Source organism: Lissotriton vulgaris, chromosome 5, assembly GCF_964263255.1.
Source record: "Lissotriton vulgaris chromosome 5, aLisVul1.2, whole genome shotgun sequence".
Lineage (NCBI taxonomy): Eukaryota > Metazoa > Chordata > Amphibia > Caudata > Salamandridae > Lissotriton > Lissotriton vulgaris.
The window spans coordinates 1,770,685,609-1,770,829,787 of NC_141693.1; the positions used below are offsets into that span (position 1 = coordinate 1,770,685,609).

At 46.9% G+C, this 144,179-nt stretch overlaps 1 protein-coding gene across 2 annotated transcripts; it reads right to left on the reverse strand.

Moving 5' to 3' along the window:
• Positions 1-13,549: 13,549 nt before the first annotated feature.
• Positions 13,550-108,611, reverse strand: RUNDC1 (RUN domain containing 1). Of its 2 annotated transcripts, none has more exons than XM_086924061.1 (5): positions 108,126-108,611; positions 53,889-54,047; positions 42,241-42,439; positions 30,625-30,741; positions 13,550-17,980 (listed from the first exon to the last, which is right to left on the reverse strand). In XM_086924061.1, the coding sequence occupies exons 1-5, from the start codon at positions 108,585-108,587 to the stop codon at positions 17,112-17,114; spliced, it is 1,806 nt and encodes a 601-aa protein (XP_086780187.1). In that variant the 5' UTR covers positions 108,588-108,611; the 3' UTR covers positions 13,550-17,111. The 2 variants fall into 2 exon arrangements, with proteins under 2 accessions (XP_086780187.1, XP_086780188.1); XM_086924062.1 differs by having other exon boundaries at positions 13,550-17,977; positions 108,126-108,605.
• Positions 108,612-144,179: the final 35,568 nt, after the last annotated feature.

Sequence of the window (144,179 nt, forward strand, 5' to 3'; positions counted from 1 at the left end):
GTCTGGCTATCAGCCTTCATCAGCCTGGATAGCTTGACTCCAGTGGTGTGGAGAGCCTGGGACTCACGCCTGAGTATACCCAGCACACTCAGGGTGAAAATTGCAAAAAACACAGTTGATGGACAGAATGTAGAACAATGCCATACATTCACCCCAGTACAAGGATCTGGGCCTAAATCCATCGTTTTTTTTGCACTCCACACCACCCTGGGTTAGACACTGGCTATATGCAAATCAGCTCTGACCCTGTGCCTCATGGGAACAGTCCAGTCCGAACTACCAAGCCATGTCTTTCCCAGACCGGAATCAAGCATCCAAGGACCGGTTTCTGGCTATCAGCCTTCATCAGCCTGGATAGCTTGACTCCAGTGGTGTGGAGAGCCTGGGACTCAGTTACATATTTTTTAAGCCACACTTTGATCCCACCCAATGCTTTCTTGCCCCATACTTTTTTAATGTGCTGCTAGCTGCTCTTCTGATCCCAGTGGTAATTCCCCATTCTTAGTCCTCTAGATAATGCTGCAGTTGTGTCTCTGTTAATAGTGCTAATTCCCAGTTCTTAGTCCTCTAGGCAGTGATGCAACTGTGTTTCTGTTCCCAGTGGTAATTCCTCATTCTTAGTCCTCTAGCCAGTGCTGCTTCTCTGGTTCCAGTGGGAATTCCTCATTCTTAGTTCTTTAGACAGTGCTGCAGCTGCTTCTCTGGTTCCAGTGGTAATTCCTCATTCTAAGTCTTCTAGACAGTGCCACGGCTGCTTCTCTGGTCCCAGTGGTAATTTATAATTCTTAGTTCTCAAGGCAGTGCTGCTAACTGCTTCTCTGGTCCTGTCGGTAATTCCTCATTCTACGTCCTCTATGTAGTGCTGCTAGCTGCTTTTCTGGTATTAATGGTAATTCTTTATTCTACGTCCTCTACACAGTGCTGCAACCCTGGTTCTGTCTCAAAGTCCTCACTCTAAAGTCTTCAAGACAGTGTTGCTAGTTGCTACTCTGGCCCCGTCCAAAATCCCCACATTTAAAATCCTCTAAGCAGTGCTGCAGCGGTGTCACTGTTCCCAATGGTAATTGCTCATTCTTAGTGCTCTAGGCAGTGCGGCTAGCTGCTTCTCTGGTCCCGTTGGTAATTCCTCAATCTTAGTCCTCTTCACGACGCTGCTTGCTGCTTCCCTGGTTCCATCAGTAACTTCCCCATTCTAAATCCTCTAGGCAGTGCTGCAGCTGTGTCACTGGTCACAGTGGAAGTTCCTCATTCAGTGCTGCTAACCGCTTCTCTAGTCCTGTCGGTAACTCCTCATTTTACGTCCTCCAGGCAGTGTTGCAGCGGTCTCTGTTCACCTTTGGGTGAAGAAACACCTTGGCACCCTTGCCCTGGTGAACAAAAATATAACTGTGTCGTGTTTGACTTTCACATGTACGTAGCTACACTGTAAGCTTTATCCTCATGTACTACGTCTCTGTTACCTCACTTTAAGTAGATGATTAAGACAAATCATTTGAATATAAAATTATCTAAACAGGATCGCACGATTTGGTCAAATTAGGAGGTCTAGATGATTATTAAGTATTAACTCATTTGAAACCTGTCTATTTACTCACTCAGTAGTTGTTCTCACCATAAAGAAATGTGTCAAACGGTGATGCACTGCTTTTCATATTCCAATTCCCTTCTTTCTTGAGGATTTAACTCTTCCTTTCCTGTTTCACAAGCTGCCAATTAGTGGATAACCACGTTGCTGTGTGAATAGAGCAGTTATCCTTTTACTGATGACTAAAACTGCAATTGTTTGAAAAAAATCACATGGGTTTTCTACAATCCGGAACAACAGGTCGATTTATATGACTATTTGAGAATAAGGCTTGATGTAAAATTGGCCTGGGCCAAGCAAAAAAGCAAGAGCGAAGCCACCCCATCTCAATAATCAAATGCTGTGCTGACGTTAGCTGCAAATTTGGCCGAAGATTTACAAAGCCAGCCTTCAGGCCTACAAAGCCAAAGCACAGGCATCCAGCTTATATTGGGCTGAGCTTTGGGGATGCAGTTCGGCCCCAGGCCTTCAGAAAATTGAAAAACAATTCTTTTGCAGTTGGTTGCAGCTTACATGAAGAACATCAAAGCTGTTGCAGCGCTTAAAACCATCTTGTTGTGGAATCGAATATGGACTAAACTGAATCTTGTAACTTATCTCAAGCCTATTCGTGAACAAAACAGTAACTCACAAAATCTACATTAGCAAAATAAAATGTGAAGGTCTTTAACCAGCATGGGATGCCACAAGTTTTAGTCTAACCCAGAGACCATGGCTTTCTCTAGCGTGAAAGTAATCAAGGAAAAGTATTGGTCATGGCAGTTAAAAAAAAAAAAAGCATTGGCATAGCCAATAGGTCTCGCCTTTGTGACCGTATAAGCGTTTAGCCATGCAACAGTTGATGTTGTTGCCCCAAGGATATTGTGCTGCATAACTAAATACTTATAAGGTCCCAAAAGCGAAACCTATTGGCTATGCCAATGCTTGTTTTTCTTTCAAATGTAATTTTCAGGCTGCTCTGCAGACAATCTTTGTGCAAAGGGATGTCTTTCATAGCAGCCAGCAATAATACTGACTTCAAGCTGGAGTATCCACAACATGGACCCACTGAAGTGCAAGTTCTCTGCACCTGTAGGTCATCAGCCTTCCTGAAGGAACAATCAATGACAGACAAAAGGGGCCGGCCCTGCTTAGAAACTTCCTCATCTTGAAGAAAACTATGATCTATGAGCAGGTATTTCTATAGCATTCCATCGCCATAGTATCTTGGTGGTATGCTATACCATGTTAAAAGCACAAAGAACAATCATTGGCAAAGCCAATAGTCCCACTTGTGAGCAACTGGCTTTGGCAATGGTATGTGCAGCATGGTTAAGAATAATTATAAAATAAAAATCACGAATCATATTGGACTAGTAATATGGCAGAAAACAATTTATTGTGGGTTTCTGACGTTACGTAACTTATGAGCAGGGTCTGTCTGTAGTGCCCTAATGGTTTATCAGAGGGAGAAGAGCGAGACTCACATGTGAAGCATGGACAACAGATATCTACTGTTTGAGGGAGCGATTTTCCTTGTGTGTTGAAATATGTACAAATGAAGGCCCGGTGAAAGATCAAGCTTGGTCTGTGTGCTATGGAACTATTGTGTGACGCGCACCAGTATTGTTTTACTGACATTACTCCCTAAAATTGTATGGAAGGGTTGGACTGCACAATCAGACGCCAAAGTATTCTCTGCTCTCATTACATTTCTCCTGTGGTTTTGGACATCGTGCATCATGTGTAACATAGCCCTCACTAGAAACTGTTGGTATGCTGTGCCTCTTGATTGACAGGTCGATTGTGACTGTTCAGCCTTATGAGTATACTCGTCTCCAGCAGTGTATTCATGTGATTGCTAGCTGGACCAGCTTTAATATGTGATCATTAGAGGGATGGAGCTGTGAAGACAGGTTTGTATCGCTATCTACCCGCTGGCCACAGGGGAGTGCTCCTTTCACAGGAGTACCGCCACCTGTTCAAGGAAATAGAGTGAGCACAGGGTGCAAATGTTGGTAAACCTCACAAACTCCCCGGCACTCATAGGTCAAAGACTGAATGTTAAGTAAGCAGGAGAGCCCGGAATGTCGTATGGAGTCCCCAGACACAGAACAAGTACTGGGGGCGAATGGTGAGTGAAGCAGAGAGAACCGGAAAATACTGAAGGGACTGGATCAGTTTGCTAATGCCAAGGAGGAGCTTATTAAAGGTTGTGGGGGGGGAGATGGGTGGGGAGAGTTAAAGAGGTCAGTGGGAGGGGTGGGGGAGATTCATCTGAAGAACACACACCACAGGTCTGCAGCTCAACTCGGACAAGATGGAAGTACTGGTCTTCGGCAAATAAGACCTCCAAATGTGACTCGACCAACCTATGCCTCTGATTTAGGATTCTGGTTCCGTAATAAGGAACCTCGGGAGTCCGCTCACTTTGTTTTTAATTAATGCGGGGTGGCCATTATTAAAAATTTTCTAAAGGCACAACCCTTGCATTTTTTAATTTTTTGACACTTTTGCACAATCACAGCTAGTCACTTCTTAATTTGGCACGGTTTCACTCACCACATCTTGCTCCGCTGTAACCAGGCGTCGTAGCACGCTGGGGAGACATTCGGTCACCCCAGCGGGGACCCGATGATGAAGCATGTCACCAACTAGTGGTGAGTGAGGGTCCTTCAAAGAAGTAGGGTTCTCTCCCTCCACCCACGGTCGGGTGACCAACAAGCCCCTAGACTCTTCTCCAGCTGAGGATAGTCCTTCGGGGATAATCAGGGACTTCGAGACTACCCCGCTGTGTGTACTACACGCGTGTGAGCATTGATCACACGTGCGGCGCACAGCGGGTTTTGGCTCCAGAAAACCTTCTAATTATCACATTTATTATTTTTTGGTATCACAGTCACTCCTTTGTTGTTTATAAAATAATCCACCTGGTGGTGGTCAGAGCTAGGACCAACATCCACAAACCACGCGAGAAATGTAGAGATCATCCTAGATGACAAGCTCAACTGGTCAGCTCAAGTCCAGTTCAGGTTTGGCAGCCTGCCGACCAACGCATTCACACCAATTCATGGCTACACAATAAAGCACAACCAAAGGGCTGCCCTTGTTGTCCCTGCCCACAAGAATCTACAGCACATTTCCTCTTTGCATGCACAGCATACACTAAACCAAGGAGCAGATGGCTTTTTCCTGTCTGTAGAGAACTTGGTACTTGAGGTTTTAGAGTGGCCCTGCGCCTACTGAAATCGGATGCAAGACCACTATTTGTGTGTGCTACTGCAAAATATTTGGGCAATGCATGGGCAATCAGAGGGAGGGCGTTGACTGCCACCCGGCCTATCCCCGAGAGCTGTTGACAATTAAATCACCATAAAGCACATTTGCCCGATAGGTCAGCAATCCTAAAAATGCAAGTAATACTTCTAAGTCCTGTTTACAAGTACATTTAAAATGTTTTTATTGTTTTTTACTATAAAGACTGGTGATTGTAACCATTAGCATTTGCTCTTCAGTAACAGTTTTTTGCCAAATTTGCACATTCATGTTCCTTGTGGGTAAGAACCTGCGATGTAATCAATCACCTGTTTAACTGACAAATGTAATTATTAGTACCCAAGGCATCAGTATTTTAGAATCGGGTCTTTGCCAAGTATGCACAGCAAATCTTGCTTGCACTTTAGTAACGGGACATTGCTAAATTTGCACTTCAATCCTCCTCGATGGTTTAAACCTGATGAAAATCACGACCTGCATCACTGGTGAACGTAATTGTTATCATTCAACACATTCCCATTTTAGAAACGGAACCTTGCTTAGCTTGCACAATAATCTTCCTTGTCGGCTTGAACTTGCGACAAAAACCACGACCCGCATAGTACCAGTAGCTTTTAACTCCATGTTTTTTAACGTTTGTTAGTTCAACTTTTAAACGTAACGTCATTTTTAACCTGCACTGTTTTAACGGATTGATATGTATGGAACGTATTCCTCGAATCTTTGTTTCTTTTATGGTATTTTACCGAAATAGAGAGTTTGATGATGTCAGTTTAAGTCAACGCAGTGTGCATCTCCTGCTTCCAAATACTACACCTTCTGCAAAAGATCTTCAAACAGTTGCCTCAGAACACCAGACAGACTTTTTGCAAGCATGCATCACTAGCAGGCTGGACTACAGCAACACTCTCTTACCAGAACCTCCATACACCTCCTACAGATACTCCAGACCATGCCTGCAAGAATAATATTCTACCTTCCATACCGCACCCACATTACACCGCACCCGCATCACATCGCACCTAAGGAAGCTTCACTGGCTCCCCATTCACAACACAGCCAATCTAAACTTCTCATGCACACATACAAAGCACTACACAACACAGAGTACCTGATCAGCTGGATACACTCAGAGATTTCTTGACTTTGCCAATTTTTATCAGTGATCCTGGGATTCTCACATAAGATTATACCAATTACCAGACTTCTCAAGAAGGGAATAAAATTCCATTGGACAGAAGCTTTTGATTATTCAAAGAAAAGTTTCACCTCCGCTCCAATCCTACTTCATGCTGACCCTACAGAATCATTCTTTTTGGAAGCCGATGCTTCTGTCCAAGCCATTGGGGGAGTCTTGTCACAACGCCCCAAATCCACTGGGCAATGACATCCTGTGGCTTATCGGTCCAGAAAGTTGAGTCCAGCTGAAATTAATTATACGATTGCAGAGAAAGAATTGTTGACTGTGACAGATGCTTTTGAAGAATGGAGACACTACCTGCTTGGAGGAAGGCATATAGTAACTGTGTTTACAGACCACAAGAACCCACCAATTCCTAAAATCCGCAAAGAGGTTGACTCCTCACCAATTGCGCTGGTCTCTCTATTGTGCGGACTTTGATTTTGTGATCACTTATCGACCAGGAAGCAAGAACCGCAAAGCGGACGCTTTGTCTAGAATTCAGACAGAGGCCACATAACATTCAGTAGTCCCACAACCTATAATTCCAGAATCAAGGATATTGTGTTCCCTTTCGTTATCCAACTTCAAACAAGAAGTGGGGAAACATATGTCTGCAGAGGAAATGTCTGAGTGGGTGAACCTCGATGAAGGAAGAGAAATACTAGATTCTTTGCCCTATCATCATGGTGCACTGTATTTACCCACCAAAGAAATTCAAGAGCTAGCCTTATAAGATTGTCACAATCAACACTTAGCAGGCCATAAAGGGATACTTAAGACCATAGATCTAGTTCAACTTTATTTTTGGTGGCCTGGCATGAATTCCCATGTCAATCAATTTGTGAATCCTGTGAACTCTGTGCTCGTGGGAAACCCAGTAGGCAAGCTCCTTGGTGGGTTTTACAGCCTTTGCCCACCTTTAATCAGCCCTGGTACACAGTCACAATGGATTTAATTGTTGATCTTCCCCTGAGTCGAGGTTACAACACAGTTTTAGTTGTTGTGGACACTTTCACGAAGATGGGTCACTTTGTCCCTCTGAAAGGGGTTCCCTCAGCTCCAGAACTAGCCAAACAATTTAGTGAAAACATAGTGAAAATACATGGAATTCCAAAGATTTTGATCTCTGATAGAGGTCCCCAGTTTGTGTCTCATTTTTGGAAGGCCTTTCTGCAAGGATTGGGAGTGGAAGTAGGAAATCCGCCCAGTTACCATCCTGAGACAGATGGTCAGACCAAGAGGGGGAATCAGGAGCTGGAACAATACCTTCGGTTGTTCTTCTGCATCGGGATGGTGTATGGCCAGATTTGATTTAGATGGCAGCGTTTGCGTCCAACAATGCCAGGAATGTTTCCACTGGGTATTCCCCGTTCTTTCTAAACTATGGACGACACCGAAATCCATAAATTGGTCAAGGAGAGGTTGGGGTGCCAGCAGTCAAGAGACCTCTTGAAGGGTTTAACCTCAGTCCATAAGTTAGCTAAATCTGATTTGCTAAAAGCCAAAGTAAATTACAAGAAGCAGGCAGACAAATACCGAAAGATAGTGCCAGAGTGTCGGGATGGGGATTATGGTGTGGCTGTCCTATTTTCACCTTCGATTAAAGGGAAAAAAGGAAGTTCCAAACCCATTTTGTGGGCCCATACTCCATAGAACAAATGTTAGCACCAGTTACTGTCAAACTCCCTTCTTACCTAGCCATTCACCCAGTATTCCATGTGTCCCTTCTCAAGAAAGTTGCAAACCACCACCTCTTTTGATGATCGAGGTACATTCAGAATAAGAAGCGAAAGGAATACTTGGACTCAAAAAGAATCAGAGGAAAATTGTTTTTTTTTTAGCGGACTGGAAGGGTTATGGTCCTGAAGACAGATCTTGGGAACCAGCTGAAAATGTCCATGCTCCTTTGCTTACCAGATGTTTTTCACTTGCAGCATTCTCTCAAACCAGAACCAATAAATCGGTCTTTGAGAGGGGGTACTGTCAGGATTCAAGTGAATACTATAGGGGAGGAGGAAGAGGAGGAAAAGGAGAGATAGATAGATAGAGAGTCGAGGTAGAGAGAGTGGTAGAGAGAGGTCGAGGTAGATAGAGTGGTACAGAGAGGTAGAGACAGAGGTAGAGAGAGAGAGATCGAGGTACAGAGAGAGAAGTACAGAGAGGGGGTACAGAAGGGTACAGAGAGAGAGAAAATACAAGCGGCGCAGGGTCTTTGTAAAACCATCTTACGTCAATCTGTGGGTGAATGTGTATGTGTAGGGGTTCAGACAGGTTTTAAGATGGCCACCACGTTTACCATGATGGGTAGTGAGGAATAGCAAAATCTCTTGTGATTTGAGATTTGAAGCCGCAAGAATGGGATTTCAACTGCGCACTTCAATTTACTTCAGAGCAGCGAAGACTCGTTTGAGACACTCTCCTGAAAGTTACTTATTTCAGGAAGTGTCTACCCCTCAGATTCCTGTGAGGTCGGAAGACTATTTAGGAGTTCCTCGTAGTTAGAGACTCGCATATTTGCATTTTTTTCCACATGCTTGGTTTCCAGTGTCAGAGGTTATAGAGCTGTCATTTCTGGAGAATTCACCTTGGTAAATTGAAGCGGACTCCGTTCTCATACTTGATTGGCCTCAGGTCAGCTGCCACATCACCCGTAGACGATTCGTTGATGGCAAGTGCTAGGAGGAGTGAGTAAAGTTCCTGAGCCTTGTGCCAACTCTACAGTTCCCAAGTAAGCTAGTAATTTCAGTATTTAAGCAGCATAGACTGGAGCTATAGTCTAGACTTCTGTGCGGATATTAAAGGTGCTCTAGTGCAAGGCTTCACGTCACCTTTTGCCTCCCTAGCATTCCTTCCTTTTTCCCTCCTCTCTTACCTTCCTTGTTCTTTTTTGCGCGTCCCCTTGTGTGAAGTCGTGCTGCTTGGAACTCTACAGAAAACTAAATCTACCTTTAAATAGGAGAAAACTATTTCAAAAGAAACATTGAACTAATAGTAAAGTAGGTTCTTCCAACGAACTTCTCAACTGAATGCTGTATATTTCATGTTGACTGCTGTTAAAAAGAATTTACACCTGAATATTAAGTAGGGGTTAGAAATCATAACCAAGCTAATTAAGGGGTGATGGAGTCGTAGAGTGTGAACCCTGAAATTGTATTTTTCTGTGTGCATTAGGTACCTTCAGTACAAGGAAACATTTTTGCTGATGCTACCATACTGAATAGAAGAGGAGCGAAATCTGGTAGGGAGTAGGGAGCATTAAGGATAATAATGTAAAATGGTATAGAGTAGAAGAAATTAGTTTTTTCAGAAATTCCATCTCCATCTGTGCATTAGGAACTCTTCACGTCAGTCAAGTCTGAAAAAGACTCCTCTGAAGAGAGAGTCCAGGTCCAGCCAGAGTATCTTTTCTCTGTCCCTATCCCCTTTCCCCCTTTCAGGAGCAGCTGCATTTCTAGCAGTGTGTTCTGGAGAGTGGGCATTGGGAGATTAGCAGCATTCTGCCTCTGTGAGGAATCTGGCGATTAACAACGTGCTCAATCATTATTTCTAGCAATTTGAAAGCACATACTTCACCTGACAGGTATCATGGCTATCAAACCACAAAAAATGCATAAGAAACCTTTAATAAAAATGCAGCAGAAGGCATATTGGCTTACATCCTCTACTTCAGAACTGGAACCAGTTCTCAGTCAACCAGCATCCTCAGCTCATCCATTGCTAGGATTAACACAGTTTCCATTCCATGGGCTGGTCTAAAGCCCATGCGCTCTGGTTCTAACAGTGCATGCTGTTCTAAAAAGCCAGCTAGTAATTTACTGGCATATTTATCAACAATCTTTACCAGGTGCGGGAGCTGAGAGATTGGGCGGTAGTAACTTGGGTTATTAGCATCTGCCAGTGTTTTTTTTTTTTTTTAATTAAGGGGTGACTAAAGTTTTCTTCGAACTGGATTGTACTTTGCCCGTAGACAGGGACTGGTTACAAACCTCTAATTTGTCTGGTTAGAGTTTGGTCGCTCCATCTTTCCAAAGCCTGGGGGAATCAAATCCAATAGGGAGCCTGGTGAGATTGACATAGTAAAAATTCTGAACTCTTCTTCTTTTAGAGTTTCCATTTTGTCTAGTTTACAACACGTCCCCTCTAGTTGTATGCTTCCACTAGATATTGAAGTGAAACTAATTGGTCACCATCGCTACGAGGGTCATTTCCAAGTTGGGAATTGCTGTCCTTTTTTTATGTCATTTATGATCAGATCAATTTTGTTATTAAAAAAATCTGATAAATTATTGCACAGTTCTAGTAACTATTCTATCATTTGCTTTACACAGTATGGGTTTGCCAGTTCTTTCACTATATCAAATACTTTTTTGATCTGTAAACAGCTTCCGTGATGGTTCTGGTATAGTAGCTTTCTTTAGCGTTCCTAATTTCCTATTTGTAATTATTTAGTGCAGGTTTCATCTGTGACTTATCTTTATCTGAATGGGTCCTACGATACTGCCTTTAAAGCTTCCTCCAGTCTGTTCTTCATTCCTTTAAGGTTGCTGTAAACCATGGCACTAAAGATTCAAATTTATTGTCAATGATTTCACCCGTATTCGTTTATCTAAATGTGTCTGTGACTGACTTTTGTAAGTGTGCATAGTTTGCATCCACTGTATTGGTCTCACAATAACAGTTTGAGGTGTTAAATATCTTTCTCCATTCCTTTTTGTTTTGTTTAGCCCAGGATCTTCCTTGTGCTTTGAAGCTTTTACCTCTAACTTTGGCCTGATTAGTTCGAAAGGCACTAGTAGGTGATCAGACCAGCTTACTGAGCTCAATTCCATCAATGCAATCATGTCTGGTGGCGCCAGTATTATATCAAGAGTATGACCTCCTTGACGTGTGGGGCTCCTAACCTGTTGCAGCAATCCCATGATTTCACATGAACTTAACAAGTCTCTGCTTTGGCTCTGTGAGCTGTCCTCAGCCCAGATATTAAAATCTCCTAACACTAGAAAATTAGAGTGGGCCAGGGCCAGATTTGAAACCAGTTTAAAAAATGGTTACGCAAAATCCTGTAAAGTTCCTGCGGGCCGCCAACATAAGATTCCCAAATGGATCGGACCACTTCTTTCCCTCAGGGAGAAGCCAAGCACTTATGCTTCCTGAAGTTTATCAACTTGGAGAGTCACAAGTCCCCACTTTTCCTTTAACATAATCAAAACCCCATCTCCTTTTTTACCTCGTATGTTTTGGTGTATTACTTTATACCCCAGTGGGCATGTGAAACCCAGGTGATCAAGGTTTCTGTTATAAAAAGAATATCCCATTCTTTGGAGTCCAACAGGAGGATTAGTTCCGGTGCATGTTTCAGCAGTGAACGTACATTGATTAGCCCACATTTAAGTGCTTCGACTTCCGCTTGCCCTTCCTCATCTATCCCCGTAGGGGGATCTGGCCCAATATGATGCTACCCTCCTGGTAACCAGTCCCATAATTTTCCTTGGTTACAATTAAGGGGGCGGGGATTCTACCCTTCAGAGTCAAAACTGACAGCATGGCTGGCGCAGAGATAAATGCTCCCGGAGTTCTGACATGTGCTTCTTTACACCCGTGCCCTCATATGGGATTCTTGACAAATGTGCCCCTTGATGTGAGTGGTTAAACTCAAACAATTTGAGAGCCGCAAGCCACAGCCTCGATGGACACGAAGATCTGAGCTTGGAGGGGATTTATCAGGAAAAGAAGGGGGAGAGAGCGCAGTTGGTGGAATGAGAGAACGGCTACTACACTGTTCTCAGGGTGGAGACCGTTTCAAAGGAGATGAATGGTGCACTGAGTAAAACTGAAGGGGCAAGTGTTGCTTATTGCAAAAGGGCGTAAGCTTAAAACGTGTTGAGTATGGGAGTGGCGTATAAGGGAGATAACCAAAATGGAGGAAAAAGGAAGCATACGTGGTGGGTCCTTCCACCTAGAAAAGAGGGCAGACATTCACCTCAATAGGATTTTGGGGTGCAGGGAGAAGCAGAAGCTGTATGAGGCCGGTGGCAAGTATAATTTGGTATGGGGCAGTTCAGGTAGCTGGGAAAGGGGCTTGAACACTAATGGTAGTCTAGACTCCTACGTTCTGCCCCTAAATGTGTTCAAATAGCCTGTCCTTGCACGCAGAGCAAACAATGGTTTGAGCAACTATTGGCAAAGCCTCTAGCCTTCGAGATAATTGAAAAAGTGCTATGATGTACCCAGTGCTTTTTTCTGACGGGGTAGGGGTGGGTGCTGTCAAGCAATAACAATAATAAGGTAATTAATCAGACTTGGACCATGCTACATCAAAGTAAAACCAGCATGTGCTGACCAACGATCAGCAAGATAATGAGTGAGGTTGAAGCCAAGCAATGGTAAGTAATGGGCAGGCTATAAGCATCTTTTTATTTTTTTATTTTTCATTCTACAGACAGGATCTCCCAAGCCATGCTCGCTTTCGAGACAGAAAAAAGACCAATTATATATATTGAAGAAGAAATGTTTTTAGTTGCTTTTTAAATGTCATTTTAATTGGTGTGTCTTTCTGTTCTTGCTTGACATCACTTCCTTCATGCAATGCCAGGTTTGATAGCAAACCATTTACAACTAACATTCTCCTTTCAATATTGCTAAATCACATGGCTTAATCGTACGCATCACATTTGCTTACTACACTCCCCATATTACCTACAGCTCCCATCGGAACCCCCCTTTAAACTTCTTAGAAAGGAAGCTTACTTTAAAGAAGCATATTGTGGTTCTGACTGCACCTCGAGAGAATCTGGGTGCCAGGATAACGACCATGTATGCATCCAGGCTCCACATTTATATAGATGACGGGGGCGGGCGTCTGTGGGAATAAACCCAATATGCAGATGTGCATTTACATGCAAATACTCTAGTAGACTGCATGCTTCCTTTTCTATGCATGGGCCCTAAGGTGAACCTCATCAGAAAAAGCAAAGCAAGGTTAAAAAGTTGAAAAAAAATGCCATTCGGGAAAATGGAACACAGGTTAAGCCTCGTTTACAGAAATACTGCTATTTTAAGCTGTGCACACATCTACATTTTTAATAATTCCTTATTAGTTAAAACTGTAAGATTGTTCCTTTCTTTTTTTTGCAAGCTCATACAAAGGACATTGAAGTGATGAACACTAGAACTGATATTTTTCTTACATAGTTCACAACAGTATTCATACTGAAGGTAGCATCCAGGCACACATGAATACTTTTTTTCAACTTGTCAACTAAGGAAGGGGTGCTCTTTTTTTACAAATGGAGGTAGCATCCAGGCCATGAATAATTTAAAAAGACACTGTGATGGGCAAACCTTGAGGAAATCTCAATTGGCTGTAGACGGAGGATTGGTCCACCTACAATCTAGTAGTACTGTTGCACAGAATAGAGGTTCTATAAGCCGGGACGGTACCTGTTACTGATGGACTGCTAAAGGGATTGAAATGCTAGTGGTAAAAAGGTTTTGCTTTATAAAACAATTGACATTGTACTGCTCAATTTCAACTTAAGAAACTCAGAAACAGAATTGATTTATTTTTCAGTAGCATAGAATCTAATTTCAACAACACATACATATATACACATGTACATATAAATATATCCTAATGCACATATACAGAAAAAAGACTGATATTTTACACCGTAATAAACTTCAGGGACAATATACACATATATTCAGTTCTGAAGAGTCTTAGATATGTGGCATAAAATGAAAAGCAAATATTGAAATCATGAGTAAATTTACGAGCATTCCTAAAGACAAAAGGGGCCAATTTCACTAGAGGTACAACAGACATGTATTTAATATGGACAATCATATCAGAACACAAGATATTTAAAAAAATATACATTTTGTAGAACTGAGCACTTTTAACAGCTGTACAGATCTTCTACAAAGCCTTGCTTACTTAACATAGCCAATGACCTGTATGATTCTAGCCTGTATGCTCAATATGGCATTGCACATCAGGAAACACAAAGGTGGCCAAGAACACCAAAAGACAGCAGGGAATTGAAGCAGCCCCCCTGCAGATGTTATAAGACCACTAGATCACTCATGTCATGAAGGTAGCATAAAACCAAAAACCTTTTAGTGTGCCACGCCACCTACAAGTTGCAGCAGACATGAAAATGAGATGATATGAAGCTTGTAAGTCACAAGAACATACAATGAAGATGGAAGGGACCATCGAGAAGCATTACAGAAAGTACTTTGTTTTGCCAGTAGAAGTTATAAAATTCCAAGCATAAGCACATATGGAAGTCAGTCCCTTTTTAGAAATTAAAATACATAAATTATTAAAATTGCGGGAGGAACTAAAATGCCTAAGTAATTTATCCTTTTTCCAAGTGAGGTTGCAAGCGGGTAGCAGCTGGTGAGATGTGCAAGGGTCCTCAAATGCAGAAAAGGAGGGGAGAAAGGGATTCGGGGAAAGTTCTAGAATTTCTGCACTTAAAGATGCCCATTGGTGTGTTATTTTGAGGTCCAGAGAAATGCTTTGAGGTCTATGGTATTAAGTGCTATGTAAATTCAAGTTGAGGTTTTTAGTAAAAGAATGGAGAAACTCACAAAAAATGCAGAACAGACAGTTCTTGCAATTAAAACTGAAGACGAATTTACTAATTTGGTCAAATTACATTTAATCTCCTGTAGCTGAATAAAGTTTTTCGTTCAGTAGGGTATTTTCCTTTTCATCTTTAACAAAAGCAGATTAATATATAGAACAAAAAGGTCTGTGTAAAATAAGAAGGATGGGGATAACAGTGTATGAAACTTATTTAGATATGCAACTCTATAAAAATAGTTTCATTTAGGGAATGAGGAAACCGCTAACACAACAAGCAATGCTTAAAAAAAACCTGAAAAATCTGTAACGATCAGTGCCTAAGTAACTAGTCCAACAACTGGCTCCCTTAGACAGATCCCTTCAAAAAATATATTTAAAAAGGATATATTTTTACTCCTATTCTTCTATATAAAACAGGTCATGTTCCAGTGTATCAGTCAAATGTTGGTTTAATCCATACGTCACAGAAGAAAGGAAGTATCCTTTCACCGTATTAGTTGGAAAACACACACACACCTCTCTTTCTCATACACACACTCAAACAAATACTCCAAGAGTAGCAATACAGTTACAAGAACCTGGATGTACCCTAAAAGCTCAAATTATTTTCCATAAAATAAATTTCCTTTAGAGATCCACATGTAGGTATGGTCTTTATAATGGCAATTAAAACCGGTTTCTTCCAATGGGAGAGTATACCATTGTCAAATAAATAACGAAAGGCCCAGCATGTGAAAGACACATGCAATTGAATGATTACAACACAAGGGAGAACCCTTCCATACCAAAAAACCAAAGACCCGCTCTTGGCACTGCACAGCAGCAAGGATGTATCAACCAGTTCAAGCCACAACACCATAATAGTAACATAAAAACTACAGTAAGCATTTCCCTAGCATGTAAAGTGCAGCACATAATCATTTGGTTCATCATCCTGATAAGCATAAATATGGTTAAAAACATTCAGACTCATCATTAATAAATTCTGATCACAGTAGATCCCTTGTCATTGACTCCACTGGTGTGTGGTTCATTTTACAGCAGTGTAAGGACTTAAAAGTGCATTTATTACAAGATACAGAACTGCTTTAGAAAATTACTTGTAGCTGAAATGAGAATGAATATGCAAAACATTTTCTTCTACAACACACAAAATAGTAACTTGAACGTGAAGGCGCTAGTTCAAGTTATGACAGGAATAGACAGTTGTTAGGAGGTAAGTTTCAGCTCAATTGTACAAGCTCCATCAGTCTACTACAGCTGAGAGTTATTGGAGTCCACAAGGTCCACTCCGCAGTGCACGATTACCCAGCAGAAATTATAGCCACATGCCTAGGGGTACCCGCACCAAAGAGACTCTACACACTTGCAAACTAGACTTTCAAGAACTGATAGACTCAACCGTACGAGATGAGAGAAGCAAACAGTGTCCGAGTATCAATGAGGGAAGAGCTGACATAGTTCTTCACTACATTGATAAGGGGGCACTAGAGGTGCATAACCTCTCGGCACTTGATTGTCAATTACAGTCCAGCCCAGCTCGGTTTCTTTGTAGGTTGCACTTTCTATGCACCCTGTACAAATATATGTACAAAACAATGAAACCGCCTCCTACAAATATTCCTCTAACAATGAATAATCAGGTTGTATTTCTGTGTTTTCATTTCACAGATCACTATTATGTAGTGCAATGAGCCACGTAAAGCAAACAAAAACCATGAGACTCCAGATGCACTGGCTTTTTGAATGAAAGTTTGACAAGGAGACATGGACTGATCTGGCAACCCTATGATAAGACTCCAACAGAGAAGGTCAATGATAGCGTAATAAAAATACAAGCAATTTCCCAGTGGCTGCCGCATCCCAAGTTTAACTAAACTTGACTAGCAATTATCTCAGTAGGAGACTGACCCCTTTGTTAGATTCCACTCAGAGGCTGAAAACCAGCATAGAACTGCCATCTTCATTAACTTTGCAATTTGTCTGCTCTTAGATGAAGTTAAATTAGTAGAAAGTAGCGAGCCATTCGACTTTGACTGACTGTTCATACCCTGTCCTGCCTCAAATGTACAGATCACTCTGTTACAATGACCAGATAAATAGGTACTTGGTTAAAATGGTAATGAATAGTTGAAGCAGTAATTTCTCCTCTAAGTTGTCAATCTGGGCAGCGCATGAGAACTACAGCTATCAGAAGGGGATTGCAAAAACTTCGCATGAACCTCGGGTCACAGGAAGAAAAACAAAATACACTGTTTAAGGCCATTAGAATTTCTGTGCTGCAGAAAATATGGCCATTTAGCTATGTATGAGTTTCTGTAACCAGCACCGTGCTATTACCAAGCTAGAAATGGCAGACAATTCAAACCAGCTCTATACAAAGTAGAGTTTTTAGGGCAGTTCGTAAGAATGTAAGGCTTAAATCTCAAAATCTAATAAAATATGTTTGCTCTCACCAGTACACAACTTGACATAGGTACAAATGAACAACATCAAAAAGCATCTTTGATATTTTTTAGCTGACGGACTGCGAGGTCAACAGGCAAGCTGAACTTCAAGGTGCTGAGGCGGCTGAGGATGTTGAGGGCACTTTCAAATCCACTGTTAGCCATGTAACTCCATGGCTGGTAATGGGAATGAACCAGTTCTCCAGACTTGCATATGAGGTTTACCCAGGAAACCAGGCGCTGCTCATTTAAAGCCATGCACACAAGTGCCTTAAACTCTGAATCTGCGCTCCGCTTAAATGGGTCATGTTCCATTAGGACAGTGTGAATCGCAGACAGGAGGCTCTGCTTTGGGGTTACTACAGCACTACCAGATACAGGCAAAGCAAAAGACTGTGAAAGCTTTCGCGCTGGGGAGTCCACGAAGGCTCGGCCATTCTTGGAATTGTAATACTTAACAAAAAGGTCCCATGGGTGCACAGTTTGTGGCGAGGAGCTAAAAGCTGGAATTAAACATGCTATTGGGGCTAGCACCAAGCTCATTCCTTGCGAAGTGGCATATAGTCCATGGGCCATCAGATCGCGGAGAGCCATTGAAAGTTCTTTCCTCACCAATATAGTAAGTTCATCTTTTCCACCAAGAGAGATCTCATGCAGGTTGGAGTAGCTGATAACATGATCATTGCACTGTTCCTTCAGTGCCAGATTCCGGACTTTTTCCACACTAGCCTCCAACTTCCTCACCAAAGGCGTGTAGTCTTTGTTGGCTTCATCCTGCTGCCACAGACTGCGTGGAATTTGGCCAGTTGCACATCCAAACTGACTCACAGCAAATATCTGCAGAACAGCAAGGGCACGACGCAGCAGATGCAGCCCAGTTTCCCTAATTTTTCTTGCTTGTTCCGGGTTTACTGCTAAGCAACAAAAACAAAACAGGACATAAAAGTAAGAAAACTGAAATCATGTAACTTAAAGAATACTTAAACAGATGTACAATTCTTTATACAACACTTCAACTTTTAGATACCCTAATATATTTTCTTCTTTTGGTGAGAATTATACAATAAACAGTAAAGTGTCTGATGTAGGCCTGTTTTTTGGGGCCAAGCTGTAGGCAAACAGATCGACTAAGTCTCTAGTGGAATTGGTTGCATTTTTGTCCAACTGGTAATAAAGCGTAAGTAAAGGATCCAGCCTATAATATTTTGCCTCCCCATGCAAAACGTTTGTCACACTTTTTTGTAGGATCTTACGAATGTGTGATAGGCTTTAGGTTTGAAACTTTATTTTAGGAGCGATTTTATACGTAAAAAAGTGGATTTTATTATTCTTACTATGGTTTTTAATTATGGTCATGGCTCACCTTTATTCAATTTAGTTTGGGTACAAAATCTATCAGTAATATTTTGATGCTATATTCGGAGTACGGGAAGGAGGGGGACAGAGGGAGGGGGATGGAGCGGGATAGAGGGAGGGAGGGGGAGGGATGAGGGGAGGGAGGGGGAGAGAGAGGGAGAGCGGGGAGAAATTGAGAGGGGGAGCGGGGGAGAAATTGAGAGGGGGAGCGGGGGAGAAATTGAGAGGGAGAGCGGGGGAGAAATGGAGTGGGAGACAGAGGGGGAGAAATGAGGGGGGAGGGGGAGAGGGGGAGGGAGGGGGAAAGGAGGAGGGAGGGAGAGGGGGGAGAAATGGAGAGGGAGAGAGTGGGGGAGAAATGGAGGGGGAGAGAGGGGGAGGGAGGGGGAAAGGAGGAGGGAGGGGAGGGAGAGGGGGAGAAATGGAGAGGGAGGGGGAGGGGGAGGGGGATAGGGAGAGGCGGGGGAGAGAGGGAGGGAAGGGGGAGAGGGGGAAAGGAAGGGGGAGGGGGGAGAAATGGAGAGGGAGGGGGGAGAAATGGAGAGGGAGAGAGGGGGAGAAATGGAGAGGGGGAGGGAGAGGAAGGGGGAGGGAGGGGGAGGGGGAAGGAAAGGGGGGGAGGGAGGGACAGGGGGCGGTGGTCGGAGAGAAATGTAGAGGGAGAGATGGTATCTCAAAAAAGATCCCTGCAGTGTAAAAGAAGGGGGGAGGAAGGGGGGGAGGAGAGGGGGGCAGGGAGAGAGTGAGGGGGAGGGAGAGAGTGAGGGGGAGGGAGCGAGGGGGGAGAAATGGAGAGGGGGAGAAATGGAGAGGAGAGAGTGGGAGAGGGAGGGAGAGGGAGGTGGAGGAATACTGAGGGAGTGAGGTGGGGAGGGAAAGGGAGGCGGAGAGGGGGAGGTGGAGAAATGGAGAGGGATAGAGAGGGGGAGAAATGGAGAGGGAGAGAATGTGGGAGAGGGAGGGAGACGGAGGGGAGGGAGGGAGAAGGAGGGGAGAGAGGGAGAGGTAGGGAGGGAGAGGTAGGGAGGGGTAGGGAGAGGGAGGGTATCTCAAAAAAGATCCCTGCAGTGTAAAAGAAGGGGGGAGGAAAGGGGGGGGGAGGGGGGAGGGAGGGGGAGGGAGAGAGTGAGGGGGAGGGAGAGAGTGAGGGGGAGGGAGAGAGGGGGGAGAAATGGAGAGGGGGAGAAATGGAGAGGAGAGAGTGGGAGGTGGAGGGAGAGGGAGGTGGAGGAATACGGAGGGAGTGAGGTGGGGAGGGAAAGGGAGGCGGAGAGGGGGAGGTGGAGAAATGGAGAGGGATAGAGAGGGGGAGAAATGGGGAGGGAGAGAATGTGGGAGAGGGAGGGAGAAGGAGGGGAGGGAGGGAGAAGGAGGGGAGAGAGGGAGAGGTAGGGAGGGGAGAGAGGGAGAGGTAGGGAGGGGAGAGAGGGAGAGGTAGGGAGGGAGAGGTAGGGAGGGGTAGGGAGAGGGAGGGTATCTCAAAAAAGATCCCTGCAGTGTAAAACCACCAGGTATCAGACTGGATCCAGAAAGTTTTTCGTCAACAGTACCCCTGTGCGTCGGTAGGTGGCGTTATGCGACTCAGTGTCCGTCACTGGCGTCGTAAGTGTCGAGATGATGTCACGGAGACTACTTAGGCGCCACCCATGTGCGCTGATGTTCGTTCTGTACATGACTTTCCGTGCCAGGAACGCAGTAGCCATGCAAGAAACTGACCACTGGTGCCATGAAACTAGGGCCCTCAAAGGGATGAACTTAACCTAAGAAATCAGTTTGCAGAATGGGGAGGATGGGTGGGGCGGTAAGGAATCTATCACTAACTAATGTCTGTTACAGCTATATCGTTACACAAGTAGTAACTTGTGCAACTGAAAGAGACACATTAGTGATATATTCCTTACCTTAGAATAGATACCCCAGCAAAACCAACCCCGGTGGTGGGTCTGCGAACAATATTGCACCAGAAAGTCACAGAGAACAGAACGGCCAAAGAAGCCGTCTCTCCGGACTGGACTGTCAAGGCAATAATGCTTTGTAAAAGTGTGCAGCGAGGCCCACATAGCTGCCTGAGAAATGTCCTGCAAGAGAATGCCACGTCCCAAGGCAGTAGTGGCTGCTGTTGCCCCGGGACAATGGGCACGCAGCCCCACAGGAGGCTACTTCTTGGCCAACAAATACCATGCTTTGATGCACAGAACAACCCACCGAGAGATGGTTCGTTTGTGCACGGCCCGACCTTTATTGGCACTCACATAGCCAACAAAGAGCTTTCTATCCACCCGGAACAGTTGTGTGCACTTCAGATAGAACAAGAGCACACGTTTTGGGTCCAGACTGTGGAGCCTCTCTTCCTCTTTCGAAGGATGCGGAGGCAGAAAGAAGGTGGGCAAAGTGATGGTCTGCCCGATGCGGAAGGGCTTGACAACCTTTGGCAAGAAAGAAGGATGGGTCCTTAAAACCACCTTGTCCGGAGGAACAGAAATGAAAGGAGGTTTGGAAGAAAGAGCCTGGAGCTCACTCACTCTTCTGGCAGAGGTTATAGCTACTTGGAAAGCGGTCTTTAGAGTGAGAAGACGTAAAGGACAGTTATGAAGGGGCTCAAAGGGAGCGCACATCAGATAGGTCAGGACAAGATTTAAGTCCCATTGAGGCATTATGAAAGGCACGGTAGGAAATGTGTGTGAAATGCCTTTGAAGAAACGGTCAACAACCGGGGACTTAAAAAGAGAAGGCTGATTTGGAAGCCTTAGAAAGGCAGAGATGGCCGAAAGATAACCTTTGATAGTGTCCAGAGCAGAGCCCTGCTGGGCCAAAGATAGAAGGAACAGAAGGACCTCAGAAAGAGGGGCAGAAAGGGGATCAACAGCCTTCACTGTGCACCATGCCACAAATTTGTTCCACCTGCAGGCGTAAACCGTCGTAGTGGAAGGACGCCTGGCTGCCAGAATGATATCACAGACTTCGGGAGGAATTCGCCGCTCAATCTCAACACATGGAGGTGGAGGCTGAACAGGTTTGGTTGGAGGACCGTCCCCTGCTGCTGCGACAGAAGATCCTCCCTTAGAGGGGGATTGATCACCATGTTGAGTAGCTCGGGATACCAGTATCTTCGTGCCCAATCTGGAGCCACAAGGATGACTTGGGCCCGGTCGCGCCGAATCTTCTTCAGCACTCTGGGCAGAAGTGGATTAGGCGGAAAGGCATACAACAGACCGCAGCTCCACTCATGACGAACAGCGTCGCCGAGCGAGTGCTGCCTTGGAAATTCCAACGCGCAGAACTGATGACATTGCGCGTTCTATTAGGTGGTGAATAGATGTAACCAAGGCTCTCCCCACTTCAGAAAGATACCTTCAGACGCCATTCGTGATCCATCTAGCACCGGCGGCTGAGTACGTCCACCCTGGCGTTCAGGGAATCTGCCAGGTGTTGAACCACCAAGGTAATGCCTTGATGTTCCAGCCATGTCCAGAGCCGCAGATCCTCCTGACATAGGGTCCACGAACCCACCTCACCCTGTTTGTTGCAAGACCACATGGTGATTGTGCTATCCGTGAACACCTGCACTACACTTTCCCGGACAGAGGGAAGGAATGCCTTCAGTTCCAGACGGATCGCCCAAAGCTCCAAAGGGTTGATATGGAGCCCGGACTCCGCCGGCGACCAGAGGCCTCTGATCTCCGCCTCTCCCAAGTAGCCGCCCCATCCCAGGAGGGACACATCTGTCACCACTGTGTACTCCGGTTGGGGAAGGGAGAGGGATCTGCCATTGACCCAATCCCGATTCATGAGCCACCACTGCAATTGTCGTGCAGTACCCTCTAAGATCTGGACATGATCAGACAGGTTGCCCTGATGCTGTGCCCACTGGAACTTCAGGTTCCACTGCAGAGCCCGCATATGCCATCTGGCATGTTGCACAAGCAGGATGCAGGAGGCCATCAGGCCCAGGAGCCGGAGGGTCATCCTGACTGAAACCCGGGATAGAGGCTGAAGGATCGGAATCATAGCCTGAATATCCCAGACTAGTTGCTCGGGAGGATGAACCTGTAACCGCATCGAATCCCGAACTGCTCCGATGAAGGGGAGCTTCTGAGAGGGACTCCGGTGCGACTTCGGCACGTTGATGGAGAACCCCAGCAAATGCAGGAGGTCGGCCGTAGTCTGAAGGTGGGAGACGACTGTCTGGGGCGAGCCCGCCTTCAACAACCAGTCGTTGAGGTAGGATAAGACTGATACCCCTAACCTGCACAGATGAGCTGCGACGACCACCATCACTTTCGTGAACACCCGAGGGGCGCTGGTAAGGCCGAAGGGGAGCACGGCAAACTGAAAATGCTCCTGTCCTACCGTTAACCGCAGTTAACGCCGGTGGGCCGGCACTACGGGGGATGTGAAAATATGCGCCCTGCAAGTCCAACGCTACCATTCAGTCTCCAGGGCCGAGGGCAGCCAAGACCTGAGCCAGAGTTAACATCTGGAACTTCTCCTTCCGGAGGAAGCAATTGACGTTCCTGAGGTCCAAGATGGGGTGTAGGCCCCCTTCGTCCTTTTTGGGGACCAGAAAGTAGTGGAAATAACAACCACAACCTACTTCTGGCCCAGGAACGTGCTCAATGGTCCCATTGACCAAGAGGGCCGTGACTTCCTGTTGGAGAAACGCAAAGTGATCCCGAGACATGCGGTGGAACTGAGATGGCATAGCTGGGGGAAAGACTCTAAGGGGATGGAGTAACCCCTTAGGATGATTTGCAGCACCCACCTGTCCGAAGTGACAGAACAACAGTGGGGGAGGGGATGTTGAATCCTGCCACCCACCAGCGTGGGGTGTAACCCAAAGCTCGGACTAGGAAGGCTGCGGGAGCGGAGGTTGACTGACCCACACGCTGCCCCCCTGAGCCGCCACGGCAGCCTTCGCGGCCGCGCTGAGGTTGTTTCTGCGCAGGCTTCTGGCTGAACGAACTTGTAGGGGCGCCCCTTCCGTGGCCACAAAAGGAACGAAAGGGAGATGTGGCCGGCTGTGTGGTGGAGAGACCCAAGGACTTGGCCGTAGCCCGAGAGTCCTTGAAACGCTCCAGCACACGGTTTGCCTTATCACAAGCAGGCGAGTACCATCAAAAGGCATGTCCATGAGGTAACTTTGGACATCCCCTGAAAACCCCGTGGACCACAGCGAGGCATGGCAATGCAGGGCCACAGTTGTGGAGATCGCCCTACCCAAAGAGTCCGTGGTGTCCAGCCCACACCGGATGGCGAACTTTGCGGCGTCCTTCCCCTCCGCAACAGCTTGGGAAAGTACAGCCCTAACCTCATCCGGGCACTGGGGCTGTGTCTGTGCCACTGTCTCCCACACAGCGTGAGAGTATCGGCCCAAGAAGCATGCAGTGTTGACTGACCACAGCCCCAAGCTGGCAGAGGAAAATAACTTTTTGCCAAACTGCTCCAGCTGCTTTGATTCCTTATCCGGTGGGAAGGTAGGGAATGCACTTTGGGAACTGGAGGCCTGAATGACCAGGCTCTCCGGAGTCGGATGATTTGTTAAAAAGGCAGGGTCACCCGGTGCCGGGCGAGGACGCCTGGCCATGTTTTTATCCACAGGAATCCTTGTGGCTGGTCTAGACCAGATACCCATCAAAACATCCGTCAAGGCCTCATTTAACAGAAGCAGAGGTTCCATAGAACTTGCCGCCGACTGAAGCACTTTAGTAAGGAGGTTTGTCTTAAGAGTGACATTAGGCAGATCAAGGGCCTCAGCTGCTCTACGGAGCACCACAGTATAAGGGGCGCCTTCCTCCATGACCACAGGAGGAAATAAAGTCTAGCTCAGAGGAGAGGTCAAGGCCACCTGCATCCTCCGCCCACTCCTGTTCTGACTCGCACTGCCCTGCAAAAGGGTCCTCAGACCCCTCCCAGTCATCCCCTCCTCCAGTATCCGCTGGCAGAGGACCGTGCAGTGCCTTGGCCTGAGCCACCGGCGGAGGACCTTGTGCCGCCAGCGGCAAGCAAGGGCCCTCAACTGGGACCGCGGGCCCAAAGGCACGCTAGCGGGAGCCCTAGGCCTGATAAGGCGGTCCATGGCAGCAAGAAATTTTTGCACCTGGGCCGGAGTCGTGGACGGACCCGGATAAGGTGGGTAGGCCGCGGGACTCCCTGGCTCCGAAAGAGCCACGGGGGAAGAACACCTGGCCCCCTCGTCCGCAGACCGACGGGGGGGACGTCAGAGAGCGTAAACGCTTCTTCGACTTTTTCTTGCGACGTCTTTTACCCGATTCCGAGGGTGAAGACTTCGACCCCAAGAAGCTATGGGGATGTCTCCGCGGGCGGTCCCTCGAGCGACCCCTGGACCTCGAGCGGTGCGGAGATGACTGCCGGGCCTCCAGCAGCTTTCGGGACCTCTCCCACAAAGCCTTCGGAGCCATGGTCAGACAGTCGGAACATGACCAGGAGTCATGGTCGCGCTCCAGTCAGTAGAGACAAATGCCGTGGGGGGTCGGCCACCGACATCCTACGGTGACACGCCCCGCAGGATTTAAACCCAGGCATCCCTACGCTGCACCACGAGTCAAAACCCGAAGTAGAGACAACAGTCATAAAAAAATTAGTTACAAAGTGACTAGGGTACATGTTCAACCGGATCTGCTCTTGCTGGCGCCGAAAAAGAAAGAACTGACGCCAGCGTGCATGAGTGTCGCCTAAGTAGTCTCCCTGACGTCATCTCGGTGCTTACGACGCCAGCGACTGATGCAGAGCCGTACAACCCCACCTACCGATGCACAGGGGTACAGCTGACAAAAAACTTTCTGGATCCAGTCTGACACCTAGGGATATTCTAAGGTAAGGAATCTATCATTAACGTGTCTCTTTCAGATAGGCTATTTGGTCCGTACAACAATTTGTGGTTCATCTAACCGGGAAAGCACGGCATCACAACAAACCAGGCCCACACTGCCCTACACATAATGCACTCTGGACTCTGAAAACATATTTTTAGGGCTCTGGTGTGTATAGGCTAGAAATCTTGGAGATGGATCATAATAAGACAGATTTTGAGAAATGCGCTAAACAGCCTGAGCATTCATCTACAGAGTCCTGATGTCATTCATTCTTGCTGGTTCAGGCATAACATGCATTCGAATCAACACCGATGTAACCATCAAAAACAGTAGCTAAAGACTTCAGGATAAAATTGACTACACTCCGCTCCCACTTCATAAGTGAGAATAATATTTTTGGAGCCCATGATCTTTTTATGTGGAGCTGAACTGAGCTACCCTGCCCAACAGGGAGGCATTAATCAATCAGTCACTATGGGCAGAGATGGTAGGGCCTCTTTCTAGTCCAACATGGTAAGAATGATATCCAACTATCCTGGCAAGAAGAGTTGGATAAGGAGAGGCAAATCTGTTGCACCATTAGAAGTGTAGTCCAAGAGTAAATCTTCTGTACTCTGAAGGGTGCGCCTTTAAGCAGTTTTGTCATGTCAACCTTTATATGCATCAGGTGCATCTGAACCGGTTCAACGGAATGGAAGCAGATCATCCAAATAAATTGTGGACAGAGATCTCTTTGGAGACACTCTGTAGTATGCACCTCGTAAATTCTCACTATTGGGTAGATAAATGTCTTTTTGGAAAATAAGGAACAGAGTGCAAGACGTCCTCGAAGGGCCTTCCTTATGTAGATTGCATTTTCTGTTTCTAATATCTAACACAGAAAGAAGTGCAGAGATTTAGCTTGTGCATGCCTTGCTGAAGATTCACAAGAATTATACGAAGGAGGAAAAGCAGACGCTCTACGTCAGAACCAAGGACAGAGACCTACGTGATGTAGTCCTCAAGGGTTTTTTCTTTTCTATTGAAGTCTTTGGCCATATAAGCCTCCTAATGTGGAGCTTTTCAATGACCATCCTGATTGTTAGAAGACAAGTGGAGAGGACCTGGAAGTCTTAGATTGAACCCTTGATGTTAAACCACTCTCGCAGCCATTGGAGAACAAGTTGCACAACCTTCACTAGCCTGGTGGTTTGGTTAGTCAGTTGGCATGACCAGCAGCAAAAGACCCATGGGGAGTGTGCGTTATATAAATGTTGTTGACCGATCAATTAATCAATCATGTTACCATTTCCTTGACATCTGCTGTGGGTCCCAAAGAGAGCAACAAGAGTCCCAGGAAGCACCATGGTAAAGACTGGATATTTTGGGATGTATGAAACCTGCACCAACTTTAAGGCAAATGTACTCTTTGACACAAGTCTTGTGCAATCTTCTCTGTTAAAGGCTACACGGTTCTGCATCAAGATGACCAGACAACCACAAAAGGTATACGTCATTACAGCCTACATTTAATTGCCTTTCCACACAGAATGGACGACTACCAAGAGTAAAAGCATGGCGTCAATCTAAGAAAAAAAATCATGTCAGCAAAATAAGAGCTGGTAGAGTAATATGTGGAATATTGTTATCCGTATCTGTAACACAATAGGCTGTTAGCTGGGAAGGAAGGTAGTCCTTCCACAGCAATAAGTAGAAAATCATGATAGAATTAACGCACAAGTTCAATAAAATAGGCCTGGGCTCAACACCTTTTAAGTAGGACACAGACCAGATATTTTTAATATAAGGGAAATGTGTGGAGTAGTTAGCATTACCAAAACAGTTCATTAGGCCAAACAGAATAAAGAAAACCAATTTCTAGAAATCAAGCAACATTTAATTACAGTAAACTACACGAAAAGGATAAAAATACAACCAGGAGAGCCAGTGAAAGTTTTAGGGGAAAAAAGCACCAAGAACAATGAACTGCCAATCATAAGTCACTGTCTGCTGTTGACCAGGACCTAGGTGCAATTTCAGGCCGGCTGCAATTGAGCAGAGGTCGGATAAACCTAGCAGGTCTTCATAGTCAAAGTTTTGTTTTCATCTGACAAATCTTTTTTATCGTAGTCAAAATCCTCTTGCACGGCAAAGTAAAACGCTGTATCTGGCGAGGTCCATTTGAAGTCGGATAGCTGCTGACAAAGTCATGCTGAATGAGTTGCTTTCTGCTGGAAAAGCTGAGCAGAAATATTACAATTTTGCTGCTTTCAAAAGCCTGGGAAGCTTTTCACACGTTCACCCTGTAAAGATTTCTATGTTGGAACCTGGTCTCTCTTTTAAAGCTTGAATACTTTCAGCAGGACATGCCTACAAACTGTAGCTGACCAGGTAGCAAGGAAGCCAGATACCTCCGCTGTGAAGATAGGCTAAAGTCTTGTTTCAGGTGGCAAAAAGCTTCAAGCAGTTGAACAGTCTTGGATGATTAGTCCCCGTTCTCCTTCGGTTTACAAATGTGCCAACTTTTTGAGCAGTGGAGTAAGATAACCTTATGCGCCCCCCTGCAAGGGTTGGTGAGGAGTCCTATTGCAATACCCATTTGCGTTATAAGCTGAGGGGGTCTCTCTAAGTATAGAAGACTGGGCCCCACACCACAGGGGCTGCGGGGTGTCCAGTACACCTCTGTTTTGGAATAGCTTCTCTAGGTCACTTCTACAGATCTTAGGTCCTCAGGGACGACATTTAAGTTCAGTACACATTGCCAGAGGTCATCAGCACAGCCAAGTCCACGTCGACTTGTCACTGGTCAACTGGGCAGTCTAGGAAAAGACCTCTTGCGGTTTTTGATGTCCCTGTAGCCACACAGTAGGTCAGACAACGGTCCTTAGAGTCCTGGGTAAAAGTAGGACCAGGTTCAGCCCTTCACTATTCTTTGAAAGTCCAGATATATTCTGATGAGCTGGGTGTGAGGTGCCACCTTAGTACAACTCACCAACCAGTGGATGAGGATACTCCGGGACATTCTATGACCAATGACATAAAAAGTCCCCCTTTACAGCACATCCTTTCAAATCAAATAGGATTTATAGAGTGCTGCAGGACACCCATGAAGGTATTCAGACGCAGAGAGCCCTACTGCACGGGAGGGATCAGTTAAACAGCCATGTCTTGAGTCCTTTCCCGAATTAAAGCAACAAGGATGATGTCCTGAGATGAAGGGGGGATGTTCCAGGATTTTGCAGTGAGGTAGGAGAAGGAGCGTCCTCCACTGTTGCTTTGGGCGGACAGGGTGGGTTGGGTTTGTTAGCAAGGGAGGCACAACGCTGGTGTCTGGACGGTTGGTGGAAATTAAAGCAGTGGTTAATGTATGCTGGACCTTGATTGTCCAGGCTTTGCGAGTGAGGATCAGCATCTTAAGTTGACATCTCTTCTAGATGGGGAGCCACCAGAGATTGTTGAGGTGGGGGTTGGAGGGGGTTATGTGTCTGCTTAGGGAGGTCAATGATAAGTCTGCCTGCTGAATTCAGTATTATCTGCAGTATCCCCAGTAGACGAGACATGATTCATTGCTATGTAGAGTGCGTTGCCATAGTCCAGCAGGCTGGTGACAAGAGCTTGAATGATGGTACGTTTAATGTTGACTTGAAGTCATTTAAGGATCGGACAAGCATGGGGAGGGTGAAGAAGCAGGAGGCAGAGACTGCGTTGATCTGGCTTTTCATGGTGAGCTTGCTGTCCAGGACTAGCCTTACTGCAAATTATGCCACAGTGCACTATGCTTAGTGAAGCTGAACATGGTAGAACCTTTCTGTCCCTGGAGGAGACTATGGTCCAGCCAGGAGTGTCTAGGGAAATGTGCAGCCCTCCCTCCAACCCGATTCAGAGACTAACACTTACCTCCAATGAATGGAGCCAGGCTCGCTGTACTTCGCGCTTTGGGATTTAATAACCTCTCGTTTCCGATGTCTCAATTTACAGTGGATTACGAACGGAAAGACCTCATCTGGTCCCTTTAAAGTTACCAAAGTGCCTGAAACCTCCCCAGCTGCCTTTCCTGAGAGAGGATGAGTCACATATCTAGCACTCAGGTTTTCCTGGCATAAAGCCCAAGCCATTGTTTCTGCTTTGGGAGCAGGTTTCACATCTCATTACAGGGAAAGCACAAATAGGGAAGCAGATGTAGGCAGGCTAATGTTTGATTAGCCTACTAAACCTTAAAGAATTTTTAAAAGTGACTTTTCCTGCATATTTATCAAATCTAAATTATCTACTTAATTGGATTATAATACATAGTAAAAACCACGGTTGAATGCACTCTGGAGCTTATTCTAAACCACAGTTACCAAACATAACATTTCAACTGCACTTTAGTTTCTCTCCTAGAAACAGCTATAGCCTTATACAGTGAAAAATGCTTTTAAGGGCTTGTCGCTGTAGGAATATGCCAATCCCAATTTCTTAGATGTTCCACTTTTAAATTGGAGGTACTCTATGTTGTGGGCCACAAGGCCTACTTGGAGATGACTTATGATTATTATTTAAAAGTAGGGTTTCTTTGTGTCATAAAGGGTTATTTTGATAGGTCAGACTGTAGGTTTGAAAGCTGCACCAGTCAAACTACACACGTAGGCCTGAATCAATATTTTTACTGTCAGCCTAGTGAAGGATATGCACTTCAGTCCACGGGTAACATGTAACCTCCATTCAGTTGGTGCATTTCCTACACCATATACTATGGCCTTCCTGAAAAGTTAAATATGCCAAGAGGGGATTAGCCATTACCATTTTTAGGTGTCAGAGCACATACACTGGGGACTGGACATCAGTGCCCCAGTGTGCAGGGCCAACAACTAGTATTAGCACTCCGCAAATAAGGAGTTGACCATGCAAAAAGATTTTCTCACAGTATTCTACCTAAAACATTTGAAGAATATTTCAAAAATGGTAGAGACCAGTGTTCAAAGATCCACTCTGTCAGACCCCACTGTGCAGACTGGACAACTGAAAAGCCTTTCAAATACCACTGTACAATTTCAGAAGGGATTGCTTTTTCGTTATATTCAATTGGTTTTTTAAAAAGCCGTTTTCTTTTTATAAAGTGGACCGAGATATATTATAAACATTAAGAGGAGTTATTTAATGTTTATGATTATCAATGAGGTTCCCAGTATGAAGTTAAGAATATCAAGTAAAAAACTATTGCTACTGGCTAAATACAGTGCAAGTTGGCGAGGACTTTGTGTAATTCCATCAAAATAGAAATCATATTAGTACAATTAGAGAAAGAAGTACCCGTTTTGTTGCACAGCAAACTCTGCATCATAGAGGAGTTGCCAAAACAAATTCTTTGAGACACAAATGTTATAAGGAGTTTGACCCAGAGTACCTACCTTTGTTTTTTCCAGGAGGAAGTTGAGTATTTTGCCTGTAGGAGCTTCCAGCAGCGCTTCCTTTTGAGGAACAGTCACAACGCTTCTCTTCAGTCTGCAGGGGACTACCCACTTCATCTGGAAATAGGAGATAGATCATTAATACTGTTCTGCATTTATGGCCACAATTTTGCTTTACCCATAAATGTAACGGTCCCATAACACAATCTTGCAGAGCGCAATAGAGTTATTGATGTCACAGCTCTCACGCTTCCCAGTTTCATGTATGCCTTTTTGTTTTCTATTGGTACACCCAGATGACCCTCGTTTTAATTGTTTGTATATTACGAATACCCAATAACGACCCCTGTTTTTCAGATGGTTTCTTGGCACTGCTTACCCATCATTCATGTTCTACTTGGTGCTTCCCCACCTTAATGTCACTTCCTATGTGCACTGACACTAACCAAAGGCTGGGTGCCACAGAAATCACTGCATCAAGGACTGCCTTCTGTCCTTCCGAAGCCTGCCAAAACTTGTTTCTGGAGTTAGAGATTTTGCCTGCTGGAAGACCAGATTTAATCAATTTATGGGAAAAAGATGAACCCTTGTGGCCCTCATTAAATTAGATGCAAAAACAACAGTTGATGGACAGAATGCAGAACAATGTCATACATTCACCCCAGTACAGAGATCTGGGCCTAAATCCATCGTTTTTTTGCACTCCACACCACCCCAGTTCAGACATGGCCATGTGCAAATCAGCCTTGACCCTGTGCCTCATGAGAACAGTCCAGCCCGAACTGCCAAGCCATGTCTTTCCTAGACTGGAATCAAGCATCCTAGGACCGGTTTCTGGCCATCAGTCGTCTTCAGCCAGGATAGCTTGACTCCAGTGGTGTGGAGAGCATGGGACTCACGTCTGAGCATACCCATCCCACTCGGGGTGACAAATGCAAAAACAACAATTGATGGACAGAATGCAGAACAATGTCATACATTCACCCCAGTACAGAGATCTGGGCCTAAATCCATCGTTTTTTTGCAATCATGACTATTCCCATGAGGCGCAGGGTCAAGGCTGATTTGCATGTGACCATGTCTGAACTGGGGTGGAGTGCAAAACAACGATGGATTTAGTCCCAGATCTCTGTACTGGGGCGAATGTATGACATTGTTCTGCATTCTGTCCATCAACTGTGGTTTTTGCATCCCTCATTAAATTAGAACACTTCAGCCTTCTAACTGCAGTTTTGTTTAATTGTCAGCGGATTCTGACAACCTGAATCTTTGGGTTAGTATCATGCAATTCAGATCAAGAGAGTATCCATAGATGTAGGTAAACTATTTGTCCATATATTCTTTTAGAGTAGTTTTGTTTGTCAGCATGTGTGAAAAATGAGAGAAAACATGAGTTTGTATACGGAAGGCAATACGAAGAAAGCTAAAACGCAATGCAAGCCTTCCTGTAGAGCTATCAATCCGAGGTGTACAAAACAAATTAGTAGAAATAAATAAATTAGCTAGCCATTGATACTGCAAGTGCTGTGTTTAACATGTCACTATACTTTAATGCTACTCATTTTAGCAATTTCAGCAGGATGTAAAGTGAGGTTAGTCTTCCCGGGTTTCACAGTCATGACTTGCTGATCAATGCAGATGTTAGAAGGAATAGTTTAACTTACTGAAACACCCTTGCTAGTTTAGTTTGCCCAGATGTTGAACAATACCATTCAACAGGTGTTATCAAGCACGCAGCAGGGGAAGCGTACCGGTGCTAGCAGCAAAGCATGGACCTAGAAAACAGCAAATATCCCAAAGAACCAAAAAAGTAAAAAAAGAAGTGCTACCAAGTTTTTACGAAAAGTAGATCCTGACGGGATGAAGTGAAGAACAAACAGAAGGGAGTTTCAAAGCTTGGTAGTAAGATACACAAAGATCTTCCCCCTCTTCTAGCCTTGCAAACCCCTGGAATTTGCAGTAGCTTTAGAGCATTAGATCTCCGGTATCTAGACTGGCAGATGGGTTTAAACCTTCTTCTTAGGTACAAGGGGCTTTTCTGCTCAACAGCTCTATAAGCAAAAATGTGCGCCTTGAATTGGATTCAGTTGGCAATCGGCATCCAGTCCAGTTGGTGCCAGCAAGCTGGCACTGTAGAGTGCACCAGCACCTTAAGGATTAGATGAGCTGCAGCATTTTGACTAATCTACAGACAATGCATCAAGAGGATCGCAAGCCCAAATATAAGCTGTCTGCATATTTTAACTTGGAAGTCACCAAAGAGTGGGCAATAGCCTCACAGGTGCCATCAGGTACCAGATGTAGCATCCAAGTCATGAAAAAAGCCCAAAGGAAATGCTCAGATTGCATTTCAACAATGAGCCATCTGAATGGAGGACCAATGCACATTTCATACATTACTATGCAAAGATGACCCTTTACAGATGTTGGAGTCGCTTATAATTGACGCAAGACTTTGGTGAAAGAAAAGTTACACATGTAAAAAAGACTTACAGCAGCTGACAAATGCAGAAACGGTCTAGAGAAAATAGCTAATTTATTGTCCACCAGCTGCAGTCAAGCCAGTAATTGAGCTCTTTGACTTAAGGCAGGCGTTGACAACTTTAAACGCATGCACTACTCATGATATGTTAAAGTTCATATTGGTGCACTATCAAAGTATTTGAGAAAGCGATGGAAAGAAAGTGTAAATACTGGACTGGTGTCCTGAAGCTTCATTTAGTGAGACAGAGAAGGCCAGCAGGTGGGGAGTGAAATGGCATACAGGAGGTACCCTGAACTATGTAGGAGAGCAGAGGAGAAAATGACTAAAAATGCAAACCTCTATGGTTGAAATTATGTTTTAGTTGCATGTTAAAAACTGTTTCTCGCATAGCCTATTAAAATAAATGGAAACGTTGGAAGGAGTTATAAGTCTTGTATTCCTTTAACTGCATGCAAGAAATATAGAGATTAGGATCCATAGTATGATCTAGATAGATAATACCCGAAATCAATACGTTACAATGTCTGAGTTGCTCCAAGTTATTTCAGAAAGGCACTGCTTAGTTTAACTATGAATCTTCAGTTTATATCTCATACATCACGCTCACCTGTCAGGGGAGGAGTGATTACTCTACTACCCAGAGCAGATGGTTGGTCCGTCTACCATCCTTGGTCACACTATTACATCTATTGAGTTCTATTTCGTTATGAATGCAGTACCTATGCTTTAGTCTGCTACTTATCAAATATCCTCTTTTTCCTCTGAAAAGCTGGAGTCCTCTAGTACTTTAACCTTATACTGCACTGCAGCCTGGCAACTTTTTAAGTTGATCTGTGACTCACTTGAACTTCCACTCAAAATCATAACCATAACACGGCTTATCCCTTTTTTCTTCTGTACACACATTCCTACTGATAGCCAGTCTTACCGTTCTATCAAGTTTAACATTTGCAGTGCATTCTGGGTGAGAAAAAATTGTGGAATATACAAAGCCACTTCACCATGAATTCCACTGGGTGTCTAAGTGGGAAAGGTCTTTTTGGAAGAACCCGGAATCACACTTTGCCAACAGCACCGGTAACAGAACGAACATGGCATTAGCATGCATTCGCTCAGCATGCAAGTCGTAACAACAACTTGCTTTTAAGGGCGGGGGGGGGGGGGGGGAGGGGTGACGTTGGTGTAGGATTTAAAGTCTAACACCTTCCCTACTGTTGCACAGACTGAAGTTGGAATGGTAAATTAAACTATTTCAACATCCAGCACCTCCCTAAGGCAACTTGTTAAAATTACTTGCACGCTGAACAAATGCGTCCTAAAGACTAGTTCGGAATGCATGTGTCCTAAACGCATGCGGAATACAATCATACATTCCTCTAGGCATCAGGAATGGCCAGTGTTAATAGCGATGCTTTGCGGCCGGCGGACCCAGAGACAGACTAGTAAAAACATTCACCATGGCAAGTGAGATGAACTTCGGTTTACCCCCTCTCCGCTGGCCAATATGTCAAAACTATCCCAAGAAAATCCAAATTTCCTCTCACTTACCAATGCTGGGGATGCTTTTGGCTGGTGGTGGTGGTGGGGGAAGGGGGGGTTGGGGAGATAGGGGGGGCTTTAGGCATGGGACTACAACAGGTTAGCATGACGGGCTAGTCCCACTGAATTAAACTGTATTTTTTTTTTTTAATTAATATCCTTGGCATCAAGTGGGTCCTCTGCTTTTCTGCCTCCCCAGTGGTGTAGACCGAGGGAAAAACGTCCAAAACTGCTGTTTGGGGGAGGAGAAGGTAAGGCAAAGACTATTGGGGCTTTATTCTGGAGGTTGAGCTGAGTGCTTGGGTGGATACCTGCTTAAGTATTGCGGAAGACAGTTATATGCTCATATTGACAGAGTTATGTCCACCATACACTAATGAAAGCGAAAGCAGACTGTGCCTACTGGTGCCGTCTGCTAACACTTGTCACGGACGTGAGCAAGCTCCAGGTCACAAACAAAAAGAATAAAAGGATTCCGGACACAAAGGAAGCTCTTTGAGTTGTAAATTTCTCTTTTTTAATACATTTTTTTATATAAGCAATTTTATTGTTTTTGACAAAGATCAAAGACCAGCAGCAGTTCTTGAAAATAATGACTCACAACCAAGTGAAAGAGCAAAGACAACACAACTGACCCCACAAGGGATTGCAGAACATAAGCATTATTCACAGATTTTAGGATATTCCACAGCGCCCAACAATTTGCCCCACACCCTGCGAAACATCTTAGGACAACCCTGTGCTGCAAACATAGATCTTTCTTGTGCCGCACACCAGTCTCCCCCTTCCGCCACCTCTTGGAGCAAGGCAGTGTCGGAATCTTCCAGGAAGCGGCTATGTCCCGTTTAGCCACAACCATGGCTGTGTTGAAAAATAACTTCTCGTTCCAGGACCAGTCTAGCCCATCCGTAATCCCGAGAAGTGAGGGTCGTGGGGAACCTCCCACCCCAGGACTTCTGTAGGCTCACTCTCAATGTCTCCCCAGAATTTCGCCAGTCAGGGGTATCCATACCATATGAAAAAAATCGGCCAGGTTGTGGGTACATTTCGTGCAGGAGGCTGTCTGGTAAAAACCGGCCCGTTGGAGGCGTAATGGGGTTAAGTAAGTAGCGTGCAGACAGTATAGCTGGATTAGGCAGAGTTTGCAGAGGCAGTAATCGTCTTGGGTGCCATGAGAGTATCGCGCCAGTCCTCCAAGTCCAAGGGACCCAGCCATTCCTCCCATAGGCATCTAATTCGGTCCAGTTTGGTTGGGGTTTTGTGAACTAATCTCTGATAAATGCGAGAAATACCCCCTTTCTCCAAGTCGCCCAGCATAGTCTCCGCTTCAGGAGGACTGTATTCAGGGATCCTAGTGTCATCTGAAATGTGGACTTGGAGGGCTTGTTGCAGTTGCAAATATTTGTAAAATTGTGTTGGGTGTAGGGAGTATCTGGATTGGAGGTCTGGAAAGGAGCACATGTGGCCGCTCGCCCATACATCCCTGAGCTGCGAGATCCCTATAAGGTCCCACGCTCGGAACCCCTGTAACCCACTGACCTCCCAGAGCCAAGTGCCATGTGCCATGTGCCATGCCGTATGCTGGGTGAGCTTATGTGTCCACTGGGTATGACGTAAAGCTGCCCGCCAGGCCAAGAGCACAGAGCGTGTAACCTCAGGCAAGGTAGATGAATGGGTTCCCCATACATCATGGACTGGATTTTGAACAAGCCGAGCTCACTTAGTTCAAGCCTGTAGGCCGGGTTGGACCAGCCCCCATTAAACCAGTTGTGTGTATTCAATAGGCGAGTCGCCAAGTAGTACAAATATAGATGAGTCATCCCCATGCCCCCTCAAAGAAAGGAATCCGGCAAAGATTCAACGCCAACCGGGGCCTCCCCCCTAGCCCCATAGGAACCTAGTGGCTATAGTATCCAACTCCTGAAACCAAGCCAGCAGAAAACAAAAGGGGGTGTTTTGGAAGACGTAAAGAAATCGGGGGAAGAATCATCATTTTAAACAGGGCGAATCTCCCCAAGGGATTGAGAGGTAGCGTCTACCACTTGTGGAGGTCTGCCTCAGCTTTCTTTACAAGCGGGTAACATTGAGGGACCAAACCATTTCCGGGAGGAGGGTGACCCAGATCCCTAGATATTTAAAGGACTGACACCTAATCGGTGTCGTAGATTGCCAGTCGTAACAATCTCTAGATAAGTGTAAGGGGACCAGGACCAATTTGCCAGAGTTCAGCCGGAGACCAGAGGCTTGACCAAAGGACTGCAGGATCTGGAGACAAATGGGGTCCGATTGGGCGGGTTCATCCAAAAAGAGCAGGACATCATCCGCGTAGAGTGCTATCTTGTCCACTTCTCAGTTGGGCCATTCCCATCCCTGAACGGGACTCTCGGAACGATTTATGGTTGCTAGGGGCTCATAGAAGGGGTGAGAGGGGTAAACCCTGTCTCGTTCCCCTTTGAATGGGGAAGGCTTCTGATAAGACCCCATTGACCAAGACACGTGCCTGGGACTGGGCGTTCAGGACCCCGACCAGCTGGCGTAAATGAGAACCAAAACCCATTGCGGCCAGCACATCCCCCAGGTACTTCCAGTACACAGAGTCAAAAGCCTTCTCAAAATCAACAAGCTATGTAGGGAGTAAGCACCTGGAAGTGGGCTAGGGCCAGATGAAGCCTCCGTAGATTGTGTCTAGTGCCACGCATGGGCATAAATCTGCATTGGTCCGGGTGGACCAATGTGGTGAGGTAGGGCTTCAGCCGATGGGCAAGGATTGCAGCATACAGTTTTATATCAGTATTTATGAGAGAGATGGGACGATAGTCCGCACACTGCTGAGAAGGCGGTTGAGATTTTAGGAGAACCACAATAGCTGCCATGTCCGTCTCGGGCGGGAAGGAACATTTCTCCAAAGCCTCGGCATAGAGGTCAGCGAGGCAAGGGACAAGAAACTCGCGAAATGCCACATAGTATTCTTGGGGGAGGCCGTTGAGACCGGGAGTGTTGCCTGGAGAGGTGTGGGCAATAGCCTTGTTAATCTCGTCCTGAGAGATTGGGCGATCCAGGTCCAGCTGAGGGAGGCGAGCACCCTTCGCCTCCAGCAAATCGAGAAGTGAGACCTTGCTGTGTAGATTTGATGATAGTAAGAGGCAAAAGCACGAGCCATAGCCAACGGGGATTCGTGTATAGATCCCTCCTGGTCCATTATTTCCGGGATTATGTGGTTCGCCCTAGGATATGTGGCGAGCCTATGTAGGATTGTGCCATTTTTATCACCCCAGCCTTATACTCTTGCTACGGAAGATCTCCAAAGGAGCTTAGCAGCGTCCAACGAGAGCTGTTTGATTTCAGCTCGAATGTGAGCGAGCTTCTGTTTGTGGGCAGTATCACCATCTATAGGAGGAGATTGCTCGAGGCGCACGTTTGCGCCGCACGCGAAGTGATCTGTTGCAGCTGGGCCTGTCGCAGGCCCTCGAGTTGGCCTTAGGCGAATCCATGTGGTACAGGGGGAAGGTACCAATCCAGCATTGGTCAAAAATTAAAGCTTGAGCTCTGACCCAACGGCCTTCTTAAAGTCCTAGTCTCGGGGGAACCAGGCATTATTCCGCCATGCCGGGTGTGTTGAAGGGGGCGGGCCCCCGTGCTAAGGAGCAACGGGGAATGATCTGAGATCCCTCTGGGGAGTATACGGACGTCTTGAAACGCAGTGCAGTCAGTAGAAGGGATGAAGATTGCATCGATGCACGCCTGTGTATGGTGTGCCATGTAAGTATGAGTGTAGTGTGCGGGTGCCAGATTCGACATGCATCGCATAGGCCCAGGGATTCAGACCAGCTCATTAATTGTTTCGCTTGCGCCAACCTAGAGGTAGAAGGGGGGCCTGTCATGTCAAGGAGTGGAGAGGAAACCGCATTAAATTTGCCCCCGATAATAGTGGACCCCAGGGGAAGGGTGGTGGAGTGTTTCAAGGTCCTCACAGGCATCGAAGGGGGTGAATATAGGGACATGAGATTGAGTGGATTGCCACACAGTGTACCAGAGAAGGTCACAGACATGCCCTGCGGATTGTGAATAACGTGAGAGAACAAAGGGAAGGGTGCGCTTCTATAGTATAGCCACTCCACGAGAGCCACAAGCGAAACCAGAGTGCCAAACCAAATCATACCCATAGCGTACCAGAAAGAAACAGTGGTTCCCCAACGGGTGCGTCTCCTGAAGCAGCAGTACCTCTATTCCGAGGCGTTCTGCATAGCGCAGGACAGCCGTTTGCCTATGACTGTCCAAGAGACCATTAACGTTTCAAGATATAATGTGGAGGGCAGCCCTCGGAGGGGTTATGCCAGTCATGGGGGCTGGAAGTCAGTGCCGTGACCCAACAGACCATGGATATCCGTTGGTAGTTGTGGGGGCCAGTGCCGGCGCGGGAACAAGCTGGTGATATTGACTGTGTATGTGGTGTGAGATGACATTGCTGCATGTCTTGTGGAGGCTGGCAAAATAAAACACCGAAAAACAACAGTGGAAAAAAACACCCAAAAAAAAAAAAACACCCCAACCCCCTCCCCCACCCTACACTTCAGGTACAGAAGCATCTGTCGACCCAACAATAGCAACAGGAACCAAACTAAAACGCTCAGATTGGTTTGCGTGGAGGAACCCTCCATTGAGACGGATTTGCAATGTCCTGGCAGAAGGACAACAAGTAACAGCAACAGATCTGCTGTGGGCCCCAGCCTAGGTGGAGGCAGAAACACATCTCTGTGAAGGCCGCACACTGAACAATGCACGCAAGAGATTCAGAGATTTGGACTACGGGATAGGTCGGAATCTGCGGTCGGTAGCTGGGCGGGCAACCGAGGAGCACTAGATGGGGAGCCAGTTGAGTGATGCCGGAGGCTAGAGGAGTTACGGGGTCCGCAAACAGCTAAGCTCGACGACCTAAGTGTATCTGATTGGGACAGGCGCCTCCTGCAGGATTTGTGTGCGCCTCCTGCAGGATTTGTGTGGGGAGGGGTGGGGAGGGGGGGGGAGGGGGGGGGGGGGAGGCAAGGGGGTCAAAGAAAAAGTTTTTTCCCTGAAAAATTATGCAGAGGCGATCCAGGAATTGGAGCAGGTATTGCAAACCGAGATTCCGCAGTTCCTTTTTAACTTCCACGTAGGAGCGGCGTTGGTCCTGCACTTATTTGGTGTAATCGGGGAACACCATGATGGTGTGGTTCTGGAACTTGAGGCCCCTGAGAGCGTGCCTCGCGCAAGATGGCATCCCGGTCCTTGAAGTTGAGGATTTTCAGTATAATAGGACAAGACAGGGTCCTGGGCGGTGGTTTTGGTGCGAGGGACCGATGGGCTCTCTCCACCACAAACCATGCAGAGAGGGTTTCCTTAGGCATCCACGATGCGAACCAGGATTCAATGAAGGTAGACACTGGATTTGTCTCAACCCCTTCGGGAAACTCCACCAGGCAGAGGTTATTGTGACGGCCTCTATTTTCCGCATCCTGTGCGCGCCAATGTAGCTCCTTCGTGTGTGAGCGGAGGTTGGCTACGTGTTCTTTTAGCTGGCGAATATCGTCCTCTGTGGTAGAAATGAGAGATTCAGCCTCCGCAGTGCGGGCGGTGGCGTTGCAGAGGTCTTGATGAAGAAGGGACACATCTACCCTAACTTCACCGATCTTCCCCTCCACGAAGCCTGTGAGGCGCTAATTGCTTGAAAGATGGCCGCTAAGTCTTTGCCCGGGAGGGGGGGCTACATCTGCTTAGCCCGAGGGGTCATGGTTGGGGGTAGTGAGTCGGTCAATTTATGTTTGTGTGGGGCACATTTCGAGGTCTCTCCCCATGATCCATGCCAGAACTCAACCCAGTGAGAAAAGGGAGTACACACAAGGCCTCAGCGGCTCCGGGTGGTCAGGGTCTCCAAGCAATGTTGCGTGACTCCCTGAAAGCCCTTGGCTACGACCTCTGGTAAAAGGATGATGGGGAGTGATCAAGCAGCATGTGGGGGGAAGACGCCTCTGGCGAGGTACTGGCTGAAGGAAGGGGGGCGTTCCTGGGACCCCTTGCTGCTAGAACAGTGCAGCCGAATCCACCCCGTCTCGGCGTCTCTATGACACCCCTCCACCCGTTCCCAGGCCAGAGTGACATTGAGCGGGAAAGGACTTATCCGCTAGTAGAGAGTCCAAGATAGGCAGATTAGGCAGGGCAGGTACTGTGGCGGAGAGGCATCAGGAGCAGGAAGGCGCGCTCGCACGCCCCTCCAAAGTTGTAATCTCCCCGCCCCACTGGAGCAGCCAATCCACAGAGACGGAAGGACGCCACTGCGATCAGAGAGGCCCCATGCGCCGCTGCCCTGGAAAGAGGAGGGGGGGTGGGGGGGGCGGGAAGCCCGAGCTAAGACCTCCCGCACCGCTGCCCGGCTTTGCAGCCCTAAACCGGCCCCAGACACCACTCACCAGGTATTACAGTCTTCAAGCAGGCGGGCCGGCTACCACCACAGCAGTCCACCCGGTGCCCGTCTGCAGGGGAGAAGTCCTTCCGTTCAGGGAGGCAGCGCCCTCGGCAGCTAGTGGAAGATTGGCGTTCCGATGGTCTCGCCACATACCACAGTGCCCGAGGTGTTGATGCCGCTGTCCATCGATATCTCAGAGGCCTTATGAAGTCCGGAGTGGGGCCACTCAGTTCATGGGCCGATGACACCGGCGACTGAAGACACCGGCAGCTGAAGACAAAGGATTTCTGGGTACAGGTCAGATCAGCAGCCAGCCCGGTCAACAACCTAATGGGTCAGCGATCCCCTGCACCGGGTCCCCAGCCAGGGAGGAGCAACCCAGTTACCGAGAGCCTCACTGCAGGGTAAGCGAGGTACAGCCACGGCTCCTAAGGGAGACCACCACAATGTGGCCCCTAAGGCCCGGCCGGGTCCAGAGCCAGAAGTGGATCCCAAGCGCCAGAAATCAGCAGGTAAGAGACACCAGTGCAGCGATTCTCTTCTGGGGGCCCACAATATGTTGGCAGAGGGAACAAAGGACAGCTGGGGGCATTAGGATTGAAGCGGATGACGGAGGGGTCCGTAGCACTCTTATAGTGCGACCGCCATCTTGACGCTTCAGGCCACGCCCTTAAAAAAAAAAAAAGATTTAAGCTTGCAGAAGCATTTTTGTCGCCATTGTAGTGGACAAGCAGTTTATATCCATCACAAATGCACTACAAAGCTAATGTGGTTGACGTGAACAGTTCATCTACAACATTTAAGTGATTAAAACTTTGTGCTAGACATCAGATAGTATCATTTATTTTGCCTAGCTCTACTCTGTTTTAACGCCTGACACATGGCAACTGCACATATCGAGCATCAACAATTCGAGGCACTGAAGTCTGAACCTCAAGAGGGAAGAGGTATACTGTAGGGAAATGCTGCACAGTCATGAAAAAGGAAATCATGAATACAAATATTGAGCTACTAAAACGACTGCCTATATATGCGCTTTAGAAATAAAAAATACCCTATAATAATGCATAGTCACCACTATAAAGGCTTGCCAAGGTCCTCCCCAAAATGTACAAAGACCAAGACTCAACCCACACACTGCCCCAAAGCTCACCTTGAATGAAGTTTATGAACATTTCCAAATCCCGGATCTGCGTTTTCAACTGATCTAGAAGCTGCTCTTTCACTCTTGCTGGATTCACAATCTGTGCAATGGCTGCATCTACACGGTGCCTTAGTTCCTCTGGAGACAGTGAACCAATATCCTCATTGAGATTCATATCAAGTTTCTTGATCAACTCATCTATAACCACCTGAAGAAATTAAACAGTTATTAAAAATAGAATATTTCACCTTTACAAGTGCTTCTTGAACAATCTGTTGGTCTGACTGACAAAGTAATGATAAAGCTGGCATCCATTTCCAGGAATATTATGTCCACTAGTGAATGAATTGGTACGAACACCAGGATGATGGCTGTAGAAAATATTTTGTAAAGTATTGTTTATCTGACATTCAAAGTTCTTACCCATCTTCGAAGAAAACAAAACAAAACTAAACTATCAAAGTCAGTCCATTTAATAGAGATCAAATGATCACTCCGAGGTAAAATAAAAAATAAAACACATCTAGCAATCTTGGTTCGTAAGTTAATTTAAAAGAATCTGTTACAAAAATGTTTTAACTTTTACTTCAACTGAGCCATGATGGGACATATGAATCTTTCAAAAAACACCCATTTGTTTGAACATGGTTTGTTCAAGACCTCACCCACTGCTGACGTGTGCCAAATCAAAATTCTCTAATAATTAAAATATTGCAATTCACCCAGCTTTCAACGAGGTACAAATAACGAACAGCTCCAAGATCTACGTTAATTTTTAAAAATGTACGTGAAAATCAGAATATCATATTGTTACCCAATTCACACTGACATGCACATTCACATGAATAAATCTATATGAGCAATTACTCATGGCCTGAAATGTTAACAAATATTTAAAAGGTTAAAATCAATTATGTTTCTGTTGTATCACAAGGTAGCACTTCAATCCAAGTAACCATCGGCGATCCCCTTGCAGGTTACCAAAGTACACTAAATGAAAGTCGAACGTACAAGGACAGAGTTGGCCTTAAATATAGTAGCACAACAAATTCGACCGCCTAAAGGACAAGGATGACAAAAATGATGAACAAATAGTTCAGCTGGAATTCCGTTCTTCAGATGTAGAGGGCAACCACCAAGAGGCTGGTGAGAAGCTTTTAAAAATGGATAAAGCACTGGCAGTGATCCGGAATAAAAATGAAGACTTAGAGGTGAGATCTAGAAGGAACAACATAAGAAACGTAGGGATTCCGGAGTAGACAGCAATGGGAAGGATGGAAAACTAAGTTGAATCCATGCTGCTGGAACTATTCGGGGAGGACCGCTCTACTGTGCTCAACGCCGAGCAAACCCACAGATCGCTAGACCAACGAACAGCGCCTGGGACAACTCTGAGGCCTAATATAGCTCGCCTCTGAATCTTTTGTAACCACAACATGATTTTGGGCCTGGCCAGAGAACAGCAATCCCTACAATACCAGGGCCAGGCGATCTCGATTTCCCCAGACTTCACAGCTGCGGTACATGCAGCTCACAGACTTCACAGTCAAGCATTCCAGGATGCAGACGGATGCCAAATATTCACTCCTATACCCCGCCAAACTCAGTATTTTTCATTCAGGGAAGACCCATTTTTTTACCTACCAGAGGGCGGCTGCAAATTTTGTCAAATCGATCCTGAAGGCTGCACTGTGGCCATCCTTGACCGCAGTGAACTCGGAGTCTGGGCGGCTTAGCGACCATGACTAATCCAGAGATATGACCCTGCATCCTCTGGTGGGACTCACTACCGAACACTGTTCCCATCGCTGACACGTCACAATGACAGTAATGGTTGTGGGCAACCTGACTTGGCAGGCTCTGGCTGTGCACACATTTATGCTCGAGCCACTAGGCTACCTCGTGCCTGGGAGGATGTTGGTCTTCTGATGCGCCCCAGTGGAATGAGTTTCTGTTTCGCTATCATGTTCTCCGAATTGGGATTGCTAGATGAGAGGGTTGGATGTATTTGACCTATTTGGGGGGTCAAAGTGGGAAGGGGTGGATTGCTGGGGCAAAGTGTTGATTAGTTGTTCGACTTTGTGATGTTCTTTCTATCCCAGACCCCTCAGCACAGCTTGGGAATACATTAAGTGGACTACCCACACACTGAATGTCAGGTGCGCCTGTCATGCCATCCCTTACTCTCTGTGCCCCCTTAAATGCTTAATGTGGAACGTCCACTGTCTTAATAATCGATGCAAAGCACGACTGGTACTTGCTTACCTGCAACTCCATGTGATAGATATTGGATTCTTGCAGGAGCTGTACCTTACTAAACACACTAGCATGAGCTTGTGAGCAGGATGGATTGGGGAACACCACATCGCCTATTTGAATTGCGCATGGGTGTGGCAGTACTGTTCCGCAGGAGACTGCCTTGACACACCCACTAGGTTCTATATGACCCATGTACCACTATGTATTGCTTGCTGGCACACTGCTGGGTATCCCACGAAAGCTGCTTGAAATGTATGGCCCCAACATCGACTAGCCGTTTCTACTCCAAGTTTGAGGCTCACTGGCACTCTCGGTTCGGGAGTGATGTTGTGGGAGGGGGGGAAGATCTTAATGTGATCATGGACCCATTGGCTGATCGCTCTTTAACACCAGGCAGCCATACTCAAATGCAGCAATTCAGTTACATAGTCTCATTGACGGCAATCATCTCTCAGATTTCTGGTGCACTAGACATGCAGGTAATGTTAAGGGCACTTGTATCACATCAACCCACTCGACCTGGTCGTACAATGATTACTGTTTGGCTATGTGTGATATAGATGCTTGGACCACAAAGGTAGAGCACTTAGAACGTTATCTGACCACACACCTGTCTTGTTACAATTGCGCCCACCAGACTGCGCTGAGTGGGCCTTCATATGACTGCTTCTGCAAGGGGTTTTGTAAAAAGCATGTTTTTCGGTAAGAGGTCAGAAGTGTCATCAGGAGGCCTAGATTGTTACCATACTGGAGCCGGATAGGAACCCCCCCCCCCCCCTCAAAAGTGTGAATCATACCGGCCCCATCAAAGATCAACCTTGACAATAAGATTCTTGCAAGATGACTGCCTTCAGATTACTATAGTTCCTGCCACTTGTCGTCTGACCTGATCAGGCAGGTTTTGTGCCGGGAAGTGAGACAGCTCATAACTTGCAAACTTTCTTCGTATTGATTCATACTAGTAATTCAGATCTGCAGGCTGCAGCTGTCTTTTTAGATGCCAAAAAGGCATTTAACTCCCCGGAATGGCTTTATCTATTCACTTTGCTGCCCCACCTAGGCTTTAGCCACAAATGTATTCACTGGATAGGTCTCCTGTACAACAACCCTGCCACTAGACTGCGTATCAACAGCGTTATAACATCTCCCCTTCCAGTGGGTCGTAGCACCCGCCTGGGCTGCCCGTTATCACCACTATTATTTGCCATAGCCAAGGAGCCCCTTGCGGCTGGATTGCAGTAACATCACTCACACAGTGGGCTGGGATTTAGGCAGCAGGGAGTCATAGTGTCCATGTACGCAGATGATGTGACATTACATGTCAGAACTCCGCATGAAAATATGACTTGCGGATCCGCAAGTTAACTGAGTTCAGAGGCCTGCCCAGAATTAATATAAACTGGTCTAAGTCTATGTTGTTTCCCTTAACCTAGATTACTATGAGTTTTTCCTCAAAGCACCCACTTTGATGGGCTGGCAAGTCAGTTCGATATCTGGGAATATGGCTCTGTAGCAACCTTCTGGACCTCTAGCAGGACAATTATGGTCATCTTTTACCATGGCTGGAGTAGAAGATGGAGGGCTGGTGCAGGCTGCCGCGGTCTTTTACAAGTGGGATTGCCACCACCCAGTTGATAGTATTGCCCAAACTTTAATATCAGTTTACACACGGCTTTGTAAATCTTTATTACAAACACAGCAGGTTTAAAAAATAGACGAATAGAAAGACTTGCAAAGACAGAGGGTTGTATGGATAGGTTTGCATAGGTATCTATATAGATTCAGAGATCGAAAAGATTGCATAGGTAGATAGCTAGAGACTGTTGCATACATAAAGGTTGCATAGATGGAGCCAGATAAAGAGAGACAGACAGGCCGGTAGATAGAGGAGTAAGCAGAGAGACAGGTTGATTTGGTAGACCGGCAGAAAACCAGAAAGACTGATAGAAAAAAAGACAAGGGGTGTAAAGATAGAGGTTATGTTATTAAAATGTATAAAGTTTAGATATACCCTAAGGTGTCTTGGAGCTAACTGCACTTCAACACTACCTGAATGCCTTTAATTTCTGAAAAGCCATGTTTTAAGATCTTTCCTGAAGGTAAGTTGGGTAGGGATGGCTCTAATATGGGGAGGCAGTGTTCCAAAGTTTGGTTGTGCCAGTGACAAAGTTTCTTCCACCCCAATTAGCTATCCTGAATCGGAGGCTTATGACAGTTTCAGCACCCAAGGGGCACAATGGTCTACTAGAACTGTACCACTGAAAGATATTTCTCAAACTCTGGCCTGCATTATGAATTGTCTTATGGACGATGCATAGCGCTTTGAATTTGATCTGACTTCTCAGTGGGAGACAGGCAAACGTCCGTATTCCAGGGGAAATTTTATAGAATTTAGGCAATCCTAGTATCATTATATCTGCGGGGTTTTGTACCATCTGGAGTCTATTGGTATGCTTTTCCTGCATATTCATGCCATTACAATAGTCTAGTTTGGATAGTACTAGTGCGGTGAGAACTGTCTTTTTGGTATTTACAGGAATGTAGGGGAGGATTTTTTTTATCATTCTGAGGGTGTAACAGGACTACGGACGATACCTGTGCACTGTAGTTGAGGCTATAAATAATTAGTACACCCAAGTTCATGGCTTTGGGTACTGAAATAGGGAGGTGGGGGGGGGGGGGGGGTGGGGGGGGGGGCTTAGCTCAGCCAACCACAAAGAGGTAGACTAAACCGGAGAAAGCATGCCAAATGTTATCACCTCTATTTTGCCTGAGTTCAGACATAAAATTGAAATAAATTGCACAGCTTTAATTAGTAATATAAAATGAAAATGTCTCTATAAGCATGAGCACTCAAAACAAACTAGAAGGCCTTACAAACAGAACAAACAGACTAAACTGGTTTACAAGTATAACTGTAGCCCTCCACTGACATGCATACTAGTATCACATACAGGAGGGCAGTTATAAATGCGCATGATTTTGCCCCCTATGAGGGTTACCTGGTCGGACCATGCCTTGCTTTTGTTCACATGGCCCTTAAGTTCTAAAGGGCCGAGTGATCTGCCTGCCCCTCAAGCTCACGCCCAGCGGATAAATGTAACCACTTTTTCAGAGTCTCTTTTGGCTAATCGGCCAATTTTGCCGTCTAACCTAGAATCTGCTGTGGATTTATTCAATGCCTGGGTTAAACAAAGCGCCGTCGTGCCCACCAATAGAGGTGGTAGTAAACGGGTCAGGTCATCGCCCTCTAAACCCTGGTTCTCCCACGCTCTCAGGGAACTCAAATCCGGCTGTAAAAAACTGGAGCGAGCCTGGCGCCTTGAATTCCGCCCTGACCTGAAGAGCGATCTGCGGAGGGCGCAGAAGGTTTACTATGCCGAAATTAAGGCTGCTAAAAGCAGGTACTTCTCAGAAAGGATAGAGAAGGCGGACAACAATGGCAAAGAAGTCTTTGCCATTGTTCAGAGTTTCCTCTCTCCCAGTGCTGCCTCCCCAGTTCTTCCGGCTTCTGATCTTTGGTGCGAGGAACTGTCCTGTTTTTTCGACAATAAAATCGCTAAAATCCAAGAAGAGCTCCAAAATTTTTGTGGTCTTCTTCAGCCCTTGTCACCCTTTGCCAGCTCTGGTGGGAAGCAATCCATCAGTCAATTTTCCATCTTCGAGCCAGCTCTGCAAGCGGACGTGCTGGCCATCCTGGAGTCATTAAAGTCGGGTTCACCCTCTGATCCGTGCCCCGCCAGGGTTCTGGGAGGAGCGGCGAGCTTGGTATATCAGGAGGTCACTCAGGTTGTTAATCTGTCTCTGGCCTCTGCCTCTGTGCCCATCTGTTGGAAACAGGCGAAATTACTTCACCTGCTAAAGAAACCTGGCCTGGACCCTCTAGCCACATCCAGTTATCGTCCGATATCGCTGCTCCCGGCATTGGCGAAGGTCTGTGAAAAGGTTGTCTTCAGACAACTGAATAATTTCATTGAGTCCTCTAAAGCCCTTCACCCGGCTCAATCGGGTTTCAGGGCGGCTTTTAGCACTGAGACGGCCCTGGTGGAAGTCTCAGAGGCTATTAGGGAGTGCCTTGACGGAGGCGGCAGAGCGGTCCTGGTTTTGCTGGACCTATCTGCCGCCTTCGATACGGTACCCCATGCTCTGCTGCTGAATCGGCTAGCAGAGGTGGGACTGTCAGGCGCGGTTCTGGCCTGGCTGTCCTCATTTCTGTCGGAGCGGACGCAGCAAGTATGGATACCTCCTTACGCCTCGTCTCCCAAGAAGCTCAGCACAGGGGTCCCTCAGGGGTCGACGTTGAGCCCTCTGTTGTTCAACATTTATATGACTCCGTTGATCCATCTGGCTGAGCAGTGGGGAGCCAAAATAATGGCGTATGCCGACGACACACAGCTGTTGTTTACCTGGCCCAAGAACTGCTTAGATGCCAGTGTCGTCTGCTCCTGTCTATCCAATGTCTTTCGGTGGCTCCTTTCAGCCCAACTCAAATGTAACGAGGACAAGACAGAGCTGTTGTTTTATGGCAACTTCCCGGCCAATTTTAAGGATCTTATTTGGCCGCCTGATTTTGCCTGTCCCAGCTCTCTCAGAGGCCTGGCCAAAAACTTGGGGGTCTGGTTTGGACAGGATCTCAGGTTCGAAGTGCATCTAAAAAAAACTTACGGCGACCTGTTTCCTGACCCTTAAGTCACTAAAAAGGTTCCTCCCACTGCTTCATAGGGAAGCAAAAGAGACGGTTCTGCGTGCTCTGATCTTATCAAGGCTAGATTACGCCAACGCCCTCTTTAGCGGTCTCCCTAAATATCTTATCAATCGAATGCAGATCATTCAGAATGCTGCGGTTCGACTTTTATTTCACCTCCCGAGAAGAACTAGCGCATCTGCCCATCTCCGAAAGCTCCACTGGCTTCCTGTGGCCCATCGTATTGTGTTTAAATCACTGGTCCTGGCCTTTCGTGCCTTGCACCAACAAGGACCACAATACTTGCACAAGAGGTTTACTTTCTATATTCCTCGCCGTGCACTCCGATCAGCTAATCTCCTTCTGATGTCTACGCCTAAAGTCAGATATGTTAGATTGGGTGGTCAGTCTATTTCTGTCCAAGCAGCTCGGTCGTGGAATGCCCTGCCGCTCTCTTTGCGAGCTTCAGCCACACTGACAGAATTTAAGAAGGGGTTAAAAACCCACCTTTTTAATCTCAGTATCTAGTTGCTTTTTTTTCTTTTTCCTTCTGGTTTGGCCCTGTTTAAGCTCACATATCGCGCCAGGATACTCTGTAGTAGCAGAGCGCGTAATAAAATATTTTATACATACATACATACATACATACATATTAGAAAGAGGATAGCTTTATGAAGAAGAGGTTCAAAGGGACACAATCTAGCATTCTGTGAAATAGCAGCAGTCATATAAACAAAGAACACTCCAAACAAATTTACGATAACATTAGCAAGAGACAGGAAAGGTCACATCAGGATCTAGACACAAAACACTTTACGAAAGAAATGTACTATTATTCATGTATTAATTGGCTGTACCCTTTTTTTATCCAAGCAACACATTAATACCTATATTCTTAAATATATTGCGTACTGTCTCGCCCTCTTGCAATTAATGTTCTTATGAGTCTGAGCTTTCTTGATGATACTGTGGGTGTTGGGCATAGTTTACGACTGGTTAATTTTGACAGGGTTATTTTAAAGTGGATGATCAGAATTGTGGTGTTGATTTTTGTTTGGAGGAGAAAGGTCCCCAATTTTTTTTTTTAACCTAACTTAAACAAAAAGGCAGCACTAAAGCAATAATAAAGTAAATATAAACACTGGCATTGAAGCGAGCTATCTTGTACATGGATGTGCTACATGTGAAAGAGCAAAAAGCAGTGAAAGTGAAGATAGCCAGTGGCTGAAGTAGGCTGATCCACTTCCCCGCGCTGTAAGCTGTAGTTGGTGGAAGCAGAATGTGAATGGCAACAACAGACCAATGGATGAAGACGGGGAGTTGAAAGCGTCTTTTAAGTATATTATACATGTAATTTTAGTAAAATCAAAAGGTCTCGGCCAACACAAGATCTAAAAACATTCAAATAAAACATACATACATACATACATATATATATATATATATATATATATATATATATATATATATATATATATATATATATATATATATATATATATATATATATTACACACAGGTCGAGAAGCTTTGAATCAGCACTCTTCATCCACTGGTTTATTCAGCTGTCATTCACATTTTGCTTTCAACCACCACAGCATCCAGCATAAAGCTCTGGATCTATTCTCTTGAGCCCCATGATCTCTTGCACTGGGTGAAGGCAGTTTTTCCTGATCACGTGCACATCAGCCTAAAAAGAAGTGCACCTCAGTTTAAGTGGTACTTATCTTTGTGCCAATAAAAACTGAGATGCGTGACAATATGCAAAGGAAAACTATTGTCCAGGTGCTAGGTATACCAGTGGCTATTCATACAAATGATCTCTCTGGAAAGTGTGGCTTGGGTGTTGGCTGATCGCAGGAGTTTTGGAATCCTGCAATTATGGAAGAAATTCTTAAGGCCTACTGGCTCTGCCCAAGACCAGCAAAGACTCCTGGAACAGTCATATTAACGCCACGTTCGACAGAAATGATAAGAAATAGTTTACATGGTGCAATTCAGAACAAAACTGCGATGGTAGGTGAGAACCATTTTTTGTATTTTTCCTGATCTAAGCCCTGGCACATTAGTCCAAGAGAGTGAACCTAAGAAACAAATTGGTTGCATGGTGGTTAACAGCATCTGTGGGATATTAGACGCTATTGAGTAAAAAGTTAGAGGGGGGAAAAGTTTTTTTTATCTCCAGTGTATTTGGCAAACCTTTTTTGCGGTCCTGAGTTTAGAGAGCCTTGTCTGTAGATTAAAACATGTGAGTCTTCCTCAAGGGTACGGATGGAGGTATGGAATTGTATATTGGTGCGGAGATTTCGTTTTCTTAATACTGTGGTCTATTTGTCTCTGCTGTCTCCTTATTCTTGGAATAACTGAAAGCAGTCTCTTAGAGTGCACCAAGTTTTTACTTATTGGTCACTGCTTATTCATTATTAGTGAGGATTTCACTTTACTTGTAATCTTTTTGATTGTTCCACTTTAGCTGTGACAGAAGGAAGACTGTTCTCTATCACAACCATTCTTTCTTGATGTAGGAGGGTGGTTTGTGTATATTTCTATAAAGACTTTTAATCTGAACTGTGCCCTTAGACCAACTTTAGTTTCAGGAATATGTCAAATAAGGTGAATTTTGCTGCCAATTTTGTTTTAGCCATTTCTTGTGTCTAATAGAGGGGTCTATTGATAAACCAGGACTGCAAAGCAGGACTTCAAACACTTTGCTTTAAACTACCAAACCACTGGCCAGTTACCCAAGCATAACATGGGCAAGCACCTGATTGCTATGAAGCTCAGCTCAACAAATAAGTATCTTAAGTTTTTACCTTGCATGATCAGGCAAAAACACAAAGAAATAGAGAACAGATATGTTGACCAAGTTACCATAGTTACTGCCCTCTTATGTTCAGGTCTGTAGCATAAACAGTCACACAAAACAAGTTAGCACATTACTACTGTTGCTGCCTCATTTTAAGAGGGGCTTTCTGTAATATGAAAAACAACTTGAAAACCTTAACTTGAGAGTTCACAATTTGGTGCATTTAAAAACTGCGAAGTTCTAGACAAATGGCGATTTCTGAAATGTCTGTATGAGTCACATCATACCTATATATTATCAGTATATTTTACACATACCCTAGCTGCAATGGCTTTATGGATACAACGCCAAGCCCTAAGAATACAATCCAAAAGCTTGGCATAATTTGCCACATTTGATAGTAACAAAACCTAAAGTCCCCAGACATGCAACATTCATGACACAAACAATGACGACCAAGATGGCACTGCAAAAGACCCCAGCGATCTCACAGATGAGCATAGTTACCTTATGCCCATACGCATTTGCATGGGCATGCCTATATGCATTTGCATGGGCATGCCCACGTGGAACGCTGAGCAACAGTGAGTGTGGAGACAGCAGAGCTGGGACACTACTGGAGACACGTCATGTCTGTGCATGCCCCAGAGAGGATGTAACAGTTAACGGTAGAAGTGGGTGTCTCGAAGGTACGACTTGCTGAACTGCTGGATGATACACTGCCTGGGGATGAAGAAGGACGAGTCCTGCAGATTGAAGCAAGGATAGTGTATTGGGGGTGAAAGGATGTGAGAATTTCCTGTGCGATTGTTAATAGTAGGTGCATAGTATCGAGGGTTTGAATGAAATCTGGTTAGGAATCAAGGTGAAGTCCTGCAGAGCTTGTGAGGATTCAGATGACTGGTGCGGAGAAGCAGTGGTATTGATTCCTGGGCAGTCGGTCCCTCGTTCATTAGCCTTCCCTTTATCTCACAGACTCATCTTTTATCTCAATGCTCTTTTTTGTTTCCAGCTCACTGGCCATCACCCATGATTTTCCTACTGATTTTATTTTAAGACTTAATTCGATCTAGTCGGATTAGGAAAGCAGACTAGCTGTGTGACAAGTCTTCAGATAATGGGACAGATAAACATGTACAAGATTAGCTATACAGACAGGAAAGTTCTGTCATACACATTTCAGAGGTCATAGGAGCAGAAACATTATTAGTTTTGATAACCAGTGTACACGTTAGCTGTACGTGCATCGCCAAAAGATGTGTGAAAACTATGAAGAACTTTTATAACTCCCCAATCCATCCCTTCATGGTTTTTCCATTCTGATGGTCTTATAATGATAATCAGCAGATGCTCCATATAGAAGTTATAAATATCCAAATCTTACAGTCAAATTTTTCCTGTAGTTGGTCTTTCATTACTAAATACCATAAAGGCCTGCATTTCCTACGTTTTTGCCTGCTACATCATATTGGCCATCACTCACACTTCAATACTCTTTAAGCATGTAGGATGCACAGATTTGTTTGGGAAATGTTTCTTGGTGACTACAACTTTCTCCATTCGGAACAGACTCCAAGTTAATAATCACCCTGTAAGCATGCAGCACGTCTTTAAGGAAATAAAAGGCAGGGGAGAAAAAACAAAATCCAGCTAGCTTGCTCAACGATACATGACATGCTGCTTAGCAGGACCCAACCCCCCCACCAATAGACCAATAGATGAGGAGGACTGCTAAAAGCTCATATAGGAATGTACATCATATATACGTAATTTTAATTAAATCAAAAGGTCTTGACTAACACCAAATCTAAAATACAGTCATGCTTCTACTATGACTCCAAACCAATTGTTCAAAATAAAATATTTGCATGGTATTATGGTCCGGAAATGAACTGAGGCAGCCCGTACCCGTTGTCTCTCCATAACAATAGACTGGGGTACAGAGTCATAACTCCCCTCCTGATAGGCAAATGTCTCCAAATCATCAAGCTGGGTTTTTAGTTGCACAATGAGCTCCCGCTGCGTCTCTCGCTGAACCTCAATCCGCTCTCTCTTCTCCCACTCGCTCTGAGAAGAATAAAATAGACAACGGTTATTAACACAAGAATTGGTGTTGCAAACTATCATTTTGATATAACACTACAACTTTTCAAGTCACTGTCCTCATGAGCATTGGTTAGAGAGTCCATCTCAAGAACACAAGGTATTAGATAAAACATTCATATTTAACGAGAAGCAAACCAACCCGGCAGCAGTGAGATTAGTTGTTGAATAAAGATTCTTGTTTGGATTCTACTGATAAACTAATGCCATTATGTATGCAGTTTCTCTTTGAAGACAACGACTGGAAGAAGACAACGACTGGAAGAAGACAACGACTGGAAGAAGACAACGACTGGAAGAAGACAGTGATTGTAGGGACAAAACAGAGCAGTTTTATATTGAGATCTGAATTATGGTCACAATTAAGGTTTCAACCTCTGGTGATGGATAGTGATCCATCAATCTTTACACATGCAAGAGCAAGCAACATAAACACCCTGATCCAACTCATTTTGGCACAAATTACATATTGAATGATGCAGGTTTGATGACACAGGCTAGATGGGCCAATTGTAAATAGCTGATTAGCTTCTATTGCACCTTTAACTCTGTACTAGTTTACATTCTATAAGACAAAGTCCCCATTGTATTGTCTGCAAATTTACTTCTATTATCACAATTATTGGCCGGCTTAAAAAAAAAAACATGAATCCAGCAACCTTCGTTTACCTCTGTATAATAGTGATTCAGTGATCCAACAAAAGCAACAGATATGTTGTGAGTGGACTGAGTCATGCACGCAACCAACCTGCTTCCAAAACTAAGTACAAGTGAATTAAACAAAATGCACAATAAAAGCAACAACTGATCCTGTAATCTTCCACTGGTTAGGTTAGTCACATCTTTATTGAATTTCATCTTATTTTCTGATATTAAAGAACACCTGGGCACTCATTCACTCACTTCTTCGGAAGAGTTAGTGTCCAATTACTGTAACGCCCCAAGCATGTAATAAACAGTACTTATGCCCTAGTTCTACCCTATTTCATAAACAGAAGCCAATTAGAGGAAGTTGTGTCCAGAGAAACAAATGCTGGTTCCAATAGAGGTGGTCAGTAGCACAGATAAATCAAAGTATGAGAACAAGAAATGATAGCACCTAATTGTAGTAAATGTGTGCACGCTACAGCAGGGGTAACAGTACAGTGGATTGAAAAACTGCTCGTCAACTCAAACTACTGCTACCAGAAAAAGAAATGAGCACTTAAATCTATATGCTTTGAGATGCAAAGAGACCCTAGCCAAAACATCTAGGTTATACTGGACTGAGGTGGAGAGGTGAGGCTATTTGAAAGTTTCTACTAACAGCCCAAGTTCGTCTATGCCCCATCCTTTGACATTTGAGGAAGGGTCTTCAAGTACAGAAAGCTTTTCTATGTAATCTACAAATAGCAGCATTATGGTACAATAAAAATACATCACCTCACCATAGCATGGACTATTCAAAGTACCTCAGTTTCCCATGACTTTCAATCACAGGCGCCCAAACAGAGAAACTGCTGTATTAACTGGAATGTAAATCTGGACATTTCCTCGAATAGTGCCATTAGAAGGTTTGAACAACTACTCTGAGCTGCCCCTGTTCCCACAGTGCTGTGGCTGGTTCACGTTTGACATGGTTTAAGTGAAAATGTGTATCTTATGGGGTATTCAGATTTTATAAACATCAAACATGATCTTATTTGCCATTGAACTTTTCTACAAACTCAGCCAGGACACAAAGTGAAAGTTTAGAATTTAGCTTACATATTCAGAGACCGAGATGGTGGTGACAATATTTAAGGCACAAAAGGGTACTGGGAATATAATGCATACCAGCCTCAAAGGTGGTGAACTGCGGTAACAAGAGGACATTACGAAAGACTGAAATAGTCAGAAAAAGGGAGCTTATGTTACCACACTACTCACGTCAACCATAGGAATTTCACCTCGAGGAACATGGCCAGTTTTTGATACTGTATCCTCAAAGATAAAGTAAAGGTTGAATAGCTGAGGTAGTTAGGAAGATGACCAACAGGACACATGCTTTAAACTGAACGACCCATGAGGAAAGGGTCACGCAACTAAATCTGGATTTTGGAGACAATTTGGTGGGAAAAATTGGGTAATTCCAATTCCTACACGTACTTCACTAAGTGGAAAGCACTGTTCTTAAGAGCAACTCAAAGTACAACGCAAGACTAAGGATAACATTAAGAACCATAGGAAACAAAGAAGGCAAAAACACAACAAACATTCCAGCAAAAGAGGTTGGAACAAATCAGTAATTAATTAAGAAAAGGCAAAGGTGAAAGGTTTACAGGACTAGGACTATTTTATCAAAATGACCACAATGGCCATTTAAGGTTGCAGATGTTCAGAAATATAACTGCCAATTTTTGGTTAAAACCAGAAATGGATTACTCCCATGCATAATAAACACAAGGTTATAGCCGACCATTCCATAGGAAATATTCCACAAGTAAGGACAGATTTGTAAAGAGACTCCCACCTTATCCCTATGGTGACTTACCAAATCCTCCTGTTGTAAGCATGTAAAAAGGAGAAAACAAAATTCTCACTTGATGCAACTTTAAAACAAATTACCCAATCAGTGTTTTGAAAAACAGTCACAAATTTAAAAAACATACAATTAATCAAATAAACCAAACAGGAGTTGGATCTTCATGCCTATATTGGGTTCGGCATGTTTTAATATATTTTTTTACATCAAGACTCTTGCACAGCTTCCTGAACTACCTAAATACCCACCCAGTTTCTTCAGCGAATTTCAAGACCCGGTCTATAGGATTCTATGGACAGGGGGCCTTCCCTTAGTGTCATTTGCGAAATATGAGCAGGTCCCATTCGATAGACTGGGTTTACCCGGTCTTAAAATTTGATTGAGCTTTGTAGGTGATCCCAATAAAAGACTGGCTCTTCTGTGAGAAAGCACGATTCAGTGGTGAGACTGGACCTTATCCTCCTGGAGAGTTTCAGTCCGGACTATATTCTATATGGTTCAAAATTCCCCACACACTGCCAATGATCACTAGAGGAACTATACTATGTTAGCAGGACGCGCTAAAAAACTCCAGTTGGCTGGGAAGGCCAACCAAAGAAATTTCTCTACGGTTTGGGACGTGGCTCCCTCTAAGTGAGGAAGCGGGCGAGCTTCCGGCAATGAGATTTAACAAGTATACCAAGCCTAGGGACATATGGATGTCAAAGCACATGAAACCTTTGAGCAGCTTTCAGGTGAATTCTTGTTGCACAAAAAGCAATGTTTAGTGACCTGCAGGTGCGTCACGGCTTCGAATTCTACTGAGATAAGTTAAAGATCCTTCCAGACTTTAACCACCGGACCTGAACTGTATATGGAAAACATCTACAAGAATGACATTTTCAGCATATATCAATCATTAGTCATTAACTCGCCAGAACTTCCTGGGATAATAGCAGAAAATATGAGACGAAGACAAATGGATGAAGGCAAAGATGGTTTCCTGGGTGTTAGCCAGTCACTTCCTCCTCCTGTTAATTCAACTTAAATACTTTCATAGGGCCTACTTCCAGCCAGTGCGAATCAGGAAGATAAGGAGGATTCAGTCCCCAAACTGACACAGGAGTTCTGTCCCACAGTACATACCTACACTCAGTACAGAGCTGCTGTTATTGTCCATAACTGGGAACAAGTGCTTCCGACGATGGGTAAAGTCTTGAGACATTTAATCACTATGGACCACGAGCTGGCAGTGTTAGGCATAATGGAAGGTAATTAATGCCCATATAGTCCAAACTACTTCTGTAAATGGGCTTCTTAATAGCCAAACGAGACACTGCTGTCCACCGGCGAAGTGGTGGGCTTCCCAGTTGTTTTTGATGAATAGGCAAGGCACAGGAATTCCTGTGCCACAGCAGAAGAGGCCACCTACAAGGCAAGTGGTTGTGCATAGAAATATAAAAGGATAAAGAGGACAATGGGAGGACTACTCGCCCACGTTCTAAAGTGGATTCCTTTTATAGTAAGTAGTGGAAGTATATTCACCCAAACGTTAAGCGTTATATTAATGATCTATGCCTGTGAAGTTGTAATGTTCATACCGTAAAGTGAAAAACACATCACTAGAGAACTATATAGATACAAAGACATCAATATGTGTACTTCGGGTCCAAGCTGCTCTTTATCCCTTACATACAGGATGGTCGTTCTGAATATGTGCTTTGAGCTACCATGGGCACTATTGGACAGTACTACAGAGGACTTGTGTGTAAGAAGTGGCCCCCTCACATAAATTGTGGTACTAGGGACCTCTGGGTCTCCAGTGGGCGGGGCCTTCTAGGTTTAGAGGGATCGGGTATTGTGGGGTCTTACGCTGCAGCACGGAACTGCTCGATGTAATGATGCATTGGTTGTTGCCGTACACCAGCGACTAAGGGCCAGTCAGATATACACTGGCTTACACTGTATCCTGCATGCTGCCTTTCAATTGTGTATTTTTGAGAATCCACAGCACAGGAGCATGGTTACTCAACCGCGTTTTTTTGTTCGGTTTCCTTCCCCCCCAAATAGGAATCTCTCTTCCCTGCTATACAGTAAGTGTGCCAGACTGTGCACAATCCCAACACTAGGAACACCTTATGTAAGTTCAGAATTACTCAAGACTTGCTCTCCATCTACAGCCCATGTCCAGAGGAATAACGACAGTTTTTCCTCAGATGAATTGTTCTTGTTTATGGTTTGTTTCCTTCAACTTAGTTTGAGTTTAGTTTAGAGAGGCAACTGGAAGAATTTACCATAATGACAGCAAGTCATTCAGAACTTTAAGAGATTGTTAAGGTTATTATACATACAGGAATTAAACAACTCGTACGTGAAGCATTTATCTCTACATTCGATGTTGATGATACATTGTCTTCTGGGCATCCTTCACAGATCAAAGCCCTGAATGTGCAATAGCTCTAAACCTTATGGGCCTCTCCGCATGAAACAGACCAGGATGCAAACACTTCTGTATTCAGAAGAGGGGAAATTTGCTATTGGCTGGAAGGGCAGGTAGTCGTTACTGTCTCGCATTACAAATCTGATAAACGAGAGCATAAACGTGTAATGTTCAGCAGCAATAACTCATTTATGTAGGCAATTATACATTATTGACCATTGCCGCACAGGTCATTTGCCAGCTGTTATTTAAAGTTTGTTTTCTGCTGCAATCAATATCCTTTCTGTATTCCTAGCTAGCTCGTACGAAAATACAAGGAACTAGCAACCATGAGTAATCTAAATTTCGATGCCTAAACTATTGCACACATTTTGCACTAGGTGGAATGAGTTAATTTGAAAACTCATTAAATAACAGCTACGTCTCTATGACCACTAACCAAACTGCAGGAGCAACTTCTACTTTTAACTTAGCTGGCCATGAAAGGAATTGAGACCCATTCGATATCGCCCTGTTCAGGAAGGATAACAATCCAAAAAGCTTCCTAAACTACAAAGGGCAATAGACTTGTCATACCCATCAATGTCCTGTGCCAATGGAGAGACTGCAAGAGCATCAGTTTAGCTGAACATACAAAGAATGTAATATTAAGATAATCTTTCAGTTACTTACATTCTGGGACACAAAACAATTTCCAAAGTTGAGCTGAAACATTTTTTTAAAAATGGTCCACTTTAGATCTCGGATGACAGTACTGCAGAACCCAAGCACAACTCTGACAGCATTTATTTCAAAAGAAACATAAAACATTAAAACAACCAAAATCTAGCCAACAAGCTTAGTGGTAGAGAGTAAAAATTACTAAACAAGCATTAGCAAAGCAGTAGGTCTCGCCTTTGGGATCTACTGGCATTGCCAACGCCATTTAATTTCTATGAATAGCACTGGCAAGGAAGTGTGCTGCGCGGCCAGAAAAACAACAAGCATTTTCAATGCAATGGTTTCGCCTTTGGAAAAGTTTGAGCTATTGGCATTGTTAATGACAACATTTTTAGGTCTCGCCTGTCGATGCGCATGCGCATCGAGCAAGGCGAGAGTATTGGCACTTATCCGCTCTTTATCCACACTGCAAGGAATCGTGGCGATTACTTGCAGTGCACGAGAAATTTAAGCTCAATACGCATGCGCATTGAGCTTAAATGCGCGTGCACATGCCCCCAGCCGCCTGCCTTGCCTACTCTCTCTCACAGCCTCCCCCAGCTCCGCCCCCTCACTACTTGATTGCACGGCCGCTAGGCCGTGCCTCCCCTACTCTCCTCCCCCCTCCTCCTCCTCTCCTCCCCTGCCTGCCTGCCGCTAGCCTTGCCTACTCTCTCTCACAGCCTCCCCCAGCTCCGCCCCCTCACTACTTGATTGCACGGCCGCTAGGCCGTGCCTCCCCTACTCTCCTCCCCCCTCCTCCTCTCCTCCCCTGCCTGCCTGCCGCTAGTTTTTTACTGCATTGCTTCCGATAAAAATAACACCAAATATTTCGACTTCTCGGCCGGTTCCCTGACTTCCGTGGTCCGCATATAGCTGAGCTGGTGTGTCCGGGTGCAGCCCGGCTTCTTCCCTGAATCAGCAAACCCTCTGCTGCTGCCTGAGCCCTGCCTGCAGCCTGACTGCTGCAGCAGGCGATGCTCTGCTGGCGTCCTGCGAGAGCCCCCACCCCTCCTCCCCCCGCCATCCCTGACAGGCTCTCCCTGCTCCGCCTGCTCTGCTGCCCCGGTGCTGACAGAGCCCCCACCCCTGACGAGCTCTCCAGTCCCTCCTACTCCCGCACTGCTGCCCCCCCCGTCCTGACAGAGCCCCCACCCCTGACAGCCCCCGTCCTGCTGTAGGTTCCATCACAGAAGGGACTCGTGGGGGCTTCAGAGGGAACGCAGCACTTGACACATGCGCTAAGGAGACAGGGGTCACTTGAGGTCATCTGTATCCCAGGTGCGTCAGCCAATCACGAGGGCAAGGACCTGGACATGTTTGTTCAATGATTGTCTGCTTAGTTCTGCAACCATCATATATTTTATTCCTGTAAAGTTTGTATTTTCTGTTATCCTTTCACTTGTTTAACATTTTTATTTTCTGTCCCTCGCCTCCACCAAACAAACGTAGCAGTGGGCCACCCCCTCCGATCGGAGCAGCAATTAGGATCATCTGCATGCATGAAGTTGATGATGAGGGAATTGGGTAAACCTAGGTAGTGGCTAATCTTTGTGATAATAAATCCCCCCTGCCTGGTCCTACCCTGTTTTTCCTGTAAAGTTTGTATTTTCTGTTTAAAGCGCCACATGCAGCTAAAAGCGCTTCTAGGCACTCGCGCTTGTCACCAACCACCAAAAAATCGTCACGTGCCCATTGTCCGCGCGCGTTCTTCTCTTCCAATCAGCAAACACGTATAAAACACACATTCCCAATGCCCTAGCAAGGACTGAAGTCAGACCTTGGTGTGCCCTCTACTAATGTGGGATCAGTGGGCTGTCATATAAAGGCACGGGAGATGCCCCTCGGCAAACTCTCAAACAGTGCAAAATAATCTGGCACAGCCACTCCCATGTAGAGTTTAATGTGCTTGTCAAGCGCCTACACCAAACGGCATCGAGGCGCTCTGCTGTACCAAACACTGCCAGACAGGATCTGGGAGCTACGTGTCTAGCCCGGGGATTTTCCACTAAAGAGCATTGCATTCTGCGGAATCGGTCTAATGGAAGTGCGACTAGACTACAGCTCCCACAATGCAATTCTCCAGTCTTAAAGTCAACGATCGAAGACCGGTTTTAAGGCGGACACCTGGATAATAGCAAGTTGGCAGCAATTGCAACTCCCGCGCGGACATGGTCGAAAGAAAAGGAACTGGGGGCCACGATACTAACTACTATGGGGTTAACTTAATTAGCTCAATGTAAGTGCGGATCTGGTAGCGCGGGAGCTCCCCCTTGCATTGGTACGGCCCATGTTATATGGTACATTCCTCTTTGATGGGACGCAGCGTGCAGATGGCCGCCCTCCCCAGCCCTTCATGCATATTTTTCTTCTAGCCACTACAGTTAGCCTAGCGCCGCACCATCACCCACCTCTGCAACTCCTCCCACAACACTGCCTGCTAAGTACACAGACTGTTCGCCGGTCTGTGATGCGACTGCATTTCCTCCGACAGCGCCGCAGGGAGTTGTCAGCTGCTTCAGGTTACTTTTGACAAATCAGAGGATAAAAGAAACCACCAGTTTAAGCACATGCACAAGTAACTCTACGTTACGTCTGCCTCACCATCCGTTCTTGATGCAGACAGAATAGTTGCTAAACATTATGTATGTGCTACGTACATAACTCTGCCTTATTAAAAAGAATGCCATTTTAAATAGCGCTTGTTACAGTTGTACTAATGTACCATTAGTCTAGACGTTAATTCCATTAGCACAGCTTCTGGGAGCTCGCATTCCATCATCAAAGGCATCAGCCTCGCTCTGGCCTCACTTCTCCTCCCCCCTAATTGCTCTCACTCTCCATCTCTTGCCACACGCATCAGTAGGCAGCCCACCCCCTCCCTCTCCATTTGTTTCTATGCCTACTGGTTTTGCAGCACTTGTGAAATCCTTCTGGTGGGTGATGCAAGCGAGGAACATACGTGGTGCACACTCAGCTCAGGCGCCTGGATTCCTTGCTGCTTGTGGCCTGGACGAATATATTAATTCTCCCATCTGGTAGTTATTGTTTGCTGTTCATTTTTTGGGGGGTGATGGGCTACGACACAGTGGACTTCTCTCTCTTTTTTTTTAAGGTATTAAATGAAAAGAAAATGTGTAGAGCAAGAATCGATCATCTAAAGGAATTTTTGCCCCAGCCGTGAACAGGAAATGCTAATTACCATACATCCCTCCAGAATCATTTGCGCACAAAACATTGTGTTTAGGAGGCTGACAGGTAATAGAGTACAGTTCGGAGTTTTGCTCCTGCTTTCTTATTGCCCATTGACACTGTGGTTTGCACACTCTGTCAATTTGTTTTTTATTCTACCACTGGGCAAAGTACCATTAGATGTGTGCTTAAAAATATCAGCAGTACTTATTCACTCGTGCATGGCTCGCTCTTGGATTTATTTTTATTGGCCATTAACTCTGTGGTTTGCGCACTCTGTCAATTTTTTATTTTCTCCCATTAGGCAAAGTAACATGTGCTGTGGGCTTAAAAATATCAGCATTCGTTAATCACTCGTGCATGGCTTACTTTTTTTATCACTTGTGTTTTTTGTTTCTCTCTCTCTCTCTCTCTCTCTCTCGACACCCTCACTCTCACTCACCCTCACTCATCCTCGCTCACCCTCAACACCTCACACTCACTCACCCTCACTCACCCTCAACACCTCACACTCACTCACCCTCACTCACCCTCAACACCTCACACTCACTCACCCTCACTCACCCTCAACACCTCACACTCACTCACTCACCCTCACTCACCCTCAACACCTCACCCTCAACCACTCACCCTCAACCCCTCACTCACCCTCAACCACTCACCCTCAACCCCTCACTCACCCTCAACCACTCACCCTCAACCCCTCACTCACCCTCAACCACTCACCCTCAACCCCTCACTCACCCTCAACCACTCACCCTCAACCCCTCACTCACCCTCAACCACTCACCCTCAACCCCTCACTCACCCTCAACCACTCACCCTCAACCCCTCACTCACCCTCAACCCCTCACTCACCCTCAACCACTCACCCTCAACACCTCACCCTCAACACCTCACCCTCAACACCTCACCCTCAACCACTCACCCTCAACCACTCACCCTCAACCACTCACCCTCAACCACTCACCCTCAACCACTCACCCTCAACCACTCACCCTCAACCACTCACCCTCAACCACTCACCCTCAACACCTCACCCTCAACACCTCACCCTCAACACCTCACCCTCAACACCTCACCCTCAACACCTCACCCTCAACACCTCACCCTCAACACCTCACCCTCAACACCTCACCCTCAACACCTCACCCTCAACACCTCACCCTCAACACCTCACCCTCAACACCTCACCCTCAACACCTCACCCTCAACACCTCACCCTCAACACCTCACCCTCAACACCTCACCCTCAACACCTCACCCTCAACACCTCACCCTCACTCACACACCCTCACTCACCCTCACTCACCCTCACTCACCCTCACTCACCCTCACTCACCCTCACTCACCCTCACTCACCCTCACTCACCCTCACTCACCCTCACTCACCCTCACTCACCCTCACTCACCCTCACTCACCCTCACTCACCCTCACTCACCCTCACTCACCCTCACTCACCCTCACTCACCCTCACTCACCCTCACTCACCCTCACTCACCCTCACTCACCCTCACTCACCCTCAACCCCTCACTCACACTCACTCATCCTCACTCACCCTCAAACCCTCACCCACCCGCAAACCCTCACCCTAACTCACACTCACCCTCACCCTCACTCACCTTCACCCTCACTCACCCTCAACCCCTCACTCACCCTCAACCCCTCACTCACCCTCAACCCCTCACTCACCCACCCTCACCCTCACTCACCCCCTCACCCTCACACAGTGCAATAGGTCTCAGAGCATTTGAGTTACAGCTTTTAGAATTGTTTATGGCTTTTTTTATTTGTAATTCTTTAGCATTGATAAAGATTTACAAAAAAAACCATAAACAATTCTAAAAGCACTAACTCTAATGCTGCGAGACCTATTGCATTTCCAATGCTTGTTATTTATGTGTTGGTTTTGAAAACAGATAAATAAATGGCATTGTCACTTACATTGTTATTAGCTTATTCTCTGGAGTCTCTAGAACTCCATAGCACTCCCTAGCACTGTGCACTTCCTAGCTTCCCTAGTCCCTCCGCACCTCTTAGCATTGTGCACTCCCTAGCTTACCTAGTCCCTCCGCACCTCTTAGCATTGTGCACTCCCTAGCTTCCCTAGTCCCTCCGCGCCTCTTAGCATTGTGCACTCCCTAGCACTCTCTAGTCATTTCCTAGCACTCCTTAGTCACTCCCTAGTCACTCTGCACTCCCTAGTCACTCTGCACTCCCTAGTCACTCTGCACTCCCTAGTCACACATGCACACTTAGAGCCACCCCCCCTCATAGCCACACACTCCTCCCAGAGCTACACACACCTCCCCCCAGAGCCACACACACACCACCCCAGAGCCACACACACACCACCCCAGAGCCACACACACACCACCCCAGAGCCACACACACATACACACTTTGAGCTACACATATATAGCCAGAGCCACACACATACACACTGATTACAAACACACCCAGAGCCACACCCAGATGCACACACAGAGCTACACATACATACCCAGAGTCACACACATATAGAGTTATACATACACCCAGAGATACACACACATATACACACACATACAGAGCCACACACACATACACACCTAGAGCCACATACACACACCCAGAGCCACACAAAGACATACACACACAGAGCCACACACACACACACACACACACATCCTGAGCCACACACACTCAGATCCACACACACAGAGCTCCACACACACACACCTAGAGACACACATACACCTAGAGCTACACGCTGCTTGCAAGCTGTCTAGGCTCAACCTAAAAATCAGAGTGGAGAAAATAAGAGTGGCAAAGTGTTTCGTTTCTAATAGATAGATTACTGTTGTGTGGCAAAGTTCGTAAACAAACTGGGGAATTTTCATCTGGGATTTGTATACACTAGGGTACTGCAATCTACAAGTCAATATGCTAAGCGTAATTACTGGCAAATGTAAAACATTGGCTTTATCAGTCATGTGACAGTACCAAAACTTATCCTAGTAGAAACCACCTTTCACAGAATGCAGAGTTAAAATGATTCATTTTGTACAAAACTGGTAGCGACAGAAGTACGATGTTGAGATTCAGCACCGTGTTGGTTGCAGCTACTGGGCACATGCATTAGTCGTAAAGCTAACATTAATTTAGAGGCTTTATACCTGCCAACAATTATGCCGACATCGCCGCAAAAAGCCGCAAAACAATGTCACTGAAGCCAAGCATGCATGCTTAGATAGCTGCAGTACCTTTTTTAGTAGAGTAAATTGATCAAACATCCTGGCCATTTACAATTAAGAGTGGAAGTACGGATAGATAGATATTTTTTTTTTTTTTTTAAACAACGAGATAGAAACAATTACTTTCATATGTAAACCTAAGGAGGCATGCAAGACTTCTTCCCCGTGACCTACGGTTATACTAACGCCCTGTATATACAGTCTAAGAAAGGCTACGAAATCAGAGAAGCTGTCTGAAGAAGAGAACATTTTTTAAAGAAGCAATAACGCTAAGGATAGAAACATGGGTAAAGCAGAAACCTGATAAATGTTGACTCCATGGCAGGCATGTGGTATTGAAAATCGGTAGGGCAAAGTGTAAAATAATTTGACATGGCAAACATTATCTGCCCTAAATTTAACATACGTAATAAAATGTAACTCATTAAATACCTGAAGGAAAAACTAGACCAGTGTAAAAAAAATATTTAGATAACAGAAAGCAAGGTTCCAAGTGAACAATCAGTAAATGGGTGAACCTATGTGGCACAAATTATGAATAAAATTGTTTCAGGAGCACCATTGCATATCTCCTTGGCATCCCTTTTATGTACAACTCCCTTAAACATGCATCTACTCCATACATTTAATCACCTTATTATCTACTTAGACTCCTTTGAAATCTCAACCCTCGTGTCTGATTATCGAAGGCAAAGGTTAAATGGAGGGCAAGGGAATCTACTTTCACTTGCTAGATAGACCTACATCTCATTTGACAAATAGCAGTAGCAAAACCGAGGTAGGGTGGAGGCAAGGAAAGGTGGGTGCAACCCCGGCAGTGTAGGTGGAATCGAGACCACAGCAAAGAAGGGTGGTGAAACCATGTGGGTGGAACCAAGGAAGGAGCAGAGGGAGGGTGATTGTAATCAAGGCAGAGGTGGTGGAACAGAGGACGGGTGGGTGGAACTGAGGTGGGCTGGGGGCACCCCGGAGGCGTGAGGCAATGAAGACGAGGCGGGTCTCGGGAGGAGACGGGCAGTATCAGAGGGTCAGAAGGGAAGACTTGTGGGAACAAGGAGGGCGAGGCAGGATGAATTAAACTAGACGTGCGGAGGCCTTCATGCCAGGCTGCCCTCTGCTGACTGCACTTCGGGGCTTGGGACCGGTCACATTGGAGATGCCAGGGGGGAGGGCGCCGCGCTGTAACCAAGAGGCGGTGTCAGCAGAGCGGGCCTCACCACCACGCCCGGGGCGCCGGGCTATGCGCACAAGCATTTACAAGTACAGCCCCCCCCTCTCTTTGAAAGCACCCGCACTCACCGGCTGTCTTCTGGCGGGCGGGGCTAACCTCCTCACTGAAGGCATCCTAACCCACAAGAAATCAAAGAATACTGTAGGGAATGGGTGGTTCGTTCGTTCGTGGTAGTTCTGCTCATAGCCCCCCCCTGGCATTGCTTTCCTGGGGTGGAGAAAGAGAGAGAGATATGGGGGACCGTTCTAGGTGGCCCATATTCAATGGTATAACGTTTTGGTCACATCAGAATTCCTTCGCCCCGGTATATAGGACACAGATCTGAAATGCGGTTGCTTTATGTAACAAGAAACGTTTAATTGCAGTGATGCACAGTAAACACGCATAACGTTCAAAAGGCAACAGCAACTTCAAATAAAGCAGGGGTCTGCCTATATTCTGACATTTAGGCATCTGGATACAGAGTGTAAAGATAAGAGTAGGATATAAAGGTACCAGCTTGAAAAGTGTTTAGACTCAAACACAAACCTCAATTATGTTTTATTATAACAATTCCCCACTTTGCACCCAGTCACTGATCAATACAAGCAAATTCCTCCAACACAACGTATTTCGGTTTTCTTGTAATGCAATCTTGGTATTTAGATTAACAAGTGGGGACATTGTGGTATTACATTTTATTAGTGAACACAGTGTTGTTGAAATGTGGTGCTTCTATTAAAACAAGCAATGAGATCCGGCCAGTATCACCATAGGTATACGTAGAAATGTATATAGGCTATAGCTAGTAAGGGATATACGATCTACTGTAGACCTAATTTAATGATTTTTAACTGCCCGGCCCTACACCTTCACTATTAAGCGGAATGAACGTCCGCTATAAGTTTTAACATACAGATCACTTAAAGCAAACGTTAATGCAGCTCTGGTTGCAGCAGAGCAGCTACCAGCGCGCAGAAATGGATTTAGAACGGTGAGTTAAGTTACTGCAAAATGCGGATCGTCGCTAACACTTAAATGTCTCGTACGGAGAAGTCGTAATTCTAGTGCACATTGAGGCGGCTATACTTACAGCTACTGCTCCAGGACTTGAGCAAAGACTTTATGCTCATCTCAAAAAACAGAGAATCCTGGAGGCTCAACATGATGCTTCTGGCAGCCAGAGCGGCGGCGGCAGGGGCTCCCGCTTGGTGTGGTGGGAATGCCTCGTCACCCTCACAGGCGGCAGAAGAAGAGCTTTAGCCTCCGGTGTGGCTGCTTCATTGCCATGCAGTAGCAGAGTGACGCACACGTGGAGTAAAAACGCTGCTGAATGCAGATGAAGTCCCAAGTACAACAAGTTTGCAGAGAGGGGCCTGAAGGGCAGCGTCACCTTTCCTCGGGACGCGGTGGGGAGATCGAGCTCTGAAATGCAGTACGCAAGGCTGATTTTGTAGGTAAATTGTGTTCGTAAGCGGTCCCGTGCTGTCCTGAAAGGCAATCTTCAACTTGTTCCGGTAGCTTCGGCGGAATCAAAATGGATTAATGAAATGACACCGGAGCCGCGTGTCTCCTTTCGAAAACAGCTGGCGAAAACAGTCACAATCCATTCCACACTGCTCCCAGCTCGAACAAAAAAAACGCCGTGCTCGTCGTGCGAGCAGTACATTCTTTCCACAGCACCACACGCCGTCACTGAGCAGTGACTTTTCAGCATGCCTGTGACGAAGCAGAGAACAGCGTCCCTCTAAAGCCACTGGTGTCAGCAGAGCGGGCCTCACCACCACGCCCGGGGCGCCGGGCTATGCGCACAAGCATTTACAAGTACAGCCCCCCCCCCTCTCTCTTTGAAAGCACCCGCACTCACCGGCTGTCTTCTGGCGGGCGGGGCTAACCTCCTCACACGGGAGCCTTGCTCCCTGCTGCACTCCTCCGGCGGTCGCTTTGGGGCCGCGGGCGGGGTTCCTCTCCTCCTGGGCTCTCCTAGATGCAGCAGGGCTCCCTCGCATCACGGGAGCCCTGCAAACCGGCCGCCAGGCTTCTTCTTTCTTCCCCCCGGGCTGCGGGGGCGGGCACTTCCGGCCAACCACTTCCGGGTCGCTGCGGGCAGCGCAGCGGCCCTTCTCCTTAGGCAGGCGGGGGCTGATTTTATCGGGCAAAGATAACCATCAATCGAGGTGGGCACTCGATCGGCCCACAAGTCCGCCACAAAACGGTCCAGATGCCGGGTGGGCGAGGGGGGGCATGGTCGAATGACGAAAATAAACCCAGGGGGCGGGAAAGGGGGGAGGAGAGACGCAGAAGTGCCGGCAATGCCGGAACAGACTCGGGGGCGTTCCCGGCGTCGCGTGACGTCGGCAAAAGCCAAAGAATCTCGGGAACGCCCCCGTGTCTGGTCCGGCATTGACGGAGAGGCCCCTCGTCCAATGGCTAGGCTCCATTTATGGAGCTAGCAAATGGGACGGGGGGGCGTGTTCCAGAGTGCTTACTGTACTCAATAGATTTCTCTGGAGGCGGAGCCTAACGGCTCCGTCCCCCAGCGAAACCTAAAAAGGCACGACGAAGTGGGTGCGCCATTTTGAAGGTGCTTGCATGCATGATGATGATGATGTGTGAGCATTAGCCATTCATTCTTACAAAACGACGTGAGCACATTTTTTAACTTTAACAATCCAAGTTCAATCTGTAAGAAAAAAAAATGAAAAAGCAGCAGCACAAAATAGTTTAAACAAGCATTTGCAATGCAATAGGTCTCGCATTAGGAAAGTCTGAGCTATTGGTATTGCAAATGACAATTTTTTAAAAAATGTGTTGGATTTGAAAATATATAAATTAATAGCATTGTTATTCACAAAGCCAATAGCTTACACTTTCCTAATGCGAGTCCAAATTGGCTATGGCAATGCTTGTTGGTAGCAAGCAAGGACAGTGCTGTTGTGGTGCCGAGTGATGATGTGGTGGTGTCCCCGAGTGGTGTGGTGGTGCCCCCGAGTGGTGTGGTGGTGCCCCCGAGTGATGTGGTGGTGCCCCCGAGTGATGTGGTGGTGCCCCCGAGTGATGTGGTGGTGCCCCCGAGTGATGTGGTGGTGCCCCCGAGTGATGTGGTGGTGCCCCCGAGTGATGCGGTGGTGCCCCCGAGTAATGTGGTGTGTGAGGATGAGGGTGTGTGGGGGCCTGAGGGGGAGAGGGGTGTGAGGGCGAGGGTGGGTGAGGGGGTGAAGGTGGGTGAGGGAGTGAGGGTGGGTGAGGGAGTGTGAGGGTGAGGGTCCGAAGTAAATGGTGGCAGGGCAGACATCATAAGAGACTGCGTGGTGACTGCGTTGGTCAGTTTCAGAATCAGGAGGGGCAGAGTCAGCACAGTCTGCGAGGGTTCAACGTGTCTAGAGGCAAAGAATAGCAGATGTAGCATTGCAGCTAGCAAGTCGAGTGTTTTCAAGCTGAGTGTCCCTAGAGAGATGGCAACACCGCAACAGCATTTGAGGAGCAAGGCTACTGTAAACAAGCACGGTAGGCTTTCACTTTCGTCCAGAAACAAGCTCTCGACATTGCTGTGGTGGGGGGTGCGCGGGGGCGCGGCAGCCTTTGAAGTCTGATGCAGAGGCACAGACAAATGGTGGTGTGCGATATGGCTGGCTCTGTACACGCACATGGATCACATGAACATCAACTGCGCGGACGAACTCGCCCCACTGAGGACCCCGCCTAGCAGACCCGGCAGCAAGAAGGCTCCATGGTTCACCGACGAACTCAAGAGCTCCAAGAAGAACTGCCGAGCCCTCGAGAAAGTCTGGAGAAAGGAACCGACACCGGACAACAGGACCTCCTTCAAACTTGCCACCCGGAAACACCACCAGCTGATCCGCGCCGCCAAGAAAACAGCATTCAAGGACCGGTTGGACAACAACGCACACAACTGCAAGGAACTCTTCAACATTGTGAAAGAGCTTTCCAACCCCAGCGCAGGAAACAACGACATCACCCCATCGCAAGACCTCTGCAACTCCCTCGCTTCATACTTCAACAAGATCGCGGACATACACAACAGCTTCTACAACCAACCAACGCACACCATGACCGAACAACCACCCCCCACCACCTCCCTCCACGCCTGGACCCCGATCAGCACCGAAGACACCATCCGCACGATGAACTCCATCCACTCCGGATCACCGACCGACCCCTGCCCTCACCACGTCTTCAACAAGGCCGACGCTGTCATCGCACCCCACCTGCGAGACATCATCAACACATCCTTCGACACCACCATCTTCCCTGAGAGCTGGAAACACGCCGAACTCAGCGCTCTACTCAAGAAACCAACAGCGGACCCCACCGACCTCAAGAACTACCGCCCCATCTCGCTCCTCCCGTTTCCAGCCAAAGTCATCGAGAAGACCGTCAACAAGCAGATGGCCGCCTTCCTCGAGACGAACGGATCCCTCGACCCCTCACAGTCCGGCTTCCGAGCCAATCACAGCACCGAGACCGACACCGATGACATCCGAGCCCTGATGGACAATGGAGAAACAGCGGCCCTCATCCTCCTAGACCTCTCCGCGGCATTCGACACGGTCTGCCACCACACCCTAGTACAGCGCCTCAGCAACATCGGAATCCAGGACAAGGCGCTGGAATGGATCATCTCCTTCCTCGACGGAAGAACACAGAGAGTCCGCCTACCACCGTACAAGTCAGAGGCCTCCGAAGTCATCTGCGGCGTCCCTCAAGGATCATCTCTGAGCCCCACCCTCTTCAACGTCTACATGAGCCCCCTCGCGGCCATCGTACGCAAACACAACCTCCGCATAATCTCCTACGCCGACGACACCCAGCTGATCCTCTCCCTGACCAACGACCCCACCGCCGCCAGAGCCAACCTGCACGAAGGGATGAAAGAGGTAGCCGAGTGGATGACGACCAGCCGCCTGAAACTGAACTCGGACAAGACGGAGGTCCTCATCCTGGGCCCCTCACCCTCTGCCTGGGACGACTCCTGGTGGCCTCCCGCCCTGGGCACCGCACCCAAACCGACAGACCATGCACGCAACCTGGGCTTCATCCTGGACTCCTCCCTCTCCATGACCAGGCAAGTCAACAACGTCTCCTCGGCGTGCTTCAACATCCTACGCATGCTACGGAAGATCTTCTGGTGGATCCCCACCGAGACCAGGAAGACCGTCACCCAGGCCCTCGTCACCAGCCGACTGGACTACGGCAACGCCCTCTACGCCGGTACCACCACCAAGCTCCAGAAGAGACTCCAGCGGATCCAGAACGCCCCAGCCAGACTCATCCTCGACATCCCACGAACCAGCCACATCTCCGGACATCTGAGAGACCTTCACTGGCTCCCCGTCAACAAAAGAATCACCTTCCGCCTCCTCACCCACGCACACAAAGCCCTACACGACCAAGGCCCGAGCTACCTCAACAGCCGAGTCAACTTCTACGCTCCCAAACGCCACCTCCGATCAGCCAACCACGCCCTCGCCGCCGTCCCCCGCATCCGAAGAGCGACTACAGGAGGAAGGTCCTTCTCCTACCTGGCCGCCAAGACCTGGAACTCCCTCCCGACCGACGTGCGCCTGACCCAAGACCACCTCTCCTTCAGGAAGAAGCTGAAGACCTGGCTGTTCGAGCAGTAGCGGCACCCTCCCCCCCCCAGCGCCTTGAGACCCTACGGGTATGTAGCGCGCTTTATGAGTGTCATTGATTGATTGATTGATTGAACTGTATGCGATATGCAGCAGTTTTGGTACTGTTCTTTTCGGCTTACTGTTCTTTTCCGCTTACTATAATCTTGCCAGAGCAATGCGTATGCGCATTGGCTCAGGCGAGACCTAAAAAGATTTAAGGTGGCGGGGCCGGCAGCAGTTCGCTGCAAAGTGCCCCAAAAGTTTAAACAAGCATTAGCATAGCCAACAACATCAGCTGTTGCATGGCTAAACATGGTACCTTATAAGTGTTTAGCCATGCAACAGTTGATGTTGTTGCAACAAACATATTGTGCTGCATAACTAAATACTTATAAGGTCCCAAAAGCGAGACCTATTGGCCATGCCAATGCTTGTTGATGATTTGCAGCAATATCTGCTAAGCCTTTGCCAAATCAAACTTAGATTTTATTAGAACAAAACAAATATTGTTTGCTATGAAAAAAAGCATTAAAATCTATGTAACAACCTTGGGTTGAAAAAAATTTATGGTTACAATGCAAAACATGAAACACACACGGATGCCTGGCTCTGTGAGTAGAATAGTACACAGAGCAAAAAGCTGCACTCTGAGCACCCCACAAATGCTCACAGCATGGAGTGCACATGGAAGTTACTGACTGTGTTGAGAGGGCTTGTAGCAGAATGCTCTGTACTGTGTTTAGTGTATGTCTGAGCAACACAGCACATCCCAAATAAATGCACCTACTCCACCACGAAATTGGGACTGAAGCTGAAAGTTATGGTATAGAAGCGGGCATAGTATGTTGTAACTTAGGAAGGCACACACAAAAACGGTAAATATGGTCTTCATAACCAGAGACTGCTGTCCTTATTAAAAGGATGAAGGGTACACCAGAAACATTTTGTGTTTAGCATCACTGTAAAGTGAAACAAAATTGAATGCTGACATTTGCATACAAGTCTTTAGTGTGAGAACCTCAGTGGCTTAGCTTTCAAGCTCCGCTTAGGAAAAAAGGTAACATTCCTGAGCGAGGAATTAGTCCTACAAATGGATGCACTGCATTGATGGGTATACACAGTAGCATGTTTTACAGATATGGTTTAAATTCTGTCTCACTGTAGCTTTTTGTAATTTCAATTGGACCTTTTGATGTTAGGCAATCAGTTCTGGATTTTTCATTAGCTCTTAGCCAGCATTTTTTTACAATTTTGCTGTTGTACTTCCTCCTTCAGAATCTGTTTTTCGTTTGCACACTGTGATGTAGCCACTCTTCTTCTTCGCTGCAAATTCGCCTGAGTCGGAGAAACTCTCCATATGGAATACTGGCAACCAAAGCTGGTTGGTGAAAACTTGTTGCTTCCAGGGTAGAGTTTGTGGCTGTTATCTTTCTGTGCAGGGTGGTTTCAATTTTATTATTCTTTACATATATCTCAGTGTCACCCATTCACTACTGATATTGTAAGTGAATTTCAGGTTCTCCACACTTGAGTTTAGTACTGCAAAGTATTCCTGAAATTCCGTCACACTCCCGTCCCAGATAATCAGTAAATCGTCGATGAACCGTGTCCATTTTATTATTTTTTTCACTGATTTACTGTGGGTTGGATTCCATGCCACTTTACTCTCCCACCAGCCCATTACAAGACAGGCGTAGCTGGGGCTAAAAGAATACCCCATTGCCGCTCAATTGCATTGGCAGAAGAATTAATTTCCAAATATCAGCAGTTTTGCGTAAGACATAGTGTGATCATTTCCAATAACATGCCTGCTATAATGCAGGTTTCTTTCTTGTAGGAAGTGTAAGATTGCTCTCTCTCCCAGACTGTTGTCTATGTTCGTGTACAATCCAATTACATCCATTGTAATTAGATTATATATATATACATACATATATATATCTATATATAGATATAGATATAGCTATATACACACACACACACACACACACACACACACACACACATCTATATCTCCACACACGGACATTTCCACTTAAAAACCAAAGGTTAAAGGGATGCTATAGTTAATTTAAAATGGTACGTTTTACCTGACATTTTGATCTAACAAAACCACTGAAACTCGCCAGTTATAGTTTATGTCAAGTAACTAACTCATGCCCCCGTCATGCATAGTGTTGTCATCAATTATGTAATTTCAGATGTTGCAGTAATGTTATAGTTACTTTAGGGCTCGAGTTACAGTACAGCACCTCAACTATCAGAAGATAAACATAGTCACAGTGTGAGGTGGCTTAAAGTTGATGGTAAAATGAAGACGGTAAAATGGTTGGGGGCTTTGAAGGTGGGCTAAAAAGGACGTTTGTTAAAAGGTGAGGTAGGGGCGGAGGAAGAAAACAAGAGATACAGTGTGAGGGATTGAGTAGAGTACTATGGGACGGTTAGGATAGAAAGAACACGGTTTGAGGGAGTTCAGTTTAAGAAGTGTACAGGATATTCAAGATTCAATTCCAGAGAGAGAGTGGTATCACCAGGAAATAGACTGTTTAGGTTTTCAAGCTTGGAACAATCTACAAATAAATGTGAGAGAAATTGAACACCATCTTTTCTGAATAATTCTGACAGCTAGAACTTGAGGCAGTAACAAGGACGCAGAAAACCAAAGTGGACTACATCACAGGAGGAAAAAAAAACATTACGGCGCAATCCTCATGGCACCAGGCAGGAATATCTAGTATCAGGGTGACCGGAAACCTTAATGTCCATCAGACGCTTTTAGTCACAACTGCACGAGTTACACACTTAACCATACTTCTTCCAACTGACAAGTCAAGAGATGACAGTTTTAAATTCAAAGGTCACACAGCTGCATCAAGGTTACCAAGGAATAGTGCAAACTATAGAGCACCTGATTAGCCATAGAAGCATTAATCCTCCCCCTGTTGCAAGAGTATGGAACAGCAAATGTCAGTCCGCCAATGGTAACAAAAAGCTTTGCTCTGGCATTCTCCATACTGACATCTTACGACAGCTAAGGTGTGGCTGTTGAACTTTATCGCACTTTTTATTTTGGTAGCAGTAGTAAACAAGACCACAAAATATGGAGGCAAAGTCGTCACATACACATACCAGGATATAATGTTAATGCAAACACATGGTCATCATCATAATATATGTCCAGTCTGTTGCAAGGTTTTTCAGAATGCCACGAAAATGACATTTGCTCCTCGGGTGCACGATTTTCTACAATAAGGCCCATCTGCTGTCACTTCCTGCTATTTCAAAAACTCTTTGGGCCATTTGGGTAACGCTGTACAGCAGCTACATGGAGCGGTGATGAGTGTGGTGCAAAAGAACGGACCAAGATGCTCTTGGTAAACTTTACCAGAGCAGCGTATTCTATATTAATGTTCCCTTTCTAGGAAAAAACACAAACGCAGTTTGTTATTTTTTAAGCCTCAGGCAGATTAAAAGCAGTGCTTTGATGTGCACAAAACACCACCCGGACAGTGCCCGTAGGATGAATTGTGTGATTGTTGTCTCGATGCCTTCTTTCACAACAAGGTTCGGCAAAACATAAGTCTGGCCACAGTACGGGTATCTTTTGGCAAATTTTTGAAAAAACAGTTTGGAAAAATAATATTAAAACAAAGCAGTGGTGGCCCATCGGACAGGAAACTGCTCCTTTTTAAGTCAGTGTGCACGTCATTAGGTAAAATACAGTTACTCACAGTACAAGTGAGCCAATGGCTGGAATGGGATGACTGCCCCATGCTGTGGTGGACGAAAGCAAAAGGTGAATGGCGCTTCAACAGACAAATGGACGAAGAGGGCTGGCTAATAGCCACTGCACGTATGGATGTAAGATTGATTAATGGGGAAACAGGAGGTAGGTAATACCATTTCCAGGCTAGGCCTCGAAAAAAAACTTACGGACAATTACTGTAAACTGCAAACAAGGGGGCACATGGTCTAATTCTTTTGCTTTTAATGGGCTTTGTTTTCGGATTTCACTTCACGATTTGTTAGTATGTGTTATGGCTTGTTGTATATGTATTTGTTTTATTGCACCTTGAACCTGGGTCTACTGCCATTGTTGCTCAACATAAATACAAGTATACACTAATTGAGGGACTTGGGGGAGAGGGGCTGCGAGAAGCAGGGGAGGAAAGATTCATGGGATCAATAGACAAAGTGTAACAGCAGGCACATTTCAGAACAAGTAATGAAAAAAAGTTCCAAATATCTTGCTCTTCTTTATATTTAAAAACAAAATTCTGACTGGAGTCGTTTGACTATTCCACACTTACATAAAAGGAAAATTAAAACTAATCTGTCAACTTAAAAGAACAAGCATGTGCAATGCAATCGGTCTCGCATTTGCGAGAGTTTAAGCGATTGTCTTGTAAATGAAATGCCTTTTATTTATCTGTTTCACTAAATAACACAAATAAAATGCATTGTCATTTACAATGCCAATACATCAAACCCTTGTTAATGCGAGACCTATTCAAAGAAGCGGCTGCCATTGTCCAGTGCTGCTCGCAAAGTGAAACCATACATAGCGCGCTGAATGATGCAGGAAAGCATGTCGTGCCTGCAGTAGGAGAAACTCATTAAAGATAATTGTGCTTACGGACTAAAAAAGACTACAGTGTAACAACCGAAGTAAAAGGGCCAGTCCTCATGGGAGGTTACAAATGAAGAACTAGTGGTACTAAGGATCGACTAACAAGCCTATTAACGAATCAGAAGCCGGCATTTACGAAAGGCAATGACACAAGCCAATGACAAATATGAGTGGAGAGTGGGCAGGGTTTCTATTCCATTCTCCAATGCAGCATGCTGGGGAGCAGCGCATGCCCTGCCCAATCTCGACCTAAAAAAGCAGCCACTGACTGTCATGAGAACATGAGCTTTCAATCCAAAATAAGACATCAATGAAAAAATTATGAATGTTGAATTGTTTTTCCAAGCGGAAACTATAACTGGCTTTCAGTTTGTAACTGATATTTTTCAGATCCCAATATACATTAGAAGATGATGGCAGAGAAAAACAAATACAATTCACCCCTGAAGGTATCATTTTGACAGCCAAACGTAACGTTGCCAAATAGGAGGGTTTTTTTCCACCCATGGCTGCTCTAATACCTGGTAGTGCAGGTTTTTACGCAATGGAATTCCAGCTATCTTGGGTGTGTTTGCTGTCGCTTTTATTAACAATGCATTCACTATCTTTGTGTTGCTTGTTCTACGGTGACCAGGGTGTGCCCAGCCTCGACAGGTAAAGACAGATATGGGGAGAAGTTCATAGCAGAGTAATCTCAGCATTTATTTTTGGGAAGGGAAAATACGTTTTTTTCTTAATTTTTAAACATTAATCCCATACCTGTGAGCTTAGTCGAAACTTACGAGTAATAGGCAGCATCGTGCTCATTACAAAAGGGTAGAACGGTGGCAGATGCCATCTTGAGGTAAAACGCAGTTACTTGCCAGGAGTGAGAAAATCATTTTACTAAAAACGAGATTCTATCACAATAATATATTTTGTCTTTTAAACACGTGTGTGGGGCATGTGCACCCTTCCCTGGGTGTAGTACACAAACAGTCAAATTATTTTGCATCGGTTTTCACACTAACATCGACTGGCTTTTGGCCTGCAATTTACCACCAGCTGTAGCTGATGATAAAAGCAAACTAGCAAGAAACTGAACAGTAATATCAATAACCTTTGTAATCAGAATTTTACAAAAAACTGTAAATCGGGTGCAATACCTTGTAGGAAACAATGTGCTGGGAACAACTGTGCAATCAGTTTCAGGATCTGATTTTTACACAGGATCTAAATGATACCCACAGAACTACTTTTGAGATCATTTGACCAGAAGACGTGTAGCACACAGTACACTGCGATGGAGGTCATTTTCAAGGATAAACTCGTTTTGTGAATTCAGACAATTTGGTTCTTTAATCCAGTACTGTCAATCTTGTAACTAGTCATGTAATCCAACAAGGCACAGAGCAATTTATTACTGGTTGCACAGGAAGACGATAAGCAAATAATACCACACTTTACATACAAATTTCCTATGCTCAGAAGCAGGGTTTCATTAGAGGTTAAGAATGTAATTGTAAAGTTTCATGTACTTACATCGAGGATTAAAATTCATGGGGCTGGGGAAATGGTGTACAACATTTACCCCCCCAACCCCTCCTGCGAAATAAAGCCTTGAACCCTGGTGTGCGACTACGTGTCAGATAAAGCTGGTCAACTCGATAACGAAGGCAACAGCTTAAGACCAGTGGCGAATAAACACCACTGGGTATGGGCTCCCAAGCAGCAAGGCCAAGCCACAGCCTTATATATCAACAATAGAAAAACACCAATGCTGCCATTAGTTGTTCATCATAGTGTCATCATCTCACAATTGATTGAAACATAAAGTGAGGGGATCCAAGTCTCTTGAATGAATCTTCAATTTTATTGACTTTTTACTTCATTTGAATTTTTTGATTTTTTTCTAAATACTTTCTCAATTCAACAAAACATAACATACAAAATATGGAACACATTATGTACATTTAAAACACTCCCCTTCTAACACTCACACATACACTCACTTGTGAATCACAGTCAAGCACTCTCAAACACACTCTACATTACACGATACATATTAACAATTGTACAAAATCAAAATCAACTGTTTATATATAATGCTATAGATATTACTTTCCGCCTATTTGTAAATTTCACAGGAAGTTTATATATTCATTGACATTCTTATGGCATGAAAAACAAGGTCCGGATCTGTTTTTTTCGGAGTCTAAGTAATTTGTCTGTCTCGTTTTGATTTTGTGCGGTTGTACTTAGTGAGGCCGAGGCGAAAAGCGGTGGATCCGCTGATAACTTCTTAATGTGGTCTTCGCTATATGCAAAAGTCTCATTTTCTGACATGTTCTACAAACTTACTCTATTTGAACAGTTTCTTTCTCTCAAACCATATCACTCCTCACACCGACGCAGGACCACGTTCCTACTCCTCACTTGAGGATCACCACAACTGTGGTGATCCTCAAGTGAGGAGTAGGAACGTGGTGAGTGTATGTGTGAGTGTTAGAAGGGGAGTGTTTTAAATGTACATAATGTGTTCCATATTTTGTATGTTATATGTTTTCTTGAAACGGGAAATATCCTTTACAACACAACTTTTACCATGCACTGCTTTTACATTGCAACTTTTATAACGCAAACCATTACAACGCATTGCGCTGGGGGGGTGCTCTAGGATAGGGAATAGATTTAATTTACTATCCAACACCTTCCCTACTATCCACGGGGACTGGAGTTGGAATAGTAAATTAAACTATTCACTATCCAGCACCTCTCAACACTATGCGATGTAAAAGCATGCGATGTAAAAGCATGCGTTGTGATGTCATACATCCGCTTGAAACCTATGTTTTTTTCAGTGAATTTCAATGTTTTTTTTACATGCTAATTTCTAACTATAACGTGCCTGAAACCTATAGTTTTTTCAGTGAATTTCAATGGGTTTTTTAAATGCTAATTTCTAACTATGTCTACAAAGTTAGGACATGTGAAGAAAGAGGAAGAAAAGCACAGAAAGAAGCAAGACAAATGCAGAAAGAGGCAAAAGAAGTCCAGAAAGACGAAGAAAACTGCAGGAAGAAGCAATAGACGTGCAGAAAGGACCAACAGAGAACCAGAAAGCCCTCCTGTGCCCCCAACATTTTAGTGACAGGTACTAGTGGTAACTGACTGACTAACTAACCAGGACCAGTGCCAGTGCTATGATAAAAGACACTTAGAATACAGTAAAAACACCTACATACACTAGGGAACATTATGTGTTGGGGTACCCCTGTAATGAGCATTGCCTCCTCTGTATTTACCACGAGTTAGTGCCTGGGTCATTGCATGAGTACATGGGTAGTGACTGGATGATAAGAGTGCTGCAAGGACAGTGCATGGGGATTTTATAACTGCTCAGGTTTTGGTGGAGTGATTGGATAAGTACATGGTGCTGGCTGGGTGATTGAAAGAGTGAATGGGTGCAGACAGGGCGATGGCTGTACTGCATGGGTAGTGCTCAGAGGATTGTAGCAGTGCATGTGTTAGTACCTGGGTCATTCCATGAGTACATGGGTACCGATTGGATGGTTAGAGTACTGCAAGGACAGTGCATGGTGGATTTATAAGTGCCTGGGTTTTGGCGGAGGGATTGCAGAAGTACACACATGTCATATAAGGCCCTGCCCCCTCCCTGCACCACTGTGCAAACGCGCACCCTGGCGGGTTTTCATTTGGGGGATTAATTCCCCTTGAATCCTTAGGGTCCCTGGGGGCCAACTAGCTAACTAGGTACCTCCAGTAAGCACCACAGAGCTGCGTTGCAGAGAGGTGGTCAGAGGACCCGCCTCTTTTTACACCTCTTTGCAACGCAACTCTGTGGCGCTTAATGGAGGTGCCTGGTGGGCTAGTTGGCCCCCAGGGACCCTCAGGATTCAAGGGGACTTAATCCCCCAACTTAAATGCGCCACAGGGCGCGTTTGCACATTTGTCACATCAGGCCACACCCCCTCCCTGCACCACTGTGCAAACGCACCCCCTGGTGCATTGTAAATTGGTGGATTAAGTCCCCTTGAGTCCCGAGGGTCCCTGGGGGCAAACTAGCCCACCCGCTACCTACAGTAAGAGCCACAGAGCTTCATAGCAGAGTGGTGTAAAAAGGGGTGTGGCCTTGGACCACCTCTCTGCAACACAGATCTCTGGCACTTACTGAAGTTACCTGGTGGGCTAGTTGACCCCCAGGGACCCTCAGGATTCAAGAGGAAATAATCCCCCAATTTACAATGTGCCCGGGGTTTTTTGCACACATGCTATGTCAGGCCCCGCCCCCTCCCTTTACCACTGTGCAAATGCGCCCCCTGGCACTTTTTAAGTTGGGGCATTAATTCCCCTTAAGTCCTGATGGTCTCTGGGGGCCAATTAGCCCACCAGGTACCTCAAGTAAGCGCCACAGAGCTGCGTTGCAGAGGGGTGTAAAAAGGGGCATGTCCTCTGAACATCTCTCTGCAACACAGCTCCCTGGCGCATACTGGAGGTACCTGGTGGGCTAGTTGGCCTCTAGGGACCCTCAGGATTTAAGGGGACTTAATCCCCCAACTTAAAATGCACCACGGGCGTGTTTGCACACTTGTCACATCAGGCCACACCCCCTTCCTGCACCACTGTGCAAATGCACCCCCATGGAGCATTGTAAATGGGGGGATTACATCCCCTTGAGTCCTGAGGGTCCCTGGGGGCCTACTAGCTACCTCCAGTAAGCACCACAGAACTGCGTTGCAGAGAGGTGTAAAAAGGGGCGTGGCCTCAACACCTCTCTGCAACACAGCTCCCTGGCGCATACTGGGAGGTCCCTAGTGGGCTACTTCGCGCCCAGGGACCCTCAGAATTGAAGGCCAGAGGGTGCGTAAACACACTTGCTATGTCAGGCCCTGCCCCCTCCCTGCACCACTGTGCAAACGCGCCGCAATAAAAATAAAAATATTTTTTGGGCCCTGTGGGTCCTTCTGGTACCCCCTGAGTAGGCCTAGGGTGTTTCTACCCTGCCCCCTTCTCTTGTTTTATAGCTTTGTTTCTCTATTTTCTGGGGAATTGCTTCTACCGAGCCACAAGATGGCTGCCAACACTTCCTGGTTTGGAGTGTTGACAGCCAATCACAGTGAAGGTCGGCAGAGCATACCGGCTAACAATATCCCAAAACTAAAGTCCAATAACGTACGCTCTCAGCATAAAGGGCAGGACACCAGTTTATTAATACAAGTCGATTAAGAAAATGGTGTCCTGTCCTTTATGCTGAGAGCATACGTTATTGAACTTTTGTTTTGGGATATATACATATATTATTTTTTTCTGCTCCATGTCCTTGCCATGGTCTTCGCACTCTCGAGCGGGTGCCCGGTCCAGTGGTAGCAATACAGCCCAATATCCAGCTCCTTACCCGCTTTTAACAAGGTAAACGAGGACAGGCACTCATGTTAGGTTAAATCCACCTTCTGGATTTATTAGCGATTAAGTTCTTCGAACAAACGCGATTCAGCGTTAGCCTTCGTCAATGTCGACGGGCACCAGAGGATTAGCCCACACCGGGGCATAGGACAGGACAGCACACTAGGTATACATAGGAGTAGGCAGTATACAGTTGAAAGTGCGCAAGCCCATACAGGGCAAAATAATTACTTACAGAGTAACAGTGGGTATAGAACCTCAAGATGATATGATGAGGTTTTAATTTGATAATAAAGTGTATAGATTTAAAAAATTGCAGCAAAAAACTCCAAACAAGCTCATAGCACAGTGATCCTTGCATAACACTGACCAGAAATAAATAATACCCCGGCATACGCTAATCAGCATATAAGTAGCGAGCAACATTGTCCGCACCCAAGTCCATAGGTGATCATCAGGCGTGTTTAGTCTTCTACCACCTCGACCCATTTGCCCCAGACTCTTCGAAGCTTTTTAGGACAGTCTAGAGCCGCATACATTGGTCGCACCCGCGCTGCAAACCAATCTACCCCTCAGGAAGGAGCTGTTGGGTCCAACCAGAGAGCTGCAATATCCCGCTTAGCCACTATCAATGCCGTATGTAAACAAAGCTTCTCGGCTCTGGTCCCATCCAAACCTCTAACACCCAGAAGTATGGCCATCAGGCTCAAGTGGACCCCCCCAGCTCAGGACCTCCGAGTTCTCCGGTCACTAACTCTCAGTAGCGCGTGATTGTAGGACAGAGCCATACCATGTGATAAAAGTCAGCCTGGGGGCAGCTACAGCGGGACAGGTCGTATCAGGACGGAGCCCAGCGCGAGGAAGACGCAGTGGCGTGAGGTAGGCTGCGTGTAAGTAGTATACTTTAACTAATCGCAGCCACGCTGAAGCTGTAACTGTTTTGGGGGCCATCAGCGCATCCCTCCAATCAATGTCGTCTAGAGAACCAAGCCTTCCACTTATCCCGGAGATGGAAGAGGGAGTTAGGGGTGTTATTCGTGAAGAACGATAGATGCAGGCGATCTCCCCCTTGCCCAGATTGCCAGTCATGACCTGGGCTTCAGGAGGGCTATATTCGGGCAAGGAGGTCCCCTCTGAGATGTGGGCGTGGCGCAGCTGTAGGTAACGGTAAAACTGGGAGGTGTGGAGGGAGAACCAGGCCTGTAAGTCTGGGAAATCGCATATGTGGCTCCCGCCCCAGACATCCCCAAGTTGTGAAATCCAGATGAGGTCCTAGGCTCTGAAGGCAGAAAGAGCGGCGACGTCCCTGAGCCACGTTCCGCACCACAAAGGGGTATATTGGGTTAGTTTGCCCGACCAGTGGGTGTGGCGCAGGGAGGCCTGCCTGGCCAAAAGCAATCCGCACGAGAACCCAGGCAGAGAATGGGAGAGAGCGGTTCCGTAGAGCATACCCTGAATATTGGAGAAACCCAAGTTAGGCAGCTCTTGGCGGTAGGCCGGGTCCGACCAGCCCCCATTAAACTAGTCATGCATGGGGAGGAGCCTAGTCACCAAATAATATAAATACAGTTTCGCACATCCAACCCGCCGTCAAAGGGCGGAATCCTGCACTGGGTGTGGGCCAATATCAGTCTCTGACCACCCCACAGGAATTTAGTGGCAAAACCTCGCGGTCCCGGTTCCGGGAGATGGATGAAGGAGAGAGGTGTGTTCTGGATCATATAAAGAAAAATGGGCAGGACCATCATCTTAAAGAGGGCTATTCTGCCCATAGGGTTTAGAGGTAGCGTTTGCCATCGAAGAAGATCGCCACAAACCCAATTCACCAGAGGACTGACGTTGAGAGACCAGGCGAAATCGGGAAGGAGGGCAACCCAGATCCCCCAATACTTTAATGACTGTTGCCGAAGAGGGATCTAGGACTGCCAATCAAAACACTCTCTCGATAGATGGAGGGGGACCAGGAACGACTTGGCTGCATTCAAGCGGAGGCCGGAGACTCGCTCAAAGAGGCGCAGGGCTTGGAGACATAGAGGTCCCGATCGAGCCGGGTCTGACAAAAAGATCAGAACATCATCAGCGTAAAGGGCAATCTTGTCCTCTGCCAGACCGGGCCACTGCCATCTCGTGAGAAGCGGATCAGCGCGGATAAGAGAAGCAAAGGGCTACATCGCTAACGAGAAAAGGAGGGGCGAAAGGGGGCAACCCTGCCTCGTGCCCCTTCTTATGGGGAAGGGGTGTGAAAGGGCACCATTGACCATCACCTGGGCTCGTGGCCTCCAGTAAAGTGTCTTGACCTAGTTACGAAAGGGGGTCCCAAATCCCATCTCCGACAATACGGCCTCCAGATATTGCCAATCAACTGAATAAAATGATTTCTCAAAGTCCACGAGGAGCAGAGAGAGACAGGGGGTCAGTTGCTGTAGATGCGCCAACGCATGGTGGAGCCGCCTAAGGCAGTGCCTGGTTCCCCGTGACGGCATGAATCCACATTGGTCCAGCTGGACCAACTTATCCAAATAAGGGCGTATGCGGTTTGCCAGGACTGAGGCAAATATTTGGACTGCCCAAATAATGAGGGAGATGCGATGATAAATCGGTGCTGTAGGCCGAAAGAGGCTGAGACTTGGGAATCACCACGATAGTGGCCAGGTCTCTTTCAGTATGAAAAGAGCCGCGGTCAGCGGCTTCAAGATACTTTGCTAGAAGGTGGGGAACCAGCGTGTCCTGGTAGGACGCGTAAAATTCCTGCGGGAGCCCGTCCGGTCCTGGTGTCTTACCCGCCGCCATGCGGGAGATAGCATTGTTAATTTCTTCCGGGGTAATCGGGCAGTCCAGGTCCTCCGCCTGTGTCACTGAGCCGCAGGAGGGGGAATGTTTCACACCGGAGAAGCTCCGAGAGCGTGAGGTCTGGAGGCTGGGCAGAATATAGAGAGGCATAATACGAGGCAAAGAACTGGACCACCGACGTGGGAGCCTAATGGGTCTACCCGTGGGAGTCAGTCACTTCAGGTAGAATACAGTTAGCCATAAGATAAGTGACTAAGCTGTGAAGGAGCTTCCCATTTTTATCTCCCCAGCCATACACCTGCGCCACGGAGGACCTCCATAGCAGCTTAGCGGACTCCATGGAGGCCGGTTTGATCTTGTCCCTCAGAAACGTTAGTCTCTGATCCTGAGCCTCTGTTCTCTCTCCTGGCGTATGTGCTTACAACTGGGCAGCCTGGGCCTCCAGGAGTGCGAGCTGGGCCTCCTGTTTCGTGCGTTGGAGTTTGAGTTGGCCCTTGGCAAAGCCGCGGATGATGTCCTTACTGGCCTCCCACACAGTACCGGGAGATGAGACCGAGCCCAGATAAGTGGCGAAGTATTGACACATTTCTCCCCCTATTGTTTTCCGGAAGTCTTTGTCTTGGACAAACCAGGCGTTTAGCCGCCAAATCGGGCACTAAGACGCCGGGTGGCTACTCCGCTGCACAGAGACTGGGGAGTGATCCGATATGCCCCTGGAAAGGATGGCGATGGCCTGGATTGACCGAAAGTCCAGGGCCGGAAGGAAGAGATAGTCCAGTATGGCATGTGTTTGCTGGGAGGCCGATGTGTTAGTGAACATACGAGTAGTCGGCCGTTTCAGAGGCCCAGAGTCGCAGCCCAGTTCGAAAGTAGCGCAGATTGGGAACCCCGAGAGACGGAAGGGACCGTGGTCCATAACCACATTGAAGTCCCCTCCTACAACAGTCGTCCCTGGGGCAGGGCAGCCACTAGCAGAGCAAGACACTGGAGCGTGGAAGACAGCAGAGAGGTGGGGGGGAGGGGAGGGGGGGGGGGGAAGAATATACAGTGACCAAATTAGGGATTAGATCCCAATGTTCCCTTCCAGAATAACAAAGGAGCCTCCCGGATCATGTACTACTTAGGGCGCAACAAATGGAAGAGTGCAGGGCATCAGGACCGCCACCCCTCGAGATCCATGGGTAATCCCAGAGTGCCAAATTCTACCGTAGCCATAGCGCCCCAGAAATGGACAGTGGTTGCCTACTAGGTGGGTCTCCTGAAGCTTCAGTATGTCTATATTGTGTCACTGAAGGGACTCACATCTGAGTATACCCTTCCACGCTTATGGTGGACAAAAATGATTCAGAAAAGGGGGTGGTGATGAACAGAGTGTCTGAATTAAGCAGACCACTCTTACCCAGTCCAAAGATCAGGGCTTGATCCATCACCGTTTTTTAGCTCACTGCACCATCCCAGCTCAGAACTTGGCTATATGCCCTTTCTCACTGCACCATCAAGATTCAAGCAAGCCGGGCCGAAGACGGCTGAAATGCCAGAAACCGGTCCCCGGTAGCTTGTCTCCTTTCTGGTGAAGAATTGGCTTGGTAGTTTAGTCTGCCCTGTTCCCAAGATGCACTGGGCCAGGGACAGACTGATTTGCATATAGCCAGGTTCTGAGCTGGGATGGTGCAGTGAGATAAATAACGGTGATGGATCAAGCCCTGATCTTTGGACTGGGTAAGAGTGGTCTGCTTAATTCAGACACTCTGTTCATCACCACCCCCTTTTCTGTATCGTTTTTGGCCACTATAGGTGTGGCAGGGTATACTCAGACATGAGTCCCTTTCTCACTGCACCATCAGGATTCAAGCAAGCCGGGCCGAAGACGGCTGAAATGCCAGAAACCGGTCCCCGGTAGCTTGTCTCCTTTCTGGTGAAGAATTGGCTTGGTAGTTTAGTCTGCCCTGTTCCCAAGATGCACTGGGCCAGGGACAGACTGATTTGCATATAGCCAGGTTCTGAGCTGGGATGGTGCAGTGAGATAAATAACGGTGATGGATCAAGCCCTGATCTTTGGACTGGGTAAGAGTGGTCTGCTTAATTCAGACACTCTGTTCATCACCACCCCCTTTTCTGTATCGTATATTGTGTCACTGGGCATAACGCAGGACCGCAGTGCGCTTGACCTTATCTAAGAGGCCATTAACATTCTAGACATAACATGACTTGATGTCCATTCGGAACGGGCATCAGGCATGAGGAGGCGGGGCAGGTAGTCAAGCACCCCGCATGGGCAGGGAGCGTGGTAGTACAAGTGTGTGTGGTGTTAGACATAGAATTCCAATGTCAATCACTGTATGGTCGTTTCACAGCGAAGCAGAAGCACTGGTGTGAAAAATAGGATAAAACAAACAATAAAACTCGGAAAAATGGTTCCCCCTCCCCAACCTAACCCCCACCCCCACCTAATACTTCAGGAACGGAAGCATCTGTCGCCCTAAAAGCAAGACACTAACAAAAGACCAAACTAGAACGCTTGGGAATGGGGGAAGCGTGGAGGACCCCTCCTCATATCAGGATGTGCATTATCAAGTCTGTCAGGAACTGAAGTGGTGGTGAGCCGATGTGCCGCCTCCGCCCGTGGAGCCATGCCCAGCAGGCAGAGATAAACTTATGCGGGCACCCTGAGAAGCGTTGGGCTACACGAGAGATCTGTATCCGTTAGGTCCAGCTGCGATGGGCGAGGCAAAGCAACCCCATGGTCCAGGCAGCCAGACCGCCGTACGACCAGTGGGTCTCCAGAGAGTGATGTTGGCTGTCGAGAGGTGCCCAGCGGAGAATCCGAGCGACAGCCGCCTCTGGCCACGTCGCCTATTTTGAGCGATTGCGTTGAGGCCAGGGGGCAGGAGTCTCCTGTCTGACGCCCCCACCAGCCTCACCCCTGGGTAATGGATAGCGGTCACGGTCTCGTAGGGGATGCTCCTTTGTAGCCCAAGTCCACGCCTCCTCAGGGGTGTCAAAGAACAGGGTCCTGTTGGAAGACCACTCGCAGGCGCGCAGGGAAGAGGAGTCTGTATTGTTAAGAGCAAGGAGCTTCTGCTTGACCTCCCCAAACGAGCGGCTCTGACCCGGGACCTCACGAGTGTAGTCAGTGAAGATCATGATTGTCGTATTTAAGGTGTTGCTGCTTACAGGCCTCGGTCAGGACAGAGTCATGGTCCTTAAAATTGAGGATTCGCATTATAACAGGCCTGGATGGTGCCCCCGGGGAAGGCTTAGGAGCAAGGGAGCGGTGTGCCCGCTCGATCGCGAACCACTGGGAACACGGGAGCCCTCGGGGATCCAGGAGTGCAACCATTTCTCCATAAAGTCCGCCGTACGGCCCTGTTCCGCCCCTCCGGAAATCCCACCAGGCAAAGATTGTTGCGGCGGGACCTGTTTTCCGCGTCCTCTGCCCAGCGGTGCAGTTCCTGGGTGTGAGATTGGAGACAAGAGACCTGTCCCTTGAGTTGCTGAACGTCGTCCACCACGGTAGAGATTCGGGATTCTGTTTCTTTAATCCGGGCCATGGTGTTCGGAAGCTCTTTTCGGATGAGAGTTACATCCACCCGGACCTCAGCAATCTGGCCCTCCACGAAGGACTTGGAGGCATGAATAGCTTGAAGGAAGTTAGATAGGTCCGCAGCAGGTGGGGCATCCTTATCCACTCCTTCCCCAGTCGCCCCGTAATCCGTGGTGTTAAAACGATCCATTTTAGTCTGGGGTAGCAGGGGTTTTGGTATGCTTGTCACGACCCATGGCCGCGACCCAACAAGGCAGGAAGCCCAGATATACCTCCCACAATGGTCTCAGCAGCAGGTGGCCCGCGGCCAGTCCCGGAGGACCTCAGAGCAAGACAACCGCAGGGGGCAGTGGAGAAGGTCCTTTCAATACCTCACGCCGCTTGGTATACGTGGCCGGTTCCACCTTTCCTGGAGAGACCCCACGCCGGGAGAAACAGCCCAGAGGACCGACCCCAGGGTCCGCAGCAGGGCCTCCGCTCCAGGATCCACAGATTACTCCAGCTGCCTCAAGAACAGTTCGGGAGCAGGGGGATGGCGGAGGAGGCGCCTTCCAGGACCCCGGGCCGTTTGACACGTGCGTCCGAGTCCTACTCTCCAGGCTGCATCCCAACCAGGGGCGATGCAGTAGGAGGCAAAAGCAACGTGGAGGGATGGGGTGGGCGGAGAGGCCCCGCCTAGGACTACACACCGCCCGATGGATGCGGCCGGACACCCACTCCCCCGCGCCACAGCACCCTGGAGGCAGCAGTCGCAGCTCAAATCCAAAAGCAGCAAGGGCAACAGGAGGGTCGCCGCACCAATAGAGGGCAGAAGATAGCACCAGAGAGATCGAGGTGAGTTGGCGCAGGGGGTTGGCAGAGGGCCCCCTCTGGGGATATTGCGCTGCCCAATGGCACAGTCGGGGGCCAGGGTTTCGTGTCGTCTGCAGGATGATCAGGGTCCCAAGGAAGTAGCAAAAAAAGCGGATTCAGGAGATCGTTAGGCCGGCACGGTCGCAGGTCACAACAGGTGGGGAGGAAACAGCGGGCCAAATCTCAATGCGCAGCTACCAAGGCCCGGGTCACTCATAAAGCGGCAGTCCGTGTGTGCAGGTAGGCCTCTCACAATTCAGTCCCATTTCCCCCCCTCCCTGGCCGCCATCACTCACCAAGCCTCCGGGGCTGCCACGCGTCGGACCTCTGATTACACCGCCCAGAGAGCGGCACTCGGGCCCCAGCCGCTGCCGATCGCGGTCCTCCGCCGCCCGAAAATAGCAGCCGACAGTGCAGCAAAGCAGCAGGGGAGCGGAATCGCAGCCCCAGATGCCTCCAATAGCCACAACCAGTGACCCCAGCCTCTGCTCAGGTGCAGCAGCCCCAGCACCGGCAGAGAGGAACCATCAGCAGCGGCCGTTCGCGTGGGCTCCCAGCTGGCGGGAGGAGAACGAGAACGCGGTGGGCATCTCGCCGAGGGAGCCCACAGTTCTCCACAATCCGATGCAGCCTCAGGGGTCAGCTCCACCAGCACGGATGCCCGGGAACGGCCTACAGGAGCCCAGCCCGGGGAGCGCAGGGGTCAAAGCAAGGAGGCCGCCATCTTAGAGGAGGGCACCCTGCAGGCCGGCTGAGTGTGGTGAAACACCCGGTCTCCGGACACCCAACGGCCAAGATCCCTGCCAGGGGTACAGCAAGGCAGCGGCAGCAGGATTCAAGGTAGGATGGATTTCAGAACATGCAGATTACGGGCTGATAGCGGAGGGGTCCGGGAGCACACAAGTTGCGACCACCTTCTTTGCTAGCAAAGCCACGCCCGATATGACGAGGTTATGTGGAATTAAGCCATTGAAGAATATCACTACGGGATTGTTACGCTGTTAATGTATGAATTTATTGTTGCTTAAAAGTTGCGTGGCATGACGATTTGAAAAGATTAACTGTGCAATCGGGAGCATGTCTATGATACAATAGGCAGCCTATGGAATGAATTTGAGTAAGACATGCTCAAAGATGGCGCCCGTTCACATTGTATGTATGTATGTATGTATGTATGTATGTATTTCTTATATAGCGCAAACCTTTCACCCTACGGGTATCTTGGCGCTCAGATTGTCGTACATTGAATATGTGGTTGTCCATTTTCATTGTAATTAATTCAGCATGCGATAAATGTTGCCATAGTAAAGGTCGACATAGACGAAGGCTAACACCAAAACCAGTTTGTTCGAAGAACTTAATTAGTAATAAATCCAGAAGGTGGATTTAACCTATATATACACATATATATACACACACACATATATATATATATATACATACATATATACATATATATATATATATATATATATATATTACAAGTCAATATCTTTCTCAATGTTTGAGTTAAGTGCACAGACTCCTCCAAACCTTCACAAACTATTGTACTGAATGACTGAGTTCACTTAAAACTGTAATTTGAGTGTACAAAATGACCACAGTATGATTTTTTTAATCATGATCCAGTACTTTTTGCTTGCAGATTTTTTGGTGCACAGAAATTTCACTCGCCCGTTGGTAACGGTATGTTCACTGCCATGAAAATGACAACAACAACTGGAAGTGCCTAGTTCACCAGGAGTAAATTCTGAATGATATTTGAAACGCCCAAAAAAAGGAAATCAGGTTTTTGCCCACCTTGCTCAATAGTAATGTAACTATCTCCCTGAAGACATAAGAATCTCTTATGTTACCCTTATAAGAACAGTCTTAAATAGGCAGGGAATCGAAGGCCTGGGCTTCCAAGGCTTCTATATTATAACAACCCTCCATTTAAATATTGCACTTGGGGGCTAATGGTAGACTACTTGGATGACCTTGTATCAGGGAGGAATCAGTGATCCCTTTTCACTTTCTGCCCTCTGGATTACGAGCATCTATTATCAAGACTACCGGTTTCTCAGATACTCCAGTCATTCTGTCTGCCGAAAAAAGAACACTGCACTTAAGAAACATTTATGGCAGCACTCATCAACAAAAGGGACTATCCTTTTTTTAGCCCAGCACCTGACGCACAGAAGAACAAGGTACAGGAATGTTTTTCGTATTTACACACGTGGAACATCAGGTTACTAACTACACAAAATGAGCCAGGGGTCCAAACCCCTGCAGGAAAATGCTGCACCACTGAGTACCATATGCTGTACCTGTTGCTCCTTTTCTTGTGACTTCTAAAATGTGTCAGAGACCAACAGTGAAATACGTGATAAACTGGTCTTGCACTGAATGTTCAGAGCCCACAACCCCAAATTTGGTATTTAATGTGCTTTAAGTGCATCTATCTAGTTTCCGTGGCAAACAACAAAATGGATTGTGTGCATGTCATACAACTAGAGAATAGATTAACACATCTATTGGCATCACAGACTTTGGCATGTGAAGCATCTGACTTTAACAAAGTCCCATCAATGTTTTGGGTACATGTTTTAAGAAACAAGTATCACACATTGTTCAGTCTAGTTAGCCATGTTAATGTAAATGGAGAATCGTCCATGTAGATCATGTTAAGGTTTCCTAACCACTCTGATATTTCGTCTGGGAACTGATGAGTTCTGTATTTGTAGAACAATAAAATGCACGTCAAATTGCCTAAGGCATTCTGCAGATCTTGCTAGTCAAACCGTTTAACTGGGTACCTGAGCAACACAAACTTATAAAAGGCATTATTAATCCTCTTCCTCTAATAAGAAGGATTGGTGTATTTTTCATATGGTTTTCAGCTGCAGAGGCAATCCGTGTCAAAGTATAAATGTCTCACCTTCTGGTCTGCACAATTACGAATTTCAGGAGTCCCAAACTGTTCACCATTAGACCCTAGTTAATCATTTTTCTGGTACTCCTGCCATGCATGAAGACTAGAAGCAGAAGTACCAGATTGCGACCTAGGATTGGACTAGTTACTTGTATCCAACATAACTATAATTCTTTTGATATTAAAATAACTAATGTGATCACTGCCATCTTTACGCCATAACATTGCGGAATATTGTGTCTACAGTAATGCTCCGTCAGGGAAAGCATTTCAATCGGGGATCATTAAAACCAGCCTTGCTGGTAGAGCCCAGGTGTACCAAGTGGTGACAACGCAGAGATAGCTCTATCTGTATTGCCATAAGAATGTCTGCAACAGCACCTACTTTCACACAGCCTGTCTTGGTCTCTGTTACTTGGCAAGTGAGTGTATAACTGAAGAATATACCCACAGGGCTGTTCTTTTGTAGAATAACGTAATTAACGTTTAAGTCATGAAAGTAGCTATAGGAAAACGGCCTTATTATCTGTATTCTCGAGTTTCACAACAGGAATACTAAGTTTACTCCAAATTACGGCAAAATCTTATATATGGTGGAAAAGATTAATTGAGTTAGTCACTAAATATCTGCTTCCTGCCGAGAAGCAATGATCACCCACTTTTAAAATATGTCAGCCCTGCAAACAGCTTAATTGACAAATTAAAAGTACTGTAATATTGTAGGTCCAATTAAAGCTGTGGCAGTTCTTATGGAACTACTTGCTCGGTTTGACTCAGCAAAAATATAGTAGGAATTTGTCGGTACACCCAAAGAAGTACTGCAACCGTGATAAGAAATGCCAATAATTCCCATTACTAGTATGGCAGCCCTCAGGTGGGCCAGTGCTGCTAAGAAATGCGGGTTTCTTCAAATAACAGTATACCTGTACTGCTCTAATGAGGACAGACATGACAAGAGGTGCAGCTGCTCAAAGTGATTAACAGCTCTTCTGAGTAGCCACGCTACCCTCTCACAAAATACGAGGCAGCCCATCTGAGATGTGTTATCCGTGTGGCAGCTTTGCTACTTACGGCTAGCATTTTCCATTACGAGACCAGAACCTTGCTATTAAGTCTTACTAAAGCAACATTAAAAGCGTGGCAGCTCGAGCCACATTACTCTAGCGCTCCCTTGGCAAAAACTGTGAATCCAGGAAAAAATAGGCATCAATCCAAAATGACTTGTAAATGAGTAGAGAGAAAAGCCTAAATTGTATTTGCAAAAAATAAAAACTTAAACAAGGACCAACCAGAGGCAGTGTCATCGGATCAAGTCAGGAGACTGACTAAGTAAGTCTAGAGTCATGAGTTTGAATGTGAACCAGGCTGGCCGAGTAATCCATATTTATTTATTTTAAGAATTTTAAAGCGCAGACCACATCAAGTCAACATCCGAGCACTTTACATTCGAGAGCAGAAATAAGGAAAACCCCTTGCTAAAACATATATAAAGTAATAAGCAAATTGAAGTGTAAACTTTGAAATCCAATTGTTCAAAAACTACTTGTCACTTAAAGCAGGCTGAAACAGTAAATTACCAAACAAATCGAGTTACACAAATCTGCACAGATTCAAAGTAGATATTGATGTCTCATTCAGAATGTAAGGATATGTTACAATGTTAGGGAGATACATATTGAAAACCTGTCATGCCCTAAGAATAGCTTGTAAGTAGGTGGTACTTCAGTGTTGAGACAGGAGCTCTTTCATTCCTCTCTTGAACACAATGTACGATAGGTCATTTCTCAGGTCTGGATGAATGCGATTCCAGATCTCTCCGTGTCTCAGACCTACCAGTAATAAAAAACAGACACTGAAGTGGATCCCTACAGAACCAGATATTGACATATTTTACTTTACTGGCAAAAATAGTGATTGTTTTCTGAACAATGACTGTAAAAACATTGAGGCAAACCATGTCATAAATGTGACTCCGGTTTCATTTCACGTTGTGTACTTATTCTTGCAACCGCTTAAGAGCATTTGCTTTTCCCAGGATGTTGCGTTTCTTTAATTTTTTCATGCAATTTTTTACTTGTGTAGGATATACTGTAAATAGAGCTGAAGCCAGGTGTCTGGGTGAGTTGAGTGTAGATGGGTCACAATTTAGAGCTCTGGAGATTAAGCAGCGGGCACTGCAAGTTTCCCACAGTGCTCGTCAGTGGGAGCTTTAAGGATAGATACCAATTGAGCGCCTCTGCTCCGTGAAATCTTATTTTACGCCATATATTTTTTTTTAATTCTTCGTAATGGAGACATGGTGTTTTGACTTTCTTCGTCATGTAGGTCTTTTTAATTCAACACTACGGTGTGCCTTGGAATCATTGGGTTGACTGACATTAAGTTTTTTCATTCTTTCTCATCTTACTATTTTCATTATCTACAAAACACCTAAATGGATACGAGTTCTTGTGGATCATTAATATTGGTTACTTGCATGTTTGTTCAATTTTTTCAAAATCTTTTTTTTCACAACCAATTTTATTGAGCAAATGAGCAACAAAAAACGTGGCACCCCCAAGACCGGAGATCACCACGACGATATCAGTACAATAAATCACATAGGCAGCAAATGTCCAAGCAGGTCTTAAGAATAGGCTCAGTATGAAAAAAAAAACCCCACCCCACCCTACCCCCCAACCCCCCCAACACCCAAACTCCCCCCCTCCAACCCCCCAACCACACGTGTACTCATAGCAATAGAATAAAGGGTGTAGGTGCAGCGCGACTGGAGCGTCGCAGACTCGGGCCAACAATGTCTTTGCCATCAAATGTCCTCCTCTCGCTCCGCTGGGGGATCCAGTGACAGACCCCGGTAGTCGGCCCATCGCTTCCAAATTTTGTAGTGTTTGCGCGGGCAGCCCCTCGCCTCAAAGATCGGCCTTTCCAGGCCCATGAAGTAGTCCAGCCCAGCTTTCCACGCAGACAGGGGGCTCACCGCTTTCCATGCCCGGGCCAGGTCCCGCTTGGCGACAACAAGCCCCAAGAGCAGCAAATGGCGCTTATATATGTTCCCACCAATGCCATCCATGACGTGCAATAATCCCAGCCGATGGGTGCGGGGAAGGTCCCAGCCCAGGACCTCAGACAGACAACTCCACACACCCCTCCAGAAACCAGACAACCGACCACACGACCACACAGTATGCATCAGGGACCCAGGCACCGCTCCACAGCGCAAACATTCCGGGGATGCAATCAACCCAGCTCTCCACAACCGTTCACGAGTATAGTAGGCCCGATGCAAGTATTTAAATTGGATGAGTCGGAGCCGGACAGCAATGGCGGTTCCACGTGGGGATTCTAGCGCCTCCCTCCAATCGTCCTCATCGAGAGGGCCGACGTCCACCTCCCATGCCGCCCGAAGAGAGTGTAGGGTAGAGGAGCAATGAATGACCAGCGTCTGGTATATCCGGAAAACCTTTCTGTCCCCCAGATCCCCCATAAACACTTTCGCCTCAACCGGGCTGAACTCCGGTAAGGAATCCAGATTGGCGATGCTCGGGGTGAGGGCATGGCGCAGCTGCAAGTAGCGGAAAAACTGGGACTGAGGCATTTGGAACTCTGTGCGGAGTTCCTCGAAAGATTTAAGCGTTGTGCCGGACATGACCTGGCCCAGTAGCGTGATACCTATCGTTTCCCAGCCCTCAAAACCGGTCAGGGCCGCTAGCTCCGGGAGCAGACCATTGTGCCAGAGCGGCGTTTCGGCCGTTAACTTGCCCCACCAGCCCATGCGGCGTAGGGCCTGCCTCCACACAGCAAAGACCCCTCTAGTAACTGACGGCAGTACGCGACGTAGGCAAGCTGAATACAGAATGGTGTGGAGTGTATTGTCCCCCATAGGCGACAGTTCCAAGGCATACGCCGGGTCCCCCCTATCACTGTACCACCATTCATTAAGAATAAGCAGTTGGGAAGCCTGGTAATAGGTGAGGAGGTCAGAGGTGGCCAGGCCACCACAATAGGTAGACAAAAAGCACGTTTTCAACGCCACCCTGGCCGCACCGCCAGCCCACAGGAATCGACCCAGCACAGAGTTAACGTGACGGAACCACTGTGGGCCGATAGGGTATGGGAAGTTCTGAAGTTGATACAGGAGACGCGGAAGCGCCATCATTTTGACGATGGCCGATCTTCCAAAGATGGTGAGCGGCATTCTGGACCAAGTCTTGACATCGGCCTGGACCCGTTCCCACACTGGCAGGACGCCACGATCCCAAGCCACGACGCGCGACTCCGATAGGAAAATGCCAAGGTACTTCAGGCCATCCGTCGCCACCCGCAGTCCCGCAGCCCAGGGGTCAGTCACAACTCCGCCGCCCAGCACCCACAGAGTCGATTTATGAAGGTTGAGTCGAAGGCCGGAGATCTCGCCAAAGACGCGCATGACCTCCAGAACCCGGGGACCCGAGCGTTGTAGGTCGGTGAGAAAGAAGAGGACATCGTCCGCATATAGTGCGATCCTATCCACCAGGTCGCCATTCCAGACAAACCCGCGTAGCTGGGCATCAGCCAGCACTCGGGACGCCAGGGGCTCCATTGCAAGGGCAAACGGGGACAATGGGCAACCCTGCCGGGTGCCCCGACCAATTCGAAAACCGGCCACTCGGACTGAGGCCGTGACGTTGGTGTAAAGCAATCGCAAGTATGACAGGAACACCGGGCCAAGGTTAAGGCGGGCCAATAATGTAAACAGGTATGCCCAACTCACAGAGTCGAAGGCCCTGTCCATATCCGCAAGTAGGAGCGCCGCCTGCTCATCCCGAGCGCCCATGGCGTCAACCGCCGCCTGCGCCCGCCGAATATTATGGCGAGTGGCCCTACGGGGCACGAATCCGGCCTGGTCAGGATGGACCAGGTCTGTAATAAGGGGCAGCAGTCGGTACGCCAAGGCCTTAGCCAGAATTTTGGCCTCGATATTTAGAAGAGAAATGGGCCGGTATGAGTCGTGTCTGTCCGGCGCCCTGCCCGGTTTCAGGAAGACCACAATCTCAGCGTGGCGCCAATCGGGCGGCAGTTCCCCTTGGGCCCGTGCCGCCTCTAGCGCGCGCCTGTACTGAGGCCCCAGCTGGAGGTGGAACTTTTTGTAGAATTCGCACGGGTAGCCGCTCGGGCCCGGTGCCTTCCCCGTATTCAGCTGTCCCAGAGCCTCCCCGAGCTCCTCAGCCGTGAGTGGGACATCCAACGCGGTTCTAGTTTCATCAGAGACAGCCTGCGGCAGCAGGTCATCGAGATAGACGGAAATCTCCTCCGTCCCCAGGTGATCCCGGGAGGCGTACTGCGTCTCATAATAATGGGCAAAGCTAGCTGCAAGTACGGCTGGGTCTGTCACTACCGAACCGTCCTCCGCCGTGAGACCCGGCAACGTGAGAGGCTGGAAGGTTGCCTGACACAACCTGTGAAGCATCGTACAGGACTTGTCGCCCCATTGATAAATCCTGCTACGCGTGGCGAGCCACGCCTGCCTGGCCTCGTCGTATAGGACCGAGGCGTAGGATTGCTGCGCCTGCAAGAGCTGCCGTACCGCGTCCTCGCCGCCCCCATCCCAGCCACGCTGTTCCAACTCCTCCACTCGAGCGGCGGCCGTAATGGCCTCTCGGTGCTTCCGCCGTGCAGCTGCACACCAAGCGATATCAACGCCCCGTATCGTGGGCTTCAGCTCCTCCCACACCACCACTGCATCCACATCTCCCACCAGGTTATCGCGCCAATAATTATCAATTGCTTCACGCAGGTGATGCACATACTCAGGCTGCTGTAGATGCCACGAAGACATCCGCCAACGAAACGGCTGTCGCTTCGAGGGGAGGTCTATAGTAGCCACAACTGGGGAGTGATCAGACAGACCTCTGGGGAGTATCGCAGCGTCCCTCACTCGGCTCAAACAGGCACCAGGCATAAAAAGATAGTCAAGTCTCGAGAAGGAACCATGCACCGCCGACACATACGTGAATTCACGCGCAGCAGGATGAAAGTGGCGCCAAACATCGACCCAGCCCAAGCTATCCGCCGTTGCACGCAATCTAGTGTGTGCAGCTGCAGGGGAGGGATCCACAACAACAGGCACCCGTCTCTGGCGGTCCGAGCCCACATCCATAACCTCGTTCCAATCGCCCCCAACCACAGTCAGCACATCCGGGATTTCACCCCATACCGTAAACAGTTTCTCAGCCAGGGCCCACTGCATGGGAGGGGGGGCATAGACGCTACCAAAGACCACCGGCTCAGCACCCATCAGCCCCTTAATGAAAACATAGCGGCCCTGAGGGTCAATCCATTGCTTTTCATGCACATACGCCACCCTGCGATGAACCAATATAGCCACCCCTCGTGAGCCCCTCGTGAAGCCTGCATGGTACACTTGCTGGAAGCCGAATCTCTGGAGGCTAAGGACCTTGGAGCCCAACATATGGGTCTCCTGAAGCAACAGCACATCTACAGCCTCCCTTTTCCCCCAGCGCAACACAGCACCACGTTTAATTTTATCAAGTATCCCCCTCACATTCCACGTTACAATACGAATGGCCTTATTAGAAGACACCGTCGTACGATCAGCCATCATCAAAGCAGTCCCCTCCATCAGGCCTCCACGCCACCCCGGTGCACCCCACCATCCATTCAATCCAGCAGCAATATACACGTGTGGTCCCACCCCCCCAATCCCAACACCCACCAGTCCACCCCCAGCCCGAACCCCCCCCAAACACCAATAACAAAGCAACACCCCCCCTCGCCCCGCTCCCCCCACCCCTATACCTCATAAAACATTGAAGTATCTGTCGCGGCATGGAGAGACCCGGGTCCAAAACAGAGGACCTAGGGCCCGCCATACCAATGGATCCCAACACCCCAGTCATCACACACTCACCACCCCCCCCCCAACAACACCCACAACTCGTGAGGGTCTAAGGCCCATAGAAGCCGCCTCCCGAGACCCACAGCAGTCCCACCCGTAGCCTTAGAGTGTCTCAGGCGTATACAGACTGGCATGAACGAGGTCCCAATACTACAGTCTCACCAGCCGATCCATCACAGAGTAGGGCAACACATCACCAGCCAGAACAAGGGTCCAGGCCCCACCGGGTTTCAACTGCCAGCATCGGAATGTTCAGAGTCTCTCATGCCACCGAGGCTGACCGTTTCCGCGACCTGGACCTCCGATGTCTTCCTTTTCGGTTTGGGCGGTTTGTCCGCTCCGGCGACGATCCCCGGGACCCGCCCGGGTCCAGCCCCGGTTGGGCGTGCGGTCTGAGTCTCACTGCCTCGTCGGTCCAACGAAATACCTCCTCGGGCGTATCAAAGAAGTGAGTCCGGGACTGGTACACCACCCGCAGGCGGGCCAGATACAGGAGAGAGTACTGGAGCTTCAGGCCCCGCAACTTGGCTTTTGCGGCCACAAAGGACTGTCTCTGTTGCTGCACCATTTTTGTATAATCCGGGAAGATCATAATGTTGTGGTTTTCATAAGTGAGCGAACCCTTGTTCCTCGCCTCCCGCAGTATGACATCGCGGTCGTGGTAGTTCAAAAGCCGAGCAATAACAGGCCGAGGACGCTCACCCTCCGGCGGCCGCTGAGTCAGGGCCCTGTGCGCTCGCTCGATCACAAAGCACCGAGACAGTGCCCCTTCGGGGATCCAGCTCTCCAGCCATCGGGTCAGAAACTGCTCCATGCCATCCTTCTCACACCGCTCCGGAAAACCGATAAAGCGGAGGTTGTTCCTCCGTGCGCGCCCTTCGGCATCCTCCACTCGGGCCGCGAGAGTCTTTTGAATACACTCCACCTCCGCCATTCTTTTCTTCAGCGCGCCAATGTCAGTTTCGGTCACCGAGATTCGAGATTCGGTCTCAGTGATCCGCTCCACCGCATTGCGGAGGTCATGGCGTAGCAGTGTAACGTCCGCTCCCACTGCCCCGTTTTTGGCATCAAGCATGTCCCGGGATTGGGTGATGGCAGCAAGGATTGTTGCATTGTCCGGCCCTGACCCGCCGCCGCCGCCAGGTGCTCCGGAGCCACCACTGGGCCCCGTAAATTTATCAATAGGGCCATGCTTAGGCGGGCCTCCCCCACCAGCTCTGGTCATGGCGGCTCTCAGGCTCAGCGGGTCCTCTCCTTTGGGCGGGGCGGACACCACCCGCGACAATTCTCCACAGACCCTCGGGAGCAAATCCGCAGCTATGGGCGCAGGAGGCCTCAAGCCTCGGGTCGGGAAATCGGCACTGGTGACCTCAAAGGGGAGAGTGACAGGGGCAGCTTCCAGGCCAGTGTCGTCCCGGTGTCGCGAAACTCGAGGCCCCGGCTTCACAAGGGCGGGGTAGGCCACCACCACGCCGTGTCGCCTGCAAATGTCCTCCCAAGGCACAGCACAGGAATACAGGGCACCTCTGGAATCCGTGGGCAACTGACGCTGCAAGGCCGGGCCGAAATCCGTGCCGCCGATGCCACCTTCAGCAGCGTGCCTGCAACCGCCACCCGGCGTCCTGAAAATCGAGGTCCCCGGTTCACAGCCAGTCACTAGGCCGCACGTCGCCGCCGTCGCCTCAGGGTCCCAGAAGAGATGGAATCACAGGATCAAGACACCGGAGAAGGCAGGACACTCCTGAACCGATGCCACTCACAAGGTACCAACTGCGGGCTCGGGTGCCAGGATAAATGAGCAGATTATGTCCGGGCCGGCGGGAGCTCTACAAGGCTGCGACCGCCATCTTCGCCCGCCAAGCCACGCCCCCCTTTTCAAAATCTTTTTGATTGTAAATTTAAAATCGAGCACACTGGTTTTCTTTGGTTCTGTGAGTAATTGAATAACTTAGAACAGTATTGTTCATATATTTAATACAATGAAATTACATGTAACAACTGACTAATGTGTATAAAGCATGTATTTAAAAAAAAAAAACTTTACAGCCTTGAAAAAGTTGTCAAACGACTTAACACGTGTCTGTTGTCTTTTCCTCATATTGTAATAAATTAGAATATCTATCAAATAAAAGCATTTAGAACTATAGACCTACACGGTGTCCTCATATTTGGACTTGGTTTTATGTGTTAGTAAGTTCCAGTGTTCTACAGACACAAGCTTTGGACTGGTTGGATTGACGGACCAAGATCTTTCAATTGTGAGGTGCTTTGGACATATTTTTTTTGAAAATATTTGAAAGTTCTCTTTCATTTATCTATCAACACTTAGTGGATGGTATAGTGTTACTTGTCCTGTAAGCACACATTACCTCATGACCTTGTCTCCATACTTACCCTGAATTTCTGATGTGCGAGCGGAGTTGTTCGCCCACTGCCTCCTCTTTCTGAGTTTAGTGGGTTAGGGCTCCTGTTTTTATGGTATATTTTTAGGTCTTGCGCCTAGCGTTGCACTGCGCAGCAGAGCTGGCGCGAGACATTTACTGAGTGAAAAACTGGGCTATCAGGCTTACCTAGGAATCGCACACGCTTGTGCGTGTGCTTTTCCTTAGGTGAGATCCGATTGGCCTTTGAGTGCGTCTTTTAATGAAAGACTGCACGCAATAGGCCACAAGCGGGCGCATTGCTCTGCCCATGGGCTATTGGTGTCTATTACGCGCTTGGTCCTCGTAATAAACACCAATCGGCCATGGCTCGCAGTGGTGCGCGCGCACTACTTGCAGGCTTTTTATTATTTTTTCAATCGGAAGTGAAAGCGAACCCTTTCCCTGCTGCTTGTTTGTCTTTCTGATGAAGGCAGCCTGCGCTGCTGGCGCGGCAGTGCGCAAGCTCGCTGGGGCAGCAGGGCTCTGAGACGCACATCAGCAACCAGCCTGCATAGGCGGCAGCTGTGCACAAGCGTTCAGCCGGCTGCATCCTCGTTCAGCCGCCGACCGTCACTCCGTGACCCGCCGATGCGCAGCTCTGCAGTATCTCCCCGGCGGCAGAAAGGCAGCTGCCTCTCCTCGTGCGAATCTCTTCTCAGGGTCTTCTGAGAATCACAATTCCATTCAGGTTTGGTTCCGTGCCATTCAGTTAATTAGTCAAAGTAAGGAATGCCGAGCATGTGGCAAGAAAGAAAGCGGGGGCCCATCCCAGTCACAACATTGTCTAGTTATTCCAAGACTGCTAAATTGACTACTTGCCCTGTTTTGTTACGCAGTTAGTCACGGACTGCAGGACTCAAGAGAGATTTATGTTTTTATCTTGATAGATGCGGACAGCGTTCCCAAAACTTTAAAAGAGCTCTGTCCATGAAAGCAATCACCCGTCACTTATGTGTCTGTCTGAGTCGAGAAAGTGATGCGTTACAGACACAAAATCAGATCGAAAGAAAATATTACGAGGGCACCGACTGTCTAGTCTGCTACTGGGGACGTGAGCTTAGCTCAGTGGGGTGGAAGGCGGGGGTTTAGCTCAGCAGGACTTGGGACCGACAGCTGGGGAGTGGGGTTTGTTTAATAGGTGGTGGTTTTTCATTTACGGCTGACATCTCGGGCCAGGATTACAGTGGTACTCATGGGGAATGGGCTGTAGCACATCACGTGCCAAGGACGCATTGTCTACAGACTTTTGACTCAGGACAATAAAGTTCTAATCCCCAGTGGCTTCCCCAGTTGACCATGTTGCGTGACCCTGTGCATAACATTACCTTATCCCTCTGGGCATGGCTCTCAAACTTCACTCTTCCTATATGTATTACTTGTGAACGAGAAAGGCTATGCAAATGCTTGTGCATAGATCATGCAACCACGTCAGAGGACCCTTCGTGAGGTGTGTGTGGATTCCCAGAGTCGTCGTAACACCTCAGGGTGATGAAGAGGATGTCCCGGTGAGGGGGCAAATGTCAGAGGAAGAAGCAATGCAAATGGTGTAAACACCCACAAAGTTGCCCATTAGTCTGCATTTCCAAGCATGTGTAAATCCTTTTACCTATTTTCCTCCACTCAAAAACCTGCATCAAAGTCCAGAAGCTTCTGCTGTATTCCTTTCAACCCCCCCTTCACAAACTTTTTTCGGGTGGTATTGAGGAAAGGGAGTGTTCGCAGAGAACATTATTTTCATTGTGAAGAAAAAAAAAAACATAACTGACATATTAAAGTAACCCGAACTCTAGCACCCCATGACGATATTACAACTCAGCCAGCCTGCCCCCTTTTTCTCAGGATGAACAGTCATGCCAGAGAGAGCAGCGACAAATACTTTTTTAAACGAGCACACCTGGATATTGTATGAATATGTTAAACACACAAAAGCCTGTGCTCCTCACAAAGCTTCATATCCACCAAAATTAGAATCGTTTAGAAAGAGAACAAGTCAGCGCGGAGCCCTGTAATAATAAAACTGAAGGTTTGCAATTCAAATTATCATAAGTCCACAACAGCTGTGGTGCATGTGAAATTCATTCTCGGAATCCCTATGGTGCAAGGTTGCCCTTAACCAGGACTTCTCTCTTTACTTTCTGAGTTTTTCCTCATCTAATGTTTTCTTTGAGGCCTTGTGTCTTTGGCAGGTTCCCCCATATTCTGGTACCGGAAGAGCTGAGATTTGTGAGGCGGCGCGGGTCCTTTATTTGTAAACGTTTGATACACCAATAGGACATGGCCGCTTGTTTGACTTTCTGATGAAGGCAGCCTGTCCTGCTGGCATGGCAGTGAGCGATCTCGCTGGGGCAGCAGATCTCTGAGACGCACATCAGCACCCAGGCTGCATAGGCGGCAGCTGTGCACACGCGCTCAGCCGGCTGCATCCTCGTTCACCCGCCGAGCGTCTCTCTGCGACCCGCCGATGCGCAGCTCTGCAGTTTCTCCCCAGAACCCGGTGGCAGGAAGGCAACTGCCCCTACTCGTGCGACTCTCTTCTCAGGGTCTTCTGCAAATCACAATCACGGCGCTTCTCAGCTACCATGTTCGCAGTGCGCCTGTCCTCAGCCCTCCTCTGTCTGCAATATCCTCACTCCCATCTACAATGGTCATAGCAGAGGCACCCCCATTGAACTTCGTGAAATTGTCATGAAAACATTAGTATCCATGATTTACTGACAGTTGTCTCCTTATTCAAACCTCCGCAAACCCAAGGGGGGGGGGGGGGAGACCAGCTCCCTGCTGACAATCAACCATGCTCTCCAGTGCATGGTACGATAGGTGGCACTCGTCCCAGCCGCACCCCACTGCGGACCTGCCGCCACCGCTGCCCAACTGTAACACTCCTCCTGTTGCCCCCCCCCCCCCCCTTCTGCATCCCTCCCACCACATGTTTTCAGCGTTCCCTGCCATGCTTGGTGGAGCAGCCCCCGCCCACCCTGTACCGACTCAATTTGCCAGCCGGCCCTCCCAGTTCTCCTTACCTATTCGTTTTATCTGACGGCCCCCTTTCCCCTGTAACTAAACCCCCCACGCTTTGTCTTCCCTGGCTACCTACGTTGGTGCCCCCACCACTCCCTTTGGCACGCTTTGCCTCCCTCCAACCTTACTCCCAAATCCACAAATCACTAGGCCAGCGCCCCCTCATCCCTTCCAACCTGCAGCAGCCCTAGGACTCTCGACAACAGTCGCCTCCAACCTGTTGCACAAAGATGCACAACCACATCCATGCACTTTTACACAAAGGGCTCACAAATTGCACAAAGAGCACATCCAGCACTTTTAATAAAGGACTCAGTCAGCACTTTTGTGCTAATTGTTGCATTGAAAGTCCGTGCGAGAGCACACTGATCACCTCTACACAATGTGTCCACCCAGCACCCTGCACAAAGTTCGCACCCATGGCGGTGCACGGAGGCTACAGCCACACTTTACAAGTGAAGCATTCTTGTAGTTTGCTGAAGGAGGCCTCCTGCACACTTGTAGTGCGGAGTCTGGCACCTTCACCACACCCGCTGACTAGCATTTGCTCAAGCCCTAAGCTGCATCCCACGTGTGCCAACTCCCAAACTTACACTCCCTGCCCTACCCCTTTGCAGGCTACCACCACCTGCGACAACAACCCCCAGGCCTCCCAATCTTTCTTACCCCAATTTCCCACTCCTCACACCGCAGCCCCCCCGCCCAATTTGTCCGTAGCCCCCATAGCAATCGCCATCAACCAACCGGCCTAAAAGGATGAAGGCACCCAGACTGCGTAACTTATGCCTACGTCCCCACCTGCCAGTCCTCCTCCGAAAACATCAAACAATTTGCCCAAAAACACAGGCCTGTCGCCTCCCCCTGGGATCCCAATCTTACCCCACTATTACCTTCTTTAATAAAGCATGTGCTCCTGATCCCCTTTACAACCAGCACCCTCCCAAAGTGAGCCTCCAGCCATAAAAAAAAACAGTCTCCCTTCACAATTCTTGCCTCTGCACCCAACCTTATTGGCCCCTTTCCTGTGCAGTGTGACTTAACACGTTAGCCCGTATTTTGCAATAACCCTCTTACCCAGCCAGTGCCAGATCCCCGAGGCTGGGTGGATGCCACTATCCTCTTAACCACTGTACCCGGACCACCAACCAAGGACTCCAGCAGTTCTGTAAATCCTCGCCCTATGCGGGCCGGATCCTACCCCCCCCCCTCCGCCATATTCCTGACCCCAGGGTACAACTCCTCCTTATAGATGCCACATCCATCGGTGACAGGCACCGCAACCCAGGTCTCGCATTACTAAAAGTTTGAGCTATTGGCGTTGCATTATTTTTAGCAACACCAATAGCTCATACTTTTAGGAATGCGAGACCTATTGCATTGCAAATGCTTGTTTTTCTTCCTTCTGTATTTATATTTATTTTTGGGACATCTTATTGTGTTAAACCAGATATATTTTGTATTTTGAGAATAAACTGAGCCATAAAATTGCATAGTTCCACATTTATTTACAGGATAAACATGCATACTTTGATCCCTCAAGTTTTAGCGACTTAGGCAATCAAATATAACAAAACACTACACCCACATGTAAATATTAGCATTATCTACAAATAGGTGTTAAACATATGCCTCTAGTTAAGGGAATCTTATCCTGTTATTTAACTCCTCAAGATGTCTATCTGCTCAGCTGTTGGCCTGGAATTCATGACGGACAACATGGAGAGGCACTTACAAAAAGTACAATTTTCATGCTTCTAAAAAAATTACAGCGAGAACAAAAATATTGTTTTTGGTCTGTATTCATCTGTAAAAATTGAAAACTGACAGCCTTATTCATTAGAATACTTGTTCATCCAATTCTTAACCTCTTTGCAGAGAACACGGAGCAATGGTCGGTTGGGCCAATTGTAAGAGGGATTCTATAAGAAAGTGTTTGAATGAGAAATAAAACTGCTATATTGATTAGAAAAAAGTAAAAGAAAAATCAGTGCTTACAGGAGAATGTGTGTTGCAAGTTGGGGGTCAAGTAGAAACAAAGTAGTAGGTGCAGGATAAAATGGGAAAGTGGGTGCTCAAGAGTAAAGCTGGGGCATGAAATATGCAGAGAGGTCTCAAAGATATCAGGAGAAAAGGGCTGATAACCACTACCACTTCAAAACCACTACCACTTCAAAAGTTCTTAACAAGGTCACATTTACAGCCTCAAAATTTATGAATTGAAACATTCTCCTTGGTAATTATTTTCAACAAAATGATTGTTGCTACTCATTTTTCTAACACGGCTAACAACCACTGGCAAACCCAATTGGCCTGACTTCTTAAGCGCATGCTTGTTAGTGTGTGATATGTCTTGATACAGAAATAGAAAACAAAACAGAGCCACCAAAACACATTCCGATGTGGGCAATGGGGTATCATTATACTTGGTAACTGAGACCTGAGGCGGACTCTCATCAATTTGAAACGCACACATGCGGTGTAATGCGCTTGATTAAAATAGGAAGTTACTATTAATTGACAGTGCAACATTAAAGCACCTGTCAAGCACTCGAGAAGCTGTGCGGGCAGATGGAGGCGACTCGTCAGAACATGGCCTTATAGACCCGCTCACTAACTGGCTGTTCGTCTACCTAACATAAACGGTATTTTTTTTCCACCTGCCCCTTCCAAACTCACCGATAAGTCTGGGTGCAGAGGCGGCCGATGGTCCCCTGTTCGGGCTCTGCTACTCCCCAGAAGCACATGCGGGCACCCGCGGAAGGCGAAGTCTTCCAGCTCTGCAAGCAGCGTCTCCTTCTCATCACAACTTGCACTTACGATCTGCTTGAGGCGGAATTGCACCTGTGCAAAGTGCGACGTTAGTGCGAGCAGGGAAGAATTAAGCTGTTCCTGCTCGTCTTCTAGCCGCCTCAGCTTGGCCGCCATCTCCCCGGCTGCCCCCAGAGAACCCGCCCGGGCGCGCTTCATCACCATGTCGTCGTCTTCCTCCGGTGTGGGGCTGGCCACTGCCCCCACAGGTGCCCAACGCTCCCCAGCTAGGCCCTCCCCGTCAGACGCTGACTGCTCATCGGTGGACATGGTGTCCTTGCTGCTACCCGGCGGGGAGGCAGGCAGGCACTGCAAGCTGTCATCCGCCATGTTTGAGGGTGGGAGGTCCACCTCAGCTGTTCCGCCCACCTCAAGATGGAAGTCTGAGGGAGGCGTGGGCGGTTAGTTACAGAGTGGACCTGAGTTGGCCGCCATGTGTATTGTGGCAAGGACTATACGTAACAGTTGTGATTTGGATATTTAAGTCAATCATACAGTTTGCAGTAAGTGCCGTTTTCACAATTCTCGCCATTTTGGTTGTGGCACAACTGGGAAATTGGATTAGTCAGTGCTCTGACGTCAATACTATCTATCCAATAGCGAAGCATTGGCCGGGCTCAATAAAGTGACTGTTGTGTCGCTAATGTATTGAGTTGCCGTGGAGACCTAACACATCTGGCTTTCATCTGCAGCACCCGCTGATAGTTAAACAGTCAGTGCTCGATTAAACCCCATGGAGGCCACTAGGCATCCAACATTTCGGGGTCCCTCTCGCAAATTATCTTCTAATACTCAATGCCCCGTAATTTTTTTTTTACTGACAGTTGCCAGAAGATGAGCTCTTAAAAGACAAACTGTTATGTACATCTGATGTCTCTGGTTTATGTACTTAAAGTTGTAAATCGGTACATTACATTAACACTGTATTTTCTCTATAGAGTATTTAATGTAAAGTTTTCGATTCTTTGAGATGATTTGATTCATATTTTTCTATCTTTTGGAAATAATATTTGTGAAAGTTTGATTGCAATTTTCTTTCAAGGGCATATCAATATTATTTTGTTCCGTTTTCGTGGGGCCCCTAAAAGGAGTGAGGCGCCCATAGGCCGGTGCAAACATTGCCTATTTGATAATCCTGCACTGTAAACAGTATCAGTTTGGGTTTCAGTTCTGCTATTCCACCATGTCTGGGTAAAACCTGAACTGCGGGTAAGCTATAACTGCAGAGAACATGTATACATGCCACATTTTAGAAGACGAAAGTGGGAGATTAAAAACAAAAATAATCAGGAGAATGCATTTCTCCCATAACTTATATTAAGGCCCTCATCGAGTCTATAGGCATGTATGCAATGGCGGCTCCTCGAGGGAGTGATGCGGGGCGGTGAGGGGGGTAGAAAACTTTCCCAACCCACTGCCCTTCCTGAATAGAGGATGTGTGGCTAGTGCACGGATATTTGCAGCTATCCACGCTGCCTCATCTCATCCATGCTTTTCCACAAGACCATGTGCCGCTCACCATGTAACTTTGAGACCTCTGTTCAGTGCTAACTCCAGGATTGCGGTGAGACATAGAAGTGTGGCTGGTGAAGGGAGGGAATAACACAAACTGTAGATGAAGGACGGGTGGAAGGAAGTATATTGTAACAGTGCAGCTGGGGCACGCTGGTCCCTGACTCTGGTTAGAACCCAGGGAAAGGGGGCCGTAGATTCATGGCTTTAGCTGTGTACGGAGGAAGGCCATTGACTACACAATGGGAGGTAGAAGCCATGAAATTCCTACATGGAGAACTAGTGGGTGAAAGGGATAAAGCAGCCTAGTGGATTTCCACCCAACCTGTTCATGTGCAGCTGACATCACTGAGGGGTCTTCTTGCAAAATGATCGCGCCCTCTTTTCTACTGTATCTTTGGGACAGGATCTTATACTGACCAGCAGCGGTGCGTCCATTGGCACGTAGGGGCGTAGCCCCACTAGCCTCACGACCCACCGTCGGGGCTGCAAGGACACATATTGCATGAATTCAATAAATAATCATCATGATTTTCATAAGCGGCGCTGCACACACCGGCCCCAGGAATCCGGGCAGCACCCGATGTATCCCGAGTGCGCTGCGCGCAGGTTGAGTGACGTCACACTACTAGTCCACTGCAGCAGCATACAGCGCAAGTGAAGCTTGGGGCGGAAACTAGCCCGAGCATGCGCATATAAAGGTTCCCCTTAGAGAGAGCAACAGGGGATGCTAGTTAAACCGGGCCGCAGCACCCGGCTTTACAAAGGGCGACTGGGGCGAGGAGTCAGTGTGACCCCCTAGCCAATCCTGGCGCTGCATGCAGCGCCAGGATTGGCTGGTCCACCCGCGCAGCAGGGCAGGCAATCCATTATTGGATGCCGCGCATGGGTGGTGTAGCACACTGCCTCAGCCGCACTGCAATGGCCAATCACTGTGTGACTTCATGTGAAGCCATGCAGTGATTGGCCATGGCGCTGTGAGGCTGCCTGTGAGGTCAGTCCCTGCTACTCTCTCCTCCTCTCCTCTGTAGCCTAGCCTGTAGTGACTCGCCTGGTGCGCAGATCGTGACTCCTGCTGCCTGAGGCGCCACAACTTTCTGAAAGTTCTATGCTGATTTGACTGTGTGTGCCTGCCTGTCACTGTTATCGTGACTCGTCACGTGCTCTGCCTGCGACTGCGCCTACCACTACTACACTACCAGGTAAGGCCACAGCACAGATCAGTGCATTTAAAAACTCAGCGTCAGTCTTAGTAGGCGGCGGCCCGGGCCTACTACTGCCCTTGTACCATTGATTTAGCGCTCTGGCTCCTTCATAGTCGGGGCCTCATTTCAGTTGCCATTGTCTGCTGCACGTGCTGTGCCTGCTCAGCCGAGGTTGTTTAAATAGTACTGCTAGTAATGAGCATGTAGGTTGATTGTGCGGTGTTGTGTGTGTACCCCCTTGCTTTGCGTTTCCCGTTGTGCAGAGTGACAGCGGGGGCTTTCCCTGAGGCAGCTCAGCATCCGACCACAGACCCCACGCCAGCAGGGCCCGCACACAGACGCCATCATGTGCCATTCAGAGCCAGCGGGTCCGGCTGGCCAGCTGCGCTCCGCCGACTCGACTACATGCCCGCCCCTACCCCGCTGAGGGCATCACCACTGGAATCTTCAAGCCGTTCCCGCTGAGAGGCAGTTCTTCTGTCACAGGCAGGCCCCCCAGTGCCAGGCCTGAGTCTTTGGCCTACGAGAGGCGCGTCCAGATGCTATAGCTACTTTAACATGTGTATTTGTAAAGCGCACACTTACCCAAGGGTATCTTGGCGCTGGATAACAGATGTTTATTGCTACCCAATTCAATTATACACGTTTTATCGATCTCTGAAGGATGAAAGGCTGAGTGGACCTGCCGGGATTTTAAACAGTGACCATGAGGTCTAACACATGCCTCTACAGTGGGCGCATTAGTCATTTAAGCGACCAGACCTGGCAAAAGAAAACACATGCCACCAGTGCCAGATACGCACACATAGTGCTGTTTATCCTGGAAGTTGGTCTGGCACAGGCTGACCTGCCACTGCAGAAAAACTGCGAAAAGTGCTATCCGTATTTATAACACATTATACTTGATTTAAAGAGTGAAGGGCAACAAAAACATGCTCAAAACCAAAACCCCTCTAGAAAGTGAGTATTTTGGAATAGTCTCCATTATAGCAGAGGTGCCCATAATAGATCCAGGAGGGCTTGGTTCACAAAATGTATTAAAATGATGGACGGGGTGTTTCGCCTCCAACTTAATGTAATTTCCAGACATGTGCTTGGAAGGCCGCCCAGGCATACTCCCGGGAAGGTCATGTGACTTTTCCTGCGAGACCCTATTTCTGTTGCCTGGAGTTCTGAGAGAGGCCCACAGAGGGGGGAGAGACTTTCTCTTTACAACTACATACTGGCATTTCTCTGTGTGGGAAATAGTGTTAACTGTGCAGAAATGTCTTCCCAAACCCACCCACCGAATCTTAGGGTGATCCCTTCTCTTACCACTCCGTAAGGGAAGTTACTCCTGCCCTGTGCTGAAGTAAATTTACAACCCTTGTGGATATGTTTTACTATAGAAGGGCCAGAATTGTGAGGATACTGCTACCCCAGCAGAACATTAGGTGAGTTTATTTAGCTTACTTTCTTCACCTACACCGGCTACCATACGTGGGCTTAGTCTACCACTTTCGCCAAGTCACATAAACACTCTTTCTGTGACTGAGCTACTCGCCCTTTTTTTCGTGGTACCTATCGTACTGGCATGGCCAAAACAGCGCCTGATGGGCTCCTGACCCTCATGTGGTTCCATTGTAGTAGAAGGTGGCTCCATGGTCTTGTTGTCCTCCAGTGTTTCCTTTGATGGTCAGCCTACTTCTCCGTCCTAGTCACTCTAGTTCAATCTATGAACACATGACATTGCTCGTCTTACCCCCCTACACACCAACTCTGGATCTGTGGTTAATATTAGTTACTGCTTCTAGACTAGAGTGTCCACTTTTCCTAAGGTGGTGCAGTGTCCCAAAATGCCATGATTATTCTATTTTCACACACTAAACCGACAGCAATTTAACACCCACCTCAGTACTATAACCCCCAGTAGGTGCTAATGACCACATAAACGGAGAAGGTGGTTCCAAAGTAGTGTCCCTCTATGCCCAGATCTCTTTATGATCCCTCTCTGACATTTGGGCAAGTGACGTCTTACATTAATGTGGTAGCAGTACCCCTCTCTGAGACTGTGTCAATACTTGCATCCCTACCTTCTGCTCTCTGATGGGCTTTCAGTATTCTCCAGTGACAACCTATTCTAAGGTGGACACACTGTCCCTCATAGACTCATCGCATCTCTTGCCTCTCAGAAAGCCACACCAACTGATATAAGTCAGATTTGTCTATGTGTGTTTCTATGATATGTGGTTTGTCCTGGTGTCCCACACTTTCTATGCACTTTGTCACCAGTGAGACTGCAATTATCCACTTCTCGTCAATCAGGATGTATGTAGGGCTAGATTAGAATGACTTGGAGCTAGAAATGTTCTTATGGTTGTGAGAAACGGTGCATAGTAGAGACAGAGCCCATTGGTAGAGTGTAGAGGCACTTACCTCAGATACCCACACTGTCTATATTGAACAGCCATCATGCTGGGAGAGAGAATGCGTAATGAGGGCAAGCTGACTGGGTGTGCAAGACAATCTTCAAAGTGCTTAGTAACCAATCCTTGGCATTAGGTTAAAATTGTCTGGTTACAGATGACTCTCTTAATCCCCTGTGGTCCTGTATCTCAGCACCACACACTGTTTTGATTTATGGGCACACTATATGACTATTGAGCAACTAGTGGTAGAAAATAGAACTTTCCATTAGCACTACCAGCACTTTTCAGTTTTTCTTCCAGAAGAAGCAATCTGTTCACAGATAACCCTTGTTTACCATGTCGGAATGGTTACTTGTGACATTATGCCCATGGTAAAGCCATTCTGAATCACGATCAGAGTAGAAGAATGCGAGGTGGCTAGTGTTCACTTGGTCAAAGGCTTTGGAGGTTACAATCTGGAATGTAGTCCACCCCCACCCGTACCTACTCGGGTAAGATACAGGAAGAAACGTACACTCAAACCACACCATATTTGCTTACTGTGCAGGGAAACCCAGAGGATTTTAGCAGCGAATAGTTACCACAGAGAAGTAACCTCACCCCTTTCAAACGTTATGTTCATCAGCCAGACATAAGACCAAGCTTGTAATATAGACCTGACCAGGATCCTCCAAAGTCAGTCCTGGGAGGTCGGATCCATGCCAGATTTTGTAGCATATCCCCATTTAGATAAATGTAATTATCTTTCAAATCTGGCATGGATCCAGCCCTCAAGGACCAACTTTGGAGAACCTTGGTATAGACCGCTGACTTCAAACTGGTGGCCGAGGTAACAAAATGTACTATCTGCACATTACCGTTATCATGAGGATCTCTTTACCTACCGTCCAGAAGCCAGGATCACGGAGCTGTTTGCACACCAGATGTGCGTAAATGACATGTTTTACTAGTGGGAATTTGTGAATCACAAACCATACATTTGCACTGGTAAATGTTTCACACATGTGCACAGTAAATATCAGTATGATGTTATCAATGTTAGTGAATTTCTTCACAGGGTTGAGTAGTGAACGGTTTTACAGGGGTGGAGGTCCTTGCAAAATGAGGTAAATTACTAAACACAAGTTTGCGGCCATTCAGAACCCATTTGCAGGTAGTTTCCCACCTTGATAATAGAATCAGATTTACTCCTGTCAAGGAGTGGAGTAAACTGGAGTAAAAACGTTTTCTGGGTCAGAAAGGGGAGGAACATGTTGAAATTGCTAGAGGTGGTATTAAATAAATGGTTTTCATGTGGGCTAGATGTAAAACAAAATAGCAATTACATTGATGCAATTTATCGTAAGCATTTAGAAAAATGCATGTTATATTACTGAATGTGTAAATATATATGCATGTGAGTACTCAGCTTCTGGGCCTTACACCTGGAATTCTTTGTGAGTTCCAAGAAAGTCAGGAATATGTCACAAACTTAAGAGTAACGTTGCAGGGGTGATACTTTGTGATTCAGCAAAAACCTCTATGGTCAGCAATAGCAATCTGCTGTAATATATGTCACACAACATTATAGATGAGTAACTGGTAATAATGGGGATACAGCATGCAGCAGAATTTGTGGAACAATTTAATCACAGCTGTTTCTTATAAGGTGGAAAACATTGAAAAAGCAGGTCCTTCAGGGGTTTTGTTATAAGTCCAAAGATGCATGCCAGCATTTTTCATACTTTCCTGTTCTGACATTGAATCAATATTGACCAACCGGCAGAAATATTGTTTTTGCACTGGTCGGTCTGTGGAAATGGTGGTTTTCACTTTCCTGACAATGTTGGGGCAAATTACCCCAGCATGGATTTTAAGCTTTATTCTAAGGTTTATTTAGGCATTAATGGTGATGTAACGAAACTGGTGCTCATGTAAAGCGCTCTGATACCCGATGTCTCGGGTCAAGTTCGCTATATAAAACAAAAAATAGAAACATCAGTTGTTGGCCTATATATGTAGATGCGTTGGCAGTCTGGCAGAGCGAGCCTATGTTTGTGGTCCCAGTAGTGAAATAGCAGCAGGCGGCAGCACAGAAGGTTAATGTGCCTGCTGCAAAAAACATGTACCTGATGCAACTTCTTCTACTCTTAGAGCTGAGATTTTTATGACAGTCTTACAGTCTGAATTCAGCACCTGAGCGTAATAGGACGGAATGTATGAAGCTCGTGGTTATACTGAATAAGCAGCTACCTATGTTATGCCATCTATTAATGTAATAACTGCACTTTCACAATTGCTTTATTAACCTTCCTGCTTTCTCAAATTTGCTTGAAAATGCACGATTTTTCTTCTCTTTTTTCAAAATGTTCCCCCTATTAGGGTTCGGGCTCGCTCGCTGCGTTCGCTCGCTTGTGCCCTAGCGCTTTCAAATGTCACCACCCGCCCCTGATACTGACTTGTATTCTGGTTATGTGCAGCTGGATTTGTAGTGCCTCATAGAGGCCTAGTGATCCTGTAGTGAACATGCTGGCACAGCGAGTGCATTGAGGGATCCTGACTGATGCATACACGCCGGATGTTTGCACACAGTGGTATCTTAGACTAGCTAAAGCAGGCCCATTCACTGTGCACTGGTGAATCTAGTGCTGAACCTGGCCGGCCGAGTGACTTCACCACAGGACCTTGTACTTACACAAACATGCTAAGTGACAAAAATAGTCAGGATCTTTCACACCACCAGAAAAAAATCTGGGAAGGTAAAAGTTGGGAATAGATGCTTGTGAAGCTTAAAAAGAAATGACAGGAGCACATAGCTTTTGTTACACACAAAATATGGCCTAGGAGCTGTGTTGATGCAGAAGGGAAAAAGAATCACGATGACACTTGTGTTTGCATCAGGATTCTAGCTAGACCAGATATATTTTATTGTCTTTTTATAAAAGAAAGCTCTGGTATTTTGGCTGGGGTGCCACTCTTTCAGCAGTTTGTGTGGGGACCAACAACCTTTATGGTGTATTGGGACTGAAAGCCACTGATAAACTTATTCATCACCAAGGAGGCCACCAAAGCCACTTCAAGAATTGTTAAGTGACAATTCCATACAAGTCAGATTACCACACCGACTGAATTTTGAAAGTGTGTAAATGACTCCTTAAGAAGCCCTTTGTTTTCTGTATTAGTTTACACCTGGTCTCCTGGGGAAATATTGGGTAGCCCTGGTGTATCTGCATTGATACTCCAAAGGCATACTGAAAGGCAACGTAGGCAAGCAATCATTCTATTTTTGACACTTGGCAGATGTTGCAAACAAAATACTTGCTCTTGCAATCTAAATTAAATGCCAAATGTTAATGAAAAAGCGCCCCAAAGAAATTCAGAAACAATATTCTTCTTTTGTCTTTTAATCTGACAACAAATAATCATACAATACATACCTATAACAACAAATAATCATTCATTACATATGTTTGATATATACATTTGAAAACAGATTGTCAATGTATTACCTATGGTTGATTCCAACAGTGTTCAGTCAGGGTCCTTAATAAAGCATTGTAAAAAACAACCGATTTACATTAATCACACAGAACAAATTAGCATATGTGTTATCCTGATCAATGAAGACCGATATATCTACCTAACAAAGTGCAAACTTTCTGACCAAGAAACAATCACCATTAAAAGTATATAACTGATTGAAGTTATTTCTTGAGACTTATTGTGAATGCTTTGTCAACGTTTCAGTCTCAGATGGCTAAATACTCCGGGAGACCATCATCAGGACTATAAGAAGTAAACAGAGCCAAAACAACAGACTCCTGAGGAACCTAATGTAAAACACAATCATCCAAACATTCTTAACATAATGATTGGTACACCAAAGAATCATAAATGTGGATCAATCACCATATAAATGCAACCTAAATCCTAAGCCGTAAGTGGAACCTAAATCCTAAGCCATAAGTGCCGCTATACAAACCACCATAAGGGTGTCTGTGTATACACAAACTATCTTCAGACAGAGTAGTATAACTCCAACAAAAAGTGCCGCAACCAAACCACATCAAAAGTGTCTCTACTCATAGATGCTGTGAATCTATACCAATGAGATACCTATCCATGGTGCCACTTAACAAAAGGCTAGTATCTTAATTGAAAAAGAAATAACAACAAAATATAAATACATAAAGGTTAAAAGAGGAGGAATGTAAATTGCACCTTTGGTTACACATAGTCACAGCTTAACCCCAATGTATGTAGTTAAGAATGGCCTCGAAAATCTATAATTTTATCCAAAGTCTGAAAGATTACAAGGGGAGACACCACTGAGAATGAGATCAGTCAACAAAGACAACAAGCATTGGAAATGCAATAGGTCTCGCATTAGGAAAGTTTGAGCTATTGGTCTTATAAATGACATTTTTTTATGTATGTGTTATTTTTTAAAATAGCTAAATTATTAGATTTGTCATTTACAATGCCAATAGTTATAACTTTCGCAAACACCTATAGCATTTGTAATGCAACATGTTTTGTATTTACGTGACTTAGATGTATTGATATTACAAATAACAATGGCTTTTAATTTTTTTAAATAATTAATACTTAAATAATTAATTTAATTTGTAACGGCAATAGCTTAAACTTTTGTAAATAACTTTTGTGAAGATTATGTTCAGTGTTTTTTATTGTGACGAAAATCCAAGAACAGAAGTGAAATATTAACATCTTTTTGTGATTTGTAATGAAGCATGAAAGCTTGAAAACAGCTTGAAACATTAAAAGAACATATTTGAACCAGTGATGCTGTGGTTGCGTTGAGTGATGCAGGGGTTGCGCTGAGTGATGCTGTGGATGCGCTGAGTGATGCTTTGGTTGCGCTGATTGATGCTGTGGTTGCGCTGAGTGATGCTGTGGTAGGGCTGAGTGATGCTGTGGTTGCGCTGAGTGATGCTGTGGTTGCGCTGAGTGGTGTGTGCATCGGTGGAGCTTAGTGGGTGCATTGGTGGAGCTGTGTGGTGGGTGCATTGGTAGAGCTTAGTTGGAGCATCGGTGCAGCTGTGTGGTGGGTGCATCGGTGGAGCTGTGTGGTGGGTGCCTCGGCGGAGCTGTGTGGTGGGTGCATCGGTGGAGCTGGTTGGTGGGTGCATCTGTGGAGCTGTGTGGTGGGTGCATCAGTGGAGCTGTGTGGTGGGTGCCTCGGTGGAGCTGTGTGGTGGGTGCATCTGTGGAGCTGTGTGGTGGGTGCATCTGTGGAGCTGTGTGGTGAGTGCCTCGGTGGAGCTGTGTGGTGGGTGCATCGGTGGAGCTGTGTGGTGGGTGCCTTGGTGGAGCTGTATGGTGGGTGCCTCGGTGGAGCTGTGTGGTGGGTGCATCGGTGGAGCTGTGTGGTGGGTGCATCGGTGGAGCTGTGTCGGTGGGGCTGTGTGGTGGGTGCATCGGTGGAGCTGGGTGGTGGGTTCATCGGTGGAGCTGTGTCGATGGAGCTGTGTGGTGGCTGCATCGGTGAAGCTGTGTGGTGGCTGCATCTGTGGAGCTGTGTGGTGGGTCGTTCGGTGGAGCTGTGTGGTGGGTGCCTCGGTGGAGCTGTGTGGTGGGTGCATCGGTGGAGCTGTGTGGTGGGTGCATCGGTGGAGCTGTGTAGGTGGAGCTATGTGGTGGGTGCATAGGTGGAGCTGTGTGGTGGGTGCATTGGTGGAGCTGTGTGGTGGGTGCATCGGTGGAGCTCTGTGGTGGGTGCATCGGTGAAGCTGTGTAGTGGGTGCATCGGTGGAGCTTAGTGGGTGCATTGGTGGAGCTGTGTTGTGGGTGCATTGGTGGAGCTTAGTTGGAGCATCGGTGGAGCTGTGTGGTGGGTGCATCGGTGGAGCTGTGTGGTGGGTGCATCAGTGGAGCTGTGTGGTGGGTGCATGGTGGAGCTGTGTCGGTGGAGCTGTGTGCTGGGTGCATCGGTGGAGCTGGGTGGTGGGTGCAACGGTGGAGCTGTGTGGTGGGTGCATCGGTGGAGCTGTGTAGGTGGAGCTGTGTGGTGGGTGCATCTGTTGAGCTGTGTGGTGGGTGCCTCGGTGGAGCTGTGTGGTGGGTGCATAGGTGGACCTGTGTGGTGGGTGCATCGGTGGAGCTGTGTGGTGGGTGCATCGGTGGAGCTGTGTGGTGGGGGCATCTGTGGAGCTCTGTGATGGGTGCATCGGTGGAGCTGTGTCGGTGGAGCTGTGTGGTGGTTGCATCAGTGGAGCTGGGTGGTGGGTGCATCGGTGGAGCTGTGTCGGTGGAGCTGTGTGGTGTGTGCATCGGTGGAGCAGGGTGGTGGGTCGTTCAGTGGAGCTGTGTGGTGGGTGCCTCGGTGGAGCTGTGTGGTGGGTGCATCGGTGGAGCTGTGTGGTGGGTGCATTGGCGGAGCTGTGTAGGTGAAGCTGTGTGGTGGGTGCATTGGTGGAGCTGTGTGGTGGGTGCATTGGTGGAGCTGTGTGGTGGGTGCGGTGGGTGCATTGGTGGAGCTGTGTGGTGGGTGCATCGGTGGAGCTGTGTGGTGGGTGCATCGGTGGAACTCTGTGGTGGGTGCATTGGTGAAGCTGTGTGGTGGGTGCATTGGTGGAGCTTAGTGGGTGCATTGGTGGAGCTGTGTGGTGGGTGCATTTGTGGAGCTTAGTTGGAGCATCGGTGAAGCTGTGTGGTGGGTGCATCAGTGGAGCTGTGTGGTGGGTGCATCAGTGGAGCTGTGTGGTGGGTGCATCGGTGGAGGTGTGTCAGTGGAGTTGTGTGCTGGGTGCATTGGTGGAGCTGGGTGGTGGGTGCATTGGTGGAGCTGTGTGGTGGGTGTATCCGTGGAGCTGTGTAGGTGGAGCTGTGTGGTGGGTGCATCTGTTGAGCTGTGTGTGGGTGCCTCGGTGGAGCTGTGTGCTGGGTGCCTAGGTGGAGCTGTGTGATGGGTGCATCGGTGGAGCTGTGTGGTAGGTGCCTCGGTGGAGCTGTGTGGTGGGTGCCTTGGTGGAGCTGTGTGGTGGGTGCATTGGTGGAGCTGTGTGGTGGGGCATCTGTGGAGCTCTGTGGTGGGAGCATCGGTGGAGCTGTGTCAGTGGAGCTGTGTGGTAGTTGCATCAGTGGAGCTGGGTGGTGGGTGCATCGTGGAGCTGTGTCGGTGGAGTTGTGTGGTGGGTGCATCGGTGGAGCAGGGGGGGGTGGGTGCATCAGTGGAGCTGTGTGTTGGGTGCATCGGTGGAGCTGGGTGGTGGGTGCATCAGTGGAGCTGTGTGGTTGGTGCATCTGTGGAGCTGTGTGGTGGGTGCATCGGTGGAGCTGGGTGGTGGGTGCATCTGTGGAGCTGTGTGATGGTTGCCTCGGTGGAGCTGTGTGGTGGGTGCCTCGGTGGAGCTGTGTGGTGGGTGCATCGGTGGAGCTGTGTGGTGGGTGCATCTGTGGAGCTGTATGGTGGGTGCATCGGTGGAGCTCTGTGATGGGTGCATTGGTGAAGCTGTGTGGTGGGTGCATTGGTGGAGCTTAGTGGGTGCATTGGTGGAGCTTAGTTGGAGCACCAGTGGAGCTGTGTTGTTGGGTGCATCGGTGGAGCTGTGTGGTGGGTGCATCAGTGGAGCTGTGTGGTGGGTGCATCGGTGGAGCTGTGTCGGTGGCGCTGTGTGCTGGGTGCATCGGTGGAGCTGGGTGGTGGGTGCATCGGTGGAGCTGTGTGGTGGGTGCATCGGTGGAGCTGTGTAGGTGGAGCTGTGTGGTGGGTGCATCTGTTGAGCTGTGTGGTGGGTGCATCGGTGGAGCTGGGTGGTGGGTGCATAGGTGGAGCTGTGTGGTGGGTGCATCGGTGGAGCTGTGTAGGTGGAGCTGTGTGGTGGGTGCATCGGTGGAGCTGTGTGGTGGGTGCATCGGTGGAGCTGTGTCGGTGGGGCTGTGTGGTGGGTGCATCGGTGGAGCTGGGTGGTGGGTGCATCGGTGGAGCTGTGTCGATGGAGCTGTGTGGTGGCTGCATCGGTGGAGCTGTGTGGTGGCTGCATCTGTGGAGCTGTGTGGTGGGTCGTTCGGTGGAGCTGTGTGGTGGGTGCCTCGGTGGAGCTGTGTGGTGGGTGCATCGGTGGAGCTGTGTAGGTGGAGCTATGTGGTGGGTGCATAGGTGGAGCTGTGTGGTGGGTGCATTGGTGGAGCTGTGTGGTGGGTGCATCGGTGGAGCTGTATGGTGGGTGCATCGGTGGAGCTCTGTGGTGGGTGCATCGGTGAAGCTGTGTAGTGGGTGCATCGGTGGAGCTTAGTGGGTGCATTGGTGGAGATGTGTGGTGGGTGCATTGGTGGAGCTTAGTTGGAGCATCGGTGGAGCTGTGTGGTGGGTGCATCGGTGGAGCTGTGTGGTGGGTGCATCAGTGGAGCTGTGTGGTGGGTGCATGGTGGAGCTGTGTCGGTGGAGCTGTGTGCTGGGTACATCGGTGGAGCTGGGTGGTGGGTGCAACGGTGGAGCTGTGTGGTGGGTGCATCGGTGGAGCTGTGTAGGTGGAGCTGTGTGGTGGGTGCATCTGTTGAGCTGTATGGTGGGTGCCTCGGTGGAGCTGTGTGGTGGGTGCATAGGTGGACCTGTGTGGTGGGTGCATCGGTGGAGCTGTGTGGTGGGTGCATCTGTGGAGCTGTGTGGTGGGGGCATCTGTAGAGCTCTGTGATGGGTGCATCGGTGGAGCTGTGTCGGTGGAGCTGTGTGGTGGTTGCATCAGTGGAGCTGGGTGGTGGGTGCATCGGTGGAGCTGTGTGGGTGGAGCTGTGTGGTGTGTGCATCGGTGGAGCAGGGTGGTGGGTGCATCAGTGGTGGTGGCTGCATCAGTGGAGCTGTGTGGTGTGTGCATCGGTGGAGCTGTGTGGTGGGTCGTTCAGTGGAGCTGTGTGGTGGGTGCCTCAGTGGAGCTGTGTGGTGGGTGCATCGGTGGAGCTGTGTGGTGGGTGCATCGGCGGAGCTGTGTAGGTGAAGCTGTGTGGTTGGTGCATTGGTGGAGCTGTGTGGTGGGTGCATTGGTGGAGCTGTGTGGTGGGTGCATCGGTGGAGCTGTGTGGTGGGTGCATCGGTGGAACTCTGTGGTGGGTGCATTGGTGAAGCTGTGTGGTGGGTGCATTGGTGGAGCTTAGTGGGTGCATTGGTGGAGCTGTGTGGTGGGTGCATTTGTGTAGCTTAGTTGGAGCATCGGTGGAGCTGTGTGGTGGGTGCATCAGTGGAGCTGTGTGGTGGGTGCATCAGTGGAGCTGTGTGGTGGCTGCATCTGTGGAGCTGTGTGGTGGGTCGTTCGGTGGAGCTGTGTGGTGGGTGCCTCGGTGGAGCTGTGTGGTGGGTGCATCGGTGGAGCTGTGTAGGTGGAGCTATGTGGTGGGTGCATAGGTGGAGCTGTGTGGTGGGTGCATTGGTGGAGCTGTGTGGTGGGTGCATCGGTGGAGCTGTATGGTGGGTGCATCGGTGGAGCTCTGTGGTGGGTGCATCGGTGAAGCTGTGTAGTGGGTGCATCGGTGGAGCTTAGTGGGTGCATTGGTGGAGATGTGTGGTGGGTGCATTGGTGGAGCTTAGTTGGAGCATCGGTGGAGCTGTGTGGTGGGTGCATCGGTGGAGCTGTGTGGTGGGTGCATCAGTGGAGCTGTGTGGTGGGTGCATGGTGGAGCTGTGTCGGTGGAGCTGTGTGCTGGGTGCATCGGTGGAGCTGGGTGGTGGGTGCAATGGTGGAGCTGTGTGGTGGGTGCATCGGTGGAGCTGTGTAGGTGGAGCTGTGTGGTGGGTGCATCTGTTGAGCTGTATGGTGGGTGCCTCGGTGGAGCTGTGTGGTGGGTGCATAGGTGGACCTGTGTGGTGGGTGCATCGGTGGAGCTGTGTGGTGGGTGCATCGGTGGAGCTGTGTGGTGGGGGCATCTGTGGAGCTCTGTGATGGGTGCATCGGTGGAGCTGTGTCGGTGGAGCTGTGTGGTGGTTGCATCAGTGGAGCTGGGTGGTGGGTGCATCGGTGGAGCTGTGTCGGTGGAGCTGTGTGGTGTGTGCATCGGTGGAGCAGGGTGGTGGGTGCATCAGTGGTGGTGGCTGCATCAGTGGAGCTGTGTGGTGTGTGCATCGGTGGAGCTGTGTGGTGGGTCGTTCAGTGGAGCTGTGTGGTGGGTGCCTCGGTGGAGCTGTGTGGTGGGTGCATCGGTGGAGCTGTGTGGTGGGTGCATCGGCGGAGCTGTGTAGGTGAAGCTGTGTGGTTGGTGCATTGGTGGAGCTGTGTGGTGGGTGCATTGGTGGAGCTGTGTGGTGGGTGCATCGGTGGAGCTGTGTGGTGGGTGCATCGGTGGAACTCTGTGGTGGGTGCATTGGTGAAGCTGTGTGGTGGGTGCATTGGTGGAGCTTAGTGGGTGCATTGGTGGAGCTGTGTGGTGGGTGCATTTGTGGAGCTTAGTTGGAGCATCGGTGGAGCTGTGTGGTGGGTGCATCAGTGGAGCTGTGTGGTGGGTGCATCAGTGGAGCTGTGTGGTGGGTGCATCGGTGGAGGTGTGTCAGTGGAGTTGTGTGCTGGGTGCATTGGTGGAGCTGGGTGGTGGGTGCATCGGTGGAGCTGTGTGGTGGGTGTATCCGTGGAGCTGTGTAGGTGGAGCTGTGTGGTGGGTGCATCTGTTGAGCTGTGTGGTGGGTGCCTCGGTGGAGCTGTGTGCTGTGTGCATAGGTGGAGCTGTGTGATGGGTGCATCGGTGGAGCTGTGTGGTAGGTGCCTCGGTGGAGCTGTGTGGTGGGTGCCTCGGTGGAGCTGTGTGGTGGGTGCATCGGTGGAGCTGTGTGGTGGGGCATCTGTGGAGCTCTGTGGTGGGAGCATCGGTGGAGCTGTGTCAGTGGAGCTGTGTGGTAGTTGCATCAGTGGAGCTGGGTGGTGGGTGCATCGTGGAGCTGTGTCGGTGGAGCTGTGTGGTGGGTGCATCGGTGGAGCTGGGGGGGTGGGTGCATCAGTGGAGCTGTGTGTTGGGTGCATCGGTGGAGCTGGGTGGTGGGTGCATCAGTGGAGCTGTGTGGTTGGTGCATCTGTGGAGCTGTGTGGTGGGTGTATCGGTGGAGCTGGGTGGTGGGTGCATCTGTGGAGCTGTGTGATGGTTGCCTCGGTGGAGCTGTGTGGTGGGTGCCTCGGTGGAGCTGTGTGGTGGGTGCATCGGCGGAGCTGTGTGGTGGGTGCATCGGTGGAACTGTATGGTGGGTGCATCGGTGGAGCTCTGTGATGGGTGCATTGGTGAAGCTGTGTGGTGGGTGCATTGGTGGAGCTTAGTGGGTGCATTGGTGGAGCTTAGTTGGAGCATCAGTGGAGCTGTGTGGTGGGTGCATCAGTGGAGCTGTGTGGTGGGTGCATCGGTGGAGCTGTGTCGGTGGCGCTGTGTGCTGGGTGCATCGGTGGAGCTGGGTGGTGGGTGCATCGGTGGAGCTGTGTGGTGGGTGCATCGGTGGAGCTGTGTAGGTGGAGCTGTGTGGTGGGTGCATCTGTTGAGCTGTGTGGTGGGTGCCTCGGTGGAGCTGTGTGGTGGGTGCATCGGTGGAGCTGTGTGGTGGGTGCATCGGTGGAGCTGTGTGGTGGGCGCCTCGTGGAGCTGTATGGTGGGTGCCTCGGTGGAGCTGTGTCGTGGGTGCATCGGTGGAGCTGTGTGGTGGGTGCATCGGTGGAGCTGTGTCGGTTGAGCTGTGTTGTGGCTGCATCGGTGGAGCTGTGTGGTGGGTGCATCGGTGGAGCTTTGTGGTGGGTGCATCGTTACAGAGGGAAGGAATCTGTTCTTGGAGGAAGTGGGGAGAAAATCGGTAGGGGATAGGTAGAGCTTGAGCCGGGAGAGAAATGCATCTACAAGCGGCTTGCCAATAGTGATATTACAAAGCTTCACACACGAAGCAGAACCGAGGAGTTTGACAGAAACAAAGGTCACTCCGGGAATGGGTACAAAGCATCGGTGGAGCTGGGTGGTGGACGAATCTTCCCAATTATAAGGAACAGAAAAAGAGAAGTGCAAATGGAACGTTCACGGTTGGAATTCTGCTGGTTTAAAAGCCCTGCTCATTAATATAAATGTATTGCGCTTGTCCTTCAAAGTGAGGGATGGAAACCATCAGCACGTCCATATGAAGCAAACACAAGTTATCTAGTACAAACATTTGCTGAGGCCGTGCAAGTGCAGGAACCCAGGCGAACTACGAAGCTGGGGTGCCCGTGCTGGGGCAGATTTATCTTTTGTAATGTTCTTAATGGGTGCATGTTCTTAGTGCATCTAAGCACGCTTTCTAGCCACACCTTTACTTACAGATTACATCAACCAAGGTAATTCTTTTTTTGTCTGCTATGTCCTGTCAGACATGCGGCCAGTCTGGCACAAGTCAGATTTCGTAAAACAGACAACGAATGGCCCCGGTCTGTCGTAGAGCACATTCTAATGTCAGGGACAATAAAACTCCTATAGAAAAGTGAGACGCACTGATCTCATACAGTGGATTGTATACGCATTCTTCCTGTCTTTGTTAGGTTGGACCCACTTTTAGTCATAAAATGAATCCCAAATAAAACAGAAAAAAACGAAACAAAAATATTTAAAGCCAGTTGTTGCAGTACACCAGTCTGCTTCTGTTGTAAAATGCAAGTATAACTGTTCGAAACCAAAATTAAGTGGTGTTTGGCTTGAAAGAGACAGAGTCCGAATACTGTAGAAACAAGCATCAGAGAGCATAAAGACACGGCCTGGCGGCCGTGAAACTGAAAGTACGGCCGGCCGGCCGTGAATAATTAGGGGATGAGAAATGCGCTGGGAGGAGAAATGGGGAGCGCACGCTGAGAAGCTTGTGGGAGGGAGGCTGGGCTGCCTTTGATGTGGTAATGCCAGGCAGGCGGCTGGTGGCATTGTGCATGCGCTTTTTAGGGCTTGCGCTTGCGGAATGACCTAAAAAGCGCTCATGCACTGCATGGAATCGCCAGTGGTTAAACTCTGGATAAGCCACTATAGAGCTTCGCCAGCTATGCTCAAGCGCATCAGCAGGCGAGCCCTAAAAACCTCACAATCAGACTCTTAGAGTGTCTTCCAAACACGGATCAACTTACTTAAACACATCTGTCATCAGTACTCCGACCAGCGTGCTCCTTAATCAATGTAGGAAATCCACTATGCTCTGTTACAAGATGCTATAAACGAGTTAATCTGTCTGAACTGGAATGTGATACCTCTAACAACTAACAGAGCCATCCTGGAATGGTTATGAGGTATGCCAAAGGCCTGTAATTACCAATGATGTAGCTCTGGTCTGAAGAATAATACCAAATAATCAGTCACTCTTAGTTACCCACAAATACTTAATCCATTCCAGTGTGTGAACATTAAAGAGACATCAACAAGACGATTAGTTTTATCACTGATCTAGCAAGAATATATTTAGGTGCCATCTTAGAACGGCAACAAAATGTCCTCTGTTTACAAACAACACAGAGAAAAGTCAGATGTCTTAATTTAAAGCTGACAAAAGCATTCCACCAAATATTTCATAAACGAAACAACACACAGAAAAGATCGGCAAAAAGAAAATGACCAAAGTTCTTTAGCATATATGAAGCAAACACCAACATGACACCCCATAATAGTGCTAAAGAATAGCGGCATGTAAAAAAAGTTAAATTATGTATCAACAGAGATCTATGACTCGAATTATACAGCAAATGATAAACTCTTTCTTAGACTAATAGACATAAAGAAGCTGTTGCGCCCACATCACTGAGCTATACGTATCAAGCATAGCAATCTGATTACAGTGCGGGTACAGCATATAATTCAACCAGTTGGTTAAGGCCATTCTTTATGAAAATAGCTTTCCAAATCAACCTGTTTTCTTTCAGAGAAAGCAACCAATCCACATCATGTCTTCTTTTGGAGTGGCCAATCACCTCAAGTACAAACCACTTCATTTGGTTAGCACCATGTATAACTGTTGTGTAACGTTCGACAAATGTCGCATTCTGTACATGGCATCATATTCTAAATTGGTGTTGTAAAATACGGCGATGTACCTCTTCAGTAGTTTTACCGATGTACTTAGGAGTACATGGACATTCACTGCAATAGATGACATTCTTAGATGCACATTCTTAGCTGCACTGTTCGAAAATTGTCTGAGTTCCCAAGTTCTTCCACTCAAAACACGTTTTTACATTACTTGTAGTGAGACAAGCAGCACAATTACTTGTAGTGACACAAGCAGCACAATTGCCACATGGATAATGTCCAGTCACAGGTCCCAATCACCATAATCGGGTCAATGTAGTTGTTTGAGGTTCTGTATATGTTTTTAACAATCTGTCTCTTAAGTTTCTGGCCCTTTTAAAGAAAATCAGGAGTTTTTCCTCCATAAAAATTTCCAAGCTCAAAAGATACCAGATCTTTAGTATGATCTTTTTAATTTTATTGGATTCTGTACCAAAGGTGGTTACGCGAGCCACATGAGAATAAGTTGCTCTCTCTTCTACTTTAAGTAGTGATTCCCTATCATAATACCATGCTCGTTTCCAGGATTATTTTATGGGACGGTAAGGATATCCTCTAGCAACCAATGAAGATGACAAGAGTTTAGTCTCTCTAAAATAATCTTCCTTCTTAGTGCAATACTACCTAATACGTAGGAATTGCCAAAAGGGCAGGTTGTCTCTAAGATTTCTTGGGTGATGGCTATTATAGAGGCCTGTATATAGAGTGCCTGAGTCATTTTTAATTAGGAGATCCAAAAAGTTGATCGCGTTCTTATTGTATTCTAGACTGAACTGCAAATTCTTGTTTTCGAGAAACTTCAGTCATTCAGTGTGTGATCCTCTCCAAACCAGAAAGACAATTTCAATATAATAAAGCCATTTCTTGATATTTTTAGTGTAGGGATTACATATGTTGTAAATCGTTTGATCCTCAAAAGCAGCAAAATAAAGGTTAGCTATATCTGGAGCGAAAATCGCTCTCATTTTCTACTCCTTTAATTTGGAAACAAATGCTCCATTAAAAATGAAGTAATTCCATTCTAATGGTATTTTAGCTAGCTCTAAAATAAAGTCTGTAGGTCCTCTGTGTGGTCTAGTATGATTCTCAAGAAATGAATGAATAACTTGGAGGATCAAGGCATGTAGGAGGAGTGTTTGGTGGCATACATGCTGGATGGGTGTGTTTTGAGGGCGGAAGAGGTGAGATGTAGTAGCAAAGATGCCATGTTGTGTGAGGTTGTGGGTTACAGAATACATAAATAGGGATGTGCAGTTACAAAATCTGTTGGAGCAGTATATTATTGTATGTTTAAAGTAATCCTGGAAGAGTCTATAAATGACAGTGCAAGTAGAAATGAGAGTGTGTTAGCAGTCCCTGCAGGAATTCATGAAAGGATTTTGGATTTGTTTAATGTTGGCTGTTTTGGACTGAGTGCAATGGCGCGACGTGTGAGGGCAATGTTTGGTAGGCTGGGTAGGATGTGAACGAGGAGAATAAATCCTACAGTTGCATTTTTTATGACTGGAGGGGCAAGTCATGGTGGAGAATATGGTCGGCAAGGTGGAAGCCTGGGGAAGCTGGTGAACAAAATTGCACTTGATATTGCCGGGCCTTATTGCACCATAAGGGATGGTTCCTAACATGCCATTGTGGCATAGTTTATTACTTACATTAACTATGAATCTTGTCGGTCAAGTGAATATTAGAATATTACATTTTGAGAGGGATTTATTGTGTTTGAATGGTATCCATTGGAAAGGAAAAAGCAGCGTAGACCAGAGTGTACATTTGTATTAGGAGGAATTAAGGTAGATCCAGAATACATACGAGTATACTGCACGTTAGCACATCTGTGTTAGGGTCAGAATACCCCAGTTGGTGCCTAAGGGTTTTCACAAATCTTACAACCTATTGTGAAGTTGGAAAGGATGTGAGTGAGCTGAATGATGGCAACGTGTAGAATTTTCCCAAGGTGGTTTGAGTGCTGGAGTGTGTGTTAAAACAAGATGCAGTAGAAGTTGCGAGTAATAACGTCACAGGTAGTGTGTGGTGTCTATAATAGCCATTGGAGCTGTTGGAGCTATTGACATGCTGTGTATGTGTGTATAGGACAGTGTTTATATGTACACTTTCTTTTATGTTCTTTTCCTGTGAGAATAGGGAGATATATTGAGTTCTGCTTTGTGTTCTGATGTCTGGTATGGCTGTGTGTTTCACCAGTATGCCATCTTTATTGCGACCTAGCCACATTTGATTTGGAATGTTTGTCCTTCTGATCCAGGGCCCTCCTTCTTGGTTGTATTCTGTTATTTTGAGTAAAAACGTTGGGGCTTATTTTGAGGTGGGCAGTAACAGGGTATCTTGACAAAAAGGTGAAGGTCTGTCTGCCTATTTATAGGGCTGGTGAGGTCTTCCTAAAAGCAGTACTTCTGCTAGCTAAACAATCAGGAGCACTCTGTCATATGGCCGGGATACCCGTCACCCCCTCCCAACACAATCCCCAAGGATGGGAAGACGGACGCGGTTCTGAACTTTTGGAAGGCGGGAGGGAGTCACCCTCCCGGCCGTATTTATTAAAATATGAAACAAAATTAAAACATTAAATAAAAGTTTCATATCATGTACAATTTTCATTTATTACATTTCGATGAAGACATGCTATTTGGCTAACCTTAACAAATCTCTAATACAAAGGTTTCCTAGCCGAGTCTAACATCCTGCAAATGCATACTTTCTAAATTAAAATTGTACATCCTAGCATTAAGGGCCAACGGCAAGGTCTTAACCGGTGTCAGATCCCTACTACCAAAAACTCTCGCCCTCACGGTGTGAGTGGCGGCCGCGCAGAGGACTGTACCCTCATTGCCAACTGCAATTTCCCTTGTCTTGTTGGGGGCCCCTCTTTCCGCACGACGCCATCTTAAAGGTCGTCGGAGCACCCGTGTGAGGTATCTGTAGGAAGGACAGCGTGGACTCCCCCCCCCACCCCCACACTCTCTATCACATCCGCCGTCGCGGATATCCGGGCCCCGGGAAATTCATAGGAGGGGCATATAGCCGCCTCCTCCTTAGGCGACCCATGCTTAGTGGGTGCCGCCTCCCAGTGGGAGGGGCCAATGGCCGCCTCCCCCGGGCGCTCCCATCCATAGTGGGTGGCGCCCCCCTCTAGGGACCTTGAAATTACTGCTCACCGATCATGACCTTACCGCCCGACCAAAAAATAAATACAACATTTGTTCACCTACTAAGGAAGAAAATAGCAGCCTAACTAATTGCATCAACTGTTAACTCCTAAAAGAAAAAACAGACAGACAAAAGTCACATCAATCTAGACATTCGTTCTCCTGCTATACGGAGGGAAAAAGATGTTATCAGAGCAAAACTTTATTGCAAAAAACAACATTGCCATAAGGGGCTGGTGGGTGGGTCAAAAATGGCTCCTTGTTCCGTCGAGGGCTCACGACAGTGGCGGCTGGTGGAATTTGAACCTGGTGAGGCTATTGAAGTAGGCATCAACAAACGGGAGCGCGCAGAAATTTTTTAAAAATTGGCATTTTTTGGTGCAATTTTCCGCACTATTTCTGTGATAAATGGACTGAAAAATCAGTTCTTCTAGGCATTCATAAAAGAAAACTCATACATTATTTCAGAGAATTTCTGTGTTGACAAGCAAGACTCACTTCTGAAGAGGGCCAGGGTACTAAGCCAGGTTGCACATCCACAAAGAAACACACTTGTAATTTTGTTCCTACCAAAAATGACGGCTGGCCATTTCCTTTTCTGCATCAGCTATTCAACGTTGATTGCCCAGTAATCTTTATGACATATTAAATAGCTACATGTATAAGAAATATCAATTTGAAACAAACATTTAATTTTTAGGAACTCAGCAAAAGCTTTGAGCAACTCAATTTTGCAAAATAATTAAGTAAATATTGTATTTAAAATAGTTCATATAGCGCTCTGAAGCCCTTGGATCTATCATTATGTTAGAAAACCACTAATTAAAAATAAGTTAGGAAATGAGTGTAATATGCATTGCTTATAATATAAGAAATATCCATTTATTTAAGAAAGAAAGAACAAAAACGTTATTTGCATAAGCAGGCTGGGTACAAATGTTTTACTTTATTTTTAAATACTTTGCATGCCACTCTCAGGCCCTTGTGGCAGTCAGTATAGTAGAAAATGGCTACATAAAAATAAAATATGAAAATAAATAAATGTATATTTTAAGAAATATCCCTTCAAAACCAATATGATATTTGTAAACACAAACAACATTATTTTAAATAATACTATGTAAATTGTTTGAGTGCCACTCTCAGGTCCTTGTGCCCTTCAGCCAGCACAGCAGAAAAAGTTAAACAAAAAGAAATTATGGAAATAAATAAATGTACATTTTAAGAACTTTCAAAACCAATATATTTTAAACACAATTGACAAAATAAAAATAATATTTAAATACTTTGCATGTCAATCTCAGGTAGAGGGTTCCTGTCCCTGTCAGTACAGTAGAAAACGGTTAAATAAAAATAAATTAGGAAAATAACTAAATGTTGTACATATAAAGACATATACCCTCAAAACACTAACAACAAAAATATTTTAAATAATATTAAAATATGAAAACAAATATATATAAATTCACAGACACATAAGCACAGATATATAAATACATATCAACTGTACAGGAGTTGTATGAATATTAAATGGAATGAGAACATTTCCAACAGTACTTCCTAATGTTATCAAACAAAACAAACTGAGCTATAAACACCTGAAACTATGATCACACATCAGATTCATATTTTCTATTTATAAAGAAAGTTTGCTCGTCGATCTTTAATATGAACAAACTTTTCGATTGTTCTTTTGTTGAATTCTGGTATTTCCTTTATTAGCTCTTTTTCCATTGACAGCATAGCCAAAGCATTAAGTCTAGCTTGAGTCATAGTGTTTCGCAAAAAAGTTTTTACCCTCTTTAGTATGGAAAAACATTGCTCAGATTCTGCTGTTGTCATGGGTGTAGTAATGACAACTCTTAAGAGCTTTATGGTCTCAAAAAAGGATTTCTCTAAGTTGTTTTCACATAAAAAGCTAAATAAAGCCATGGCACCACCAGTAGTTTGACGGAAGTCTCGTCTTCCATACAGGACCGAAAGTTCTGTACTCAATCTGGCTTTGTCTAACATAGGATAGGCTTCTACCGTTTCTGCGAGTGCCTCAGCTGGGAAAGATTTGTCATGGCTTTCAAAAAGGTCACTTCGCAATAGCGTTGCACTTACAAGATGCTTTGTGAAAGCAAAGCGCTCTCTGGCATGGACCACAATAATGTCACAGACTTCTTTTGCTTCTTGGGTTAAAGTATTTATTTGCAGTCTCCGGTTTACAAATGTACATTCTTGTGGCAGTGTAGAATCCAAACTGTCAATGGATTCTCGTACTTTGGTGATGCTTGTCACAAAGTCTGTAGTAGCTTCCTGGACAGACACAGTGTCAAAGTCTCGCTTTTGCAATTGATTATATAAAATGTCTACCTGAGGCATTATTTTGAAAAAAAGAAACAGAAAGAATATAAACTCTCTATCATCTAATGTTCTACTAAATCCCTTAGCTTCACATATAGTATTCGACTCAAAATCTCCACTGTTTGCAATGGTTGACATGCATTCAAGAAGATCTTCTCTGAATTCATAAATTAGCAATATTGCTCGAATATTGAAGTTCCAGCGAGTTGCAGACCCTCTTGGAAGTCTTCTTGAAACTATTTGTTCAAGAATTTCAGTCCTTTTCGGGGAACGTGCAAAAAATGCTGTTATACCACCAATCTCTGAAAAGAAAATTTTAACTCTAGATATTTTGGAGGAAGCCTGTTCCATAATTAGGTTAAGTTGGTGGGCATAGCAGTGAATATAATGTGCATTTGGGTAAACATCCCTGATTTTCTTTTGCACCCCACCTGTTGCACCACGCATGACGCTGGCACCATCGTAGCTTTGAGCAATTACTTTTCCTTTAGCACATTGCTCAGGGAAAACAATGTTTAATTCATTAAGAATGGCTGAGGCAATTGTTTCTGCAGATGAGTCTTTTAGATGTGCGAAACAATAAAATCTTTCAGCTACCTTGCAATTTCCATCAATGTAGCGGAAGACCAGAACTGACTGTGTCTTAGTAGAGACATCAGTTGTATCATCAGCTTGGATAGCTACATAATCAGTGGTTCTCAACTGCTGTATAATATAGTCTCTTATTACTTCCAGCATACAGTCCAGCAATTCATTTTGAATAGTTTTAGAAGTGCCTTTAAACACGGTGGCTGTTTTTAAATGTGTTTCCATAGCACTGTCAATGCTGGAGACAAAATCAACAAGGCCCCTGAACACGCCAGGATTTAGAGACTCTTCAGTTTCATCATGGCCTCGTAATGCCAATTCAAAGGCACCACAAAATCGAATACAGTCAATCAATTTTGATAAAATGTATCGGTTTTTATCCACTTCTGCATTATGTTTTCTTACTCCCACACGGTATGCTTCGTTTAATTGCTGTACAATGTCCGATTTTCCAAAAAGAGATAATTTTAACATATTTGTCAAATGGGATTTACAGGAATCATGTTTTTTTATTTTTTCAGCCAGATGCTTTAGGTCAGTAACTCCTGTTTTTGTCCAGGTAACTTCACCTCCAAAGAGTAAGCATGGGAAACAGAATAAAGCATTTTTAGAAGTGCTACCAGTAAGCCATTCAATCCTATCATACCATGTACTGGTAAAGCGACGTGTGTACCCCTTTCCCATATCTTTTGTAGACTGCTCAATTTTAATTTGAGGTTTATCAGCTCCTAATGTTTTTACTTGCAGTTTATCTGCATATGTCAAACCCAAAAATGGGTTTATGAGTAAACACTCAACTGTGTTCATTGTGTCCAGCAATATATCAGATTGTAAATAGAAAACCTAGCCTGTTTTTTAAAATTCCCTTGGTTGAAGACACAAAAACGATACTACGCAAAATACTAAATAAACACTAATTTAAATTGTCATGCACACACAGGTAACAGCAATTATTCATCCACATCCATCTTCAGTCTGACAGGAATGCAACTGCAGCAGCACGTACAGCTGTTCCCCAAGCGGTATAGCCTTGTAAAGTTTTGCAGAATTTCTCCTGGGATCCTGTTAATAATTAAAATATGGTGTGAGCTTCGAGGCTAGGTGCCATAGCATGCACAACACCAGTGGTGATTGAAAAGCTTGAGCATGTCAATTCAGTGATCTGCCTAGAATTTAAAGGGTGTACTTATAAATTTTGACTTGACTTTAGATGGCAAATAATACAAAACATATTAAAAAATGTCTTCAAAAGAATGAGAGACTAATTGAGCAATACCCTTTAAACAGGGTTCTAGGCAGATCTCTGATATATCCAGTACTCATCTGTACCCAACACAGCAAAATAAATGCATATTTTTTCAATTAAGAGTTTAACTTTGCAGTTAGACCATTTTGATATTCTACACATTGATGAAATGACCTATTTTACACACAAGACAGACTAATATTACAGCCTATAGACAGTGCTAGTCCTATCAGTGATCCTATTACTAAATGGACAACAGTCACAAAGTCACAACACATTAGATCGATTTTATATATCCAACTCACTGTACATACTATGTGTGCAGTAAAAATATTGTGTGCAAAAAAATAGGCTGAAAGACATTGCTGTAAAAAATATTGTCGACTGAAAAAACTAGAATGAAAATAAACAGTGGCCTAAAACATGGTAAAATGCCATGCATTATAGAGCAAAGATGAGTGTACTGGGATCAGGGGTAAGAGGCATCCTCCTAAAGTAGACAGGAGCATTTAAAATGAGGTGGGGTAAAGGGGCCAGAGACTAGCAATGCATTTTAATAATTCAAGTATATTAGTTAGCTTTAAGGGATAGTTAGGAGATTTTAGGGTAGCACTAAGTAGTAGTAGAGGGCTATAATGAATTAGAGTAGTACTTTTTTTAGCAGGAAGAAAGGATAAAATATATGGGCAGTTTGGGGTTTAAAGGCTTTAAGGGTGAAAAGCATTAAGGGATAGTAAGGGATTATCAGACCACAGTTAAATAAATGAAAGTGTATAAAAATATAAAAGATTTCAAAATCAACATTTTGGGATTTTTCATAGTTCATGATGAAAAACAAAAAAGATTCCCTTGAACTTTCAACTCGCTACAAGCTCACACTCTCTGAACTGTTCTGCTAGGATAAGCCAACAGGCAGTCCTCCACACCTAAAGACCACACAGTTGGCATCCATATACAGCTGAATGTGGACCTTTGCCGTAAATAGAGAACCATGTCCTACCTTGTGGCCTGAGATTAAGGACCACGAAGCTGAGTTTTGGTCAATGTCCTGTTACAGCAGAGTCAGAACTACCACTTGTCCTCTTTCGATATCTCTCACTACTGATCTTGAATGTGATTATATCACGATCAGTTTTAACTCCAATTTTTCATGTGCTAAAAGAATTAAAACAATAATTATTACCAGCAATTACATTGCATTCATGTAATGTTTCAAGCCAATGTGCTTCCTGTACAATAATGTTTTACACAAAACAAATAAAAATAATACATTCAGGTGTTTTTAATGGAATGTGCATGAGTGCAAGTGAGCTCCTGGGTCTCTGCAAGCATGGTGATGTGTGAAATTTTGTGTAGAGTTGAATATTTCTGCAAAGAAGTGCATGCCCATGTTTAAACATGAATCCATGTGAATGAATGTGTGTGTATGTTTGAGTATGTGTGCATTGCAGTGAGCACCTGTGCCGCTGGCCCGAAACTCTAGAATCCTGTTGAAGTAGTGAGCAGAGGTATGGGAACACCGCATGTGACTAGAGGAGGGATGGTGAGTTAAGGTTTTACACCGGCTACATTCAGGGGGCTAGAGGACAGATAAGCCAGTGATCATTTCCAGCAACCAGACCCCTAGGTTGAAAACTTTCAGCACCAAGGCCACTGCCACCTCTAAATAGCCTATAGTCCATCGCCTTTCTGGAAAACAACAGTTGGCATAGGACGACCCCATGGTTCTACGTGGAGCACTCTCTGCCAGCCGGGTCAGGAATTTTTTTGGTTTATAACTTGCGCTAACTGAAGAAAGTGTTTTACACTGTGGGAAAGCAGGCAGTTTGGCAGGAGATTGGTGATTATTTCTTCCAGGCAGTGCTGAAATGTGATTTTGCCAAGAAAATAAGTGGGACAGACTGCATGCTTTTCACGACCGCGATGCACTTACTGCCAGCGTGCTTGCTGCCTAAATGCAGCTACTCAGAAAGCATGCAAGGTGGTTAGGGCCCAGGTGTGCTATAGCTTGAATGAATAAAGCATTCTAGTGTGGTGATGCGGACACCAGCACTAGTCTGACCACTAATGAGTGGTACTTGACAGGACTACAAATGTGAAAGTGAATGCTCTTCAAAATTTCAAAAAGTGTATCTTTTTAACATTTGAAAGCTTTGACATTATCAAGTCATATTATAGCACCGCACTAAGACTTCATTAAACGTAGAAGGAGGGAGGGGCTGACACCTCCACCTGAATAGGGCTATGCCGTTTCCAACACAAATAGCTATATAACCGCCTGTAGTGTGCCTGGAGCCAAAGAAGAAAGGGCAGGGGCCTTTTGAGGATCAAAGACAGCCGTCTTTTATTGTCTCCCCCACTTCAAAGACACATTTTGGTATTAGTACTGGACCTCGCTGTGACATCCCCAAATTAGTTCACTTTGGGGTCTGGAGGAGACTCTGCAACTATGAGGTACAACGCTGCTAGGAAGGACTGCCCCTTTGTCACTTGCTTTGCTGTACTGCCTATGCACTCTGCTCAGCTATGTTGGCCTGCTCCCTGCTACCTCTGCAATGAGGGACAACTGGGTCTCTATATCCTACAAGTTCCCAAGAACTTGTTAGCTTTCCTCCTGTTATGGAAGAATCAGGGCTATTTGTATGTTATTGGGCCACCAGACACGCTCACATAGTCTAGCGCCTGCTGTGTTGGCGCTCGGTCACCTTTTGCTACTAGTCGTACTCGACACTGCTGTTTCTGAAGATACCGCAGCGGTGTAGATCTTAACCCTCAGTCAGCGCCGGGAGCACCGAGTGGCGTGAGCGCATTCTGGTTGCCTAGCAACACAACGATCTGAGCTCGCTCTCTCCAGGCTCTTTGGGTTGAAGATTCACAAGACTGCACCTACTGTGGCTGAACACCAGTCCTGCCTGCCTCTGTACCTCTTACCAACACGAGCTCCATGTGTGAGGCCCACCAACACAGCAGTATGGGGCCACAGACCTGCCTGTGCTCCAGCGGCCATGCCAGAGCCCAACTCCTCTTCCTACCACGTGGACCCCGTGTGCGACACTACCCGACAATGAGAGCAGTGACTCCAAGCCCCAGGTACTGTCCCGAAGGCCTGTGCAGCCTAACTTCAACCCCCATTGCATTGAAAACCTTTTCGAGGCGGAGGAGGCCAGTGGGCTCATTTGAGGATTACTGTAACTCCCTTAAAGGTTCCTGAGCACTGTGATGAGCTATTAACGTTACTAGTACTGGCATAACTCTTGATAGACTATTAGATTGTTATCCTTTAGGCCTGGTTTTAATTACATAAAGATGGTCTATTTTTCTAGAACTAGTGTGGAGTGTTTTGATTTATCTTTCCCTGTGTTACTTTACTATGCGTTGCAGAAATACCTCTTTGATAAGCCTCCTCTGCGCCAAGCTACCAGACGAGGAGCACAGGTAATCTTGCATCTGAATTAACCTGAATGGTGGTGGGTACTGCTTGGCTTAGGTGTATACCTTAGCCAAACAAAAACCCCATTTGTAACTGACACATTCAGCAGCGCCTGCTATCATTCCGAACTGCAATGTGCAAGTGGAGGGGTCAGCAGCTTATCAGACTTCACCTGGGCCCATAACAAAGGCCGAAGTTAAAGGGCCTTCAGGCCTCCTTCTGTTCCAAGGAGATATCTGGAGCCTCAAACCTAAAAGCAAATGCCTCGACCAATGGGAAACAGGTTCCCTCTTCCTGCTGGACCTCTCAACCGCCTTCAACACTTCAACACTGTTTCCCACCACACCCTCTGCACAAGATTCCACGATGCCAGCATCCGGAACAAAGCCCTGGATGGATCTGCTCCTTCCTCACTGTCCGAACACAGAGAGTAAGACTTCCACCATTCAACTGAAAACCCACAGAGATCAGCTGCAAAGGGTCCCAAGGCTCCTCCCTGAGCCCCGAGCTCTTCAGGCCCTATTTGCAGCCATCGTCAAGAACCACAGACTCAACGTTGTCTCCTACGCCGATAACATCCAGCTGATTCTCTACCTCACAGAAGGACCCACAGCTGCCAAGAGCAACTTCCACAACAGGATAAATGCAGTCACCACCAGGATGAAGGACAGCTGACTCAAGCTTAACTAACTCAAACAAGACCTAAGTCCTCAACCTGGGATCCACCCCCAAGTGTTGCCACCCCCTCTGCCTTGGGTGACTCTTGGTGGCCCAGGCAGAGGGGGTCTGCAGCACTTGGAACCCCCCCCCCCCACACGCCCACTGACTACATGCGAAACCGTGGCAACCTCCTGGACTTCTCTCTCTCAATATACCACCAAATCAACTTTGTTTATTCCTCCTATTTCCACATGCTCCATCTACTTCATGAAATCTTCCAGTGTGTCCCCAGTGAGTACAGGAAAACTGTCACCCATGAGCTTGTCAGCACTCTATCCAGCACCACCCAGAAACTCCATAAGAAACTGCAGAACATCAAGAACACCTCCGCCAAACTCATCCTGAACATCCCACGCCGCAGCCACATCACCGGCCACCTGAGAAAGGAAATATCCATTACAACGAATCCAATACAACGCATGCCATTACAACGCATGACAACACAACGCAAGTACCATTTACATCGCAATGCTATTACAATGCATAGCATTACAATGTAAAGCATTATAATGCATATACTTTTACCACACATGCCTTTACGTGAATTTCTTTGTATAGGCAAGTATGGTAAAAGCATATGTGTTTTACATGTAAGTATAAGGTAAGTATAGAGTTTAGGGTGGGTTTGGGGTGTAGGGGTATAGGTTTGGGTTGCCAAGAATAATTTTAGGGTTCAGGACGGGTATATGTTTTGGGGTGCCAAGGTTAATTTTAGGATTCAGGGTGAGTTTGGATTTTAGGGTGCCCAGGGTAATTTTAGGGCTCGGACAAATTTGGGTTTTGTGGTGCCAAGGGTAATTTAAAGTTTAGGGTTTGGGGTTGTAAGGGTAATTTTAGGGTTTAGAGTTGGTTTGGGTTTTGGGGTGGTAAGGGTAATTTTAGGGTTTAGGGGGTATGGGTATTAGGGTGGTAAGGGTAATTTTAGAATTTTAAGGGGGTAGGGCTATTGGCACTGGTAGAAAGGGTCATTTTGGGGTTGCCTGGGGGTATATATATATATATATATATATATATATATATATATATATATATATATATATATATATATATATATATATATATATATATATATATATATATATATATATATATATATATACATATACACACACACACAAACAGAGACACACAATTACTTACCTTAACCACTTTTACCAAGTATATGCCTTTACCACGCATGTCTTTGCCTTGTAATGGCATGTGTGGTAAAGGTATATGCATGGTAAAAGTGTGCTTTGCAATGGTAATGCGTTGTAACAGCACTTGTGTTGTTACAACCACGTTATAATGGCATTCTTTGTGTTGGCATGCGATATAATGTCATATATTCCCTGAGAGACCTTCACTTGCTATCTTTCAACAAAAGAATTACCTTAGCTCAAGCGCCTCACGCACGCCTACAAATCCCTCCACAACGCCAGACATACATAGCTCAACCACCACTTCTGCTTCTACACTCTCCCTTGACATCTCCACTCCGCCCAACTGGCGCACATCTGTAGACCAGTGCTGGAGAAAGATCCTTGTCTAAACTTCTGGAACGTCCTGCCTCTACACCTCAGGCAATCACCATCACGTCCGCAATTAAGGAAGGACCTCAAGACTTGGCTCGTCAAATCAATCGTAGATCCCCTCCCTCAACACCCCACACACAGCGCCTTGAGACCCTACGGGTGAGTAGTCTTGCTTTAAATAGTAATTGATTTGAAGCAATGGAGCAGAAAGAAAGGCTCAAAGCTTATCACATCATAAGACGCTTGCTTTTGAATTTGTATTTGCAAAATTTAAAAATTTAAATACCACTATTTTCTTTTTTTTTCTTTTTATAGTGCTACTCATCCATATGTAGGGTGTCAAAGCGCTTTAGATCACATGTACACATATATTGACAATAAATGAAGAGTGTAAATCAATGTACAGGTTGTGTTACAAAAGTAAGTGAGGGTTACAAGGTTGAAGAGTTGCATGCTGTTTATAGCACACTGTGCTATATGGGAAGGATTAAAATGTATGCACTGTCACTGCACATAACCAAATGAGCTCTGTATTAAAAGCAGTAACCCACTTATCTAGTTTCATAAAATAAAAATCTGTCATCTGCATATTACATAGAATTTTGCATGGAGTGCACTGCATGACACACATTAACCCTTGCAAGTTTATTTAATGCACTCATGAGTCATGATACTAGACTAGAGTGTGCTATATGTTAAAATAATTACAAAGTAGTATATTTAAATAATGGAAATATTGCAAAAATAATTTAAATGAACAATAATTAATACTTCACACTTACCCTAGTTATCAGGCAGCTTCTGCCTTGGTCAGTCAGCCGGTTGATGCTAGTTGCTGGCTGGCTGGGCTTCTCCTTTTGTTGTCCAGCAGCTACTGGCTCAGAGAGAGCTGAAACAGTAAAGCTTTCACTTTCAGGATGAAAGTGAAAGCTCTTCTCAGTACAGCATGTGACACAGGGTCATGGGTTAAGTCTCATGACTCTGTGACATAAATAAAATGCTTACAGCGTTTTCTTTTTTTTAAAATAAAGTTAAAAGTTTATATACAATAATCATTCAGTGTAATGACTATTTTATTTTTTAAAATGACCTTTCCCAAATGAGTCGTTTTTGAGATGGCTGGGGTCAGTTATGCATGACCCCACCCCCTCCAGTGGCGACTAATCAAAGGGTGGGGTGAGGGTGTACTCGTCATCATTCCCCAGCCTTCAATGCAGCCTCGGGCTTACACTGTACCCGCCCGAGGCTGCTGTAAATTTATGATGCTGCCTTGCGTCATTTCTGGGCGGGCCCCAAAAGGGCCATTCTTTATATTGCCGGGCTGGCACCTAATGCGTCCGGTGTTTACACTCCGGCAGTAAGGCTTTAGTGTTAAATTGTGACACATGCGCAAAGCGCATGTGTCACAAATCACCCCACACGCTGCCTCCATTTCCTGCCTGGTCTGCCTGCTGCTGCAGTGACGCTCGCTCGAGTGCGTCCTAAACTGATGGCAGGCAGGCAGGCAGGCAGGCAGGCAGGCAGCAGGATGTCACGGTCCGGGCCGGGGGATTTGATCAGCACTGCAGTGGGGTTCGGGATTTAAAATGCCTGGTAAGTAACATTGCGGTTACTTAGCATTTTAACTCCCTGGCTTGCTCTATGCCGGCCGAGTCGATAGGGAGGGCGGAGCCCCACCGCCCATGAAGGAAAACCGCCGCTGGCTCACGAGCAACGAGTGGGTGCAGCCTTCCAAGCACAGGAACAAGAGGACGCTTCTTCGGATTCCCGCTCTCTTTATTCTTCTTGGGGAGGGCGTGTACCCACCCCAGGTACGCCTACTGGGCGTGGCCAACGGTGTAGGTGTCTAGGACAACCCCTCTTGGGCGGGAAAAAGGCGCGCCCCGGCTACGTCGCTTCGGGCATACCAGCCGAGACACGCCTCCCGCCCAAAATGGTTTCCCGGGAGGATCGGGGCACCCGACCATACGTTTGGGGGGACCGAGTGGTCGCCCCTTTCCATATTTTTTGGTGCAAAATGGAATGGCACTAGAGGTGCTACCCAATTAAGGGAGCCCACTCAGTCATTCCCACTGGCAGACCATTGCCATTAAAACCCTGGCAGTCCTTGTGAAAAACGTGTGCAGTGCTCCCAGGCCGCCATGGTTTATTTTGTTACAAATGGGGGTGGGGTCACACACTACTCACACACCGGCGGTGTCGCCCCTAAGGACTCTGGTCAATGTAGTAACGCAGTGGTTCCCAAACTTTTGACTCCTGAGGACCCCCACTGAGCCACCACTGGAAGCCGGGGACCCCTAAGCAATTTGTAGGATTTAAATTTCAAACATTAAAACAGTAATTCAGAAAAAATTAACACACGTGTGCACACAAAACAAATACTCGAATTACTAATGATTTTGGGGCATATTTACAAGCCCCTATCACCATAGGAACATGAGATGTTTCCATGGCAATAGGGGCTTTGCCTTATTTACAAGGCAACGTTAAGCCACTTGAAGTGGTTTAACGGTGCCTTGTAAATAAGACCCACTTTAACCCAATGCTTAGCGTGAAAAGGGTGGGCAGTGGGTGTTGCGATGGGCGTTTCCCCTGCAACACCCATTAATTTTGATGCTGCCCCCTATTTACAAGGGCCGCATAAATGGGAAGCAGCGCCAAAATTAAGACCAGGGAAAACCTGGTCTGAACTTGGCGAAACAAGGGGAAATGCTTCATTTCTCTTTGTTTTTGCAAAACACCTTGGATTATTTATGTTCAGGAAGGTGACCCTTCCTGCACATCAACAACCTTTAAAAAAATGACATTTTGTAACTTCCATGTGTGCTGCATTAAGCAGCACACATACAAGTGACAAAAGTACATTTCAAGATTGTTTATGTGCAGGAAGGGGGACCTTCCTGTACATAAACAATCTTCCTCTGTTAAGTGTAGCACCAGCGCTGGGGAAACGCAGGGCTGCACCATATTCTTGTAAATATGGTGCAGCCCTGCGTTTCTGAAGTGGCAAAGTGTGCTTTTAAGCCAAGGAGGCTAGTGACACTATCCGCCACTTCTGTTGTATTTTATATTGAAAGAATTTGCAAGAAAACAAAAAAAGATAATGGGAAGGTTGGTGCTGCATCTCCGAGACTTTTCAATGGTTGGCTTTATTTCGCAGTACAAGGCTCCTGCTCCTGCCCGGGCCAGACGGGAATCCAAAGTAGACCTGGCAAATGATTTCAGACCAGTGCCCATACGGTGCACACCAAGTGCAGTGATTGAGCCTGACCCCTACAAAGGGGGCTTTGGGAGGCTCTCCCCTTAAGAAATTTAGGAAATAATGGTGCATTCTACAACACATTTATCATTATATATTGAATTGTATTCGCGTTTGAAGAATAGTAAATGAAGACCTGACTATCCACAAGAATAAGACAATCTTTCAGGGGGTTCTTCAATGATTCCCCCACTATCACCCTCCAACAGGGCCTCTCATCCCTCCATAGCCCCTCTGTCATATGTATTTCATTTTTTATAGCATCTCTCATACCATTGTAGGATGTCAGAGCACTTTACATCACACACATATAGAGACAGTGAATCATATGTGTCAATCAGTGTGTAGAAAATGTTACATAAGGCAAAGGGGACTACAAGGTGTAGAATTCACATGTCATTCATACTGGTAGGCATTTTTAAAGAGTGCTGGTCTGGAGAAGCACAAAGTCAGGATTCAGAACATAACACAGTGGTTAGCATTGGCTTTAACAATAAAAATGTATTTCAACCCAAATAAACCTTTTTAGAAGCATCAGGATAATGAAAGGCTGGGAAAAAAC

Bases quoted from the DNA above. Each gene is read 5' to 3' on its own strand.
- RUNDC1 (XM_086924061.1), bottom strand. From the start codon at position 108,587: ATGGCGGATGACAGCTTGCAGTGCCTGCCTGCCTCCCCGCCGGGTAGC. The intron at 30,742-42,240 runs GTGAGCTTTGGG...TCCTATTTCCAG, and splicing joins GTTCATAAACTTCATTCAAG to ATGAAGTGGGTAGTCCCCTG. The intron at 17,981-30,624 runs GTAGGTACTCTG...TTTGTTGCTTAG, and splicing joins TCCTCCTGGAAAAAACAAAG to CAGTAAACCCGGAACAAGCA.